Genomic DNA, 144,179 nt, shown 5'->3' with positions numbered 1-144,179 from the left:
AGGTGCTTTCTCATGGATACAATAGAAACTGCATGATGGGGTGCAGCTCGGTGGTCAAACATTTGCCTAGCATGGGAGAGGTACTAGGTCTGATTCTCAGTACTGAGAAACAAAAACTAAGCAAAACCCAAAATAAAACGAACAAGCAAAAACCAAGAGTGAACACGATGACTTACGTGGCATTATGGTTTGGATCAGATGGGTCTAGATTTGAGCCATAGCTCAGCTAATAATGTGGTGTTAGCCAATTTCTTAACCTCTCTGGGCCTTTTTTTAAATCTGTGAATGGGAGTCACACCATCAACCATAAGGTTTTAATCAAATCCTATGTATAGAATACGCAACTTAGGTTTTAGCATGTAGTAAGTACTCAGCAATGTTTGGATCTTCCAATTTTAAAATTCTCAGCTTTTTTTCCTCAATAGACCCATGGACACAATACTGTTAGTTAATTCAAAATGTTTTAAATATCTACCTAAAGCCAGGTATGGTGGCATGTGACTATAATCCCAGTGGCTCCAGAGTCTGAGGCAGGAGAACCACAAGTTCAAAGTCAGCCTCAGCAACTTAGTGAGGTCCTAAGCAACTTAGGAAGACCCTGCCTCAAAATAAAAAAATAAAATAACTGTAAAGGGGCTGGGGATGTGACTCAGTGGCTAATCACCCCTGGGCTCGATCCCTGATATAAAAAAATAAAATAAAATAATGTACCTAAAGTTTGGCATTAGGAGATTTAAATATGGCTTCTGCCCATGGTAATTTACACTTTAGGGCAGAAAAAAGACAAATTAGTTCTAAAACAAATTAGTTATAAAGTGGGCAGCAACTGAGGCTAGTCAAAAATTAATGCCAAAAGTGCAGAGTTAATAAGTATGATATGAGTAGGAAATTATTTTGGTAGAACCATCTGAGAAAATGTTACAGGAAGGTTGGGACTCAATCAGGGTCTTAAAGAATGACTAGGATTCAGATAGATTGAGGGGATAGAGTTAAGAAGACAGCATCTCCTTCCAGGTGGAAGTAGCAGGATTGGCATGCTGTTGGGAGAAAACTGTGGAGAGGAGAGAAGAGAGGAGGGGAAGGAAGGGGAGGGGAGGAGAGGGTAAGGAGGCTGTTGAAGGAAGGGAAAAGCTTCAGGTACATTGTAAAAAGCTCAGGCCCTATTATTAGGCATATCCTGGTTTCAATTCAGAAATCATCATTTAAATTCTTGCAACTCAGTTTCCTTAGCTATAAAATGGGCATAATAGTGAGGATTAAATGATCTCGAAAGCAGATAAAATGCTTACGGTAAGTGTGACTACAGAAACCACGTTATAACTAACACATACACTGCCTTCATAAAAGGACAGCCAGGCAGATTTTTTTTTCCACTGTGAGAAATGAATAGATAAAAAATTACAGCTATGAATTATGGCCAATGGAATTAATTCTTGCCTTTAGGACTTCTCTGACAATGACCTTTGGTGTTCTCCCTTCCACACAGCTGCTTATACTCACTTCTCCCTCTGTGGACTGTGATTTAGCACATAAAATTTTCCCTCTTATCTCCCCATTTGCATGCTTCTATTAGACATGGATTTGGTTAGACCTGCATCTGTTGAGACAGCTAGCCAATAACAGAAGTCCCACAGGGACTGATGTGGTCTGGTTTCAGGAGTGGGTCTAACAAGTGAGGTCTAGGTCAGGAAGTTATTAGCTACAGAGTCAGGGAATATATTCAGCTGTCATCACTTTTTAATTAAAAATAGCTTGGTGGCATGTACATCCCAGCACTCTGTTGTAATAGTGGAGCATCATCCTTTCCTATGAACTTTTTCCTCCTCCAAGAAGAGGGTATCTTCTCCGTAGATCTTTGGGGCCAGTCCAGAAACCACGAGCAACTTGATCTTTAGCAGGAACAGGCACACTGGTATCCTGGAACCAGCTTTGAACAGCTCATGAGCTAACTAACTCTCTACATGATCTCTTCCCACATCTACCTTCAGTAGTGGAGATTGGTGAGAAACTAGATGCCATGGAAATCTGCAAATGCTACAGATCAGGGCTTTATTTCCCTGGACATCGGCATGTTTAGTATTGAACATCACATTCCTGGAAGAAAAGCAGGGTAAATTCCCACTTGGTAATTTGTGCAGATAACTATTCTGAGATAGGATTTTCCATACTCCAGATTTTGTTTCATTTCCATTAAATTAAATTCATTCATTTCATTGCTTGTTTAGAATGGAAACTTGAGAGGCAACATGGGATAATTTTAAAAGCCTATTCAGATTGATCTAAGTTAAAATCCCTCTTTTTTAAATTACTTGCCCATGGCTTTGACCATGTTCACCTAATTGTTCTAAACCTCGGTTTTCTCATCTGTAAAATGGGAACAATAATACCACCGAAGACTTAAGGTCACTGTGAATATTCAATGATATCTTTCATGTAAAGCACCTAGCACTTAGTACCTAGCATGAAAACAATTAGGCAGTAAACATGGGGAACTTTATTAGTCGGTGTTTGTAATTCTGGTTGGAGAACATTAATACAAATTGATTGGGTGCCAACTAAATATATTCCATCAGGCTTGTAGTGAATGTAGATGTTTAATAAGGGCTTTATTGGACACACAGTTATCTGAGTCATGAGCGAGCTAAACAGTGAAATGTACTAATAGTGTGCCACAGCACTTAATTAAAATGCTTAATTTATCACTCTGGTGTTTTTTCATTTAAAAATGTGCAAAACAAAACAGAGCACAGTACCCACTCTCTTAAATTGACATAACACACAAATTATACATTCCACATCTATGGCAATATGCAAATAAGGCATCAGCATATCTGCAGATTCATCATCAGAAAGTATTTATTCGGTGCTTATTTTTCACAGGCCCACCAAAAGAAAATGATTTTTGACAATTACAGTTCCTTCGCTTTTAGAATTTATGGTATAAAAGGGATAAGACTGAAATCTCTCTCCAAGTTAGGCAGATAGAGGAAAGTGAAGGAGAGGGGGAGAGATGATATTTTAAAGGCAGACTAGCATTTTTGTACCAAAAGTTAATTCATAGAAATATTAAGTTACTTACCTGTGTGAGAATTACCTAAATTCACTTAGATGACACAGCCTCTTTGGAATCTTAAACATGGATGAAGAGACTCCAATTAAATTTAGTTGTCTGTGATGACTAATTTTAATTTTTAAAGTGCAATTTTTCTTTTCTAGAGTTAACAGGATGGACATGAGGGGCCAGGGGCAAAGTTCACCAAACATTTGGCACTTTATTTATCCCTAGGGCTCCCCTGGTTCCACTGCTTGCAGTGAGCTCTGAAATCCATGGTTCTCTGCTGGGCTCCTCTGAATTGTGAATCTTTACACTCTGCAGGCGAGCATCTGTAATCAAGCTGTATTAGAATCACCTGGAACACTTGCTAAGGTGCCCATTCCCAGGCCAAAGGCCAGCCTGCACGTTGTGCCTAAGGACCTGGACGTCTGCATTTTATCATGGGCCTTAGGTCATCATTCTCTGTCCCCAGTTATTTTGTTGATCGCACCTGCTGAGCAAGCTTCCTGTCCTCTGCCTCCTTGTTACTTGTACTGCTGCTTCTTCAGTTCAGTCTCTAGCCTGGCTACTCACATGGCCTCCTAGTTGTTCTCCTAGTTATCCTCTTTACTGTATTCAAAACCATCTGGAGCAAATTCAAATCTTACAATGTTGAATCCATCAAGCACAGAGTCCAGCAGTAGCTCCTGGGATAACTTGATCTCTTTACTAAGACAGATAAGGCCATTGCCAGCCTTCCTCTCCTGCTCCATCCACTCACCTGTCCTTGGGCTGCAGCAGCCACAGTGAAGACTTTTGCTGTTCTCTGAACACCTTGCTGGGCCAAAGCCCCAGGCCTTTGCTCCTATGGGAGCCTCTGGCTAGAAGGACCATCTCTCATCCCCTTCCTGGTTTTCTGACAAACACCCACTCCTCTTTAACACAGCAGCTCAAGAATGACCTCTTCTATGCTGACTTTCCTAGTCTAGTTCCTTCCTTTGTTCTCTTCCAATCTGTATTTTCTTCCATGTGCCACAATATTTGCGAACAGGTTCATTTCTCCCTTGAAGTCCCAGCTCATGTCTTATTTCTCTTGGCATCTCAAAGAACATATTCACGTTTTCCCAAATCAGTGGATGAACTCATGAACTGAGTAACAGAGATCCAAGTAAATTTTCAGCTCAGGAGTTGGGTGCATCACCGTTCTTTTGGTGTTGTAGATCTCATCAGAATTTTGTCTGAAGGTCACAGACAAAATAAAACAGCTTGGAGCTTTCCATATGCAAACTGACTCAACCCAGCTTTACTGATACATGCTAGAACTAGATGAAGTCCATAAAATATTCTTTCATAATATGGAGATAACAGAAGGAGCATGAAATAAACGAAACCAGTGTCTTTGTTATATAAACCTCTGAGTGAATTAGGGTAAATGAGCAATCTACATGGCAAATCTCACTGATCTTTCTTGAGAGTTATTTTACTTAATTGGTTGATTTAATTTCCTAGCAAATGAAAACTGAGTACTCCTTATTTGCTACAAATCCCTTCTCTTATCTAAACTTCATTTATTTCAATTAATTTCCCATCATTCCTTTGCTTTAACAGTATACAGTTTGATTTGGGTATTTCACAGTTTTCTTATAAGGTTACAGTTCAGAGACTAAACATAAGAAGCCAGACTTCCAATTGTACCACCTGAAGCAATTTTAAGAATCAATGCTTGCCCTTACATGTTACTAATGGGAATGTAAAATGGAACAGTTACTTTGGAAAAACAGTTTGGCTGCATCTTAAAAAGTTAAATGGAAACATAAAGTAAGAGTTGTTAATGCCACTCCTAGGAATCTACTCAAGAGAATTGAAAAACATGCCTACTAAAAGACTCGTACATGAATGTTCATAGCAGCATTATTCATAATAGCCAAAGGGGGAAAACAACCTAAATACCTATCAACTGATGAATGAACAAGCACAATGGAGTTGCAATTGTGCTTGCAATGAAATACTATTCAACAATAGTATTTCAAAAGGAAGCAAAATACTGATACATGCTGGAACATAGATGAACCTCAAAATTATGTTCAAGGGAAAAATGTCACTTAAAAAGAACGGCTTCTTTTCAAAACGAGTGCATACTGTTGTGTTCAGTGTGTATGGAATATCCGGAAAAGACAAGTTTATAGACACAGAAAGCAAATCAGTTGTTGGCCTGGGGTGGAAAGGGGTCATAGGGTGGGACAGAAGGAATTGATTGCAAACAGACCAGGAAATTCTGAGGGTGCTAGAAATATTCTGAAACTGGGTCATGGTGATATTTACCAAGTTCTACAAATTTACAAATAATCGTTGAATTGATAGACCACAGTGTTTATTCACTTATGATGCCTAAACACTGTGGTATAGAAATTATGCCTCAATGAAATTGTAAGAAATGGTTGAGGTGGACACTTGGTTACCATCATATTTTTATTTCAGTGATATTATAGTTTCAAAAACCTTTCCCAGGAAATGTAAAAAAAAAAAAAAAAAAAAAAAAAAAAAAGTCTTTAATCACAGAATCTAGATTTTAAGTTGGTTTCTTTCCTTCTCCTCAAACCCCTGAGGCCCTTCACCTTTATACCAGTGGAGACATATTCAGAATGTTAAAAACTTCCTTCCCCTTCAAGCTAATTAAGTAAGCTCTGATGACATCAGCTATATTTGCAGCACCTGATTAAGGCCATGATACTAATTAAATTCTTGAATGATTAGAAATGCAAATTGTCAGGCCTTCTTTAGCAACAGGCATTGCTGCCTGGCTCCAGAATAATAAGTCAAGGAAATGACCAGGCTCATCTTGAGTTTACCCTGAGTTTAGTGAGAAAATAATAATAACTATGAATGGCTAAAACTTACCTATTTACATGGGCCAAAATTTCCCTAGTAGAAGTAGCTCCTTTCTAAGAGTGAGTTCATTGAGAATTGCTGTGACGGGGTAGGACGATCCCTGAGCTTTAGGGCTCCACAGAACAGAGTTCAAATTCTGCCTCTGTCACTTACCAGTCAAATGATTGTTGGCTAATTTAACTTTATTTCTCCTAGTCTGCATATCTATAATATGGGATTTGATTCTCTATCTCAAAGGGTTTAGGGGCAGATTAAATGAGATCCCTTATGTGTCATTGGATCTTGCATTCAGGAGGTGTTTAATAAATGGAGTCCACTCAACACGTATTATCTGTCTACTGTGAGAAATAGAAAGTCCAATGATCCTTTTGCAGAATACAGTGTTTAGCCTTAAAGGTAAAACCAAGATGTACGAAAAGCAGTTGGAGGGGAGAATAGGATGGAAAACTAAAAGCAGATAACACCAGAGTGTGACAAATTCATGACCCCTTGATAAACAGGAGGTGAGGGGGAAGGACTGACCTGACCAGCAGAGAAAAACTACAAGATACACTCAACCCAAGAAGGACTTCTGGCCACAAGAGAGCAAAGAGAGATGGGCACACATAAAGGTGTATTACTTTAAATAACCCAAAAGGAGACAGTAAAACCTAGGTTTAGGTTATGTTTGGGAAGGCTCCACACCCCATGGCACCCAGACACTGAGGAATCAGGGTTGGGGGGAAGGACCTTGTACACTAGGGAATAAAATGCTGATTTTGACTGCCCTGGGTGTGTCTACTCTTTCAGACACCGAGCTTGCAAGACCATCTTAAAAACCTCACTTTCTTTGTACATTTTGATGCTCAGTTCATTCTTTGGGGTTGGACAAGTGAGCATGTTTCTCACACTTATCCATTTATTCCTCAAATTCAGCAAACATTTTGTGAATACCTGCTATATTCCTGCTATTCTTAATGTTCTGGATGCACCCATGAATTTTAAAAGACAAAAATTCATATCACAGCAAAACCTATGTGGACAAAAACTATAAACACAATCAATAACTGTTTTTGTGTTAGATATAATAATATGTCCTATGGAAAAAGAGCAAAATGAGTAAGAGAGATCTAGAACCATGAAGGTAGAGGAAATAAATGATGAGTTGCAATTTTGGTTAGTCAGGGAAGTAGGTAAAACGCTCGTTGAGTAGGTGAAATGTAAGGGAAACCCCAAAGGAGTGAGGGAGTTAGCCATCATCCAGAGACATCTGGGGAAGAGTTGAACAAACATCTAGCACAAAGATGCTTAAGTGGAATGTGCTAGAAACCTTTATGAAGCACGGGGGCTGGGGAGGGTGACCACCCTGGAGATAGAAGAGTAAGCTGAACCGTGTTCAAACTCTGCCTCCATCACCTCCCTGTTGTGTTATCTTTGGCTTGTTATTTAATTTCTCCAAGTGTATAGTCCTTCATCTATAACACGAGATTTCAATATCTATCTCCCCAAAGATTACCTGTTGCCAAAGATTAAAGCACTCTCTTACCCCAGTGACCTCTGAAGCTGGAGTCTGTAGGTTGTGTTTCAGCAGAATAAGCAGAACAGAGACTACTGTTTATTTCTGTCTGGTTCTGACCCATTCCACATCAATGGCATCCCCTTCTGCTGAACTTATTCCAGTACTGGATCAAGGTTGGTGGGCAGTTAGGAGAGGGGCCAGCTGAGGCTGAAGAACAATTGTAAGATACAAAAAGAGATGGAACCGTGAGAGATAAGCATTAGTTTATTCAATCAACAAGCAGTCATTATGGAAAGAATAAACTGACCTAGCTACCTACTGTGGTTTGTATGCACTTATTGTACTGAATTAAGAAAATGCAGAGAGTGGTTTCCAGTTTTAAATACTGGGATGATAAATTTTATACACATGTAAGTGCATGTGTGTGTGTGTGTGTGTGTTTGTGTGTGGTTTTCTCAGAATCAACTGTACATCAAAGGTGACTCATACGCTTTCGTTTAATACTTCTGGTGAATTGTGTGCTAGAGTTTGACAGAACAGGGTTATGGTATCTTCTTTAATGTTACGCCTCTCAAACTTTCCTTTGGTTCTTTGCTGGATGTAAATGGTATAGTGGAAAGAACTCTGAATTCAGTCAGAAGATCTTAATTCAACAACTACCTCTTCAAGATTTAACTGTAAGACTTGCTATTATCTCCTCTGAACTTTATTTTCCTCACTTCTATAATAACAATGAAACCTCTACATCGCCTGCTTCCCAAGTGTCAAAGGTCAAATGAGGAAATGCATTTGAAATCATTTTGTAAGCTATAATTTTTAACCTGAAGGGTGGTGAGGAGTCACGGTTAAAGAAAGAGGGTGATGGAGACGGGGCGAGGGTCAGTTACTTATAAAAAGAATGGTTTGGCATTTCTCCACTGAGTAGACATTTGGTGCTAATTTATGCACATTAGTTAATTTTGTTTTGCTGGGGACTCAGATGGGACTCCCTGATGGATGTGCCATCCATGACAGAGTCAAGGAAAGCACATGGCTCAATGCTGCCATCCTTTCAGGTTTGGAACTAAAGGAAAGGGGCTCTTAAGAAGCACTGGTTTGGCTGGCAATTTCCAAGTCATCTGCTCATGGAAACCCTGCTGAGGCCCGGGAAGTGGGATGAGTAAAGAAAACTTTTTCCTTCAACACCATTGTGTTCATTTTCAACACAGGATTCAGCCGCCTGGGTTTACACGCCAGGCATATAGGAAGGTACTGTATTCACAAAATGGTGCCTGACGGTGCAGTGCCTTCTTTCCAAGCTCTGAAACCATCTGGGCTAGCTGTGAGTGAGAGGAAGAAAGTGGCATACTCTTCCATGCAGAAAAACACTAGGAGTGAAATTTAAGGCATATTCTTGGGAAAAAGAGAATTATTCAGGAAAACGGCAGCAAGATGCTCTGTATTATGCATGGTTAGAGCATTAATTGGGTAGGGCAGAGAAGAATCACTGAATTAAGGATTATTCAACCTGATAGCAGGTAAACCTTTGCCTCTCTGCTTGTGTGTTAATCTCACTCTATGAGCTGCAAGCAGCTATGAATAGGACCAAGGGTTTTGCATTTTTTTCTCTCTCCAGGGCTCACTCCTATAATTGGCATTCTGTCATTGCTCAGCAGGTGTGACTGAATGGGATGGTGGCTCTAGTTCTGTCCACATAGTCAGACTGGCTAGGAAAGAAAGGTTGTCCCTGAGTTTTCCATGAGCAATTCACCTCAATATCCTACCATCCTCAATATTTGGGGAAGATTTTTATTTGGTAAAATATTTCTCTTCCTGGGTACCCATTCATTTTAAATGTGCTTGCAGTATCAGCGTAGGCTAGCTATGGGCCAGGGTGCAAGCTTGCCGTGGTCTGTTTCCATAAGGTCGACATTCCCAGACATGCTGGGTGATCCTGAGGTGCCTGTAATGGCTTACAGATATTAGTAATTGAGATACTGATAACCGGAAGTGTCTTATGGTGGTAAAAGATGTAAAATCAATTTGATGACTATTTAGAAATTTTCCATTTTATTTGAATATTTAATGTATGGCTTTATGTATAAACTTCCTAATTTCTATAATGACTGAGTGTATGCAATTCTTTGAATATTTCCACCACAGGAAGTATTCCAGGACAACTAAACAACATTTCATTTCCTGGATCTTCCTGTTAAAGCATCTCAGTATTTGTTTGCTTATCTTTTTGGTCATATTTGTCTATCAACACCAAAGTTCTTTGCTTTGCCTATAGTGTAAAATATTAGATATTTTCTGAATGTTTTCGTATTTTTCTAATGATACATGCAATTTTTATCCCTACCTCTAAAAGACAGGTATTGGGTGTTCCTAAATAGAAAATTATTAACTGGGAAATTTTAAACAAATTCCATATCTAATATCTTTCAACATATTTTATTTTTAAAAAAATATTTTGTATTAATTAATTTTATTACTAAGCCTCTTGTAGTTCCCCAAATTCTTTCCAACCTACTCTACTCATGAAATTATGATTTTCTGTGTGTCATAAAGTGAAAAAGTTAGGACAATACTGCTATCAATTATCCTTATTGCAATTTTTTACCTTGGGAGATTAGATGTAAGTGGCAGCAATGTTAATCTTGGCAGAAGGGATTTGTTAGAGGAATCCAAGATGTTTCTATTTTCATTTTTAAGGCACCATTTGCTAAGATGGTAAGATAAAGAGGGACACTTTATTTTGTGAACAGTATTTCATAATGATGGACACTTCCTGATGGGATTGAATGTGTCTCTGCAGATGCCTCCTTTCCCAGTTGGATCACCCTGCTTCCTTCAAGAAAAAAGGGTTGGAAAGAGCCAACAGGGCCTGAAAAGGTAAATGTCACTACTTCCAGCATGCCAATCTTTGAAATTAAACATGGATTTAACAGAGTGCAAAGTGTCATAGTCATAGCAGTCATACAACTTATTAAACTAAATTTAAATGAAAAGTGATAACTCTCCTATTTAAAAATTAATTGAACAACTGCTATTATATTGAATGGAAGCACTTAAATTTCATTTCTATTGATTAAATATACCCAGTATAGGAGGAAAAAGACCCATACAGTGAATCTGAAACTGACCTTAGATTACTCTCCAGACTGGCGGAAGTGTGTGGGAGGGGCACTCCCTTTCTCCTGCTCGGTTGACAGTAGGTGAACCTGCAGTTTTAGTGGCTACCCCAGGGCAGGGAGGGGCACAAGACACCAACTCATGGGTCTTAGGAGTATGATTGTCATTCTTAAATGAATGAATATACAATACATGCAATACTTGGAGCACACACAGAATTTATTTGTTGTTTATCAAAATTTAACTGGATATTCTGTTTTTATGTAGTGATTCCACTTAGGAGAAAACTGAAGGGAGAGGAATCTGGGAAACTGTTAAGAATGAAAAAAAGGTGGTGATGGTGGGAATCTGCCGGGTAGTGAGTTGATGTTATAAGGGGACGTGGAGATCAGCACACTTCCTGTGTCATATATTTGGGAGGAGACTTCACAGAATTCCTAAGGGGCAAGGTGCTGATCAAATAGGGTTCTAGTCAGTATTTTGAAGAAGACCAGAAATAAACACTAAAAGAAGAGACTGGGAGTTGAAGGGCATGGCAGGCAGAACAAACAGCACGTTCAGAGGGGTAGAATAACCCCAGTCTCCACTCCATGACGCCATTCTGATCTCCCCGGAGGCAATCCATCCTTCCTTTTTCCATTCCATCATTGTCCTTTGCTGGAGCCCTTCTAGTTTCTGCTATAGGGACATGTGTGATGGGGGCCCATCACAGTGGCAGGTGGTAGGTAGGATATAGGATAGACCCCGGATACATCTACTACTTGAGCCAAGAACTCAGATGCTTTTTATAGAAGATTGAAAGGAACACATCACATGTTTCAATAATTTTTTCATGCAAGGCAACATTTTGTTACATATGTATATGCACCTAAGTAAACACTGAAGAATGATTCATATAACATCAGACCTGAGGTATCTATTTTCTGTGAGAGAAGTAACAACATGGAAGTAGACCAAATGGAAAAAGAAGGAAAATTCCTTGCATTCCCTAAGGTTTATCCTGGGGCCACCCCATACTGTTAAAGTATATGAGGCAAAGTTCTTTGTTGCACATCTCAGCAGTCTGCTGCTTTTGAATGTTATCTTTTGGGGGAGAGAGGTTGTCTCTTCCCCAGTCCTTGAAGTTCTCTTATGAACTTTATGATATTAAGTGAATAAATAAGTAAGACCATGCTTTCTTCTCCTTGGGGCACACAAAAGGAGGACCCTTAGGTATTGCAGGAGGGCAATTTTTTTGCTGCCCTCTTCCATTAATGGTATGATTTAAAGGCAAGGCTATGCAGAGAAAGGAAAATGCTGAAGAAGTCTTCAAGTAGCTTTAAGATTTAGATACATGGCCATTTATTTTGTTTGTTTGTTTGCTTAAAAAATGTTGGTTGCCAGAACTCTATCAATTATGATAGGTGGGGGGGTTTCCTTGCTACCATTTTGGTTTTGTTTTGTTGCTGGAGGTGGGGAGGTGATTTGGGGAATTATACTTTGCTCATCAACTATATGAAGGTTCAAAGTAGTTTAAGCCTTTAAACTTCAGCACCTTTTATCTTTCCCCTGAAATTAATGTTATGTGAGGTTTCTCTGATTTTTCTGGAGCCTTTCCTAAAAAGTCCTGGTCATCCAAGGATTTTATCCAGATCTTTGAGGACCAACCTTGATTTTTGTTTTGTATTTTTCCCTGAGAAAGAGCCATATCTGGTTCTCTCCGCCATCTGGAAGATTTGTCTTTTTTCCAGACTGTGAGGAAAGTGTGGTTTCCTTTGCTTCCCTTGTCCACAGTGGCCCTGTTTGGGAGGAAGTTAACACCACACAGGGTCCACTGAGGGTTGGTTTTTGCTCTCTGGCGCCACCTGCTGTAACAAGCTGCACTCACAGTCTTCCCAGTCTCCAGCCCCAGGCTCCCAGCAGGAGTCAGAGCCAGAACCTCAGCCCAAGCAGATGTTGTACAGGCTGCCAGATTTCTGTCCAGGCCTTATCTGTGCTGCCTCCACTGACTCCCTAGCTCAGAATCCCAAGTGTCCCCAGATGACTTGCCTCAAGTCACGCAGATCCTGAGCGCCTGGGCCAGAGGGAAGGAGCCTGCCAGTTTGGGGGTTGCTGACCAGTGGCTCTTGCCAGCAAAAGTGTGGCCAGTGGAGGCCACCTCTCCTTACCAGTGAAAATGCACATGGATTTCTTTCAGTATGTCAACAAGCACTTATCCTTTAATGGACTTCCCATTGTGTCCCCAATGTGTCCCCTGACTGAGCCCCTCAAGTATTTCCCAAGTTGCTCAGGAATTGAAATTTTTTTTTTTTTCCCCTTCACTCTGGACTTTTCTACATTCTCACATAAGTTAGTGATTCTAACCAAGGGATCACGAAGAAAGGGAAGTGCTGATTTTTATGAGATAAGTTACCCATTACTCCCTGCTCCAGGTTGAAGGTCTCTTAATGGCAGGTACTTACACATTTGTTCCTCCTCCCTCACAGGTAACCTGGCACATAGTAGGTGCTTCACAAAACTTAGTGGAATGAGTAGTTTCTAACCAGTCAAAATCCTTCTTAAAGTTCTTTTCTACTTGCCTATGAGAAGGGAAAACTGTCAGATTTGATACTCTGAGAATTCATTGTTAAGCCCCCACCCTGAATAAAGTTGTCTTCATAGAAATAAAGGACAGGGAATAGCAGCAATTTCTATCATCACTGATAAGACTGAGGACAATGACTAACTGGTGTCTCCCGGAGTTAGAAAACAAAATAGGAATATATGCTTGCAGGATAAAATTGGTTTGCTAGAAGATAGAACTTCCGGAGAGCAAAGGTTACAGGATACTCTTGTGAAATACAAAGGGGAGTTTATGCCAACAACTAGAGTGAAATAACACATCCACTTTGTGCAATAAGCACTTAAGCTTCTGCATTGTGCCAGTACTACGTGAGATGATGAAGTTAAAAAGATGAATCCTATACAGTGCTTGTCCCTTGAGAAGACTGGGGCCAACAAATGGACAATTTCCATATTCTAATGGCTAAGAGAGAGGCATGCCCAGGGTGCTGCAGGAACCCTTGGATGAAGGGGAGCCCTAGTTGTGTAGTCAGGGAAGGCTTCCTGGAGGAAGTAAGGCTTGTATGAGTCTTACTACTGGGCGGAAGATGTCCAGATGAATGCATGCAATAGGCGGATTCCAGGAAAAGTGAACAGTTAGATATATCGAGGTATAAACATCTTCAGATCATAGGTAATCCTTCCAGTCCTTCTCAGCTGAGTCATCTATAAAATGCTACTTTGCCACAGAAAATGGTTTACAATCTTGGTGGCAAAAGGTGGCTCAGTTTTTTGTTCCATGGTGTGTTTGTCTTCTTGTTTCAATAACTGTTTATAGATTTTGAGGGGAAGAGCAATGATCTTTTCAACACCAGCATCTTATACAGTGCTGGCACATGCAGAAACTTAAGAAGTACTTATTGAACTGACTGGATCTCTCTTTAAAGTAGTTGTTGGCATAAACTTACCTCTGTGTTTTATAAAAGCATCCCATAACCTTCACACTTGGAAAGTACTCAGGGATCCTCATTTTCTCTGCATCCGAGGGTCATGGTCCCTGAAGCAGCCTTTCTGCCCTCATATTCAGGGCACCCCATGTCCCTGATGCTTCAGATCCCATGTGGCTGGGGATTTGCCCACAGAGCCATGCTGCCTGGAGTCCTGGACCAGGGTTTCTCCATGTGACCCAGAGTACCACATAGAGGAAGGCCAAAATGTACCAATGGCTACCTAGAAATTCTCTCACGGCAACTACTCTTTGAATTCCAACAGATCATTCAGTCCCATTGTACAGATGGGAAAACTGAGAATGATGGGCATGGAACTACTTTCTAGGTCCTGGAGAATAACCAGTGCCTACTATATATTAATTTAGCTTCTTGTTTCTCACTTCACTACTACAGTTAGTACCTTAGCAGGGTGAGAACCTCTGAGAGGCATTTTTCCCAGAAAGAAGCACTCTGGGAGTGGCAGGCCAGTTAGTAATGGCCCGTTTCCACTGGATACCCTGCCTATTGGGCTGGCATTATGGAGGGGGGATGTTCCCAGGCTCCTCTGGGGAGGTCATTCAATCCCAGCCATGGCAGCTGGTGTCCTTGATGCCCTGGACCTCCACCAGAGAGGAATCTGGGGAAAACAAAGAGTGCAGCCGTGGCTGCAGACCTGAGCCCTCCACGCCCACTTGCCCAGGGTGGGGCCCGGCGGGGTTGGTGCCAGGCGCTATGTGGCTTCTCCACCCCCTTCCAGGGCCCCTCAGCTCATCTGCTGGCTTTCAGAACCCCAGCCTTCCTGAATGGGTCTTTGTGTGCACCCCAGGAGCTGGCTCGGAAGAGCCCTGATGGAAATGCTGGACAGAGATGTCTCCTGTGGATCCAGGCACAGCCCGGCATGGTGCCCATCTTGCGGGAGGAAGGCCTTTATTGTGCCGCTTCAATGCTCTCGATCTGGGAGGGAGTGGGACCTGGATGAATGGGAGAAATGTTCTGCGCCCCTGCACAGTGGGGTCACGGGCAGGGCCACGGGGACGGCGGCTCCTCAGTCCCTTCCCCACAGCTCTCTTTGCCACTCTGCCTCAGCCACTTTGTCCCCGAGATCACGGTGGTAATATTCATAACCGGAGGCGCCGTCACGTGCTCACTCCCCAGGTGCCAGGCTTTGTGTTCGGGCTTCCATCCTATTTAATGAGGCGTAAGCGGTCGTCCCACGATCTCCATTCTACCTGGGAGCAAGCGGAGGCGTAGAGATGGCGAGCAACCTGCCAGGTGACTGAACAGGAAGGTGAACGCAGATCAGGCAGATCTCCACCCTTGCCTGCTCCTTCCAGGTTTCACGGTGTCTCTTGACAGACTTTGAGGTCCTAAAGTCCATGCACACTCAGCTACCTGAGAAACTCCCTCGCTTGAGGGACCTGGCAGACTGGAAACCTGGTGGTCTTCTGAGAGACACGCTTTGGGGCTTTTTTTTTTTTTTTAATCAAGGCAAGGGTAACACTTATTTTATGCGATAGAAGAAACTAGAACTGTAGGAGAAAGTTGGAGTCTGACTATGTATTGAAAATTTTTGTTTAATAGCCTCCCCTCCGTCTGTGGAAACAAAAACATTTTGTTGAGACAAGCACCATGTGGAAGCAGGAGCTCAGGGACCTCCTGGAGCTGACGGTCCCTACTCAGCCACTAACTGCGCTGCACGGGGCCCCTTGTCCTGTCAAGGAGGGGGCAGGGTTAATTCCAGGTGCTCAGCTCTGAGGTGCTCTTAGTCAGGCTGAAGAACAGACGGGGATCTTGCTTTTACTTTTCTTAGTACATAAAAGTGGTGGCGATGATGTCATCGATAGTCCCCTACCTGTCTTCTCTTAGGTGTGACAGGCCGTCACTGCAGAGGTGTGATGGATCGCTCTCTTATGAAGTGAAGCTCAGTGACCCTTCAACAAAAATGTTAATCGTGGCTTTTAGAACAACTTCAGTTGAGCCAAATGGCCAGCTGTGAATGACTGTATTTCTCTATGTGCAGAGGTTATGCAAAATCTATGAGAAACTAAGACAGCAGCAGAAACGGAGGTTAGACCTGAAGGGGAAGCTCCTTACTGTGCAGGGTGGTGAGCTATCAGGCAAAATTATAAATTGTCCTCCAGAGTCTCATCTTACGTACTCCTTTATTTCCTTATCAAGAAAAGATATCTTCTCACCTCTCCGGGCTATCACCCTTATAGTCCATGCTCTTCTGGAAAGAGAGGAATGGCTGTTGATTATCATGGGCCTTATCTAGAGGGGGGTTCTGCTTTTTATTTTTTTAATTGATGCTAGGGATGAAACTCAGGGCCTTGCATGTGCTAGACAAGCACTCCACCACTGAGCTACACTCCTGCCCTGGGAGTTCCTTCCACGTTCATCTTTCACACAGAATGAATGGAACTGTCTAGAATTGCAGTCCCTGCTTGTGTGTGGTTTGGTGAGTCCTGCCCTTTGATGCGATGAGTTTCTGTTCATTCCTACCCATCTTGCCTTCAACTCCAGAAATGGCTGTGTGTTGTGATCATGGATAAAGAAATCGAGTCCTTGTTCTGTGCCTTATTCTCCAGGTTGCTTCCTCAAGTCTCCATGCCTTGCTCTATATCCAAGGATCTTTGGCTGAGTCTAGTTCTCCATTAAACTATTGCTGTCATCATGGATTATTATTGCAATCTAATTGTGCTGTGTGATAAATACATATGTTTTGAGTAACCGAAGCCTAAGTGCAGCCGACAAATATCCATCATGATTAGGATAAGAGTCTCTGGATGATTAAGGCCCTAAAGATGTAGGATGTTGAGCAAACAAGGTCATAAACATCCATTTAGATTACCTTTTAATTTCAGCTCTTCTTAACTCCATGTGCTGTCATTTTCTGTTTTTTTTTTTTTTTTTTTTCCCCCTTGGTAGTTACTCGTTTTGTTTTCACTTCACTAGTTGCATTTCTAGAGTGGAGCTTCCTGTTAAAACAGAAAATAGTTAAGAATGGCAGAATTCCAGACTTTTTCTTTGTGGTGTGGTGCTAGGGATTGAACCCCAGGCCTCACATGGGCTAGGCCAGCCCTTTACCACCACAGCCCAGAATTCAAGAACTTAACGGATAACTCAGGGAGACACTGGGAAGGACCTTTTGACTATAATAGGAAGAATACACAGGAAAGAGACTCATTTGGACAGGTCAAGTGACATTTACCTCTGGCGCATAGGCTGGAGGACACTTGACTAATTTTCTGGATCTAAGTCCTTTATTCATAAGGCAACATGTGAGTCATTGAACAATTTAACCTTTGTGAATAGAACTGTCCATTTATTCATTGGACTTTGGTCAGCAGGCAGTGCAGAATCGCTTGTTTGGACTGTGACCTACAGGCAGCAGAGTATCCTCAAGAGTTTTCACATGGAAGAGTGACATGATCAGAGGCAAGTATCAGGAGGACAAATGGAAGTCTCATGTGGGTGGATCCCAGTCTTGGGAAATCAAGCTAGAAGATAGAGTGATAGTCCAGTGGAGAAAAATGAGAATTTCACCAATGGCAACTGCGGAAATAAAAGACTTAAGAATTACAATGGAGAAAGACTGGATAGAGCCTTGAAACTAAGTGGCTATGAAAGAGGGACATGGGTGAGGGAGAAAATAACTGTGACACAGTGACTATCAGATTTCCCCAGAGAGCAACTGGGCATTGTCCAATGGCCAAATGTGAACTTTCTGCACACTTACCTCCCAAACCTACCAATCCGAGCGGAATGTAACCAACACAGGGTAAGATCAGAAATAGGGTGGTAGGTACAGTCTGCCTTTCCCTGAGGGATGCTGCCACTTTTCAAGTTCCATTGGCACTGCTCTGTCCTCTTTTTTTTTTTTTTTTTTTTTTTGGTGGTGCTAGGGATCAACCCAGGGCCTTGTGCTTGCAAGACAAGCACTCTACCGACTGAGCTATCTCCCCAGCCCTGTCCTAACTCTTAATGGTGGTGCTATCAATATAGATTTGCTTTTAGTTAGCAAGGCTGTCTGCACACAGGGAGGAGGAGAATTCTTCAAATAACCAGGAGGGGAAAATCTAACAGAAAGTACCCTAGCAACACCTGGCTCCCCCAGCAGTATTGGGTGAACTTCAGGGTTTTAAATTAGTTCTTATACTCCCTCTTCTTGTCACCATTTCCCTGCTCATAAATCCCAGGTTTTGGTACCAGAATTCCTCAGCTTTAACAGAGAAAGAGGCTATGACTTCTGACCGATTTCTGTGTTTTATTTCTGTCATGCCACGCAAAGACAGTAGGTGTTTGGAAGTCTAGGAAGGATGGCATCTTATCCTCTTTCAAGATGAAGGATTTCGGTATGAGACCACAGAGCCTGTCCACTTTGCATCTTCCTGTGGGCCTCCCAGATTACTTGATAGCACATTCTTTTATGTTGACTCCAAAACAAGAAAAATATATTATTTTGATAAATAAAACCCAGCCAACCAAAGCTCTTTCTCTAGAGAACTACCTGAACACAGGGGGTTTGCTCCTTTTATGACCCAGTTGGTCCTTGACCAAGGGCCTTTGAAATACCCTAAAGATGAGCAGCTCTTGAAGGTCCATCTATATCTTTAATTAAAATAAAATTAGACTCTTCTCATAACCCATTTAGTTTTCCACACTGAAGACTGTCAAAGTTTAAGCTGCCCCTACCCTTCTTGGTATGAAAACACAAATGTTTACTATTCCATGGAGGACCAGAGGAATTAAGCATCCTTGTAGATATAAGTTTGTAAATTTTCCCCCAAAGCAAGGATATGTGGTTACTTCTGATTGTCAAGTCCTCAGTGGGTACTAGAAAGGTGGAGTGGCACTGGATATTCAAGGCAGAGCCCACTACCAGGAGAATTTACCATCATATACCTCTTCCCCCTAATGCCAAGAGTCCTAGAATTTATTTACCCATCTTTAAATGAGGGTTGGCCTGATTTCTTTGTCTTCTAAGCTTAAGGTGCCAGTTTTTGCCTGGTAACCCTTTAGTTTCTTATTCTCTTTGAGTAAGTTCAGTTCAGTTCTGATTGATGGCTCTCAGTATCTATGGACACATGTAGGTCATCTTGCCTGTGAGACTAAGCGCAGATTTTTCTTTCTAAGAGACTCAGTCTTCCCAGTTTGAAGAGCGCCTTCAGACTTGGAGCTTGGACCTACAATTCCCTTGCTTAGTAAACCACGAATAAAGGCCAAGAATCAAAGACACGCTTCCATGATAATTTCTGGTTTTGGAGGGCTCTGGTAGGTCCCTCTCAGAGTGGTCACTTCTCAGTGATCTCCATATGCATTACATGCTTTGTCAATTATCCATGGATAATTTTTAATTCCAAACTGGCTATGCCACTTCCTGGCATGCTCTCATTAAGATATTCCTCAATGTCTTCCCTAAGCTAGGGATAACTCAGGAATGTTACACAATCTAATGTTAGCATAATAGAAAATAAATGAAGAGGTAAATTTATTGTACTTTTGTACTGTAACAATTCATAAATCAGAAAAAAAGAAAAAAAAAAAAAAAAACAACAACTCTGGAGTAATCCCTTCTGGAATTGCTTTATTTCTGCCCAAACATCTCTCTATGATTATTTCAAAAATCAAAAACCATTTATAAACTGACTCCTTCTTCCTTCCAAAGCCAGAATTTACAAGAAGATAATTGCGATATTGAACCCTGGCCCTAGTGGAAGTTCCGGAATGAGAGAGGCTATTGACACATATAAATTCTTCAGCCAACTTGAAATTCATGGGGCTTAAACTAAAAGCCTCTCTAGCCCTTTCTCAAGACAGTCTTCAGGGGAGCCGCCTCCGAGCCATCTTGTCTACCCTCCTAAACAGGGTGAAACCCAACTGAGACGTGTAACATCAAAGTGAAAAACTGGTTGCATCTCATCTCCTCTTTAGGAAAGTTATCCTGTGCCTCCTCTGTCTTAGGAGGGAACCGTGCATTTTTCTGTGTGCAGATTCTGCATGAACTGGGCCCCCTGCTCTTTTCAGGGAGGAAATGTAAGCAGAACTCTGAAGAAACTACTTAGTTCAGCAATTTTAGTGCTTGTTGTAATTGGCCAGCCTAAAAGTATCTAGCAAGCTGTACCTGGGAAGCCTTTGCCAAGGAAAATGCAAACGCTTCCCTGAAACAGGCATCTGGGGTGCATGAGAAGAGCTGGTCTCGTGTGCAAACCTGAGTGGAAAAGCAAGGTGTACAGAAAGGCCGGAAGCAGAGAGGCTCCAACAGGCCATTTTCTCACTTGTCTAGAGAAGAGGCCACATCACAGGACTGCATCAAGCAGGGTGAGCGGGGTCCACAGGAGCAGGATCTCAGGTAGGAGGTTTCCTCCTCCCATTAGGAGCCTCCAGTTCTGCCCCATCCGACTCCCCACCAGCTGCCCAATGGTCCTTTTCTTAGCTCAGCTTCTTCTGGACACTGGAGACTGGGGATCCTCTCTGAGATTCTCAGGCCAAGAAGAAACTTCCTATGGCCTGACTGCTCCTGATCCCCTACAGTGTCTCACAGTCTTTTCTGGTTCTAGGCATGGCTGTCTGTCCTTCTGCCCCCTCTTCCTCTGTGACCTCTCTAAGGACAGGCCCAGTCGTGCACATTAGATTCCTAAGGCGTGCTGCCATGTTCCTCCGCCCATCGTACTTATGAGAAAATGATTGTTCATGGGTAGTAATTCAGATTAATATGGGACATATTCTGGCAGGGTATTTTCCCAATGTTTTGGTTCTATTTCTATCATGCATCTGAGCAGTTAACACCTGTTGGGTTTGGACTTTTCTGATGAATTAACAATCTTTGGGAGCTAGGAAAGTGACTCTCCCCTGAGAAGGGAGCTAGTCATGGAAATGGAGAAACCCATTCATAGGGTGGGTACAGTTTCCACTCATCTCTCCACTCAGATCTTCCTTCCCTCCTACTCGCCCTTCAATGTTAACCCCCATCCCTGCTTCTCATCACCTCCTAAGGCCCTGAGGTGGTCTTGGAAAGGTGCCAGCTACCTACAACACTTCAGGTTACCCTACCTCCAAATTTCCCTTTCTCCTCTTAAATTCCCCCCTTTTCCACATCCCCAAACTCTGTCTTCTTGCCCCTCACCTAAGCCCCTTGTTCCCTCTGCTCTATCAGAGGTCAGTTCTTGAATGTTCTTTTTCTCTCACCTGCTGTCCTCACCAGCTTCACCCTCTGCCCTGTAACTCTCTTCCCATTTATGACCTGCTAGAGACTCCAGCTGCAAACCACATTCCCACCCCACCACAGCACCTCAGTGTTCCTTTCTTTCCTGTTAGCAATATTTACCCTTTTTATTTCTTCTCTATTTTCCCAGCCCACTCTGTAAGGTTCCCACAGGTACAAAGGACGGCAGGACAGGCAACATTTCACCTAGGCTTCTTACCATGAATTCTGTCAGTGGTGTGGTCCCTCCACCTGGAGGTGGTATTATTTTAATGTACTATAACTCTAACTTTTAAAAATCCTGCCAGATGTGGTGGCACACGCCTGTGATCCCAGTGACTCAGGAGGCTGAGGCAGGAGGATCGCAAGTTCAAATTTAGCCTCAGCAACTTAGTGAAACCCTAAGCAACTCATTGAGACTGTCTCTAATAAAATATAAAAAAGGATGGGGATATGGCTCAGTGGTTAAGCACCCCTGAGTTCAATCCCTGCTAGGAAAAAAGAAAATCCTGATTAATTTTAGCCTCTGTCTTTATTCTTGGTGACTACTCTGAAGGTATTACTTTTCTCTTCCATTGTTTCCATGTCTTGCTAATGCATTGTGTGTGCATGGGCTTCTTCTTGAGCCCCATTAGAATGGCTTGAAGTCAAATGAACTTTGGAGGCTGAGTCAAACCGGCAACCACTCAGTTGGAAGGAATTCAGGCATGGGTGGTGCTGGGTGCTTGATGAAATTGTTCCTCAACATCTCTTTTGATCATCCGGAATGTCAGACTTTGGCCTTTTCCTTTGTGTTTTACATGATACTCAAGGGCAATGTCCCCACCCAACACACCTGGAATTAAATGAAACAATAAAATAAATGATTTTGTTCCAGGGAAAGACAGAAGGAGAAAGCAAGCACACTTTGTATTTAACTGATTGCTGAATTATACCACAAATCCCTCAAAAGGAGAAAAGGCTCTGGATGGGAGTTTACTGTTTTCTATCCTCTGGTTTCTTCTTGTGAACCCCAGGACCCCATTTCATTCCAGTCTGTTCTTGGGCCTCTCTTTGACCAAAGGACTTCTGGTAATACTCCCTCCTAGCCTTCTCCAGACAGGAAGTGACCTTTCCAATTTTGGACTAACTAGCAGAATATTTTTTCTTATAATGAATCAGAGTTTTCTCTTTGGAATTTCTCCCCCTTGACTCCATCTGTTCCCTAAAGCTGGACAGAGCAAATCTTTTCTCTTTTCTACCTGAATGCCCTTTGTGTATTGGAAGACGGCAATTATATTGTTGTATCTTCATCTGCTTAACTCTTTCTCTGTTTTCCAAATTTCTCATGCCACACTTTCAAATCTCTTGTATTCATTGGTTGCTCTGGTCTCAGTTGATTCCATTTTGCCTTGGTGGTGTCCAGAGCAGGACTGGATGCTCTAACCAATCTAAAAGGGAACAAGACTGTCCTTCCCTCCCCATCCATTTTCCTGATCCCAAACCCTGACCCAGCATCCTTTACATGATCCAGACACCTGACGTCCTCTTCTTGAGATGTATTTCTGGATTTCGATGCCATCCTTCACAGTGGGCCTATGGCTACAGATCCTCAATTTTAGATCCTTTTGTGTGAAAGGGAATACTTTTGTTTGTTTAAATTCTTTAAATCCTGGTGATTTTTTTTTTATTTGAGTTTACAGCAAAGTTTAAACAACATGATCAGGACAGTATACCTCTTTCATATTTAGCTCAAGTCCCAGCATAGGTCTGAGAAACATTTACTGAATTCACGGTCAGTGACCAGACCATTAATTGACTTTTCTTCCTCCTGCTCCTCCTCCTTTTTCTCTTTCTTCTTCATCATCATCATCATCATTTAGAGTCACACAGCTTCTTTTGCTTAGGTCATCCTTGCTCTTCTATCTTTATTCCTATACTATCTATGCTGCCTTTGGAGAAAGAGCTCATTCTTTTATAATTTTATGCCAAGTTTAGTCTTTCCATAGGATTCATTACATTAGGGAGGTAGAGGGAGCAGGGGTGAGATTTGGTTTGCTGAACTTAACATGAAATGTTTTATATTCATCCCTGGACAGAACTTCTTTGCCAGGACTGCTAGAAGAGCCATGTGGCAAGGTGACGTGCTGAGATGAACTCAAGGTTTAAGCTGCTTTCGATTTGATCATCATCTTTGCCACATATTATTGCCCATTAACCACTCTGACCTCAATTTCTTCATCCCTAAAATGGAGCTAACCTAATCCTGCAATCAGGGTCTCAGAATTAGTACAGTGGTGAAATGAGATAATATGTCACAAGGCTTGTGGTGACCAGCAGTCAGTGCCAATCACTGCTGTCATTCTGCAGTTTCCCTATTCCTCTTCCACGTACTGGTAAATAAAGAGCTTCCCACTGGTCCTACTGGTTCTCTTCCACATCTGACATAATGATGAATTCTCTCCTGCAGGCTCAGTCTGAGTCTCTGTCTGTGTCACATCCAGCAGGCTGTCCTCATAGTAGGGGGAGCCGATCGATACTCCTTAATGGTGTGGCTCATTGCCCTGCACTGAGGGTTGTCTGAGCATCACTTCCCCTTTTCTCCGGAGACAGCATAGTCTGGACTGATGGGCTGGACAGAGTCAGAAAACCCAGTTTTGATTTCCATTCTTCTGATGGTTTTTCTAGTACATTGGAAATATCACTCTACTACAGAATCAGAGTCTCTGATTCTGTTTGCAGAAAATAATATATTTGATTTCTTACCTGCCTACCAGGGTGGGTTAGAATGAATGAGATTGTATCTCTCTGGGGAAAGATGTTATTTAGACATCCAGTCTTGTTTCATCAAGGTGAGCAGCAGAAAGTGGCCAGGGTTCCCATGGTACCAAAAAGCCCAGAGAGCCCAGGAGACTGGACCATCATGCTTTACTCAGATGATGAGGACCACACCTGTCTTCCCAGAGCAGCCCTGTGTAGGTGTCCACTGGATGACACATTTTCCAGTCAGGAAGTTGGACACACAGCAGAAGTAAACGGTTGCCAATCACCACTTCCCACACAAAACCTAAGCGGTACAAGCTCCTCACTCATGAGTGTGCTCACCTGCATTAGAGACCCCCAGGCACCAAGAACTCTGGCTCCCCAAAGTATTTCCATGACCGATTATGGAGGACCTCAGCATTGTAGTTCACACAGAGGGTGTTCTTTGTGACTGGAGTTGAACCCTGTGCCCTTTGGGGCACACCCCGCTGAGTATGTGCACTGTATTCTCATGCCCTCCCACCCAGCCACTGTCCCGACTGGGTACTGCCTTGCCATGCCCAGTATCTCCCACAAGGGGGAGCCCCTGGAGGGCAGCTGGGGCTGTGGAATTTTGGAAGCGCTGAAGTTTCTCCTCTTGTCCTGTAACTGGTTTTCACTCACCCAACGGTGAGATTTCTTTGTTGCAATGTTGAGGTCTGAGATAACACTCCTGGAGGCTGCGGGCAAGAACCATAACTGACTCCATCTTTTATTGTTTGTTGTTATTTACTAGCATTTTAAACTAAAGAGGCAAAGTAACAAAGAGCTTGAAGACATGCACAGTTCCCAGGCCCTGGATAGAGGCTGGCAGCATCAGACCGACAGAACCAAGACGTCGGAGGGCAACCAGGAGGTGCTTGTGTCTGCGAAGCACAGGTAGGAGCCTGGGAAAGGGTGACCAGGGATGCTCATGGGGGAGAGAGGCACAGAGCCTCTGTCGGTGTGAAAGATGGATGGAGCAAACGCAGAGGGTGGTCAGCAAAGATTAAAAGGGAAAAGCAGTGCAAAGAGGCACTGGGAGATAAAGGGAGAGAGGAGGGCAAAGAAAAAAGAAATGGTTTTGCCTAAAGGAGGGCAAAAGAAAAAAATAAATGGTTGCAGGGTTGATGAAAAGGGCTGACCCCAGAGCAGGAGAGGGAGGGTTTGAAAACTGAATCAGAGACTTAAGTTGGTTTGAAGTTGGTTCCAACTCTGGTGCCCCAGAAACTTCACGAGAAATCAGAGGATAAGAGATAGGCAGCGAATGTTCAGTTGCACAAGAAAATTCAAAGTGAGTAGGTCTGCCTCATAGTGAAGCTAATCATTCTGGTGGTGTGTCACATAGCCACACCTACTCTGGACTTTGACCTAAACTAGAAGGAATTCTGGTCTGCTGGCCTTTCCAGGTTCTCTCCAGCCGGAACTGTTTCACACTTTCCCTTTCTTCCTTCACATCTTCCACATTTGCTCTAGGTAATGGACTAGGAGTCAGAAATTCTGTATTCAAGTCCAGGATTTGCCACTTATTGGTGAGATTAGCTTAAGCAGGGAAACATTGGAGTTTCCGTTTCCTTTGTCTATAAAAGGGAGATAATAATACATTACTGATGAGCCTTACAGGATTTTTCTGAGAATTGAATAAGGAAGATAATGTGAATAAATGCTCTTAATAGATTATAATTGCTAGCTAAATAAAAGTTGGCATTAATAATAATTAATCAGTTAATATACCCTTACTACTCTCAGCAGGGGATTTGCCTACTGAGTTTTGGAGGACTGAATACACACACACACACACACACATATATTCACATGCATATATGCATATATATGTATATATACGTATATCTTATTCTACTATTTGTGGGAATATTGCAGACTCAGAGAACAGGTTTAATAGGGTAAAGGAACAAACACATTACTCTATCAGCATTTCAGCTATTTTAGAGTCCACAAGTGACCACATACTCAATTCAAGTGGTTAAAAAAAATCGTGGATCAATTTCTGCCCTGTTCCTAGTAATGAATATCAATATCTGCTTCTTCTAGACAGACTGTCAGCAGCTTCAGATATTTTTAAATGAGTTTTTTAAAATACATTTGCAAAGTCAATTATTGTGAATCTCATCTGAGGCAATTAAAAAACATCCTGACATTTAAGGTGATATTTTTTCCCAAGTAAAATAATTATAAATAATACTAATTATGAACAAATCATTCAGTTACTCTCTGTCTGGTTCAACCTTTAGGTTAATAAACCAATCCATTAAAATTCATCTTGCTCAAAGGACCAATTTGTTAAAAAAATATAGCGACCTTTCACCATGAGTATGACTGATATTTTCTTTAACAATAATCAGACGTGTCTCTCCCAGAAGAGTGTGGTCAAGAGGTAGGTATAGAAAACTGGGACTCTTTTATGACTCTCTCCATAATGTTTCCCAGATAGGTACAGACAACGTTGATGATACTGATGATGATGAAGATGTGATGATAATGTTCCAAAGTGAAACTGTCTTAAAGGAGATATCTGAAAGTCTCACAAAACCCAACAATATCATTGTTTATGTCAGAAAAAGTGTTTAGATATTTCCCTCTGCCTCTGGTGTTTTACACTTAGCAAACATGTAGGGCAGGGATTTGCAAATATGACCCAAGGGCCAAATCTGGTCTACCACCTGTTTTATAAATAAAGTTTTATTGGAATAAAGCCCCATCTGTTTTAATATTGACTGTGACTGCATTTCTATTACAAAGGCAGAGTCTAGTAGTTATAACACAGACCAAATTGACCTATAGAGCCTGAAATACTGATAGGACCTGGTAAAAATTGTGAATTGTTTATAGTGTAGGGTAATAAAAAAAAATAGTCATCTTTGAATTAGTGATAGCAACTAATATCTGAGTAGCATGTTGGAATTTATTAAGTCTGACCATGTAAGTCATAGCAGGTATTCTGCCTACTTAACTGATGGAGAAATTGCAAACAGTGGTCATTTAGTCACTGGAACTTGGCCTCTGGAGACTCCCCAGTGGCAGCCTTTGGAGAAACAGTAAGGAGAGGGCTCTCAAACAGTCACACTGCCACCCAGCTCTCTCTTCTATCCAGATGTAAACATTACCAAAAGGCAGTAGAGGAATCAAAACTCTTGATACTCTGCTTCTTCTTTATCTGACCTTGGCCCGGGTGATTTTAACATTGTTTCCTTTGTCCCCATTCTCATAACCAGCATTATAGTAATAAACAATAAGAAAAGCAAAGTGCTTTGCAGTCAAACAAAGCCAAGTTTTATTGCATTAACTCTCATTTATTCATCTGCCTTGAAATTAGCCCTGTGGCATGGATATTCCAAAACAGAAAATGACAGAAAAGTCTTTGCTTTTGGAATACACTACCTTTTAAAAAGTTTGCCTTTTGAAACAGCAGATCCCCTTTTAATTTTCTTTCTTAAAGTCAATATTAAAATTATACCTCTCTCCCTAAGCTTATGACATCCACTAGCAAAATAGGCCACAAGGAACTAAGTATCAGGAGGGAGAAAACCTGAAATAAAACCTTCCCTTTGAGATCCATAGGTATACAACAACAGGGTGTTTGTGGAGACCCAAGATCTTCTTAATCTTATATTTTCATGGAAAGGGGTGATAGATAAAATGAGAGAAATAAAAATAACAAACTTCTACATTGAGCATTTCCTGATGATTCCAAGTAAAAGATAAGGACCTAAACAATTGAATGAATTCCACTTTCCATTCAACTTTTGAGTCCCCACTCTTCCAGGTACTTCTAGTGCAAAAGGAATATAACATTGACTAAGATCCAGATTTCTCTGGGAATTGACTTCTTAGAGAACCAAACATGCGCACATGTGGTTATAAGACACATTAGAATGAGCAATGGGATGGGAGTCAGATAAAATCTGCATGCTGAAAAGAGAAGTTAACTTCCTTACTGGACAATCACAGAAGATGTAGAGGAAGTGGCATTGGAAATACAGCCAAGTCATAGATCAAAGGCTAAGGCTTGTATGCATTCAGAAAATCATCCATTGCACGTGGAGCATATGGTTACATGGGGATGAGGGAAGATCTGGTGGGTAAAGCAGGTTGGAAGCAGATTTTGGATGACTTTGGATTATAGGTTAAGAAGTTCAGTCTTTATTCTGTAGATGGTGAAAGCAATTGAATATTTATGGGCAGGAGAATTCCATGATGGAACCTCTGATTTGGAAAAGAGTGTCACAGATATTTGATAAAAACTTGGAGAAAGGTCCCCAGTTAGAGGCCAGTTGAGAAAGTAATATCTTCACATTTTGCTCTCATGGCAAGACCACTGGCCTACCCGACCCCTAGTATTGCAGGTTAGAGCCCTGGCTGAGGGCTTTCTGAGGGCATTTATTTAATGGCATGCCAGTGGCATTTACTCATAAAACCAAAAAGCCATTGGGGCCAGAAATAGGGGTTTTGGTTACTTCCCCAGACAGGATGCAGTTTGGGTGATTATACACATGATTCATCGAGGTCGGGAAACAAATCCTCCATAAACACACAGCCCTCCCCTCCAAGGCCAGTGACTCATGGCTTTTTCAGTTTGATCCATAGAAGCCTCTGGAGTCCATGCAGAATTTAAAGTGTGATGTTAAATCATAAATCTTTAGCATTCATAGTTATAAGAGAAACATTTCTATTCTTTTAATTGTTCAAACAATAAACATTTACTGAATTCATACTCTTTTAGGCAAAAATAATATGGTGCTATATAAAACACGGTTTCTGCTATAAAATATCCCCCAGTTTAGTTGGTAAGACAGATATAGCTTGAACAATAAGAAGAATATCCCATAAGTATTATAATAGAGGAATGCAAAGAGTACTGAAGGATCAGAGGAAAACCTATAACTGCTTTGGAAAGGGAGGGTTGACCCTGGAGTTGGGTCATAAATAATAGCCCAGAAGGGAGATTCATCAAATAGAGCATGAAGATCAGGGGTCAGGAGGAAGCAGGGAAAGGAAAGGTACTGAGGAAGAAGATGGGTCAAATTATATTATGTTCACATACAAATATGACATAATGAATCCCACCCTTATGTATAACTATAATGCCCCAATAAAAAACTTTATAGGACAGTAAACAGAGAATAGCTATTTATCACTCTTCATTTATTAATTCAACAAATAATTACTAAGCACCTACTATGTCCCAGACACTCTCCTGGATGTGAGATTTCATGCTCTTGTGGAACTTATGTTCTCTTAATAGGACCCAAAAATTGAACATAGATGGGAATTAATCAAATATCTCCCCTCAGGGGATTTACATTCTTATAGAGGAAATTTTCAGAGAACAGCAACTAGCACCTATGCAAAAAAAAAAAAAAAAAAGAAAAAGAAAAAAGAAATGTAGAGCGGCATGAATCTAGCTACCTGGGAAAGAATGGAGAAAGAAAAACCTCAGGTTTGGGAGCACCCAGGATGACAAGAGGATTATGAATAGACCTGGATTAGGGCAGACAAATTGCCCTGCACTCTTTGGCTGGAGTGGACAGACATAAGGTGGATACCAGTCTTACACAGAGAGTCACAGCACTGAGTCCCCAGACATTGTGACTGCAGCCTCTGTCAGGCATGTGGTGTAGATGATTCAGGGTTTTGAGTACAGTGGTTTGGACTCATTGATAATTTTTCTGTACCTTTAATCTGACTGCTCTGCCATGGCTCAGGGCCATGAAGATAAAAATCTTACAACACTGGCCACCTCCTTGCTTAAATTATATTCAGGTCAAATTCTGTAACAGCCAACTCGGGCTTGGAGTCATACTTGATTGTCGTTTTATCGGGTTGTCTAAAATAACCAGGTCATGAGGTGGTTATTGTTATGGTACTCATTGGATAGAATTTGACCTATATAAGCAAAAGAACTAGGACAGAAATAGCTCTTCAGCCTATCCCAGTCTTGGAGAAATTCAGTATAAGCAATTGCAGAATCACAGAGCTGGAAGAGGCTCGAGGTGACTTAAGGTGACGCTGGTACCTGCCTCTGGGCAGATATATGCCTGCCTGCAAAGTTAATATAAATTCTAGAACTCATTATTTTAACAAATGCTTAAAAACACATCTATTCTGAATAGTATAGTTCCCTTCAGGGCAGTAATGCCGCCTAGCCTTGGGCAAAACTATTTTACAGTAGACCTCAGGACCTATAGCATATTCTTTTAATATACCAAGTGGGAGCAAATGATTGTCTTTGGAGGATGTTTTGTGTTTTCAAAAATCACCAAGTGCCATATCCAATTGGTCCAGCTGGATGAGACCATTTTTTTAATTATTAAAACTGAATTTAAATACAGCAGTAAAATTGTGAGCTGATGTTTTTGTTTGCTTCATAACTGGTTCAAAAGGGACTTACCCGAAATTGCAAAAGTAATAAGTATGTATTCTCCCAGCAGGCCAATTTGCGGTATATGGGCACTAGTAAGTTGTACTATTTCTCACTCTACTTGGTGGGCTACTTAAGGTCAAGGAGCATGCCTGGTTTGTCTCCAAATACTGGCCTACCAGAGAAGCAGGTGCTTGTCTGGGTGTATTTGTTGAATGAATGAAAGAATAATAAGGTCTTGCTTTATAGTCATGTCATGAATTCTTTGTCCATTTTTATTTTTATTTTTATTTTTTTACCAAATGTGAATCCCATGATCACCTCTAAACCTTGAGGCTAATTTCTTAGCAAATAGCAAGAAACACAGTCTTTGGAGAAGGGAACAGCTGTTCTGGGAAGAAAGATTTGATTCTATTAAGCTGTCATGAGTAGGATGGGAAGCTTTGGGATAGGGACTAAAGCCTACATCTCCACTTTTAAATACAAGGCTTGAACCAGATGTTGGGAAGAGGTGCGCTTGAGGAATATAACCCGGAGCAGCTGCCTTGTGCCTATGTGAACCTGCGTGTGGTAGGAGATGTTTCTAAGGTCTTAATGTTAGTCAGGACGCATGTGCTTCTAAGTGACAGGAAGCTTGATTTAGCTTGGGCTAAAAAAAAAAAAAAAAAAAAAAAAACAAACTCTAGGAAGGGTTGGGGTACATCAGGGTCCTGAAATTTCCAGAATCAGGACTCTTACTCTTCCTTCCTCTTTGTTCTTGGCTTCTCTCTCTCTGGGTCAGCTTTATTCTCTTAGATCTACTTCCTCCAGGAGGCAGGAGAAGTTTACAGCACCTCTAGGAAGTTCTCTGAGCCAGCAAAATAAGATAATGTGACAGGCAGCTTCTATTAGAGTCACAAGGCTGGGCGGAGAGAGGGTCAGCTCCCCCAAAGAAAGGTTGCTATACTGTACAGCCAAAATAGAATGGAGCCCTGCTAGAACTCGCCTTCACCTTTGCTGTCCACTCCCACCCTGTTCCTCTCTGCTCTTTGCAATCATTTGGTATATTTCTGCTTTCCTTTCAAGACCCTGTCCAGTTTTGCTTTCTGTGAGTTCTGAATGCCCAGGCAGAACAATCCCTTCCTATCTTTGCTCTGCACCCCAAACCCGCCTGCGCCAGCAGAGTGCAATTTGTCACGGTGTTTATCATGGTTTCTTTATAGACTTTCTCTCCACCCTCCCCCATGAGACCGGGAATTCTTTAAGAGTGCTGACTACCTTAATTGATTTGGTGTTACTTTATTTATTTAATTATATATTTATTAATTGCTGACAGTCTACAGGTGCTAGGTTTTGAGGATTGCAAGAGAAGATAAGATTTCTGTTCTTGAGGCGATCAAGGTCAAATGGGAAACATGACAAGCAGATATTTGCAGTGTGATAGCATGATGAGGGCTGGGTGCTATGGGAAGGCCCAGAAGAACTCCTTCCAGAAGGAAGGATGTTGAAACCGGGAGATTCCAGAGGAGGAAAGGGCCCACCCCTGGCCTGTGCTGGGTCCTGTTGAATGCAATTGAGCCAGATTGCATGGGGACTGGAAAGGGGCATTTTTTGCAGTGAGAACAGCACATAGGCAGGTCAGGAAATGCTTGAACATGCAATGCAAGGCTTGTGATTGAGTAGAATAGACAAGAAGCACATGAAATGACGGGAAGACAAGAGAGTTTCCAATAGTACTTATTTGATAGCATGATGTATGGAATACATATACATCATGGAATACTGAAAAAGATCAGGATCACCATGAGCTTATTCTGGAAATCTCTCAGAAAATGTGGGTTTTAATTCACTTCATGAGTCAACAGTGCTAAGTCTGAAATCAGACAGCCTGGGTTTCAATCTCACTTTGTCAGGTACGAGTTTAGTGATAGTTTCTCAATGTCTAATTTCTGCATTATAAAATGAAGACATCAACATCCATCTCTCAGAGTTATACAGAGGATAAAATAAGGCATGTAAAATGAAAGTACTTAGGAAACTCTAAAGTATTGTAAAAATAAGTTATTCTTCAAATCTGCTCAACTGTAAAGTAGATGATTCTTCACTGACAGGGGTATTTGGAAAATAGAAAGAGCTGTGTAAATAGATACATGGAAAGATGCAATATTTACATTAAGAAATATGTTAAATTTACATACTGGCTAAAAATCTCAATGATATTGCAAAATGTGCAACATGCTAACAAAGTGACTACAGGTTTTATACATATCAACTCTGAGGACAGGGTAGAAAAACACCACTTTAGGGTAGGCAGTAAGACTCAGCTGAAATACATGATGTGCTAGGAATTAAGCAACTTGGGTGTTCTGAGTGTGAAGTGTTCTCCCTACTAAACAGAGTGTGTTCTTGTAGACAGAGATTTCACCTGTGGATTTCATCTTGGGATAAAATTCTAAACAGGTATAACATGCCCTGCAGTGTTTCTGTTTCCTCCTCTGTACATGGTGATAAACAAGGGGGGCATTTTGAAGTCACACTCCAACAAGTGGTTGTAGAGAAAAGTGATTCCTTTATATTCTGTGTGCGTTGGTCTCATGCTCTGGTTAAGTGTGGGAGAGGGCAGGAAAGTATATCCAAAAGAATGATCTGCTAAAGGAATCTGAACTCTTTTGAGTGGATGTCAAAGGTTGTGCGTGAAGCACTAAAATGTAATTGACATGGTGCGCTCAGGCACACAGTGCAGATGATCTTTTGCTCCATGTGTTCCTTCAGTTGTCTGGTGAGCAGAAATTCCTGCTGTCTCCTTCATTCCCCACTGACTCCAGCACTGAGCTGAACATTGCAGGGATGATTGACTGCAGTGCTCTTCCATGAGGCTGGCAGTGAAGAGCCTGCAATGAGACATTAGAGCCTGTCACTCACTCTCACTCACTGATGAATCAATACAGAGAACCTAGACATGGAAACCCATAACTCCTACGTATGGGTCAACATCATGACCAGTTGGTACTCCTCTCTCTGCAACCATTATTCCATCCACCTGGATCTAACATGTGTTAAGGAAGGAGAACATGGCTCCTTTCTTGGAACAGCAGGTCCATGAGATACAGATAGAAGTTCCACAAAATAAGGAGGCGTTCAGACAAGCTTTAGAACTACTGAGTATGTCTCCATTATAGAAACAAAATGCACTCAAGCAGATCTGAGACTCATTTGAACTTGGCTTTCCCAAGTTTGACTTAACAACTTTTTTAGTTTGTAATACTCTTTAGCATCTTGAACACCTCTTGTTTGCAAATAGTAGGAAAATGCTGTTCTTAGAAAAGTCTCAGTAAATAAAAAGTTGTATTGAAGGTTGAAGTTCGTGCCTTAGGTGAAAAAGAGTAGGACATGGCTTAAACTTTGTAAATAGGGAATACATACTTTCTATCCCAAGGTTCTTTTTAAAGCCTCTTCTTTATTAAATTGGAGGTCTGTGGGGAAGGAGAGCTGAAATATGCAATCAGCATTTGAGTTCATTCATCCAAAAAAGTTCTACTTCCAAAATTAAATTAAAAAAGTATTCTTTTCCATTAGACTCAATAGATCTCATGGAAAATCCCTTGAAAATGTTGAAATTGAGTCTTCCTCTTCCTTCCCTTTGCCCTTTTGCCTTTTCTTATGAAGAATGAGTATGGATTTGATTTATAACTTTCATAGTTTGTGTTTTATGGGACCCTCTGGAAACCTACCAGCCAAGGGAAAAAGTGATTACTAGTAGTTTTAACTGTAATCACAGAAAAATTCTTTCCTTTCTTTCAACCTTTCATTGCTCTGTGATCATGAGCCATATCTTAAATAGAACTTTCCCAATAAGTGCCAAGATTGTATTTTCTTTCCATGGGCTCTCCGAAGTATTTTTTTCTTCCCACCTAAAAAATAGCCAGGAAGACAGCAAGCAATGGGATAGACTCCACTCATAACATTTTACATTCACACATAACATTTTAAAATATTTTTTTAAATTTGTTCTAATTAGTTGTACATGACAGTAGAATGAATTTATGTATTTTGATAAATCATACATAAATGGAGTATAATTTCTTATTTTTCTGATTGTACATATTGTAGGCTCACATCTATCATGCAGTCATACATGTACATGATATACCAACATTTTATACCTCCTCTAAGAAACTTCTCTAGATCAGCTTTCCTCTTCTCTGATCACTAGAAGCAGCATCTCTTCAGAATTTATTCAACTCATAGGGTGTTATTTAACAGATAGTGACACAATTCAGTGCCACTGATCTCAGTTCACTCCTCTGTTTTCTCTGCCAACTAGAAATTAAGTTCATTTGAGGCAAGTACAATACATTTGATTCTTTGGAGTCTCACATGCAGTGTTCTGTAGAGTAGGCATATGTTTATTTGAATTGGCTTAAGAATAATTTATGTGGAGTGAATGAGAGGACAACCACTTATTTCCTGGGTTTTCTATTGGTATGATCAGAACATGAATATTGAGGCCTGCCTGAACTGAGTTCATATCCTGGACCAAAAATATCAGTAATCTCTATGCTCTTGATCAAGTTACTTATCTTCTCCTGTCTTCCATTTTCTCGTGTACATAATAGTGATATTTATCAACCTTTTCTTGTTTTTTAAATGTTTTTATTTGTGCATTATGATTATAAATAATAGGGGGGTTCATTTTGACATATCATACATGCATGTAATATAATTTCTTCATTTTAATCACTAGCACTTTCCCTCCCTTCCTGTTCCTTCCCTTTCTCTCCCCTCATGTTCCCCTTCCACTCCTCTACTGATATTCCATTTATTTTTATTTATTTTTACATTGGTGCTTTATAGACATACACAAAAGTGGAATTCACTGTGATATGTCCATATATGTACATAGCATAATTTGGTCAATTTCTTTCCATGTTTCCTCCCCTTTTCCATCCCTTCTTCCTCCCACTCAATTTCCTTTCTCTATTCCACTATTCTTCCTTATATTTTATGGATCACTTTGTTCCCTATTTCTCTCTAACTTCCACATATTAGAAAAAACACTGGACCCTTGACTTTCTGAGTCTGGCTTATTTTACTTAGCATGATGTTCTCCAATTTCATTCATTAACCAGCAACTGACATAATTTTACTCTTATTTATGGCTAAGTAGGACTTCATTGTGTATATATGCCACATTTTCTTTGTGTGTTGAGGGGCACCTAGGCTGGTCCCGTAGCTTTGTTATTGTGAATGGCCCTGCTATAAATATTGATGTGCCTGTATCACTATAGTATGCTGATTTTATTTCTTTTGGATAAACACCAAGGAATGGGATACCTGGGTCCTTTCCTAGTCTTTTGAGGAATTCGTGTCTACCTTTACGTAAGTTCTAAGTGAGCAATAAATACTTAGGTTCAGTTTTCAAACAGTTATGGGCTTGAATCTCCTCTCTTGCTTCTTACTTGTAACACCATCTTGAGCAAATGAGTTAACCTGTCTGAGCCTCATTTTCGTCAGCAGTGAGTTGGGGTCCACAGTAGGATTTCTCTCATGTAGCGACTTGGATTAAATGAAATAATGTGAGGAAAACTCTGACACCTGACGAGCACTCAATGTTAACTATTACTATAAAAGGGCACCTCGCCTATCTGATGCCTATGGGCTCAAATAAATTTTCATTCATTCTCCTGCTAATTCCCACCTTTAAAACTGTTACCATGGCAGATGCATTTGGTAGATCTGTTAGCTAAAGATATTTAATGTAGAACTTTCACTGCACGAATGGCATTTGGACTGTTTTGCCTATTCCCACATGGCACCAGATTCTTTGGGAGGAAAGAGAAGATAACAAATCATCTGGATTTTTAAAAGCTTATGTTCTCAAAGTGTGGGCTGGAGATGTTTTTTATTGAACACAGCCATTTTGTGTCATGTCGATTTCCTCAGGATATGAATCAGAGAGAAAGAACCGAAGTCTTGTCCCAGGAAGAAAGGGGAGGACTGGCAGAGGAGTTTTCACTGGTAAGGCAATCTACACACTTGTCCTTTTCATAGTGAGTCATGGTCTATGATACATTTCATAGCAATGTCGATGAGTTTCCAAATCTGGAATTAGACATGCCAGCCAAATAGGGGAGAGAGAAGAAAACAGCTTCATCACCATCTAGTTACCATTCACAGAGCTCTGGAAGTGGAACTTCAAGAAAGTGACTCTTCTAGCACCCCACTTTTAGTCATAGCTTGAAACCCATTAAGAAAGAGAATTAGCTAATCACTTTTGAACTATCTTCAGGACAGGAATTCAACAGCATTTTTCAATAACCAGTTTTAGTGCTCCAGAAAAAATAACAAATTTTGTCTTCCTAATCTCTTCCCTTTATTTTTTCTTTCTGTTGCTTCGAGTGGAGGTTCTCTTTTCTTTTGTCACTGTCATATGCGCTGACCGGAACTTGTCTTAAAATGATGCTGTAAACCTTTGAGTTATTAAAGCTTACTTTTAATTTTTCTAAAAAGACAATCCCAACTTATTGAAAAAGTTCCCTTATGTCCAATGTGTCTAGACTTCAGGTCATTTGTGGCTCCTGTTCTGAGGATGTTCCCCCAGGTATTCTAATAATAGGAACAAAACCACCAACATTTTGTGATGTTCACTTGGGTATCCCCAGTACTTAGTGTCACTAAGAGAACATTACGGGTACTTGAAATGTTGACTGAACGGATAAATACGGCCATATTTATATAACTTTTTATACTTTATGGAAAACTTTAACGTCCTCAAAACATCCTGTCTGAGGTTCTTTTTAATTTACCTGTCTCCATTATCAAAATGTTGCCTTTGGTTAGAAAGGCAGCATATCTCAGAGTGGTGCCCTGAACTTGGTCTCCAGTTTTCAATCACGTAAGGTTATTGACTTAACCTGAACATTTTCTAAGTAGACCTGCTAGTGTTCTGACAGTGTAGACCTTCATGCCCAACCTCTCTCTCAGTGATGTGGACAAGGGAGAGGGTGCTCTAACAAGTCTTTGTTCTATCTAAACCTCAAGTTATTTTTTAATTGTCAAATGTAATTTGGTCATAGTTGGCTTTTATTCTTTTTTGACATTGGGTTCTAATTCCCATCGCCTGTCTACAAATTTATCATTTTTCACATGATATCCCTATATTTCATTCTGAATATTAAATATTAGTAGCACATGATGTCCTACATCTTGGTGCCTGGATTAAATGATGGGTGGTCACTGTGATGCAATTCATGCTGCTCTAAGATGTCTTCAATGCAGAAACCAATACTCTTGAGAGGATGTGGAGAAAAAGGAATGCTTTTATACTGTTGGTGGGATTGTAAATTAGTACAACCACTATGGAAATCAGTATGGAGGTTCCTTAAAAGACTAGGCATGGAACCACCACATGACCCAGCTATACCACTCCTTGGTATTTATCCTAAACAATTAAAATCATCATACTACAGTGACCCATGCATATCAATGTTTATAGCAGCACAATTCACAATAGCCAAATTATGGAACCAGCCTTGGTCTCCATCAACAGATGACTGGATAAAAAAATCTAGTATATGTACACAATGAAGTTTTATTTAGCCATAAAAATGGAATTATGTCACTTACAGAAACATGGATGAAACTCAAGACCATTATGTTATGTGCAAGAAGTCAAACTCAGAAAGTCAAAGGTCTTATATTTTCTGTCATATGTGAAAGCTAAAGAGGAAAAAGGAAATGAAAGGTGTTGTGTCGTGAGGGGGTAGGGATTTCATGAAAAGCAAAGGGAGATTAGTAGAGGAAAGAGACGCGGGGGAGAGAAGGGAAGGGAGATGGGAAGTGCTAGGGAGTGATATTAGCCAAATTTTGTTGTTATATTGTGAACGTGCATGAATGAATAACAACAAATCCCATCATTATGTACAATTATGATGCATCAATAAAAATTTGTAAAGAAAAAAATAGAAGAAATCAATGATATTTTCTATTCCTTTCATGGCATCATTGGAGTTCAAAGTTAGACAAAGGCATGCAGTAATAGATCAGGGTAACAGTGTCTCTCACATTGAGCGCCTTAAAGGCAGGAGTAGCGTCAGAAATTTGTAAACTCACATCCCTAAGGGTTGGCACTGAACAGGGGGTTTAATACATGTTTATCACATCAAATTGCCATCTGTAAGAAAATTTGAAGAATTTGAGACTCGGTTGTGACTTTGTCCATAATAATGTGGCTTTAGGTCACTATGCTTCTACCATGTCATCTGTAAAATGAGATCCCTGCCTACTTTTAAAGGACTAGTGGGAATGTGAGAGTCCTAGGAGATTATGCCTTAAGAAAAATCTGTTTTAGACAAGATGATGCTGTAACCTTTAAGTAAATAATTTTACAAACTGATAGGTTTTGTGTGAATATTCAAAGGAAAGGGGCTCTTGGTGAGCTACTTCTGGATTAAAATTTTTAATTAGTAAGTTATTTTTTGACAAATTCCTACAATTCCCAGTATATATTTTCCCCTGAGTTCACATTCCATTGTGGTCATCTTCACTGTTGAAATGGCATTGCAACTTGAAGATAAGTTGAGAAATGGTTTGTTAAAATCTGGATTCATAAATCTTGGTAGGAAGAGCCTAGAGCCAAGCAGCTCAGAGCATTGTGAAATCGGTGAAATTTAGTCTTCTGGAATATGGGAGTATTCTGCCACTTTCTCATTAATCTGAGGAAGAATGCCCAGAAAGAGTATTTCACAAAGGTTAGTGCAAGAAGGAAGTCCGTTGAGTCATTGTTGGGTGCTGGATGGCCTAGCAAATTAATGGCATTTGTCAATGAAAGAAGTCTGTACTTTAGCATTACCCTGTTACCAAAGTTGTTGTAAACTTGCATATGAACAATTTTGCTTCAACAGTTCACAAACCTGAGTAGGCATCAAATCACCTGGAGGACTTGAAGAATCAAAGATGGCAAAGTACTGTCCTCAAAGTTTCTTATACAAATCTGGGGGTCAGGTGGAACCCAACGATTTTTGATTATAGCAAGTTCCCAGGTGATAGTAATGCTGCAGGTACAAGTGTCTACATTGAGAATGTTGTGCTACTCAATTTTCCTTAAGAGTTCCAAGGCTGGCAGAAATAAACTTTCTGTGAACTGCTACTCTTTTCTTAGGGCACTTTAATGAAATGGGACTTAGATATCAGAGGTACAAACCACAGGCAGACATCTATGGGTCAAAGAGTTTGTGTGGAACTACAATGAACATTAGAAAAAGTCAGAATTATTTTGTTTTCCTTTTTAAACGAATCCTTCAACTTCTTCATGACTTTGTATGACACATTAGTATGATCTATTCCAAACTCATTCTTGAGTCATCTGAAAATATGTTGACTGAATATTAAAATAAAAATGAGGGAATATATGTCTCCATTTTCTTTCCTACTGTCATTCCACTTTGTCTCCTTGCCAATAAAATGGGAATGTATTCAGGTGACCTGTCTTCTTACTTTATAATCTAATTAAATACTGGACAGTTATCCTCCATGAAGCTATTTTAAGTTGTTTTTGTTTTTTTTTTTCATACAAGCACAGTGCTATCAATTTAGATTCTCTCCTTGGAAGCCCATTTCATTTCATTCATTTCATCTCAGCACTCAGTAACTTCACATGAAAGCACTATTATAGGTGCTTAGGAAAAGATGTGACTCAGGCAGAACCTACAATCTAGCAAAAGAAGACACACAATAAGCATACTACATAAATAAATATATTAATATTCCTGGTAGAAGATGCTACGGGGAAAAGGAAATCAAAGCAGATGAGTAAGGCTCAAAACTACAGGGACTGGCTAGCAGGGAGGGTTGTGTGCACAGTTGCCATTTTAAATAGGGGTTCCATTTGAACAAAGACCTGAAGGAGGTGAGATCTCAAGTGTACACCTGGAGGAAAGAGTCACAGATGGAGAACCCAGGCTGTGTAAAGGTCAAAGGGTAATAATATATCAGCCCATTAAGGAAGAGTGGAGGTCAGTGTGGCTGAAGTAAAGAATGCAAAGGGATAGTATGAGGTCATGGACAAAATAAAGCGGCAAGGGGAAGACCATATAAGACTTTGTAGTATGCTGAAAAAAGACTTTGGGTTTGATATAAATAGAATTGGAGTCACTGCGAGATGTTGAGGAAGAGCTGACTTTTAAAATACAATCTGTTGGGAAATTATGTTGAGAATACATTGAAAGATCAAGGGTAGAAACTAAGAGCCTAATTAGGATACTATGCCAGTAACCAAAGCAGTAGATGATGTAGCTCAGCCTATGGGTTGGTCAGTGGTGGTGGTGAAAAGTCATCTGATTTCAGCTATATTTTGAAATTATGACTCAACAGAATTTCATGATAGATGGAATGTAGAGTATGAGTGAAAAAAGGAAGCCAAGTTTTGGCTTTGGCATCTGGAAAGATTAAATTTCTATTGATTGAGATGGCTATAGGGAGAGCAGCTTTGCAGGAAATATTGGGATTTTGATTTTGAACACACTGAATTTGAAATGACTGTTAGACACCTGATTGCAGAGGCCATGTTTGTTGTGAATCATGCACAGGTGGGAATTGCAGGAGAATTTTGCGTGTGTTTGGGCTAAAATAAATGGAGATTTAGGAGTCAGCAGTATGTTGGTTTTACAAACTGTGAGGCTAGATAAGATTATCAAGTGAGAGGATGTAAATAATAAAGAGCAGAAGACAGGGACTCAGCCCTGGGTTTCCCCTCACATTAAAAAGGCAAGAAAAAAGAAAGAAATCATCAGGGAGACGCCAAAGAGATATCATGGGGGTAGGAGGAATACTAGGAGGGCTCAGTGCCCTAAAACCCAAAAAGAAAGAAGTGTATCAAGTAGAAGGGATTGGAAAATAGTGCTGAAGGCTGCCAATGGACTCAGTAAGAGCAAAACCGAAAATGGCTCATTAAATTTCACAACTGGGCATCATTGGTGACCTGAGCAAGAACAAAATGGACTAGAACAGTGATGGTTAACGTCTGGTTTCAGTAGCTTAAGAGAGAACAGTCGCAAGGCAATGAAAAAAGATCACCTCTTGAGGTTCCTGCAAAAGGAAGTAAAGGAATGGGATGGAAACAGGCGGGGAAAGTAGGGTCAAGCTGGGGGATTTGTTGTGTGTTTCTGGGTAGGAAAAATTACTATATGATTGTATGCTGATGGGAATGTTCTAGAAGAAAGGAACAGATTAATGTTTTAGGAAAGAGAGAAAAAGCTTCCTTAAGCAATTTTGTTGGGTTGTCAAATAGTGATAGGGTCTAGTATCCAAGTGGAAGGTTTGGCTTTGGAGAAGAGAGAGGATATTTTCATCGATAGTAACTGGCATGTCTAGGGTATCAATACTGCTGGTAGGGAATTTAGATGTAATGGTGAGACTCTGCATGAAGTCCCTTTTGATCCCTTTTAGTTTCCCTAGAAGTAGGAAACATTATCTCCTAAAATCTCAAAAATTGATCAAAAGAAAATAAGGTCTAAGTATATGCTTGTTCAAATATTTATTAAAAAAATAAAATGAAGCCAAGCATAATACAAAAAGTATGCCCTAATGTTCCATTTTAGGAATTTTTCTAAAGGAACCACTTGGCTGAGGTTCTGAAAAAGGGATGTCATGTCTTTTCAACTGAAGACTTTTCCTGGTCAATGTTTCTCTATCACATATAGACATTCTTCATTGTTCCCCTAACCTTCAAGTTTATTCACTATTAGGAGTATTTGTATGGAAAGTTTTTGTTTTCCAATTCCATGTGAGCCAACATGTGTACCATTCTGTAGTTGTTAATGTGTCTACTTGCCATGAGAACATTCTTCTACCTGTTCTTGCTCTTCCTTTCAACAAGGTGGCCAATCACTGCCATCTTCTCAGGGTTGTCAATTTGGCACTGTGTAGAAACTTGCTGCAGTTCTTAAAGAGTTATGAATAGGGGCTGGGGAGATAGCTCAGTTGTTAAAGTGCTTGCCTTGCAAGCACAGGGCCCTGGGTTCAATCCCCAGCACCACAAAAAAAAAAAAAAAAAAAAAAAAAAAAAAGAGTTATGAATAGGAGTTTGGGCTATTCTTATTTATAAGTCCATAAACATAAATTAGAGATAGGAAGTTCCTATGTGATTTAAGAGAGATAGTGGACACCTTCATCTAAATTCCTTCTTCTCTGGAGCAAAACCAATAAACAACAACAACAACAAAAATCACATTTTGGAGGAGTGAAACTATCCTAGTGCTTTGCTTGAACAAAATTTATAAAACACAACTCAGGAAGCCACTACATGAATGCTTTGCAATGATGATAATTGTCTTAAGTTTGAACTACTATAACAAAATGTTGTGAACTGGGTGGTTGATAAGCAATAGAAATTTATTTCTCATGGTTCTGGAGTCTGGAAGTCCAAGATCAGGGTTTCACCTGGATCACATTGGGTTAGGGCCCTCTTCTAGGTCACACGCTGTCCAGTCTCATTGTATACTACCTGGTAGAAAGAGGACAAGAGAACTCTCTCAGGTTCCTTTCACAACTACACTAATCCCATTCATGAGGACTCCACCCTCATGACCTAACTTTCCCTCAAAGCTTCCACCTCCTAATGCCATCACTTTGAGGTTTAACATTTCAATATATGGATTTCAGATAGACACATTCAGTCCATTACAATAATAAAACATAAAAGAGAGCTATTTTATAATACTTGGGGAATTCCTTCACAGGAGTGATCAAGTTAGTTTAAAGCAAGAGAGCAATCACTATAATATTGAACTCGTAGGGTAGTAGGGGAAATGAAATGAGATTGTCCATGTAAAATATTTATTACAGTTCATGGCTCATGGTAAGTGTTCCATAAATTGTTACAATAGGTATAAGGTAACAGGGTTCCTTTGAAAAGATTCAGGAAGGTTGTCAAAATTAGTGAACTGTTTCTGTTTAGCTGTGTTTTGGTTTTGGGGGTGTGCAGGACAGAAGGTGACTACGGTCAACATGACTTTATTGAGAACCAAGATTTAACAGCAGAGCCACATAAGAGCAAGGTGGACAAGAAACAATCATTCAATTTTGATGTGCCAAGCACTACAGTAAGCATCTTATTATATACATGTTTTATTTAGTTCTTATGATAGCCCTGTACAATAAGTTGTATTAACCCAATTGTATGGATGAAGAAATTGAGTTGAGGAGAAACAATTAAGTGTTACAAAGGGAAAGCTCTCTGCAAATTGTTAAGTAAATTAAAGACTGACCCTGTCTACTAAGCTGCCCATAAAAGAGCAAACTCCTTACCAAGGTTGCTGTGGGATTTGGTTCCTAAGCCCCTAGTCTTCCTTTCACTATACAGTTATTGAATTGCTCATCTAAATCCAAACCAAACTCAAATGCAAGTAACTGGCTTGGTCAGAATCAAGGAGTCAGCTTACTTTGCTGTTGGTCATGGGACTCAGTTCATGCTTATGAACACGCATGTGTGGATAGATGGCTGGTTCTTTGCTACTAACAGGTAGAGGACAAAAGGATTTCAGATAGACACATTCAGTCCATTACATTGTTTGTCCCATGAGAGGGAAGGCTCTTCCCACTCCATAAAACTAAAGTTTAGTTTCCTTGGAACCCGAATGTTTCAAATTCAAATTAGTACTGTTCTGGTTGATTAAAAACAGAACATTTCTTCCCTTGTCCTGCAGAAACTCCAAAATGGAAGGGCCGAGAGAGTCAGAGAGAGAGAAAGAGAGAGAAGGTTCAAACCAATTTAATTATTTTCTACTCAGAAGGAAAGAATATCAATTACAAGAATAACTTTATTTTTTTAAAGGGGAAAGCCACATTATAGAAGCTTGCTTGGTTTTGATAGCTGTCTGCAAATTTTCATACCCTTTTATTTCTTGCAATTCGTTCTTGAGCACCAAACAGCTTCATTTATGAACGAAAAATAGGTTGGCTGGCAACACAACTTACAAAAACGTTGTTTTACACCTGAATTTATTCTAGAATGAGAAATAAATCAACACAAGCATTTTGAAAACTTAATAGAGAAATGGCAAATCTCCAATTCTTAACCCTCTTTTGGTTGTTGTTTTATTTTGCCTTGATTTTGCCTTCAGATGTGAAGGCTTATTCTTGCCTCCTAAAATAGAAAAAAATGACACTATGGCACCACATTTTTTTTCCCCCTTTCCTTTCTATAACCTGGGGCAGGAGTAGGGTGGAATGGGGAGTTCTCAGGAAGGAAAGAGAAAAGAAACACCTAGATTTCCATTATGAGTTTTATGATAAAAACATTTATGTACAAATATATGAAAGGTCAACTCCCCCCTGCCCTGACTCACACATACTTTTCAACAGTGAAAAAAGTTGTTCATCCATGTCCTCAAAGGCTAGTTTAGAAGAAGAGAGGTTTAGGGATTTTTCAGCACAGAACTTAAGGTCTGACAGCATAGCTAAAGATAGAAATTAGCTACTAAGAAGAACTGAGATTTTCTTTCTCCCCAAAGAATTTTAAAAATCTGCTTAGCATCCATCTTGGATAACCTAACTGCTCCTCCATCCAGAGACAGGCATTTGCACGAATGATTCTCTGGCGCCCAGAGATGTGGCCAAAGTCTTCCCTCCTCCCCATCTCGGGGTTGTTTATACAATGTATGCATGTTATACTTTATGCTACAAGTGAATATAAAGTTTGGCTTGTTCCACAATTTCTCATTGCCCATTGGCCAGCTCGCTTGTTCCCTTGGCTTATTGTAAAAGGGCAGAAATCCCTCGAGAGAGGGAGAGAAACTGGGAGGAGGGCAGAGACCCAACTAGCTTCCTCCGGCTTCGGGTAACTCCATCCGAGGAATTTGTGACTTATCCCTGAGTTCCCTCACCCCCAAGCAACTTCTGTCACACCACAGCCCCCCAAATGCATTGTTGAACATTTTTAGTGGTGCAATCTTGTTCTGAGATTACAGGGAATGCTGAGTTTAATTCTTTCAACAAACTCTTAATTGTCACTGCCCCTTGGCAAGTGCTGAGTCACTCCCAAAGCCTCACAGCCATCCACGGACACCTCATCCTTCTTTGCTTTTTTTCCCCCTTCCTTCCTTTTTTTAAACAGCCTCCTTATTTTTTTCCCCATCAGACTTGTCTTTGGAAAAAATTGAGAAGAGCCGGCAAACTGGGTTCCCTCACTCCTGCTTCTTAGGTGAGTATCATTTATATCTCTAACTTTTATGCAAGGGTCATTAAAGAGCATTTCCCCAAGTTTCTCTTGAAGAACTACCTTGTTTGATCTTTGCAATGCTGGCACTTTTTTTTTAGAATTAACCACTGAAAAATTTGATGACACTTCCATGCTTCTTGTAAAATTCATCTTTGGGGCAATTTTACGGTGTGTGTTTTCCCCTTGAATGTTTGAAAGAACTGGATTTCCGTCTCCTTGCAGAGCATTCTAGCAGCTGTGTCTCATTTGCTTTGCAAGGGCATTTGAAGAAATTGCTATTTTGAAAACTGCTTAACATATGGGATAATTGTTTTAAAGCACTTTACAGTTTGCATTGTGCTTTCCCTTTATTTTACCCAGACATTTTTCATAGACACCTAGGAAATATCCTGTTCATCTTTCAGGAAGGGAAATAGAGGTACTGAAGAAATAATAGAGCAGATTGGCAGGGCAATATAGCTCACTTCTGAATTAATCAACAGATTACAATCTCTTTCTTCAGATCCTTTAATACCTACCACCAGAAAGCCTGTGCCTTTTGACCTAAATAGGTAGACAGACACACGTGCTGTGCTCACCGGGCACGTGTGTTCTGGTCAGTCTTAGGTCTACTTTAACAAAGAGCTTTCTCAGTGTTTGGGCTTGGGTTCTATTTGTACAGGGACACCAGCTAGCTACTTTTTAATTTATTATTGTGGCAGGTGGCTATAAGCACTGGTTTTAGAGCCAAACTGCTTGGGCTTAAATCCAAACTCCAACCTTACCAAGTATGTAATGGGAAATTACCTAACCTTCCTCAGTCTCATTTTTCTTTCCTGTGAAATGGGAGCAATAGTTTCTTCATGGAATTATCATGGTGAAGTTTAATTGACCAAATCCTGCACTGAGATAGATATACAGTAAACCCTGGGTAAATGTTAGCTTTACCATATTGTGATTTAAAATGTGAAGGATTTACTTCTCCACCCTGAACGCTTTTCAATAGTTAAAAAAGTTGTTCATCCATGTCCTCAAAGGCCAGTTGAGAACTGGAGAGGTTTAGGGAAGTTTCAGCACAGAGCCGAATGGCTAGAAGCATAGCTAAAGATAGAAAATCGCTACTAAGAAGAATTGCAATTTTCTTTCTCCCCAAAGAAATTGGAAAGCTAGACAGAAGCTATACCTGTTTCCTCTGCTTTTGAGAACTATGACAATTATAACTTCTCAGTCACTCTACTCCCTTAAAACACAGAGTGGCAATGTTGTTCTTCCTGAATAACATGTGATGTGGACAAAGACCCCATTCATGGCTGCCCATGGTATTTCAAGCTAGCACTTTGGAATGGTAGTACACCAATAGGCAAACAACAACCAGGGTTTTCTTCAAGTTCAAGGTGAAAGTAAGGTATAGAAGTAGCAGGGATCTGTCTAGTTGTAAACAGGGTCTTCCTGGACCCCAGAGGACTCAGTCCCATATCTCTAATTTGTATTTGGGGAAACTACAGTACACAGAAGCAAAGTGTTGTGCCCAGTTTATCCAACAAAGTACTTCCTGGCTCTGCTAGGTGCTGAAATGTGTGATCCTGATAATTGGGGAATTATAATACCTGTAGCATGACCGGGCTATTCCCTATGTGCCTGGAGCATTCCCATGGCCAGTGTTGTATCCTGGGAAAGTCCGAGGGGTTGGTCACCCCAAATACCTGCTATTGTTATCTTGCTGTTCGCCACACAGCCAGTGGACCTAAGGTGTTTTGATATCTCATGAATTGAAGAGTATGATCAATTCTGAACACCTAAGGTCCCAACATAGTTCTTTAAATTATTGGAAGAAAACTTCTTAGATATATGGAATGTGACTAGAAAATCCTATGAGTAACTATTCTATGTATCATAATGTATGTAATTAAAAGTTGCACATGTAATGAAAAGTTCACACAAGTATATTTATACAGAAAGTCTAGGACAAGTACTTTCAGGTTATAATGAAGATAAATTGCATTGGAAAGAGAGACCTCATTTGAATCATTTTTGCTTTCAGAAAAGTTCAGTTTTTACCCAAGGTGTATTGTGGAAGTGATTATCACTTATAGCACATTGGTAAGTGCTTTGTCTTAGAAAACTTCAAAGGAAAATAAAGCAGTCTTGGAAGATGACATTACTGACCATCTATCAACCTGGCATAAGAATAAGTGCACACAAAAGAATAACAGCAGGTCACTGGGAATTAGCTTGAAGTAGCATTTGGTATTCCACGGATGTGCAAAACTATTAACCAATGAGCACACTTAGGAACTAGGACAGTTTCCAAAAAACAATTCCTTTAGTTTGCTTTCATGTCATAGAGTGATTGCACTGGAGTGGAACTTCAAAATGTACAAGCATGCATTTGTTTGAAAATTCAAAAGTTTCTTGATTGACTTATTTGTGCTTTACCTAGAGGCATCTAAACAGAATCCAAGCCAATAATACGCCCTATAAATGCCAAAGGAAAGCGTCTCGTAGACATGCATAGCAAAGATAAATAAAACATGTGCAGAATGTATTAGTAAGAGCATAAAAACAAGCCAATTTTTGATCAAACTCAGTGACTTCTGTTAGTAGAGAGAAGTAATGTTTATTTTTAAAAATTAGACCTTATAATAGCTCATTTTGTGCTTGGTTTTTAAAAACAGAACATGTAAACCTCTGAGAAAATGTTAAGGGGCTTGAAGACCCTCTGAACTTGTCATACACTCTCTCTTTATCTACCTCACAGAACTTACTGAAGCCCTAGACCCATGGTGGACACTTAGTGAAATTTTGTATTGAATGTTCTTTGTATTACTAATGATCCAGTGTGACGTCATGAAACTAAAGTGAACAGGGCATGGCCCGCCATTCCACATTCAACTTTTCCCCAAGGAATGAACTACTTTACCTCTCAGACAGAAGCAAAGAACTCATTCAAAAGCAGAACTGAAGGCTGTTGCAGTTATTGTTGTTTATATTTCCCTGGACAGAGGAGTAATTATGTTGGCTTCAAAGGCCTTTTCTTCCACCTTCCATCTTGGCATGCTGGTGCAGGAAGAAGCTTCCTTCTATTACTATATCTTAACAAATGGAAACCCAGAGGAGGGAACTGTTTGCCCAAGGTCATGGAGTCAAACTTTTTTAGATATTTGTTAAGCCTGATATCATTTCCCCAAAATGCACCAAACAGAGCTGTAGGTAATTTTCTCGGTCCTTTTTTTGGGTGAGGAGAAACCCTCCTCCCTATGCCTCTCTGCCATCCATGGTTATACCAGTCCTATCACTCCTTAGACAATGCTACCTCCTTCTGTAGCTTTCTGCGAACACACCTGTACTCCACTCTGAAGTCTCAAGCAATGGGAATCTTCTAGATGATCCAAAGTGTTGTACAAACATAGGGATGTAAGGGCCATTCCTGCATTTCCCCTTAGGCTAGTCACTGCCTTTAGTAGGATGAGGCCCAGCTCCAGGCTTGGACTGATTCCTCTTGGGCTTCAGTAATGTCAGTGAAGGCTTTGCTTTATGGTTAATTTAACTGGTGATGAGAGCAAACTGAAATTTGTGAGTAGAGACATAAACTGGAGAGAACTGAGGTCATAGCTTGAACAGAACCTCCCAGAAGATAGATTGCCTGTGGCTCTTTGAGCCTCATTCCCCTGGCAATAACGATGCAGACAGAAAGTAGAAAAAGGACAGTCTCCTTCGAGGGGCATGTGAGGGCACAAAGATTTTTCAGAACTCAGCCCCACAGAGAGGAAATCTGCTTGATATTTATTCAGGCCCCTTCCTTTTAAATCTTGATTACCCTTGGCTCTGCTAGGTGCTGAAATTTATGCACCGCGGCAGGTGATTCTTATGTAAGAATGGAATGTTGGGTGTGATAAATTTGGTCTTGAGAAATCTCAGCTCAGTTGCTGCAGATGGTAGTGTCATGATGACAGAGTTAGAGAGCAGTGACCTGCTGGGCTGTGGGCTGTCTGCGAAATGGCTACTCAGTTTGGGACTCCCTGAGCCAATTCCTTGAACCTCAAGGTCATGACCAAGGAGCATAACCCAGTGATAGGGTGACATGATTCTAGCATCCTTCCTTCCTCCTAACTTAGATACTACTGTTGGCTCTCTAAAGGATGCTGCAAGAATCAGGTTGGAATTTGTATTCTTTGATAATATCCTTACAATTTGGGGTCTCTATTAACAGTCCTATTAAGGATCAATCCTATGATTGTAAATAATTGCTTATATTAGAGACTTTGCATCACCTGGTTTAGTCTGGTCAAGGAGACATGCCTATGAACACCACCCCAGTCAAGTCCTGTCTGTGATCTGGAGTCCTTGAGTAACAACTTTCAGGTCACAGATTCATAGCCTTAGTTTTGAGAAGTTTGAAAACCTCCAAAACATTCACATTCACAATTGTGAACCTATATGTGTTTTTCCAAGGAGAAAGTCTGTAACTTTCATAAAGTTGTGATAGGAGTCTAAGATTCAACAAAAAGTAAGAATCACTATTTTTGTGATCACTTTGTTTTCTTTCAGCTATGTTTCCTACCTTGAATTTTAGGCTGAACTCAATCAGAGGTTAGCAACATAGGGTAAGCGTTGGGAGTCAGACTGTTGATCCTTGCTTGCATCCTGACTCTGGACTTCCACACTGTCATCCCTCTTTGTCATGCATCCTTCCTTAGAAAGTGGATAAAATGGGGGAAAAGATGACCTGATTCACTATGCAAGTATGGAAATTATATAAGAATATTATATATAAATCTTCTGTCCCTGGCATTTGGGAAGCATTCAATAAACAGTAGTTAGTAGTGGTCAGAGTCACATGGAACTCATGTCGCGGGAGTATGGAGGTTGATGCTCAGTGCCACGTTCTTCCTCCTTTCTGCATCTTTGCATTTTCTCCTGCCTTTGTGTATATTCTAGTTACTAGCTACTATTGTATATTCCTCATAAGCATCAACATAGTTTAACAACCACTCTTAAGAAATGCCATAATCCCATCCCTTAACCTGCCTCTTTTGGGCAAAAAAGGTATAATAACTGGCACTAGACTCCTGGCATCCCATTCTATAAGCATTAAAAAATCATGTTTTAACTTTTTGAATTCATAAAAAATATAGTTTACACATACACATATTTAGCTAGGGACATTTTCATTCTTACTTTATTTTTAATAATCTTCTTTTACTTGAAGGTAGTAAGTACTCATAGATATTTGCTGAATGAATGAAAAAGAAACTCAAACTTAATCAGGGATGTGTGCATGAGAACATCATTATCTTGCTCTTATTGTCCATTCATCCTTCTCTCCCTCTCTCTCTCTCCCTCTTCAGCCCTGGGGATTGAACCCAGGATCTCGCGCATGCTACGCAAGTGCTGCACCACTGAGATACATTCCCAGCCCCCAAACCCCATTCGTTTCTCCAAAGACCACTGCAAACATGACTTGTCTTAGAAACTATGAGAAAGGATGACTTTATTTGAGGACATTCATCATCCTGCTATTAATGGTCTTCCTTTCTACTTGGGTTTCAGGCAAAGAGTATCCAATATCAGACTCTCTTTTTGAATCAATATTTCCATAACAAGTGTAAAATCATCTTAAATAGGGAATTCCATTTTCTTTAGAGAGGACACTTTGGTGAGCTTGGCTTAAAAATAATTTTTTTGAAGAGCGAATGCATTAAGAATGAAAAATTTAAGTTTATGAAACATCATGAAAGCAAAATGTAATGTGCTGAGAAAACATAACAGCAGGTTTCACTGTAAAATCTGTATCTCAACTATATCAGTAAATATTATTCAAGGGAATATAAAAATTCTTTTCATGTGTGCATTTCTGTTGGTCTAGCTCATTGTCTAATCCACTGAATTTAGCAAATAAATATTTATTGGGTAGATGGACTCATGATATATTGATGTTATAGTAAAAGTAACATATTATTTGTATTTTATTTATATCATACCAATACAGAAAATGCAAGTTCCCCATTTAATGGGTTTATGAACATATTTCTGAGGCTCCGTTGACTGACAAACCATTAAAAGAAAGTGCCTTCTATATCTGTTTTCTATGACAAGTAGAAATTTTAAAGAATATGGGTGTAAGGCTTTTGAATGAGCCTTTGTGAGTGTGTGTGAATTGTTGTTTAGTTTGTTAGCAGTTGAGTTTGCAATTACCTCCATTCAGACGGAACAATTCTCTGGAAGCCCACAGCAGCCTTGTGAATGTACACCTTTTCTCTTTCTCCCAGTCTTGCCTTTCATAATTAAAATAGCAAGCAAAATCAGAACAGCATAGGCTTACCTGACTTAGGAATATGAGATCAAGTCAGGGCAGCAGTGTGTGTTCCAGAAATCCCCTGCCTCTTGTCCCAGTGGCAGGGCACACCTGAAAAATCAGAGTGGGGAAGGATGGCCATGAACTAGGATAACCGCCTACAGCTGCCACCTTCCTCTTGAGCCATCTCTGAACTGGGGCACTGGCATTCAAGGGCTAGTGGTCATATGTAGGGATCACAGGGAGGTCACAAGAACAAACAAAAGTGAAGCAAAGCCATGGTCCCCAAAGAACCTGCCATTCTTCTTTCCTCTGTTGCTACTCACAAGTGTTTTCTCCACACTCTATTTCTGATATGTGTCCCATGTTGCTCTCTATGCTACTCTATAATCCTCCTTGTTTTGCAAATACATTGAAACAAACATGACATTGGTATTTCTTACCTTGTATTTCTATTATGAAATGAAACACTATAATCCACATTTATTGGGAATTTTATGGGTGACAGGTAACTTTACTTGCTTTCCAACTTAATGGGGTTCAGATGGGAAAGAGTATGAGAAAGTTAAGCAGCTTGTCCAGAACTGCCACCTGGGTGGTAGACTGGTTTCAAAACCCTTGGTTGTCTGCCACTATGTTTCTACACGGTGACCCTCAGTGGAGAGAAAAGTCTGAGAGATGGGATGTAAAGGGATGACTCTGAGAAGGATCATTCTGTTTAAAGATTTGCTTTCTTGTTTTCACACTCCCACAAAGAGACACTCTTGTGCACATCCCCGTATGTCAGCTCAGGGCCTCTCCCATCTCTCTTATTAGCACAACCATGAGGGTTTTGTTTTACACATGGGGAGTCCGGAATCTACCATAGCATTTCTGCTAGGGGCAGGCCAGGATGTTTTCGGGGGTGAAAAAATAGGACAGGGCTGGATTTAGTGTCCGAGCACAGAGCTATGTGTGGCCAAACACTGGAGCACCTTGATTTTTCTCTTACCCATTTTGACATTCAAAGTAATTGTACTAGAGTTTGAGTTTGTTATAGTTGAATATTATGTCTTATTTTTTGATTCCATTTTCAATAGTTTTACTTAGTGTTTCTTTTTTGACAATTTCTCCAAAGCCTTTCCTCCTCTTCCTCCATATCTTCCACCTTTCCCTACCAACCGTGAATCCCTGCTATAGACTATTTCATCAAATGCCAGCTGAAAGGTGACAACTAAGCAAACCAAAGCTCCCCACTTTTTCGTCCATGTTAAAGACACATCAGAATACCTCATGTGTTGATGCCAAGGTCAGAGAGGTCAGACTAAATCTGAACATGGGTATTTGAGTCTGTCAAATGAGTCAGTCAAATGGGAATGATGGGGGATTTAGGCTGATGCTTGTCAATATCACTATGCACAAAAGATGTCTGTTTGCTACACCAAAATTTTCCAACACATAACTATTACTTTAAAGAGTGACTAATATCCTGAATACGTTTGTCTTTGTAAGCAGTTTCTTGTTGGACGATCAGATGACTTTTGTTGAACATTCTTTAGTCTCCTCTTTCCTTCTCTTTCCCTATCCATCCACTGTCTACTCTGTGCCTCCTCAGCATCTCTGTAAGAGGTGGTTTTCTCTCCTTGCCCACTGGTACTGCCAGCCTGTGGGCAATCACTTTGGCACCATCCACCTTCCCCACTAGAGTGGGAATTCCAGGCAGACCTCTTTTCTCACTCACATGTAATTCATCTTCAAGTCACTGTTACAGAGTACAATGGCTGGCACAAATTAGGCATTCAATAAATACTTGTTGAATGAATTCAGAGTAGGATGAATAGAAAAGCACATTTGTTTATTTTACTGCATGTTTGACTTCATTGAAACATTTGGATTTTTATTTTGAGTATCATTCATTCATAGTGCTTCTCTCCCTTCCTCAGTCAAAATTTAGTGAGTGTCCTTCATGCCTCAGGTATTGTTCTAGGTACCAGGAGGTGTGAGATGTGGTCCCTTTTCCCCTGAGAGGTCCAGAGTGGACTGCACCCATCAAACTGGTTCTGAGTCAGTCCACCATGCTTGGTGAATCACCACCCCTAGGAGTGGAGTCTTGGAGTGGCTCTTAGTGGGAGGTTGCAGAGGAGGAAGACATTTTCCTCATTCTTGAGGGCTCTCACAGCCAATAAGGAAGCAAACAAATAAATACATGAAATACATAATAATAAATGTATGCCTAGTAAAAAGAAAATAGTGAGATACAGTAGAAATGGCTGGGGATTTTTGCAGAGGTAAAACAATGAGTTTTTCTGTTGTGTGGAATCCCCCGTGTTTTCTCAACTAATATACAATTTATTTAACAAATATTTTTTCTGTACTTCCATATGTTTAGCACTATGCAGAGGCTGGACATATAAGAGTGAACAAGAAATGTGTGAGACCTGCTTACATGGAAGGCACAAGGCAAGGCCCAAGTGTTTGCCTCATAGGTGAGAGTGGAAGTGAGTAGGAGTGAGCGGAAGTGAGACAGACAGGAAGTAGAGTCAGGTGCAGTAAGAAAAAGAGAGAGCTCAAAGCTAAGAGCTATTGGTCAGTTCCCTGCTTCTGGGTCCAAGGATTCCAAAGATAGTGACTGTAACTTTTGGAATTTTAACTTTCTCCCTCAGAAATTTTTACAAGAAAATCTCTATATTTTTGAGGTGACTGAATGTGGGTGTCTTGTTTGGTTTGCAAGCTATAACAGCACCACAGACTGGGCAGCTTACCAAAAAATAAGAGTTTACTCCTCCAAGTTTAAGAGACTGGGAAGTCCAAGATCAAGGAACCAGCAGGTTTGATTGTCTGGCAAGGGCAGCCTCCTCCAGAGGAGAAAACCAGCATCCCCACAAGGCAGAAAGCAGAGGAGCAAGAGACCTCATGATATATGAAGTCTCTTCTAAAAGGGCACGAATTCCATTCAGGAGGGAGGAATCTCATGGCCCGATCCTCTCACAAAGGCCCCACCTCTCAATACTACCATTCTGGCATTGCCTGGATTCTGGAGGGGACACTTAAAAACCACAGCAATGTGTTTGGTAGGAGGTTGATAAATGTCTAACTGCAGCAATCTAGAAGACTGGGAGAAGGTAGCTTATTTCTAAGTAACTTGCTTAACTCTGATTTCCAATTTATTTGGGGGTTTAGTCCCTCTGTATCTACTATTCATTTCCTATAACTCTTAAAAAATGTTTTGATTTTTACATCGGTAGGAAACATCAGATCTTATGTTCATTTCATGCATATTTATTTGATACTTACCATGTGCTGGGTAGTGTCCTAGATCTAAGGAATTCATCAGTCCCAAACTATTGACTCTGTATAAACATCAATGATCTCAGTCTAACTTTATGAGTCTACTTTAAGGTGTGTCTGAAAGAATCTTTAGACTCTTGTTTTTTGATAAAGTGACTCAGATTGCATGTTTGTGATTTGGTTTTAATTACTAAAGGGAATATAGAGCCAAAAATGAATATCATAAAAAGACTAGAATTAAAACAATTGGGGAATTCCAGAAACACTGCCTCTGGGACAGTCCTAAATCACACTCTACTTTATCAGGCTTACAAGGAAGACAAACAAGGCTCAAAGGACTATCACCCTATACCATCGCAAAAAGAAACCTCTTCTTTTAAATATTGACTGAATACTTAATGAGGCTAGTGACAAGGCTAGTCACTCTCACATGCATTATTTCATTCAGTGGTTTCAATAACCTTGTGAAATATATCTCGTTAGTATTTCAAGTTTACAGATAAGGATACTGGGGCTCTGAGTCATAAAGGAAGTTACCTAAAACTGTGCACTTAGTAAGTGGGGTGGAGAAAACAAATCTATGCTTTGTGTTCATTTCATGCATATTTATTTGGTACCTAACTATGTGCCAGGCAGTGTCCTAGACCCAAGGGATTCATCAGTCCCAAACCATTGGCGCTGCATGAGCTTTGGTAATCTTGCCTTTACTTTATGAGTCTATTTCAAGGTGTTTTTGAAAGAATCTTTTGACTCTGGTTTTTGTTTTGGGTGACCCCTCTGTATCTTCCTGTGGTAGAAATCTCTTTCAGAACATCCTTATTAATACATGGAGCTGTTTCTTCTTGACTTTGAGAAACTATCTGAAGACCAAAGGAGGGGTGAATTTATCTTGGGTTTTGCCATCTAAGAACCTCTGGGTTTTTTATTGGAGGGTTCTAGCAATTGCCATTTTTAAGCCTGCTACACTGAAAATATACTAGTGTCCCCCTTTTCTACTTGGTCAGCTGCTTTCCTGACTTTCAATTCCCACAAAGATGACTGGATATATGCTTATTCCAGCCATACCCAAGGCCAGAGAGGAACATTTTATTGGCATTCTTCAGTAATCTTCCCCTAACACTGTTTTCTGTATCTGTTCCAAAGTCTTTAAGCTATCTTTCCGTGTGTGTGTGTGTGTGTGTGTGTGTAAGAAAGAGAGAATTTATTTTTTATTACAACACAAATATATTAAAAATTAAAATCAGGTTTTAATCATTTAGAACCAATGCTCAGTGTCCTTGCTCATTGGTTTTTGTAATTAAAGAATGAAGAACCAAGGATCAATAACAAGCAGCTTTGAGAGGAGAGGCAGAGATGGAGAGGAAGGAAGAAAGAAGGGAAAGAAGAAAGTCAGGAAGGAGGGGAGGGAGAAAAGGCAGAAAGGAAAAAGGGAAGGAAGACAATGGTAACTTTGTTAGTTCAGAGATATGTCAATGGGTTTGACTGTGGTGATCATTTCACAGTGTGCACATGTATAAAGACATTGAGTTATACACTTAAATATGTACAATTCCTATTCCTTCATTATATCTCAATAAAGCTGAAAAAAAAAAAGAGAGAGAAATTATACACAACATAGCTTTTTGTGTCACAGTTCCAGAGAGTCTGATTCAGATCAGGGGCGGGACCCAGGAATCTTAGTGACTTATAAGCCACCTGGGAGACATGACTGCTGGTGGTCCTGGGACTACTTTAGGAAACACTCATCTGGAATCTAGGCCTCATGACTCTCCGTCCTGTTTCTTCCCAAAGGACAATGCTGCCTCCCTACATTCAACACATTCCAAACAATACATAAGACTCTGTGATTCACTTTAGTGTTCTTATTTCCTGACTCGACAATTGATTCCTGATTAGGTCATTTCATTGAGTAATTTTCTTTTACTATGGTGTGCCAGGAGCTAGAGCTACCAAATTTAAAACACATCCTCACCCTCAAGGAACACTAGCATGGTGACAGTGGTAACTACCATCTCTGGGCATTTCATGTGTATACGCTACATACAGTTTATCTCATTCACTTATCTTATTCCCTGCCTTTCATTAAGTCTGCACATAACAAGAACATAGTTTGGGAGTTTTCTCATATGGAGAGAAACATACATATCCTCTACAACTCATTCTTCACACTTAATATGTCTTAGAAGTATTTCTCTGCCAGCTTTTTCTTTCTTGATGGCAAGTCTTTATAATGACTACAGAGTATCCCCCAGTATTGAAGTACCTTTGTGTATTTGTCCATTGTAATATTAATGAAGAGAAAGTTATTCCTATTTCCTTCTATTACAAAAAAAAAAATAGTGCCCAATGAGTTCCAAAGCAGATATTATCAGACTCGTTTTATAGACGAGGAGATAGAGAAAAATTAATTGCCTTGTCCAAGGTCTTCCAATGGCAGAACTAGGACTCTAGTGGAGTCCCATCTGTCTCAAAGACAAAAAAGTTCCTTTCTTCTCACTATGCTATCCTAATAATTGCAACAGGGGCAGTGCTTGAAGAAGTGGGGATGACTGGATCACCCCAAAACCTGACTCCTGAGAGGACCTCAGGATCACCTGAGGAAGTGACAGTTGAGAGGAGGGGAAGGTAGTACAGGAGAAGAGCTATTGGCTTATTGTAAACCAGTCAATCACTTACTGGTCACATACTAGAGGAATCTTATAGTACATTCTAGGGAGATTCATGGAAAGAAGACACGGTATTTGCCCAAGGACTTTGCAGCACGTATGTGTGTGTGTGCATATGTATATCTGAAAAATACTAGAGTAATAAGCTAGTGAACACATTATAAATAAATACCTACCTCATTTGGCAGCTTATGAGAACATGGAAAGGAGTGGACGATGGGGTCCTGTCTGTGTGGCAAGCAAAAAAAATTTGCCCTCTTAATAGCTCAGTTTCTTCCTCTTAAACGAAGAAAGTAATATCTAGTCCCTGCCCACTTGACAGGATGTTACAAGGCTTGGTTAATTTCTGTAAATGTTTTGAGCTCCTCCGAGGTGTGTGTTCTGTAAATAGGAGGTATTAATAGCAGCCGTCAGAACAGAAACAAAACTGAATTGAGCTGCAGTCATTTTCTGGGAAAGAAATACAAACATCCATAAAGCATGAAGCCCAAACTGGAGCCATCACATTGGCCCCTCTATAAAAAGCAGCCTGGGTCTCATACAGGACATGGTGACAGCTCAGTTCCTAATCTCGAGTGGGAAAATTCAGGAGACTAGCTGGATTTTCTAACATTTAATTTCCCAGTTGATTACTATGATTAAGAGCCCATCTGGTGCAGCCCATTTGTGAGTATGCATGTGCAGGGAAGTGGGAACCTAGTGAAGGCAGAGATCTATTAGGAAGAAAAAGAAAATGCACAACAGAGACAGTGCCATTTTGGAGCCCTCTGCTAAGATATTTAAATAGGAATGTTGTCGTATTAGCATTAGTAAGGCCAGTTGGCCATATGCTGCAAGAAAGGCAGTTAGCAAGTGTTTCTCTTTCTTGGGGCTTTCGTGTTAGCTTAATGAGGATCTGGTGAAGCCTTTGCCATGGCTGTGAACTACTGAGAAGAAAATCCAGCTCTGGGTTGCAGCAGCAGTATAGCAACATCTTTACCTGCAAACTCTGTCAATAATAAGCAATTGCTGGAGAGACACACAATTGTACTCCTCCTCATGGATGGCGGTGGTCATTCAGGTGTGGGGGGGTACCCTGAAACTCATGATCTACTTGCTCTTATCCCCTGCAAAGGAAGCTCTTAGCTGGGGGTGGAGGTGGCCAGATGTTAGCTCTCGTATCTTCATGGTTCTCAGTGTAACGACAGCTCCCAAATCCATCCACAGGCGATCCAATCTCATAATCACTAATAGGACTTACAGATGTGCAGAAGCTAAGGTTCTGATGCTCAACTGAACTCCCGGATGGAGTGTCTCATAATTTTCTGTTTCTCAGGGGATCTTACGTAAACCTGTTCCAGACAGAGTTTTTATTGTACTTTATTTCTAATCTCTAACCAGGCTTCCCTTGGAGGTCAAACCTCTAAGTCTCCTTACAAATTCCTCCCGTGGAGGTAAAGGCTTCTATCTCCTGTGGTCACTACTTCTGCTAAGGGCTCCAGGTCCACAAGGAAAACTCATCAGTGACTTGATCTTAATCCCTGACTGCATGCACACAGGTCACTGAAAAACATCTGGCAGCTCTGACCCTTCGTGTCCATTTACCAAATGCATTGAAAGTGGGGCGGAGCTGGAGAATGCATTTGTAGTCCTCCCTGGTGACAGAAGGGTGGACTAGGTGATAGTCTAACTTCATCAAAACCAATGAGTCCTAATCTGTTTTTCTCAGTTAGAGCAGGACTGATGAGCTCTGTTCCCTGACTGGACAGTGTCCACCTTTATAACACCACAATGCCTGTTTCTTAGGGCCCAGCCTCGCAAAGCATCCTCTGTCTCATCTTGGAAACATGGAAATAAGGTTGGATACAGGTTGGAATCAGTACCTAATTATCCCTTGGAGAGCCCCACCCTGTCTCTTTGGAAGGGGGATTTCCCAGTCTGCCATATGAGATCAGCAGAGATATCTAGATCAATAGGAGTGAAAGAGTCTCTTATGGTCCTCTTAGCCCTCTGTGCCTGAAAAGGAACTTTTCCTTGGATTACTTGCACCACAGCCAGAAGTTTGACCTCCCCTAGGGCAGCAGTTCATTAGTGAACCCATGAATTTACAGTGAGACCTCATTTACTGAGGTTTCTCAAGGCCTAAGGTTTTCTGGCCCCTCTGTGTCAGAGTGTCCTAAATAAAGGCAAGTCTGCTGATTTTATGTGCTGTCCAGCCATAGCAGTCTAGTCTCCTAGCAGGAGGGAGACTGGCAGTGTCAATGATGTAAGGTGGGAAGTATCCATAGCTCGTTAGTGTCCTCTCCTTTCTCCTGCCCACCCCCACCCATCACCAGAAACCTTCCAAGCTTCCCAGGAGAAATGGCTATGTGGATCTGGTCCAGTTGCATTGCTCTGGGAGAGTTCTTTGTTGTAAAATATATTGTATTACATAGATTTTAAAGAGAACCAGAGCTAGGATTAATGGATTTGGAGGTTCCAGCTGCACAGAAATTTCTCTTCTTGATATTTTTGCTTTCAAAAGACACTTAGCTCTCGGTAGGCACACTTCTCCCAGAGATAGGGAACAGGGATTGTGAATTGTTTTGCTATTCTTTGCTCCAACAATGTATCATGCATTCAAAATTTCATGTGAATAACATTGTAAGACTTTCTTCATGAAAGATAAAAATCAACCTGAACTTCTTTATTAGGTAGAATTTCTAGAGATGATGTGTTAATAAAAATGACTTTGAGGAATCCAAAAACGTATCACATTAGAGGTTACTGAGTAGCTTATCCCCATTGTGATTAGAAAGACAAAGACGGGGATAAAAGAAAAGTTTAGGATCCAGAATTAGTCATCATACTACAGAGATATATGCAGGCACATGTTTACAGCAGCACAATTCACAATAGTCAAACTATGAAACCAGCTTAGGTGTCCATCAATGGATGAATGAATAAAGAAAATGTGATACACACACACACACACACACACACACACACACACACACACATACATACATATACATACTATGGAGTTTTATTCAGCCATACAGAAAAATGAATTATGTCATTTTCAGGAAAATGGATGGAACTTGAAACCATTACGTTAAGCAAAATAAGTCAAACTCAGAATGTCAAGGGCTGTATTTTTTTCTCTCACATGTGGAAGCTAGAGAAGAAAAAGAAAAGGAAGGTGTCAAGGATCTCATGACAATCAGAAGGAGACCAGTAGAGGAAAAGGACCAGGGGATGAGAGGAGGGGAAGAAGGGGGAGTGATATTGACCAAATCGTATTGTTATATTGTGTGCATGTGTGAATTTGTAACAGTAAACCCCATCATTGTGTACAACTTTAAGTTTAGGATCAGTCAGGAATGGCAAATACTTGGTAATACATGTCAATGTCAATCTTCTTCCCCCATGGCAGGGATAACTTACTAAATCCTCATAAAACTCCTTCTATTGAGATCAGATACCATTTCAGAATCCTTCTGGGTTGGTATTCCAGGCACTCTGTATCAATCTGTCAGAGTTGGAATAAGTGACTTAATTTGAAAAAATAAAAATAAAAAAGGTGGCATCAGAGTTCTTCATGCATGGCATAATTAAGATGTTTCATGAAGAAGTTTTGTACTCTCTCTCCTCTTCTGCCAGTCATTTTTGTTTACAAATCATTTAGATGGGATTCAAGACTTGACTTTCCATATACCCCACCCATTCTTTTCTCCCACACTAAAAACATCACACCATAATAAATGGGAAATATGATCCTGCCTTTATGAGCCATCCATGAGGTGATGTCTGGTCCATATTAAATGTCAGAAATAAATAATTTATATGAAATGAAAGTACAAATGTGATATTAGGGATTCTACTCAAGAAGAGGAATATTCATACCAGTTCATTGCCTTGGATGTCCCATTCTGAGATGTAGATTACTGGCCTCCAAGAAAGGATGGTTCAGTTGACAAATGAAATCCTTTTATGAGAAGGAAACAGATTCATTTCTCATACTCTTAAACAGTTTTAGGGATAGTAGCAATTATGTAATTTCTTTTATGGTTCAAATTTTACAAAATATACTCGAACATGCCCATTGTTGATATTTGGATGGATGGGGATGGGAACAAACGGCAAACTTTCCCTGAAGATGAATCCACTCCAATGCCCCTGAAGAACTCTAGTAATTTTTAAATTACATGTTAATAACCACTTGACTTATGGATATATAGCCAACAAGTAAAAATATTACATAGGATACTTTGAACTCGATACTCTTTCTACAGATCTTGAATTTTCTCTCTCCTCAGTTCTTTAGAAGCTCAGACAGCACTAACAATTGATAGATGGGTTCCAGTCTGAGTCTAGATAAGCTAAACCAGTTTGCAGAGTTGTGAAACTATGATCTGTGATCTGTCACTCATTATCAGAATTATACTAATGAACAATTAGATTGACTTGACTTCTCAACTTTAACTGATCTGAGACTCCATTCCTTAGTATATCCATTTAGTCATTTAGTTAGTGGAATGACACAATGACAGCTGCAAGAGTATAGGTGGATGGTGTATCCTAGTTTACAAGTGATACAACACTAGGGTTGAATGACAAGTGAAGCAGAATGGAAGAAGGGGCACCTCCAAATTCTCTTAGCCAGATCTAAGACCCTTTCACCAACTTAGGGAGGTTAGAGGAATCTGAACTTTGATGCTGCCATTACAATAGTAGCTGAGATTTGAAAAGACACTTAACTTTCTTCTATGCCAACTCTGCACAACATGGAGTGATAATATTCACTGGATTTAGGATACAATTGCTGAATGATATGTAAAGTATTTTGTAATCTGAAGTATTAGCTCATAAAAGATAGAGAAGTAGAACATTTTTACTGTGTATGCAGAGCATAAAACTGACTCTCAGGTGGAAAAAAAAAAAAAGGTCAGTTTATAGAATGTGCAAAGGGTGTGCTCTTTGACCTGAAAGCTAGAGGTGAGAGATTTATATGACAAGCACTCAGGCCTGTTTACCAATCTGCACATGCATACAAATATGTACTTCTACCATGTTCAAAATAAAAGGTATGGTACTTTATTTTTTGAGTCTGTTCAGGCAGCATTTTAGTTTGCCAGTCACCGTTAATATGACTAATTTTCTTTCCACATCTTAAAGAACAGGCTTCCTTAAAGATTTTTCAATATAATGTGAAAACTATATTTTAAAATCTGAAATGCCTCTGAATTCACTCTTTTTGCCTCTGATGCCTTCTCCCTAACAGGCTAGCCTTGCCATGGTGATTGCTTGTTTACTAATCTCTTTCCTGTGTTCCCACAAAGGATTTTCAGGATCTGAGGGAAGGCATGTAGTAATACAATGAAAGGTATCTCATATGATTTCTGTCCTTTAGGGAATTTGAAGAAGCAGTAACCAACCTGTAAGGAAAAGTATTTTGGGGGCAATCTAGAAGGAAAGGAGAACTCCATCTTAGACTAGTGGTTACACTGATCCTGTAAATTAATTCTTCCTCTCATGATAGTATAGGATCATGCAGTGTCCTAACAAATATGTCTTCACATTAGGGAGAGACAATCCTTCTACCCCAGCAGACAGGACACACAGGGCAACTGAAGACTAGGCAGGGCTCAGGCTACTGCAGCTTTTGGGACAAATGAAAAAATTGCAAGTGTCCCTCCCTGTTCCCCAGGCATCAGGCCCTGTCACCTGCTGGGTAGATCCACCCTGCTCATCTTAGGCCAGTTTCCCTTTTCATTTTGCTGGAGTCCTGATGGCTCTGAGGATATGCTCTGAGGGAATAGGTCGTAAAGAACTCCGAGGATCCCCCCTTTCCTAAAGTCAAGGTCCCAGTTTCATGGAGTCCCATGTGTAAAGGGCGCACAAGCAGGGCTAGTTGCAGGACTCTGAACGGCAGGAAGAAAACCTCCATTTTGCTAGTTGAAGAGCTGTCTGGCGGCCTTATTTCAACTGAGGCAGCACAGCTTGCTTTAGCCTTGAAGTGTGAAAACCAAATAAAGGTTGGCAGAGCGAAGAGATGGAAGCAGCATAGCCTTCTTGGAGCATGAAGAAACACACCCAACCCCTTACGCTGAATGCAAAAACTTCTCCTATTCCTTTATCAGTGCCCTGTGGCATGGCTGCCCCTCCAAGAACCGCAGCCACACCAGTGGGTTTGGTGGGTTGCTCCTCTTTTGAGCTTTTCTGTTCTGACTGGTGGACAAATGCTCTGTACTTCCCTAGTTTTGGCAGGGGTGGAGCAGATGCCCACCCCTCAACTACTTTGGTTTGTGTTTGGCTAATCTTACCATCATGGTGAGGCAGGACCACATGCACATGCAAATTCACATACATGCAAACATAGGAAAATGCACCCAGTGCACACAAACATGCATGAGTGTAAACGCATGGGCATGCATACACACTTGTAAAAATACATTAAAGACACACATGTACACAGTGAGACATGTACAAAACCACATTCAAACTATATGCACACACGAACACACATGAAAACACAGAAATATCCACAAACACATACACAGATGAAATGTTGGTACGTGTGGTTTATTCCAGCACCCTGAACCATCATTTGGGCTTTCTGTTGTCTTCTTTCTCTCTGTTCTGGGGAAAATTGTAGAAATTCTAATACAGGAGACTGAGAAAGGAAAATATTGGCTTCTACAGTACAAACATCTCTGTGCTGAAAGAAAATGTTAATTTCCCCCTAAGTCAAATGTTGACATGCATCAGCTGCTACTGAAGATGTATCTCTGTGGGAGAAGTTCTCCACTCTGCAGAATGGAGAGCAGGCTGGACTCTGTCCTCCCAAATGCTATCTGGCTTAGAATTCAAATAGGTTTGGGTTCCAGGTTTGGGTATTGCCCCAGTTTGTTTTCAAAGAGCTGATCTCAGGGACACCCTCCTGAGCAGGGCAACAGGGGAAAAATTCCACTTTGTGGCATGTACTGCTTTCTGTAGAAACCTGGGCGCCTCCACTATCATCTGTAGCTATTTGGGCTCTGCTTATATCTGTCAGGGGACACAATTTTAACAGGCTATGTGGGGCCCAGGTTGTCAAGGGGCACAGAGAAAGGACAAGGGAGCAAGAGGAAATTTCCAGAGTTAGATGCTTTACCTCTCCCTTTGCCCATTAGTCCCAAAATACACAGTGTCAATATTCTTCTTTGTTCAACACCTATATTTTAAAAATTCCAAATTAAGATTTTTCTTACTGTCTCCCCACAACTAGTCATACACACACACACACACACACACACACACACACACACACCCTTTTAACTTGTTAAGTTTGAAAGATGATGATATCTACAACCAGCGAGCTTTGCCAGTCTGCACGGTTAAGGCCAAGATTAATGCAGAAGGTTGGAGCAGAGTTGCCGCAGAGCTGCGTGCTCAGAATACAAGATGGAGTACAGGGGGAAAGGCCAGGAAATATGTCTGTGCTTGGAGTTTACACAAGTCTCCTTAGCAACTTGTCTGAATTTATTTTTCCCTTAATGTGTGTGGGTTTCTTCCAAATCCTGAGTGAAATGGGAGTCGAGTCTCTCACAGCCTATCTCCCTTCGACTGGGGCGAAATTGTCGCCTTTGGTAAGGGAAGCTTTCTCTTCCTTCCCAACCGCCCCCCACCACTGAGGTGGCTCTGATCCTGTGCATTGTGACTTTGTGGACTCTTGGTAGCTTTCCAGAAACCCACATCTCCGTGGGGGAATGCTAGAGCCTGTTTTGTGATGGCCACAGCTGTGCAGATTTCTGCGGCAGCCTCGCTGCTCCTAGAGAGTGCTCCTGCGGGTGGCATGTGCGCGGGTGTGTCTGTGTGTACGCCTGTGTGTTATCAAAGAGGGAGAGACAACGGTGCGCCCTCCTCTCTCTCTGTCTTGCTTTAGTCCCTTTCTCTCATCATCTTTTTCTCCTCTCCACACAAAAGGCCCTGTAATTCTAATTAGAAGATGAATATAAAGCTATTAGTCAAAAACAGACTTCTAACGATTTGTGTCACTGGACTTGCTGCAGGGAAACAACCCTAAGTATGTACTGCAGTGGTTTTCCCTAAAATTGCTTTACCTTCAAACAGCCCTAGGGGCGCGACTATGCTGCCTCATTGGAGCCAAGACAGAATATAAATCTTAATATTTCTCTTTTTTGCCCCCCCCCCTATTTTAGAGTCAGGGGAAAAAAGAAACCTAGCCAAAAAATGTTAAGGTTTGATTTTGGCTCTTTTACAAACAGATGTTGCTTGTCATTCTGCTGTTGTTAAGCAGGCACCAGATTGGACCAAACAGCAGTGGTGTGTGTGTATGTGTGTGTGTGTGTGAGAGAGAGAGACAGAGAGAGAGAGAGAATGTGTTTATTAGGGATGGATGAAGGGGGCTAGCAAGGAAAAAAATAAAAAGATCAAAAACAAAAACATCCACTTTAGGAAAAGTTGAGAACAGGAGTAGGTGATGTGGATTAGTATGCTTTCTTACCAAACTTTGATTTGGCAGAGACTGTTTAAAATCATTATTCTATTTGGTTGTTTCTTGTTGTTCCAAAAGAAGAGGGGAATGTGGAAATGAGAAGGCTCGGGAAGCCCTAGGTGAGCAAAGCTAGCTTCCTGGGGAAAACGCAGGGATGGGCAGTTGTCGGCTGTCTTGCTCAGGGAATCTGTGCCTGGGAGACAGGCAAGGGGCTTTCTGCTTCAGCAGAACCTAGTTTCTTGGGTTGGACGATGGCTTCCTTTTTGTGAATATCATTGCAGGGCTACCAGGCTCTTCTATACCTTTCTCAGAACAAGAATCTCATTGTTCTACAGTTAAAGGTCTAAGGAAATACGCACTTTGTACATTGCAAGCCTCTTCCCTTGTGGGATCTAAGTAATCTAATCCTTTATTCCTGTACCCCCACTTTCCAATCGAATTGAAGTATGCTTTCTCAAGGGCAAAACAGCTTTGGATGGAGAGTGTTAGAGTTGGCTGGTGTTAGGAGGCATTCCTGCAGCATGTAGTTCACTTATATTAAAGAAATGGCAGACATCTGATTTTAAAAAAATATGTGTCTCCTGTTTCTATGTCAGAATTAAGGTCTAATCTTTTTTTTTTCCATTTTGCTCCCCTTCCCTGCTTTACTAACAATATAATCAAAAAGGAAGTTGTAGATTGGCATCATTGCATTTTTTAAAGGAAGAAAAATTGTCATCATGAGCAAACTTATTCCTTTCCAAAGCGAAAGTATTCTCCCTGAGCCAGCTGTACACGAAGCAACTTGTCCCTGGCAAAGTCTCTTTTTCTTTTGTTTCATGGAGTTTGTCCAAAGAGAATTTACCTCCTATTTCTCACTCTTAAATGGTTGATCTCTGTTACACATCTGTTGTAAGTGAACACTAACTAGGTTTAGATTTTTTCAATTAATTACAAAAAACAAAATACTCCAGTAATCCGAGGGTATCTTTTGTTTGGGTCCAGCCTCTCATTCTATTATGCCATTGTCCATGGCTCTTTTCTTTAGTGGATCTACATATGCTTTCATTTGTCATTTTCCATAAAATAAATGTATACATATATTTTAATGTGGGAGCATGTGGTGGGAAAATTATAAATACCAATTTCTAATGTTTCCTTTACTTGAAAGGAACATGAAAATGAAACCATGACTTGGCTTCACCTTCCTGCCCCTCCTCCCTTCTGGTCAGTTTTTTTTTTTTTTTTTTTCTTTTCTTTTCTGAATAAGGAGAATTAATTCAACCTAAATTAGCTGGATTTAGTACTGCTTTGCCTCCTTGAGAGATGCCCCCACACGGTGGCCTGGGACCCCTGTGGCAATGTCGCGAGGAGAAAGCGTGGTATGGCGAGATGTGTGTCCCTAGTGGATTACCCTTGGAGTAGCAATTGCTGGACAAGCCTCTCTTGTTGAGGTGATTGGATCTTTTGGCAAAAGACAGGGGCTGCAGAGGGTGAGAGAAAAGACATCTGAAGTACTGCAAAGCCACGGGGGACCAAAAACTTGGTGTCTCCCGCTTCATGATGTTGGGTATCAGGATGAATGCCCAAGAGTAGATTTGAACACATTGACTCTCTCCTTCCTTCCTCCTTCCTTCCTTCATCTCTTTCTTTCTTATTCCTTTTTTCTACCCTCCCTCCCTCCCTCCCTCCTTCCTTCATCCAAAATTGTCCAAATTGTCCCATCTCTCCAAGACAAAAGAACTTCACTGAGATTTTCCACAAGACATACATCTTTAAAAAAAGAAGGAGGGGTGAAGGGCAAAAAATCTTTCTGTTGGTGTAGTTCTGCTGACATCACCATGGATTTGGTGTTCAAGTCCATTGCCAGGCAAAACTCAAATAGATTTTCCCCTTTGCAAGCAGCTGCATAGTGAGTTCGCCTTTCATTAGTAGAGGGACAATGGGGGAAAAGCGAACTCTGCGTCTAAAACATGGCCCATGAAAGAACGTTGGAATAGAAGCCAAGAATCCTGCTGCGGTGGAAAGGGGATAGACTCATGAATCCACCACATTCAGATATCTGCTCCTTTCTAACAGCCCTATCAACAGAGAGAAATAATGACTCCTGAATCATTTCTGAGTCAAAAAGTTAGATTGGTGTCGCAAAGATGCTACATCCCATCAGGTAATCATTACCCCATTTGCTGATTATACCTTCACCCTTCTTCATGATTGACACCCTATTTCTTAATCAGGTTTAGCAAGTGAGCAGTTTGGTTTGAAATACTGGAATTCGGGTTCTGAGATTTCACATTCCTATTTGATTATATTTCTGGTAAAATTGTTCTCAGGGTCTGCGGTAGCCAGGGAAATTCCAGGAAAATGTGAAAGTTACTTATTTGTAGAACCTTTTTTATTATGCATAGTTTTGGGAATTGAGTAAACAAAATGCTTCCCAATGTTTCTCTAGAAATCCTTTTGTTTCGGTTTTTGATGTTACTTTTACTCTTGTTCTGGCATTACTTCCAATTTAACTTTGCAAAAAGAATTGGGTGACAAGAAAAAAAGGAAGAAAGAAGAAAAGAAAAAGGAACTAGAAAACAAGAATCTTCATGACTCCCCCCCAAAAAATATTTCAAATGTCTTATTTTCCAGATGCGGGTGAATGATTCGAAGATACTGACTTAGCAAGATGGAAGCAGGTTTAAAAATAAAATTCGTAAGAAGTTATCTTTTCCAGGTAAGGGTGTTTTCCTGGAATTCCCCCAGATCTTCCATTCCCTAAATTATTGCATATTTTGGGACATGCTTAAATGATTTAATTATAAAGAACAACTATATTTTAAACATAGCAACCAGTTTTATAATTTTCATAACCAATGGTGGAGCGGTCGCAGCATATGATTCTATGACGTTTGGAACAGTTTTTAAAATTTATTACATAATACTGCTTCTTTTGACAATGATTTAAGCAGAACTCATTTGAAATCGGCAGGTACTGTCCTTAAACTCTGTGGCTATCTTGGGTATTTGAATTCAAAAGTGAAACGATTAGAAGATTGGCTGTAAAAAGCCTACCAGGTGTTCCGGGTTCTGGAAGAACAGGCTTATGTAAATTGCAGAGTGACAATGTTGGTGTTGTAACTTTAGTCTAAGTTAGTCCTAAGTTGGTTATACTACATGGCGTGTATGGAGCTATTCCAGTACGTACCCAGTGAACAGGATTTGAGCTTAACTATCATGATGCAGGAAGTTTCCTTTTAGTGTCCATGGAAGGACATGGGCTACTTAAAAATGTTTGATAATATAAATGAGATTTTTTAAAATTTTTACCTTGCCCTGCATCTGCCAATGTCTAAAGGCATCAGTTTATATTTTCCAATTACTTAATAGTATTATTGAGAGCTCCGTAGAACCTTGCTTAATGAAGCAAGCCAAAATTTCCTCAGAAAAGAATCCTTATTTTCTATCTTAACACAAAGGAGATCTTTGAAGAAGGTATTCAATTAATATTTCAAGAAAAAATTCTACTCCCCATCGCACCCTTACTCTACTAGGTCAGTATATGGTTTGATTTGAGTTTTTCTTTCTTTCTTTCTTTCTTTCTTTCTTTCTTTCTTTCTTTCTTTCTTTCTTTCTTTCTTTCTTTCTTTCTTTCTCTTTTTCTTTCTTTCTTTCTGCCTGCGTGGTTTCTGATGCTCTTTTATTTTCTGAATTTTAAACTGAATTGTTCAGAAGCTAACATTAGCAATTATTTTGAATAAATAACTTCTTTCCATCTTATAGTTGCCAAAGAGACCGATATAAGATGTCCCCAACTGAAACACAGCATTGGAATCCTTTCTCAAGCACATTTATGAAGGTGGTGCCATTGAAATGACTAATTGTACCATTTTGACAGATCTTAGTTCACTGCTAACAAATATTGCATTATAGTTTTAATAAACATGATATAGGTTGAGTATCCCTTATCTGAAATGATTGGGACCAGAAGTATTTCAGATATTTTATTTTTTGGAGCTTGGAATATTTGCAGATGCTTTGAGATAACTTGCTCATGGGACCCAAGTTTAAACACAAAATTCACTTATGTTTCTTATATACTTTATATATGCAGCTGAATCTAATTTTATCCAACCTGTTTGGTGTACCTGCTTTTGGATTGAGACCTGTCCCATGAGGTCAGATATGGAGTTTTACATTGATGGCATCATGTCTGCTCAGAAACTTTCAGGCTTTGCTACATCTAAGATTTTGAATTTTTGCATTAGGGATATTCAGCCTTTAATAATAATTTGTTCTTTTATTTGGGGAGTTTGTACCTATTCCCTTCAGTTTAAAGAAGAACTCTTGTGTTCCATATATTTTAACAATCCTGGATGCAGTTCAAAGTGTCCATTTTTAAATGCCCATGGCCCCATTCCTTTTTTTGGTACCAGGGATCGAAACCAGGAATGCTTAGCTATTGAACCACATCCCCAGTAGCACCACCACCACCCCCCCTTTTTATTTTTTATTTTGAGACAGAGTTTTGCTAAGTTGCTCAGGGTCTTGCTAACTTGCTAAGTCTGACTTTCAACTCCCGCTCCTCCAGCCTCAGCCTCCCCAGTCTCTGGGATTACAGATTACATGCATGTGCCACTGTGCCCAGCTCTGGCCCAATCCTTTGTCAGAGAGATCAAAGGAAAATAAGAGGCTTCAGGCTTATTTTTAAAATATTTTGTTTTATAAAGGAAATGAGCATTTTTAAATAAAATAAGCTAAGTAAAGACATTCTGGGGTTTCTCATGTGGATACTTCTTATTTCCACTTGGCGACTGTCACTTCTCTTGATCTGAAAGACAAGCCTCACAGAACCACAGGCTACAGTTTTGGCAAGTTCTGCAGCATCCGCAGGCTCTAAGTAGTCACACCCAGAGCTCACTAGAGATGAAACAGGCAGACGGCGAGGTGTCTCCGGATGGATGCATCACAATTCCAGTCTTTCTACCATTGTTCTTCTATTCTCTTGATTTCACCTTTTAGATGTGTACACAGGGTCTGAGCTTTTCTCTGAATATCACCCTGACTTTGTTTTGTCCTTTCTTGCTTTTGTTAGTAGAACCTTAGCTTATCTGTTATTTTCTTGAAAAAGGACTAAAGTCCGTTTGTTAAAGTGAAGGAGATTATTTTGAGAACCGGGATCCATAATCATAGCCAACAAAATCTGAAAAGGTCTCTTTTTAGGTCATTTGCAAGGATAGAAGCACGAACTCTTCCCAGAACACAGGGAGGGTAATTATTTAGCTTTCCAATCTGTGTCCCTACAGTGCTTAGGCTTAAGACCAGGTCTTCCAGAAAAACTTATAAGAGGAATCATTCGTACAAGTTCATTGCCTTGGGTGTCCCATTCTGAGATGTAGATTACTGGCCTCCAAGAGAGGGTGGTTCAGTTGACAAATGAAATCCTTTTACGAGAAGGAAACAGATTAATTTCTCATACTCTTAGGGGTAGTAGCAATTATGTAATTTCTTTTGTGATTCAAATTTTACAAAATATACTCAAACATGCCCATTGTTGATATTTGGACCAATAATAGGGGTGAGGATGGATGGGGATGGGAACAAAGAACAAACTTTCCCTGAAGATGAATCTTCCAATTTAATATAATTATTTATATAACTCTATCCCCTCGAGGATGGTGTTCAGAAAATGCTCTTTCAAATCTGTTGGTAGTGCTTACTACTTTATTCCAGCTGTGCTCCAAAACGTAAATAGAAAAGGGAAGTTTCACCGTCCTTTCTCATACAATTTATAAGTATTTTAAAAATGATCTTGCACTTGGGCATTCAGGTGTTTTCTATTTACAATTTAAAGACTTTTTATTATGTTGATTTGCCGTATTGACATTACTTTGCCAACATCTTGCATTAAGGACTGAATAAATGAGGATTCCATTTATTATACAGTAAAATGACGAGCTTTGCCTAAAATTCACTGTATTGTGGAGAAAGCGCAAACCTGGGCAGGTATGTGGCAGAGAATAGGAGATCTCGCTTAACTGGTGCCCTTTTGAGGGCGGGATGAAATTCTTTCCATTTGTCTGGCATAAAAAGTTGAATGGCCGAACCGTGTTGGACTAATGGTTTTAACATTTTATTTTCAGACATATCAAACCCCCAAACGAGAGAAGATGCCGAGGCCTGTTGCCACAAACCCGTAGATCCGAACTTGTGGTGATAGTCCACACAAGCTTGTGTCTATAGGTCTGTGTCTGGTAGGCAATTGCACAAGTCGCGGGCTTTGCCCGTATGCCACCACTGTCCCTTCAGTCTTATCCTCCACCCTCCCCTTAGTCTTCTTCAAGAGAGGTAGAGATGGAAAGTGGGCCTCTGGAGGAGAAAGGAGACCTTTTGTTCTGAAATGGACAAGGTCAATTAATAGGCTTGCCCTCAACCCCCAGACAGCTCTCACCTGGTCTCAGCTGTCAAATTAGGAGGCTGGTTTGCAGGTGAGGCCGAATGAAAGAATTTGAGTGATTCAGACAACTGACTGTTGAGTGATGAGTAAATAGATAAGCAGACAAGGGTTTGGTTTGTTTTCTGGAAGCCTGACTAATTGTTTGCAAAGCTATTATGATCTTTTTGGAAAGTGACGGAGACTGGTTGACAGGACCAATCTTACTCTGGTTTGTGTTGTTACGTTGTTGCAATTCTCCTCCTCCCCCTACCACAACTTTTTTGCCAAGTGCAGTCCAATCAGTCCTTATCTTAACAAATGAGATGACCCAGGGGAATGAATATGTTCATCTGCTTCACTATTTATACTTCTGTAAATACCCAGCAGGATAAGAAGAAGAACTTTTTTTTTTTTAAATAAAAAGATATGGCCTGCTTAGATCCAAACTCATCTTTGGTCCCCAACATTCCTGGTCAGAGTGTTTTATAATTCTTTATCGTGTTTGAAAGGCTGGAATGAAAATAATTTTATCCCTTTGCCTCTTAAATGTCACCATTGTGCCAGGATTGGAAAGCCAAGCTGACCACAGATCAAAGCAAAACTGGCTATATTTGTATCATTCCAGCAATGCGATCTGAGGAGCCTGTAAACAGAACCCAGGGTGAAAAGTTGATCGGATTTTGGATGACTCTTAAACATTTGTATTCCCTTTTGGTCAAGCACAGAAGCACAGTACCAGGAATTCCCATAAATTATTTATTTATTTATGTATTTATTTATGAGTGTGGTACAGCCTCTCCTAACAAAGCAGAGTCAACCTGAAATAACGGGTGGGTTGACATCAGAAAAGAGTTTGAAATTCAAGTGGATATATTATATCTCCTCTTAAAAGTTGCATTGTTCAAGGACACCTAGAACTTTCTTCTGTCAAGTATATGGAAATGGGATTTTTGTATTTCTGAATTAGGAAGGCCTATTACAGATCACATATGTATAAAGGACAGAATGGGAAGCTCTATAAATGCTAGACCAAAAGGGTCTGTTTCTATGCCTTTCCTTTGCATTTGCTAGGCATGGCATAAAGGAGGGCTTTCTGTAGGTCTCAACTCTGAACTTGCCACAAGTCATTGCTTTCATATCGAATGATGGAAGATTACACTCAGAGAGAGACTGTCCTCATTGGTGTGTGTCATGTGTAATTGTTTGCCCAAGGTCTTCATCCACCCAGTAAGCAAACAGTCTACTTGGTTGGGTTTACATGCCTCTTTGAAGTGGTTGACTTGGAATGAGTAAAGCGCCAGCAAATTAAGCCAGCACCTCCACTGGGTAAACACGTGTTTGATACGGGCAACATCTCATCTCTGCTCATCGTCTCTCTGACCTACTGTTGTTAAGTGTGTTGCCAATGGGATTAATGGTGGAGTTTATGGTTCCAGGGGACCCTGAGCTCCCAACATTCCCTGCACAGGAACAATACAAGGACCACAGGATGACTAGTAGGTATCTGCAGGATTGTTTCCTTTAAGCAGATTTTGTAAATCCATGATCCCAAGGACAAAGATTATGCAGGACACTTACCTTTTCAAAGTTTCTGAAAGACCTCAGACATTTGATTCATCTGGTTAAAAAATATTCTAGCAGAAAGTCCAAAGCCCCTGGATCCTGGCCACGAGAAACAGGATATTAAATATTTTACATGATGATGAAATTCAGTGTTTTTCCCTTCTTCCATGTTCATGAATGAATGGTTCTCTAGATTTTAATTATTCCTTTGGGGCTCTCTCAGAGTGTACTGAATATCCTACTTCAGGAAGCAGGCAGAAAGTAAAATAATTTCAGGATTTCCCCCAAAAGGCTCAGAAAATATATTTCAGTAGCCAATTTAGCATAGAGGTATGAAGAGAAGGGATATAAAGTGAATTAATTTTATTAAAATTCTCAAATCATTGCTATTAAAATATATTTATTAAGGTAAACCAATAGGCAATAGTTTAGACTTATTTTTAAAAAAACAGAAAAAAAAATCTTGTTATAAGAATTGCAATTGATAAAACAAGTCACCCTGCATTACCAGAGATTGAGGAGGGGAAAGTGGATATTCATCTTTGAAAGGGTTTCTTGTTTATATTTCAAAATTAATAAATGAATTTATTTACATAGGAAGAAAATGATATGGATATGGTAGAATTCACTTTGAATTTTAAATTGCTATGATTTCTTATTTTTTCAATATGCTTACCCATCATTCTTATTTGTTTGGTCCTATGAATTCTCATCTTCTGACTATGGTATTTAATTTAATCAAGATATCACCTAGCCTCTCCAATTAAGATTTTAAAAGTTTCTTATGCTTGTAATAGCATTGAAATTTGACAGAGAAGAAAATATGAGTGATTTTTGAAGATTTTTCAAAGCTTTATTGGCACCTAACATGGTGGTTAATAAAGTGTGAGTTAGAAAAAGATTACCTTTCCTTTTTAATGTAGGCATAAAGCTAGGAAAGTTAGGATGCATTCACTCACATGTTCATTCAACCAACTTTTGTGAATGTTTATATGGTGTTCATCACTTGGCTAATGGACAGAGAAATGACTCTGGCTTCAAAACACAGATTATCTGATGGTCAGGGACCCCTTTACCAAATTGTGTGTCAATCGTACAGCATGTGTTTTAATGAATCAGATGTTATATGTCCAACTTCCAAATATCTAATCAAATATTAAATATGTTTCCTAGTGGCGAGTCCTCACATTTTCCTAACCCCACACACTCAGCTTTGTTTGAGGTATATGTATCATTTGGGGACACGCTGCTGGTAGCCCTTAAAACCCCAATATTTGATAGACTGAGAGTCTGTTTACACATGTTCAGAGTATCTGTAGAAATTTTTTTTAAGTTAAAGAATACAAAAGATTCTCTAAACCTAAAGATATTTAACTGCTATTATCCTATAAATACCACTTCTTATTTTATTTTTAACTTTCACTTTTTAATAAGAATTTTATGACATCATTCCATATCATAATTGCATGTTGTTATTACATGCCTACAAATATTTACACTAATTATGTAATGAGCCATAATTGCACTAATACATGATAATGGGCTAAACTCAGTATAAATAAACAAGGAAATTCACACAACCAAAAGAGCAAGGTATTGAAAACTCTTACTCTTCTAGGAGCAACATCTTTGTATGGTTGATCCCAGAATAAGAAGCTACATGGAGAAAAATCAATTTTTCCATTTCCAGGTATTTAAAAGCTGTCTAAGCTGTATGTTTAGGTTGATAGGCCTGCAACCTAGCACATCAAAACTGGTCCTCTCTTTGTGGTGTCTTCTTTCACTAACTGTTGCCTGACTTTCCCTGCCTTGTTTCCCATTCATAATTATATCCTGAATGTTTATAGAATCAGGCAAATTGTCAATGCAGAGTAAATGAAAGAAGTTCAAAGGAAAATGGAAAACAATTATATTTTCTTTTAGTGTCCTAGTAAATATTAAATCTTCTATATAAGTTAGCATCTAGAGAAGACGAAAATACATGTATTTCAATGTGCAGTCCAGGATTTAAAGTAAACTGCCAGGTTGAAATCATCCATTCTGATATTTTTCCTCCTCTGGAATCTTGGTAGCAAATTCAACTTACCAGGAATGATGTTCCAATGTAAGTGGAAGAACAAAGGACCTGTCATAAAAATTACCTGGCCTTTAACTTTAGTTTTATACTAGAGTTTATTCATTCATGCATACATTCTTTTCATTTGACAAAGTATTTTTTTAAATCTTCTACTAGCCATGCACATGGTACTATATTTGCAAAGGTGAGTGACATGGCCCCATCTTCACATAGCTCAAGGTCTAGTAAATGAGACACCCTGATAAATGATAATGCATTAGAGGGTGGGTTAAATTAGAAATATGTACATAAAATTATGAGATAATCAGAGGAAGAATTCTCTGAGCTGAGGAATGAAAGATGAATGGCAATTGCTTGATAAAATTAGCCTCCCAATCTTTGACCTCCAACAAAAATCAGATAGCTTTGATCCAACAGAGGCAACCCACCAAAAACAAACAAACAAACAAAAAAAACCCAACCATGAAAGCTGCATCAGAGAATTGGTTTAGAAAAAGTGGGGGAAAAAGTCACTCTTCTCCATACTGGTGAAATTGTGTAAGGAAACACCAACTCTATGGCATTTGGCCAGTCCTTTGAACATCACTGTGATAGAGCCAAGAGTCCCACTACATTCAGTACTCTTCTTTCTCCATTTGCCTGTGACCAGTCCTTTCATGTCACAGACTTCACCAGGCAATACCAGAGTCCAGCTAAGCAATGAGAAGAGGTGAGAATTATGTAATGAGATGATATAATAAATATGATGAATACTGTTGGGCGATTGTTCAACATGACTTTTATATGATTCATTTATCTCTACTTTGCTCAGAATCCTGTTTTATCATTTCACGATGGTTTAGTTTAAGCCATTTTCCCTTGTTTATTGATCCTTTAGAGTTTCCAGTTTTTTATTTTTATAAGAGAGACATTCATTTTCCTGATTTTTTTTCAATTATCCAAGTTTAAATATGGATCTACTTTTCTATTCCTTCAATGGATACCAGAGAGCATTAGGCTGGTCAGAACTGCCATTATATAACATTACTATAATTTTAATGCATTATAAGAAATTTAAGAAGACCAGTCCCAAATATTTGCTCCCTTTGTATTTACATAGTAGCCTACAACCAAGGTTCTTGCGTTATTTTCTCTATTGTCAGACCCTTTGATGTGTTGTCTCTTATGAACGGCCCGATTGGTGACAGCACGAAGAATCATTATAAGACTAACTTGTAATTTCATCGCTTAAGAAATAGTAGCTTTCCAGCCATTGTGAATGCATGTTCCCAGGTTGAGGTAGTAGGTTGTATAGTTTAGAATTACATCAAGGGAGATAACTGTACAGCCTCCTAGCTTTCCTTGGGTCTTGCACAAAGCAACATGACGAGAACGATCATGATTTCTCCGGGCATTATTGTCCTAGGAAAGCCTATGAAAGGTAAGATTGGGAACAGTTATTTTACTGGTATTTTAGAATTCAGGTTTTGTTTAATTCTTATACCCATGTTGTGTTTTCATGTTCAGTTTCTTTAGTTGGAGTTTGTTTATCATAAATATGAGACTTTGAGGGACATGCTATACCACCTACCTGTTGTCACAATAATGCTGCATAATAAATAACACAAAACTTCAGTGGCATACAACAGTCAACACATATTTAGCTCTTGGATCTATGGATTAGTGATTTAGACTGCACCGTTTTTCTGTTCTTTGCTGGGCTCATTCATTCTGTCTACTGTCAGAGGGGATGCTAGGAAGACCAGGGCAACTCAGTTTTGTTCCACCTACCACATTCTCCAACAAATTACTCCTAGAACATCATGGCAAAGGATTAGAAGCAAGAACAAAGAAAAGCCAAATGGTTTGAGGATCTTGAAGGCATCTGCTTGCTTTGTGTTTGCTAATATCTCATTGATTATTGGAAGCTACTTGACCAATCCTGGAGCTGAAGTGCAGTTTCATGCAAAGGACATGAAGTCAAGAAGGCACAACAAATTTGGGTCACTTTTGCAATCACTTTGCATTTTCTTGGATATCATCAAATTGAAAATAATTTTGTACCCTCCATTGGAGGAAGCTTCCAAGTTCAAGAGCCATGTATTTTAAATTCACGTTTTGGAGTTTAGGTTAAGCTGGTCTTTGAATTGTATTTTATATCCTTATTGATGAGATATCCTCCAATCCTGTATGGGGAAAAAAATGCCAAGAGACTACAGTTGTAATGATATGGCTTTTGATTATATCAGAATATATATACATGGTCATTTCACAGGTGATAACCAATGTCATGAATGATAGACATGTTTCCTGTCTTAGAATGAACTCTAAATCTGCAATGAACTTATGAGCAGCAAAACCAGTACTAGAATCCAACTCTTGGCAGTTAGGATGGAATTGATCTAAGTTCAGGAACTTTTCATTAGAAAATAAATACAGATAGTGAGAAGGTGTACAATGAGGTAATGTAATCCATTTTATTATTTTCTGATAGTTTAATATAATGCACAGTATATATAAAAAAGAATGGTTTTGCAGCCCACAAGTACAGTTTTCTCCCTGACCCTCTCTCTAAGCTACCTTAAAGTAAAGATGAGATCCCCATGTCACCATTTTGATTACATGCCAAGTTATTTCCATGAGGAGTCATTTGTAATTGTTGCATTACTAAAAGGTCAGGGATAACTAGTCTTAGCTTGATGATGAAGTGCAGTTAAAGGTTTGCTGATATTTTTAGGCCACCCTGAAACTCCCCAGCAGAACTATGAGCAAGACTCAAAGGCTCCTATACCATTTTAATTTCTTAACTCCTTCTTTTATCTTTTAGAAGAGTCTTTGGCCTGGCTCTAGAAGAAAACTACCATTATTTTGTCACATTTATTATGAATTTGACATGAAACATATTTATTAACCTGTATCTGTGTTGGATAAGAGTTTATGTATTAAACGTCCGTAGCCACTTGACATATAAGGACCTACTTAGGGTTGTTTATATATTCATAAGTCCTTTATAATATCATTATCTTCCTGTACAAGACAATAAGTTCCTCTCATTTTCAATGGCATAAAATGGAGTGGATTCATATATTCCTGATTCCCGAGAGCAAAGTAATGTTTGGGATGCCCTGCTTCTGAAGACAAAGTAATCTGACTGTAGTCTACCGACTCTGGTAATAAGACTGTATCTACCAGAATTTAAATAATGCCTTAATTGCCTTCAGAATGGTTTAGGAGCTCATACTGATGTGCTTTTTAGCCAATAACTTATGGTAGAACAAAGAGTTTGGGAACTGCAAAGAAAATAAATTGTGTCGGAGACCACTTTAGTCACATCTGAGTGTCAATTTCAGCAGTAATGGATGGGTAAAGTATTTTCCAAAATGATTCATTCCTTGTCTTCATTTTGTGAGAATATAGTCTGTTTTCTTCAAGGAAACTCTTCACTGCATTTTATGTAATGGACCATCATTCGTAATCCCAGAAATTCCAAATACATCATTAATACAATGGCCACAATCTCTTCTGAAAATTCATCTTAGGATTTAAAAAGGAAAAAGAAAGTTGAAGCAGGCTTCACTTTCAAATACCATCAAGAAATTATAATATGCCTACTGGTAGTAGAAATGTTATTTTGATTTTTCAGAATCTGTTCTTTTAATCCATCTATTTTCTAGGGCACTGACAAACTTCAAAACATAAAAGTATTGCTGGCAACTTGACCTTCATCAAGTAAGGAATGTTTTGCTAATGCAATTTAAGGAAATTGGCCAGTTCGAATAATGAGTTTATGAACTTTGTTGAAGACAGATCATCTGTGCTTTTTAATTTTCAGGCATTGGATTCTTTTTTACTTAGTTTATTAGAAGAGATTTTAAAATCTCTTCTAGCACAGGATAATGCCATCAACCCCCTTTTGCATGTGTGCACTTCCCAAGACATTCTTGTAAGGACAAGCTTTAGACTTCTCAGAGTGGGCCTTGGCTCACTGCCTTCTCTAAGCTCTCTGGAGACTCAGACAGAAACAAGGAAATCAAGTTTTTCTTACTTCAACCACTATATATTTTCTAAATGTCTAGTATAAACTGTGAGTGGAAAAACACCCCATCTTATGACTGTTCTTTTTAAGTGACTCGTAAGTGAGGATGATGTCATCAATGCACAGGGTATAGTCTTGGGTAGCAGTAAGCAAATACTTAATTTCCAATATCTGGGTACTTACTCTGGGGTTAAGAAATCTTCAGAAATGTACTTCAAGTTTTCCCTTTAATTGTAGTCACAGGGCCTACCTTTTAAATAGTTCTTGTCCCCCCTTCCATTAATACAAAACTGTAAGGTATGACACTATGAAGTTGCATTTTAAAAACAGAAATGCCATGACATTTAGCATGGTCCTAAACATCTTCAAATTACAATAAGCATTCGTTCAACAGAAGCAACCTTCAATAGCACATGTAAAGAGAATCCACCTAGGAGTATAAGTGCTCGTACTCAACCTGGTTCTGCCATTTAAACTACCTGAACTTCTGTATGCACAGATGCAAGTTCATGGAATGGAACTGAATTATTCCTGAGATACCTATAATATTGAGTATTTTGCAATTTTGGGACCATCACTTAGGAATCTTATTGTAGTGAGTAATCTTAACCACTTAACCTTCACATTCTCCTGGCTTATAACATGGTGTGCTAGTTTCCAAATTCTATCCCATACTGTCAAAGATACATGGGCAGATGATAAGGAAGAATTTGCAGTGATACCCACTTGAAGTTACTAACACTAGAGGCAATGTTAAGGCAATAGAAAGGGTAGCCTAAGAAATAGTAAATATGAGTCCCCTTGTTCCTTCCAGGGTTTGCAGATCACTAGGGTAATAAAGAAAAGTAAATTAGTTTCTGCCAAGTTAATGTCTATGATCAGGCACCGAATATCACTTTACAGTGTAGATTATCTCAGTGGTGAGCAGGAGGGGGAATATGTCAAATTCACCACCTCCTTCCCTGGTCCCATTTGTGTTCTTTCTGAGCAAAAATTATGTGCTTCGTGCTCCACTGCCAACTACAGTATGGAGCACATGAGAGCTTCTGTGGCCCTTCTCAACCCTTTTACATCAGTCACAGAACTCCCACTGTTCAGTGCTAATGCAAAATGCAATAACGTTTAGCATCAGGACATCTCTGAGTCAAGAGGTTAAGGGAAAACACATCTCCCATTGTGTTCCTGCAGCTCTGATACTGTTAATGGCGAAAACACCATGGAGACAAATAGATCTCTCTTTATTCAGGAAGCTTTGAGTGAAGAGAAAATATATATGACATCTTTACAGCATGAGAGCCCTCTCTATATGGTGCATTAGGGAGGGTGGAGGAGGGGAGAAGTTCACAGAACCTCATGGGTGATAAGCTTGAGCCTTGTCTAGGAGAGGATTCTGTCTTCTCCATTTTCTTCCCATGGCTTTAATAAGTACTTCCAGTTCTAGTAGGGGAAATGAGATAAAACCTTTCAAGGCACAAAGAGGAAAACAAGACTCTTTGAATAACCATTATAGTAAGCATTATGGGGTATTTTCTACAGTGCGACTGAAAGCGGTATATGGTGACACAGCTGTGGTTTTCTTCCTTATCCTACTTCTGTGTGTCTTGTCTCTCTCCATTGTGCTCTTCAGGTGTAAGGAAGGTGAATCAATTTATTTTAGAAGGGAATCAAGGCTTCTGCAAAAATCAATACATCGTGATTATACTGAGATTTTTCACTTGGAAATTCCCTGAAAGTAGACTGTGTACTCTGTGCGGCCATATAAAGGTTATATTTGTGATCTTATCATCCATTCACTTGTGAGAGTCCGCCAGGGAAATCTTAGTTGGGGTTACTTCTTATTCCCATAGGATGCTAAAAAGGTTTTTTTTTTTTTTTTTCAATTGTTTACGAATTGTGATCACAAACTAAAATAAGATGTTCCATTTCCTCAAAACCTGTAGAATTATTCCCTCTGTGTTCCTACCCCCCAAAAAAAATTCTGGATCAAGAATCCATTTTGTGAATTATCTGCCCAGTTTAGCTCTATCAAATAATCATCAAATTTTATTTGTTATTTATAGTCTTTGAAACATTTGGTGGCCAGACATTGTTGATTACTGCCCAGTCCTGCTGTCAGATGACTACAGTAGTTTTGAGTAGCGGGTCAGGGAAGAGGAGTGAGGATTCAGCTTTTACATAGACCTGGAACCTTCCAGACATGCTTCCCAGCCAATCTGATACAGTGCTCAGTGTTGATTCTGTTGCCTCTAGGGCAGCCAGATTTCATGTATAAAAGTTCATCAAGTCCAGGAAAGAGGGACGGGAATTCTAGAATGACTCATTGTTTAACGAATAAGGCCCTGAGTGTTCTGTGGTTGCCATTTTAAAATTTGAATAAAATGTATAGAATTCAAATCATAACTTGAATTCCAGATTGGGACAGATCATGCTCAGTGGTGAGACTGCAGTGTTACAGTAATCTGCTGCTTCTGGTCCTGCTAACAAGCAACTTCAGCACATAAGTGGCACACTCAGGATGTCCATTCTAAGCCCTCTAAGGGTCAGGAGTCTTAATCTATTTGTAGGTTTTTATTATTGAGTAATGAAGTGCTGCCAATACTCTGGAACCAATATGCAAAACACATATTAAATCAAGCATAATTAAAGGAGAACATCTCCCCAAAGACTGAACAGAAAGGTACAAAACATATTTATGGGGAGTAAACTTTTATTACCTGCCATGACCAAGGAGCAGTTTTCTGGCTAATCATTTTAATAGATTTGCCATATATGAGATGCATTAATGACCAGTAATTAAAATACATTCTACTTAAACCGAAGACTCTTCTAAGCACAATTTAGCATTTCTTCAGATTTTTAAGTGATTCAGACTCCTGTATGCTTTCAAGGTCAGCATTACAAAGCTAAATTTATCTCATAGAGTTGTTTGACGTGTAAAAGTGCCAATTATAGACCTTAGCTTGGCAGAATATTGGCTAAAGTGAATTTTTACCATTTATGTTCTATGACTTGAGTTGGAAGCTCATGTTAGCATTGACTTTCTGATTTCTTCTGGTGGGAAAATGCCAAAATGTTCTGCTGCAAATTAAACATTACTCTTAACTAATCTATCAAAATGTTTAGTTCTGAACACAGCATACCCATTACCCCATGACCTCCAGTGCTTCTAAGTGAAGCCGCCTCTGCCAGCTCTCCAGGGCCTTGCCAACTCCTCTCCACCTTGTTCTGTCCTGCTGGTGCTCTTTGCTCTCAGAAGCTAACCTTCAGGTATGGCCTCAACCTTCCCCTCCCCCAGCCCTCACCCCACCAGCTTCTGAATGAGTTAAGCCAAAGAAAGTCATCAACAAGAGGTTGCAAGGGAAGTGGAGAGAGTTTAGGGCACTAGGTCCCCTGACTGTCTCCCTGCTGACCGTGGGTGGGCCCGGCTTCATTCTTTACTGAAGGTGGCCATCTCAGACCTTTCCAGCTCTGACTCAAGCTTCTGATACCCACTTCCTCTCCTTGCTCTCTCAGGCCTGGACTGCAAGGGTTTCCTGTGTCGTTAGTTTGGGGACACCTCACCACCCTTGTTGGTCTTCCCAACTTTGCCCAAATTTTTGGACGTAATCCTCACATTAAACGTCCCTCAGTTTCCCCATTTGAACATGCAGTTCTGTCCTGATTCTGATTCAACATCTAAAGTCAACATTAGACCAGATAGGAGAAGTTATAGTCACTCCCTTTCCATCTTGTGTGAGAAATGAGCAATGAGGGAATTGATATTTACCTTTCCCATGATACCATAAGCTCTGGATGGGCAGGGACCATATCTAATACCTCCTTTATAATTCTTCACAAAACCTGGCAAAGAGCTTAGCTCACAGTGCATGCTCAGTGCACATGGAGAGTCTTCAGAAGTTGCTCCAAAATCCTCAAATTAGTAACAGGCTTAAACGGAATGTAACCTCTTGACTTAGGATATAGACTTCTAGAAGTCAAGGGTCACATTATTATTTTTTCAGTAGCATTTTTAATGTAATGTAATCGCACTTGATACAAATATCATACTGATGGTAGAAATTCTAACTCAATAAAATTAGAAGATTTTCTTCATGGGTCAGCTTGATTTGTGTTTAGCAGATGAGAAATGATTTTATTTAAAAAGTTCAGATTGATATTTCTTTTACATTACCTACTCTAGCCCTGCTCCTTGCTTTTTCTATTTGCCTGCGCATGTGTTTTGCATGCACGTGGGTGCGCTGGTGACTTCCCCTTCTGCAGTAGTATTGGAAATTTTCTGAATATAACCTGGGTATGGGGAACATGTAGAATGTAATTAAAGTATGACGTAAGAACAACAGCACAAAGGGAGTAGTTGCCAGAGTAGGTAACTTTACGATTTCTTTAGGGTTCCCCTTGTTGCTTCACTTTGACCTTTACCATAATGCCAAACTGCTCTATGTTGAATCTTCAAAAATATTTCGTATTCAGTGTAATGTAGAAAATAGTTTGAACTGGAAAGCACTAAGTTGTACTTACATTGTCTTTGCATTCATTTTTTACTTTGTACAAATCCAGGTTATAATGTCTAATTTCTTGGAAACTAGTGAAAATAGATTAGGAAAAAGCAGTTCAGGAAGAACTAGCCTTTGGATTTTCTTTACTGAAAGGAGATTGCTTGGGACGTTCAAAGAGCAGATTCTTTACTATTCATATTTTGCAAACAAGATCATTTCTTTGACGAATGGAGGCAAGTGGAACATTGTCCACTCAGATAAGTGTGTCTCCCTGATAAGTGAAACTGTTTAAAGATAATTTTACTAGTCCACTTGGGAAGTGATCGAAGCACTATTAGATAAGTTTAAACCAAAAAAGCATGGAAAATATTTTTGCCAACTGTTTCTTCTCGGCTTCTTGGCAAAGATTAAGAGTTACGTTCCCTATCTAGGGACTATCTCTTGTGGGCCAGACCGGATGATCTAATAGGTCTTTATAATCTCTCAATGCTGTGACTTTTATCCCCAAGTGAACTACATGGTTTATTTACATAGAAACACACTCCAGGCTTAAGGAAATGCAGTATGACTGATGCTAAGGAAAGTGAGCCAGGATGACTCAAGAGTTCACTTTTTTTCTAAGTAGAATAAGTAAATTAAAATCATAGACCTTCTCTCTAGTTCCCCTCCAGCATCTCAGTAAGTAGAATTTAAATGTCGGAATTTCCCAGTAGTGAATTGGTTTTCTGCCACCAGCAAATCGTAAATGTGTTGTCCTATTAAATCAGAAAACTTTTGCTGTACTTATCAAGAAAGCTCTTTGATGGGGATTTGGTTTAATTGTTGTTTTAATTTCAAATTCTATCCCAGGCACATGGGAAATTAAAAATGTTTGAAATAATAGAAAAATAAAAATATCTAGAAAAATACAAGCATGATAAATAAAACATAATCGCTGTGCATTTCAACTTTATTAAGAATTTGTTTTTGTGCCGCAGGCTACATTTATCTGACAAATGAAGCATTGGAAAGAATCTCCATTTTTTAATAAAAACTTGTTTTTCCAGCACTATGTTGGCAAAGACAACATTTTAAAAGGACTCTTTCTTTTTTCTTCTATGTTATACAAACATTTTATGGTTTCCCCATTAGGTAGTACTTGAATGTTCTGGGTCTCAAAATCAAAGCTATTTTTATTGCCATTTTGATGTTTTCTTTTTAAATTAACTCTCCTCTATACCTAGCATCAAGCAGTTTACAATTAAATTCAGGAACCATCAAAAGATCTTGCTCCTGAGGGTTTAGGGCGTCTCAGGTGATTATTTACCCAATTCACTCTGGCATATGGTTAGAAGAATATGGTCAAGATATACCTATTAAGAAAGTGATGAAAAAACTCTAGCATTACCTAAGGATTGAGTTTCTGAGGCAACTGGATACACTTCAGGACATTTATTTTTAGAGAAGGTGTCTGAATTGTTTATCCCCTCTGTTGGAAATGGTGGTAGTAAGGTATTCTGTCTGGGGGTTTCATGATTAGTCCTCACCACTCTGTTCTCTGCTTTCAGGGTCCTAATCGATCGTTTGAAAAACATTTCTTTTCAGCACTGAGGAAAAAGACCATATAAATATAATGCACAGCTTACTGACCTCCTAGAGACTATTGTACAATTGATTATGTTGCTTATATTTAAGCCAAAGCATTTCTTTATAAAGGATAATAGCTTTTCTACAGGCTCTATATAAGTCACTGCCAACCTCTTCTGTATTAGGTGGAAACATTTTCCAGAGTCACTTCTAATAATAAATTTAACACGGAATGAGTATGTATTCTCATCTTACAGTTGTATCATTTATTAAGTGAGATTTGGCCCTCATAAACATAACTCATTTTACTAACATCTCAGATCAGTGTCTTAGCAATATTCTATCTACAATTTGTCTTTAATCTCAGTCACTTCCAGAGCTCATGCTTTGAAATTATCCTAAAACTTAGACTATTGCAAAGTCTGTGCTCACGGTTGAGGGTATGTTTGTTTTGACTATCTGTGTTCTCCAAAGCCTAGTTTAAAGGCCTCTCTGCTTCTCTACCCACTAAAAATTAGGCTGCTCTTTCTTTTGTGCTCACATAATGCTTTGCTCAAACACTAGCATATCATATTTTGTATTTCACAATGTTCAGTGTTATCCATGTGTATTTTAATCAAGATTTTTGTGAATTCTTTGATGGGATGGACTCCATCCTAATTATCCTCTTAATCCCTAGCTAACATATAGTAGGTGCTCAATAAGGTTTTGTTCACATGAACCAATTTTTTTGTTCAGTAAACAAATTTTGACAGGACTGTGATTTAGGCAATATTAAACTGAGTTAACATTTGAACCCCACAGGTAAGTTCTATATAGTTTTTTGGTTGCATCTACAGAATACTTGCCTTTTGTTCTGCTTCTGTTTCAGTATATCAGATCACATCTGAAATAGGTTCAAAAGCCAAGTGAAAAGTGGATGCAATTGAGTATCAGCTCTTGAAACGTTTCCCTAGGATGCTTGGAGTCACCTGAAGTTAAAGCGTTCATTAAACCATGAATATGTAGATGAAGCCCCAAAGAGAAATATTTTAATGTTCATCAGTACAGAACTGACTTATTTTCATTACTTTTGTTTTGCTTTAGAGTAATCACATGCAATTTCCTTGCAACAAGACCAAATTTACTTGGGAAGAAATATTCCTTGTTAAATGGTCAGGGCTTGGTGCACCCTTTTCTGCATTGTTCATTGAGTGTAAATAAAGCCATCATGGTCATGAAGATGATGAATGACTTGGCTTTGATGTTACTAAGCTTTCACAGTTGCTGTAGTTTCCTACTGAGCTACATTTCTCAGGATAGTTTTTGATGTTCCGTTTTTTAACTAAGGAATACATTTTATGATAATGGTGATAGGGATGGCAATGATGGTGATTTATTTCATTAGTGTTCACTGTGCAAATGGAATGGAGAATAAATATTGAGGTACATTTGTTTCACTTCATCAAAATTGAAAAGTCCTTCAAATGAGGGGATGCACCATTATACTACCAACTGTGTCCAGCAATGTCCGTTCAGTTTATAACTTCATGAAATATATTTATCCTTATATTTGCTTTTATTTTGAAATCTCAGGAATGAAGTACATAAATCATCACACCTAAGAGAATTTCAGTACAACCCTGCCCAAAGAGTTAAAATGTAATAGTTAACCACTCATTCTCAGCTATTCTTAACAGAATTTATTTTATCTTATCAAATAAGTATTATTTTACTGCTCTTAATTATTAATTACTAATAATTGATTTACCTATTAATTACTAATAGTTATTAATTCACTACTTTTTTCCTATTTCCAACTTTACCAATAAATATGGTCCATTAACAATGTGTTTGTACCATATTCAGTCTTGTCTGTTTTTCATAGATTACATGTATACACACATTATATATTACATATGTATATACACGTACATATATACATTATATACTATATATGTACATACACCTATTAGGGACATTAGACACATTATTAAATTATTAAATATCACTTTACTGAGCATTTATATTTGATACTGTATAAAACTTGTAATAGGAACTGAATAAAATTATTACAAAACAATTATTTCATCAGTACAACTGTATCGCTCCAAGTCCAAAGTGCTATGGTGAGTCTGAGAAAAAAGATCTTTCCAGTTGGGGAATCAGAGCTGTCTTCCTGGAAGAGGTGTGTTTTGATCTGGGGCTTGTGAAATGGCTAAGATTTTGAGGGTCGGAGATTAGAGGGCAAACAACTCTTGATGAAGGGAAAAGTGTCAACAAAGGACTTGATTAGAGACCAAGAGGATGAATCTGAGAATGCAAATAGTTCATTGGGCTGAGACATCGTTAGCAGATATGTTTAGTAGATGAAAAGTCTTTAAAGTAATCTGAAGTCAATTCATGGACTCCAACACTGTGTAAAGGTGTTTGGAATTTTGCCAGGTAGCTATGGGGATCCTATAGGTTGATTAACCGTCTACTTTGGATGATTAATTAGCTTATAAAGTGGACAGGACAGGATGTGCAGAGACCAGTGAAGAACTTATTATCATGGACTCAGGTTATCTATGTGCCAGGCTAGAGTGTGGACTGTGAGTAGTGAGGAGGGAATACTCACAGATCTGTGCGGTTGGATCACAGCAGTAGATGCATAAGAACAAGAGCAGTGAAGGATTGTTGAGGCTGATTAGATAATTTAGTTCATCTTGGATTTAAATGGTGTGGTTCTGTGAATTTCTGCAGAAATAGTTGGTAGACCAGCAATGGATGCAGAAGAAATAAATGGTGATTACTGGAGTTCATGGTTTGAAAAATAAAAAGATGGTAGAAGGTCAAAAGATAATAGATGATGTCAGAAGCAGCAGCATCCGTATGACCTCACAGCTGTCCCTGGCTAAGTAGAGACACCATTGAAGACAGCCAATGAGAGTGATTGGCTAGGGAGATGGGTAGGAATTTTGGAGTGTCTATATCACAAGTACAAAATGAATAGATTCAACAGAAGTGGAGAGTGGAATGTATGACCATTAAGTTGGGATTTCCTGAATCGAAGCCGTTCTAAATACTGAGGGAGCTCAGGTTGTGGTCATGCATATTGATGACTAAAAGGGAAAGAAGTTAAATATCATCAGAATCAGTGAAGCCAGGGCACTAGGAAATTCCTCAGTGTGGTCAGAATAGGGGGAATGTTCAAAACCTGAGTGAGAACTAAGTTGCAGAATTAAAATGCTTCCAAACTGAAAAAATGTTCAGAACCAAATTTTCCTGATGTGTCTTAATCTTAGTGAAGAAGCCTCAGTCTTTCTGCTGGGTTCTGATACTTGAAGAATTCTTGGTTACTTACTAATTTTTCAGTTTATCATTGGAATGCAGATATGGTACTAGTATTTTCTTATTGGCCAAAGACAAATGGCCTATAAATTCACAATTGCTAGATGTATTTAAAAGTATAGTCAATCTTCGTTACCCATTGACTACACACTTGTGATTTTGTCCAATCACTAAAATTTTTTTGTTACCCCCAAATTCATATTTGTTGACCTTTTGTGGTCATTTGTGAACATATGCAGAGAAATGAAAAAGTTTGTGTCACCTGATGCCATGTCTTTCACAGGCTTGTGCTTTTCGCACATAGTTTGGCTCTCTAAAATGGCTTCCAAGTATAATGCTAATGTGCTATCTGGTGTTCCTTCGTACTAAAGGGCTGTGCTGTGCCTACTGGGAAAAATACGCATGTTAGTTAAGCTGTATTCAGACTTGAGTCACATGATTGACAGTGAGCTCATTGTTAATGAATCAACAATATATGTTAAATAAGAAGTCTTTAAATAGAAACACATGTAAAACAAGGTTAGGTACTGATCAGTTGGAAAAAACTGACCACAGGCTTCTTTCAGTAACCTTGCACTTCCTCTAGGAGCAGTTCTTCCATATTCACTAATTCGGCATTCACAGAAACTGGAGAATACAACTATTGCAAATTATGAGAATAGAGTACAACTTGTTTGTTTCAGTGAATGATAGCTGTAGATCTTTCATCGTACCTCATGTATGTGCTTGTCAATTGATATGGTAACAAGAATTGAAAATATTCTTGGGCTGTCAAACCAGTGAACCCTATGTAACTAAGTCCCTCCCTTGTCCTAGATAACAAAATTCTATTAATACAGACTAAGTATGTTTGGGCTGTTTAGGAAGAAAAATGGTTGACTTTCTTTGCATTTCCCTTATAAATAATTCATCCCCCCTCACCCTCATCCTGACCTCCTACCCTGGAAATTTTCTAGAATAATAATTGCACAGGGTCTCCCCCATCCAATTCAGTTGGAGTTTTGAACCTAGCATTCAAAACTTATTTATTTCTGTCACATTTTGTGCTCTTCATTTTGACCTCTTATGGGAGTTCTCTGTAAACTTTGATCTTGTCATCTGGCATAGCTTTTATTTTCTCCCCATTTTCAATATCTGCAGATTTGATAAGGATATAATCTATTTTCATTCAAGGCTTTAATAAAATAAACAAGACAGGGGGTCAAGAACAGAACTCTTGAGCAAATCATGTACGTCTAGCCATTTCACGGTATAAAGTAGTTCCTGTCTATATTTTCATGCAGCTTCCAGGTCATGCCTGAAGGAAACATGGCAGGAGAGTGGGTGTGGGTGGCGGTGGGCAGGAAGAACTTATCATGTTCACTGACAATGATAATCCTGACCTAACTAAAACCCAGGGAGGCATGTTGGCCAGCAGCTCTGAATTAAGCTACACTTCAAGAAAAATAGGTTGCATTATGTCTTATATAGGGATAGACATTACTGAGAATGACAATTCTATAATGTTTTATTGCTTGTGAAGTTTTCTCACATTCATGGTCTCATAAATATGAAATGGAATGAGATAAGTTGTCAAAGAAGATTTTGGTTTGGGGGATGATAAATTAAAAGCAGAATTTAAAGCAGATTATTCTATTGATGGAATTCTACATGGACTGTGGGATAAAGTGACTAGAGAGAGAGGCAAAGAAGCTACTGGAGTTATCCAATAGGTAAGGATGCAAACAACTCAGATGACGATGGTGGTGAAAAGCGAAGAGGAAGGGATGGATGAAAGACATTTGCTGTGTAGAGGAGCAATGGGACTCTGTAACTAAAAATGGATTTGGGGAGGGAGAAGGAGACTCAAGGCAAAGATAACTCCCACATTTTATATCTGGAAGAATGATAGTGCGGAGTGTGGAAAAAGGGGAAGTGGTAAGTAGATTTTATGTCGGGTAAGGTTAGTTTCATCATTTCGTGCTTGGCTTAATGGTGATGAAGAGTCAAGAGTCATTTGTAGATGAGAAACTAAGACTGAAGAGTCACCATTTTTAACACAGAGAAGGGTTTTCTATAGAATGAGATTTTCATGGAGAAGCTTAAATGGTCCCCTTTTGCAAGGCAGAACTATAGGATCACAGCAACTATCAGCATCCCTTTGTTTTCTAGCACATAGGTGGATTATTGCGAAAGTGATATATTCTTCCCGTTGATCCAAGGATCACTTAACTTTGCAGATCCATTTCAGATGTTGTGAATGGCAAATGTGGTTAGAAAAATCTTGGAAAAGGAAGTTGGCTAAGATAAAATATGTCCAAATCATAGAATGAGTCATAGGAATAAAATCTTGGATATCTTATTTAACCATCAGCAAATTGTCTGACAAAATTACCCACCTACTTTTAAATAGAACAGACTTTCTATGTTTTATTTCCAATGGATACACAATTTATAGTTCTTTTACCCATCCCCACCCCACACAAATGAGTGTAAAGAGAGAACAGAAAGATGTTAACTTGAAGTCCCATTAATCAGTCTTTGAAGAAAACCCTATTATTAAGTACTTGATCATCAACATTACCAGACATTCATTAAACATCTGATTGTGTTTCTGCAAAAAATACACACATGAGACCAAAGTCACATGGGCCTGCCCTCTCTGGGTAGTTAGACCCCAAAGCAAGAGAGAAAATAGGGCAAAATGGCCAAATAGAAGTGCTTGAATGAGTCTCTTTTCAAGTATGTTAGCAAGGCCACAACTATCCTATTTTATCGAGGAGCACAATTCCCATATAAGTAAACTATTATAGAAACAAAAGCTTATCTATTCAGGTATCACAAAACCTGCCTTTGAACAGTCTCTTTGAACTCTCTTTTGGGGGGGGCGGTTACTGGAGATTGAACCCAGTGACATTTAACCACTAAGACACATCCTCAGTCATTTTTATTTATTTTTTTATTTAGAGACAGGGTCTCACTGAGTTGCTTCTGGCCTTGCTAAGTTGCTAAGGCAGGCCTTGAACTTGCAATCTTCCCGTTTCAACCTCTTGAGTTGCTTGCTGCATTACTGGCCTACACCATCATGGCTGACTTCTTTAAACAATTTTCAACACCTCAGCACTCAATGACTAGGGGTTCATCTGCATGGTGATTTCTGCGTGCCTGGGTGTCTTTCTCTGTTTTTTTGCTGTTTAGTTGTCTTTTGTGTTCTGCTATGGTAATTGTGTTTCCAGGTTTTCTTGGGCCTGTCTCTCTGTTGATCTCCCCCTTTGGAGTTTATTGCTCCAAAGCATCTTCAGACCTGGGGAAAAAGCTAACCAGAATTGTCATAAGTGTAAATGAAATGGATCAATAGACAGTTCTGAGGACTGTAGAGGGAAGGACTGTAGAGGGAAGGCATCACTGTATTGTGGAGACAGTGAGATTGCCACTTAAAGTGTTCAAAAATGTTTGATTTACTCATGTTTGCATTCCAGGCTGGGATCCAGGAAGTTGAGGTTGAAGAAATACTAACCTCTGGATAATAGAGGGCCTGTTGCTACACTCACACCATTGATTATTAGGTCCCAAGTTAACATCTAATTTGGGGATAAATGCAAAGTCTCATGTCTGGAAAGTGAAGAAATGACAAATGTCACTGTAACTAGCCTGAGAAAATAAAAATTTAGCTTAATATGACATTATAAAAAGGAGGTTACCCTATTCTAGTCCTGAATGTCTGCTCCAAAATATACATAGATACAGATACCATTTTGTTAATTTCATTGGAGGTCACTTTCTTACACCTGAGCAAAGGGGTTTCATTTCACTAACTGAAGACAGTCATTTTCAGAGCTTCTGCAAAGCACTGTCCACAGTGAGTCACAGAACAGTGCTCAAGAGAGTCAAGCACTGAAGAGTCGGCTATACACAAAACCTTTGGTAAAGAAAAGGGAAAGGGTCACTCTGCAGTCTATGACCTTTTCTTATTACTGAATATTAAGAAGTGCCAAGATTGGCTCCAAGTTTCAGGTCTTCTGTAAGTATTTTGTGTCTTTTTTTTTGTACAGGGATGAAACCAAGAGGCGCTTTCCTACAGAGCCACATCCCCCAGCCCTTTTTATTTTTTCCTTTTGAGACACGGGTCTGGTTAAGTTGCTTAGGGTGTCACTAAATTGCTGAGGCTGGCTTTGAATTAAGCTGCTGGGATTACAGACATGTTCCACCAGCTTATGTTATCATTTCTTGATGAATAATCATGAGTTCCTATCAGTGTCTAGGTAGGCTTTTTATATGTCAGGTGATGTTAGCTTTCCTTTCTTTCTTTATTATTTTTAGGTTCTACTGGGTACACAAGCTAGGTAATCCTCTTCCTTCTCCTTGCCATACGCTATTTTAATAGAAACATGTTTTAAGACTTGAAATTAATGATAACCTCTAGGTTGGCTATTTTTAAATGATATAGAAATGGTTCAGTTAAAAACACCATTTAGATTGTTTTATGTTAATGTTAGTTATAGGACAATCTGCCTACAAATTGGAATAGTGTTTGTATTTCATTCATCTGTAGTATGTCTGTGCAGAGAACCGGTGAACATAACATTTCCATTTTTAAACACAGTTAAACTACAACCTGGGGAGGACCCTGGGCTCAATGTCATCCTGAGATCTAAATGGCAGCAGTTCAGAGCTGTCTTGGAAGAAACGAGACTGGAAGTTCAATTAAGGGAGAAGGGCTTAGTGACAGCTTATTCAGGTTCAGGTACAGAGCAATAATTTACAAGATAGGGGCAAGTCTAAACAAACATAGGATTCTAAAATTTATAGGCAGGTGATAAATGGGAATATATTCACAGGCAAGCTGAAAATCAGACTTAGTAAAGAAAGATTTCCTCTCCACTTAGAGCAACCTCAGGATTGTCATAGCCACCCAGGAGTTCAAAGATGAATCTTGCTCCTCAATTAAGTAGGAATAGAGAGGATTCAATCCAAGGATTGCCTCATTGCTGGTACTGAACTGAACCAATATTTCTAAGTTAATTGCTCAATTTCTTCTGGAAAATTATGGAATGGGTTGTGGGTTTTTTGTTTGTTTGTTTGTTTGTTTTTGCAGTACTAGAGATTGAACCCATGGCCTTGGGCATGCTAGGCAAGTGCACTACCACTGATCTACATCCCCAGCCCTCTGGGTTGTTGGCATTTGAGATGCCTTTCCCTTATAGTGAAATGATTTCAAGATGGGAGAATTTTTGAATTCAAGTCTACAAAGGTTCCTGATGACATCATGAGAAGAAAGAATTTTCTAGAACATTTTCTTCCTTAGAGAAACATTTTTTTAAATATCTTTTAGTTGTACATGGACACAATGCCTTTATTTTTATGTGGTGCTGAGGATCAAACTCAGTGCCTCACACAGCTAGGTAAGCACTCTACCACCAAGCTCCAACTCCAGCCCCCTAAAGAAACATTTTTTAAAACTAACATTGCCAATGACTACACACTCAATATCAGGAATACTGAGTGAGTTATTAGGGAAATGCCTCAGACATTTTACAAGACATAGAAGAGAAATACGCTTCTCCTGGAAGAGACAAAAATCATGTATCTAGGTAAAAATTAAATTAAAGCCAATCTAGAACTTTATCACTCTCTTTCCCCAAATACACACCTAAGAGAGGTTTTCTAGAATGTAGTGGTGGTCGATATCACCTGGGGATGGCTGAAATAAAATTCACCTTAACTAAGACGATTATAACTTTAGTGGTGATGGGGAAGGAGAGTTGAAATATTTCTCATGGCTGCATTGTTCTTTGGACTTGTTCACATACCACATTTCCCCGTAATAGAGGAAATATTATTTCCATTTTACAGATGAGGAAGCCGTGGGTGTGAGAAGTTAAGCAGCTGCCCTGCGTGGCACATTCACTCCTACTGGTAGAGTCGAGATCCAGCGTTAAACCTGTCCTTTTCTTCCAGAACCAGGGGCAGTTCTTTGCTCTACACATCACCCATTCCCCGCCTGTACCTGAGAAGCTCTCATTATGTTTGAAGAAAGTCTGGCATTGAGAGTAGTTTCATGATGAACAAGACACCAAACTGAGGTACAGACTGTGCCTTGTGAACAGAAAGGACGTTGATTCCACTTAGTTTAGACCCAAGAAAGGGGAATTTGGCAAGGTGTTTTTGGCATAACTGAGAAGGTACTCCCTTGCTCTTTTTAATAAGCTTCACTGAAATTAGTCTTCCTAAAGTTTTTGGCTCTAGTAGGCTTGATTAATACAAGGTGGTTTGAGGACTCAAAAGCTGACTGTATTTGACTCATGGTCCATTCACTTTTGTTGTTCTTGTTGATTCATATTGTTAGACATGGATATTTTTCTCTTGAGTCCAATTTGCCATTCTTACTCATTCCTGTAAGCAGACTTCCTCTTTTTCTTACATGACTTCCATGCAAATAGGACACATTCATATCTATCTGTCTTTTGTCTACCACCAAACTACATCTCTATGAACCAGAGAGTAAATATTTTAGGCTTTGCAGACCATGTGATCTCTATTACAATCACTCAAACTGGCTGTTGTGTAAAAAAAAAAAAAAAAAATCTAAAGAATAAGATATTGGTATAACTGTGTTCCAATAAAACAGAAGGCGGGCTAGATTCAGGTCACTGAAATAGATTGCTGATGTCCAATCTAAAAGAAAGAGGTTTGTTTACTCACAAAAATTAAAAGTCAACCCAGATCTCCCTGTAAGTTCTTTGCCAGTGAATGGTGGTCATGGAGAAATGGCAAAGTTCCCCTGAGGTCTGAGACATGATCTACATGTGAAAAGTCACTTCCATCTTAAGTATGTAACTCATGAGTTTTGACAGGATTTACATCCATAAAACCACCACCATCGAAATATAAGATACCTTCATCAGTTTCCAAACTTTCCTTGAGCGCCACAGTTCATCTCTCCCTCTGGCTGTGGTGTAGGTGAGCACTGATCTACTTTTCTCTCTAGAAATTAGTGCACATTTCTACAGTTATATACAAACGGACTCATACAATATGTAACCTTTGGTGTCTGGTTTCTTTCCTTCACTATTACAATTTTGAGTCTCAACTGTGCTGTTGCATGTGTAAGTAATTTGTTTCTTTTTCTTGATGAATACTATTTCATTATAGTACAGATATATTGTAATTTGTTTAATCATTCACCATTTGGTGGACATTGGGTTGTTACCAGTTTTTTGGTGCAGAGAATATAGCTGTGATAGCATTTGCATAAAGTCTTTGTCTGAACATGTTTTTATTGCTCTTTGGAAAATTCTAGGAATGGTATTGCTGGATTAATATATATATATCAGATGTATATTTAACTTTTTAAGAAACTGCCTCTTGTCCACAGTTGCTTACTGTTTTACATTCCCACTCAGAGCATATATGTGAGTTCCAGCTTCTCTATCATTTTATTATACTGACAATTTATTATTGTCAGTTTTTTAATTTTTGCCATTCTAATGGGTATATATCATCATATCTTATTATTATTTTACTTTTCCTAATATTAATAATTTTGAGCATCTTTTCACATGCTTAATGGCTATTTGTATATCTTCTTTTATGAAATATTTCTTTAAATAGTTTTCTTTATTCTTAGGTTGTTTGTCTTATTATTATTGAATTATGAGAGATTTTTACATAAGACAAATATTAGTCTGTCATTTCACATGTATTGAAAACATTTTTTCTCAATTTATGGTGTATATTTTCATTTTCTTTTTTTAAAAAATGTTCTAATGCGTGCATTATAGTTATACATAATAGTGGGATTAGTTTGGACATATTCATGGATGCATATAAAATAATTTGCTTTATTTCAATCCTTGGCCCTTCCCCTTTCCCTCCCTTCCTCCTTGCCCTACTCTTCCTTCTATATATTTATTGTTTTTTAATTGGTGCATTATAGAGGTACAGGAAAATGGAATGCATCATGATGTAGTCACACAAACACACACACACACACACACACACAGCATAATTTGGTCAATTTCATTTCTGCAATTCCTCCCCTTTCCCATCTCCGCTTCCTTCTCCCCTCTCCTGTATTTTAATTTTCTTAATGGTAACCTCCCAAAGCAAAAGTTTTAAATTTCAAGCAAACCCAATGTATCAATATTTTTCTCTTATGATTCTTTGTTTTGGGGTCTTATTTTTATTATCTTTGCCTTCCCCCAAAACTCCAAAGATTTTTTCCAGTGATTTCTTCTAAAACATTTAGAATTTTAGCTTTTACATTAATATTCATTATTTATTTTGAGTTAATTTTTGTATCAGTGTAAGGGCCAACATTCTTTCTTTTCTCTACGGCCACCTCGCTGTTCTAGCACCATTTGCTGGAACAACTCCTCTCCCCACTGAGTTCTGTTGGCATTTTTGTCAAAAATCAATTAATAGTACAGTATAGGTCTATTTCTGGACTGTATGCTGTTCCATTGATCTGTTTGTCTCTTCTTTCCTCTAATATCCCTCTATTGTTACTATTCTACACATAGAATAACTCTTGAAATAAAACAGCATAGAACCTCCATTATTTTTAAATTGCTTTGAAAATTCTAGAATTTGTGTTTTCCATATAAATTTTAGACTGAACTGTGCAATTGACTTGTGTGTATTAACTTTGTATCTTGTGATTTTTACCAAATACAGTTTTCAATTCTAGTCATTGTTCTGTGGATTCTTTTAAGATTTTCTGCTTACACAAGCATTCATACTTCTACAAATATAGACATAATTCACTTCTACTTATGCCTTTTATTTTCTTGCTTTTTTTTGCAGTGACTAAGAAACTCTAGTGCAATGATAAATAGACATAGAGTAGGTAGGCATCCTTACTTTTTTTCCACTCTTAGGGGAAAATCATTTTATAGATCACCATCAAATATGATGTTAACAATAAATATTTTGAAAACTGTTCTTTATCAGATTCAAAATCTTTCCTTCTCTTCCTATCACTGAGAGGTACATTTTTTTATAAAAAGTGAATAAATGTAATCCCCACTACTTGGGAGTCTGAAGCAGGAGGATTTTAAGTTTGAGGTCAACCTGAGCAAGACCCAGTCTCAAAATACAAAATAATTTTGAAAACAGGCTGGAGATGTAGCTCAGGGTTAGGCGCCCCTGGTTTCAGGCGCCAGAACTAAAAAAAAATAAAAATAAAAAAGAATAGTATCAAATATTTTTATGCATATATTAAAATGATAATATGCTTTTCCCACTTAGTCTATTGATATGGTAGATTACATTCATTGATTTTTAAATATGGAGCCAATCTTACATTCCTGGAATTAACCCTAATTAGTCATGATGTATTTTTTAGACATTATTAAAATTATGTTTAGTTTTTTTTCCATCTATGAATATGCAGGATATTGGTTTGTAATTGCCATGGAATTTATTTGTCTGATTTTGGTTAAAAAATGAGTTGGGGAGTATCCCTTCTGCTTCTGTTTTTCTAAAAGCATTTGATAAGATCAGTGTGTCATTTCTTATTTGAATATTTGATACAAAGTACCGGCGATACCATGTGAACATGAAGTTTTCTCTGTGGGAAGGTTTGGATAACAAATTGAATTGCTCTAATAAATATAAAGCTATTTAGAGCTTCTGTTTCATCTGTGTCAGCTTTAGTAAGTTGTCTTCTTCATAGAATTTGTCCCTTTTATCTGACACTAACCTACTTATTTTTATATATTGAGTTTGAATTATATCTCCTCTGGAAAACCTTTCCTAACATTTCCAACAGAAGTGATTTTTCACACTTCATGTCACTCCTTTATCCAGTATCATTTATATCTCCACCTGCTGTTGAAGTTCAACCATGTCTCTTCCTATATTAAATTAAAAACCTAGAAGTTCATTGATTGCATCCTGTATATCTTTGAATCTCTATCACTTTGTATGGTGCCTGGCACATAATAATATGCACCCTTCAAAAAATGTTCAACTAAATTATTTCACTTAACATTGTCTAATTTATGATCACACTGAGGTGTTTCTAACTTCCTCAGTGAACTATCAGCTTCTTTTGCAAAATTGGAATGTGTCATTCATTGTTCATATTCCATCCACAGAAAACCAGTATTTTGTTAATTCACAGAAGGGTAGTAAAATGGAAATCTAGAAAGCATGCACAATAAAGAGTGGGAAATAGGAACCAATTTTTTTAGGTGCTGTTTTAGTCAGCTTGTCATCACTGTGATCAAAATACCTGACAAGAATAACTTAGAAGAGGAAAATTTTATTTTGACTCAGGGTATCAGAGGTTAAGTCCATGGTGGTCCAACTCCGTTGCATTGGGCTCAAGGTGAGGCAGGACTTTCATAGCAGAGGGCAGGACAGAGGAAAACTGCTCACCACATACAGCCAAGAAACAGAGGAAGGAAGAGGGGAACAATCCTCTTGTCTCAACTATGCCTTTCTCTTAACAAGTTTAATGTGTAGACCACAATGAAGTCACATCTACTACCTAAAAGCAGAAAGATTCCCATGTTGATTTCTGAAGACTAAAAGGCAGGTAAGAACAACCCTTCCAGGGCACATCCCCAGTGACCCATCTCCTCCATCTGTCCACAGCTACCACCCAGTCAGTCCATTAAGCAGGATGGACTGGACTAGGTTACAGCTCTCACAATCCAATCACTTCCCCTCCTTCCAATGTCTCTACATTGACATAGGAGTTTTTGGAGGGACAACTCATATTCAAATCATAGTAAGAGTTTATTATGTGCCATGCAATGTGATAATTTGTAGTATTTAATCTTTTAACCCCCCAAATAATTAGGCATAGAAGATATTAATATTGCCATTTTACAGAGTCATTAAGTGACAGGCCTGGATTTCAAATCCATTATCTAAACAGTCCTGTTATCCACATTCTTGGTTTCCTGGAAGATACTTGATGGATATTCCAAAGTTAGTTTTAAACTGTGTTAGACAAGAACATTCCATGGTCCCTCTGATTGAGTGTTAGAATCTGTAAATTTAGAAAAGTTCCAAAGTTTTCCCTGGATAAGTGTTTTGCCTCTAGCATGAAAATAACAGAAGTAGCATAAAAGATCAAAACAGACTTGATCTCAAAGTATACTGCATAACTCCCTGATGTCTCCTACTATTCTATAACGCTGGCATTCTTTGGCTGATATCAAATGCCACCATTATGGTTGTGGTTAGTTGGGAGCATCATTGTTTCCTGAGTTCCTATTCAAATGGCATAAGGGAAACTAAGAAGCCAAGGCCAGGATAACTCAAGCAGTCTCCACTGCTTGGTGTGAAAGGGGAGGATGTTTCCTTACAGGTTCTGTTGAGGTAGGTCTGTGGGCTTGTTTGTGCAAACCATGTTCTTTCTCATCATGCCTCCGTACAGGCTCTGTAAAACACCAGATCTGATCCCACAGTTCCTTCTTGGCTAGGAAGCTTGTACCTTCGGCCTCTTTTCTTTCTCAACACAATGGTACTCTATAATCCTCTAGATCTAAGTTGTTTTATGATTACCAGGCTCTTCCCCATTAACAATGTAAATAGTGTGCCATCTTTCCAATGTATACTCAGTCCAAGAACAAGGAGGAAAAGGCAAGTTTAAAATTTTTCTGACTCCAGACTACCTATTGAGACAGCATGCTTTCTGAAGTCTTCCCAAAGTGAAAAACAAAAAGTAATAGCATTGTATTTATATATTTGTATGTAATGCTATGGTCAGGAGCTAGATACTTCTCCAGGAATTGTTTGCAGCACATTATTGAGGCACTGGTCATCTTTCCCTGAGGTCTGTTATGGCAAGTGTGATTCTTTATGTGTTATAAGCACTAAAAAAGAGAACAGGATCAAGTCTTTCTTGACATTCTAGTCTTAGTTGCAATGACTCCTTAGGCATCTGCAGCTCTAGGTTCTTTCTGAGAAGTGAAGCAAGTACTCTTAGTTTCATCACATCATGGGGGAAAATGTAAAAAGCATCCCTACTTTCTAGGTTTCAAAAGTCAAGGTGAGGATCTTTCAGCTTATAAGTAGTATATTTGACTTCATTATGATCCACGCATTAAACTTGTTAAGGGAAAGATATCATTGAGGCTTAGAATCACAATTAGAAACACTTATGCAGGTCAACCTGGATCAGGTGATATAGTTCATGGAGACAAGAGAAAAAGATAGAATAATTCAGGACCATTAGAAGTGATTTTCAGTTGAGGATTTTTCTGAGTAATCACTTGAAAACAAGGGAAATTCCAGGAATAGTAGGATTTGGGAAGAAAAGAAGTGCAGGATGTGACAGTTTTTTTTTTTTTTTTTCTTTCCACCTAACACTGTGCTTAGGCAAAGCACAGTCCGTATGAGAGCAGCCATATAAAATCTTGATGGATGAATAGAATAGATGAATGGATGTTAAATTGTGGAGTTTCTTACATGATAGCTTCAAATTATGGTGAATTTGTTGTGTTCCACTGGTATATAGTAGAGGACCAGGAAAGACCTTTCCAGTAGTCCTAGAAGCTGGGCATGTGCTCTGCACTGCCTGGATAGGAAGGGCATTTGGCAGCTCCATTTATTCAGAGGCAAATGGATGCTCACAGCCAGTGTTCTCATGGATTTCAACAAATGACTTACATTGCCTGAGGACACAGGGTTTCCTCTGCCAAGGTATAATCCTGGCTTCTCTGCACATAAAGGAGATGTGTCCTGGAAACATGCACCAGAGACCTTCCTGTTTAACCAGGATAAAACTGCATGTTCCTTAAGAAAGGAACAGTCGTGATAGACATAGCAAGACATTAAACCAGACCCCAACCCCTGTTTGCCCCACTGCACTGCACAGAAGGGAATGTGATCTCTACAGGACAACTCAATTCTTGGCATGCTTTCCTACACACTTTAACCCATAATTTTTCCATACTGCTGTATTTTTGGCCCAAGTCGTGCAAAGAAATAATACAATAAAATTAAGATAAACTGTCTAGTTCAGAATAAAATGGTTTGGAAATCCATAGGATGGACAAAGAAAACTGTGATTAAACCTCAGAACAGCATAGCCCATTGCTATTCTTTTGCAGTTGAGTATATCTCCATCGTCCATTGGAAGTAGATAGCTGTCATATTGTTAAAATTACTCAACTGCATTGTATTCTCGGCGTGGGCATCAGAGTAACCTTGTGTAGTCATAAGGTTATTTTCTTTTTGTACTTTTGGTGAGCTTGTTTCTGTGTGGTAGTTCGTATAAGGTTTCAATTTTGAATAACATAAACCCTTTATTTCACTAGGTATCTTTATTTGAAAAATCAGATTGTGATTATGTTGTAAATAAGTCAGTCCTTTCCTTCTCTTTATAAAAAAGCAAAACAGAATAAATAAATAAGCCTACGGATGCTAAAAAGGGAACTTCTAGAAATAGAAAATCTACTAGCCTTTTATGAACTCAGATATTAGAATAAGTAGAACTAAATTTGTGGAGAAAAAAAGCAAAGCAAATGGAAAAGACATTTTTAAAGCTTTTACTTTAAGCCTCTCCAGTGTCCCCTTTTCCTCTCTGCTTCTTTCCACGGCCCTGACCCTACCGGTCCACAGTTGCAACTGAGCCCACAGGGCAGCTCAGAAACTGGAAGAAGAGTAGGATGAAACTTTTGGTTATTCTGCCCCTGTAATCTTAAACAGAACCACACAGTCTGACGTCCTCCTTTCTCCATTTCTAAAATTGCATCAAGGAAACTTCTAAATTATACCAATGATTCCTGAAGTCTTTGTAAGTAAAGAATTTCCTTCATTAAAAAAGTAAATAAAAAAAAAAAATAAGGACAACCACCACTTAGTCTTGCCTGGAATCTTAAGGTTGGGGGAAAAAATAATGAGAAACAAACCTTCCCTATATTCCTGTGTTTTGGGTATGCTCCTGGAAGTGCGGAAGGGAACGTTGGTTAAAAAAAAGTCTTGGTGGTTTTCAAAGATGGCAGGCCAAGTCATAAGAGAATGAGGAGAAGAATAGATTTACATAGTACTTAGTAAAGCATTGTGTATAAAGCACAGGTTTCAGTGTAAAAATCCTGGGAAACATGTCATCCTCTCTTTACCACATACACACCTCACATAGGTACCCTGTTTTTATTTTTCTTTAAGAAAATAAGAAAATCAACATGATCCTAAAGAAACAAAGGTTTTCATTTTTACTTTTATTTTCATTTCCTTTTGCTCTTACATTTAAGAGTTAAGACAACATTTCAGCGGAGAAATGTGGAGAAAGGTAAAGGGAAATCAATAAAGTTATTCTGTGACTTTTCCCAGGAGGAAGCTGTGTTAATCGAGGATGGCTAGCTTGGTTCTATATCAAGTCTGAAGAGAAAGCAGCAGTTGATTTCAGAACAGATTTCCCATCTAGACTGGCAGATATATGTTATACATATATACTTCTATATATACATGTATTCATATACGCATGAATACATACATATATACACACATTTATGTAATTTTTGTAAGACTAGTATACGTGTGTACATATATACACCTTTTTATATATAAATATAGTTAAATATATACATAAATGTGTATATATATGTAAGTATATACATACACAAATAAATGAACATTTAAAATTTAGGTAACAGTAATTGCTTTAGATAATTAGTAATACTAAATAATACACTTCCAATAAAATTTCATATATATCGACCTGGGATTATTTTACATTTTATAAGTTTCTTTCATAAATTTTTTGACTCCTAAACAAGGAAATTTATGTGAAAATAAATGAAGTGACAGACAGAATAGAATGGAAACTTGGAATGGAAACTAAGTTTCCTGACCCAAGGTCCCTGGAAGTGTCTGACCATTGGAAATCTAAGGAGCTCTGGGTCATTCTTATAGTCACTTTCTCTAAAGTTGACATTTTAAAAAAAATTATTTTCATATATTTCAGTTTTAATGGACCTTCATTTTATTCATTTATTTATATGTGGTGCTGAGAATCGAACCCAGCGCCTCACACATGCCAGGCAAGTGCTCCACCACTAAGCCGTAACCCCAGCCCCTAAAGATTGACATTTATAGAAATTTTCAGCAGGTCTGATTTCAGCAGAGATCAGTAGAGTGAAGATGGCCCAGGACTGCACAATTGCACTGGGCCAGGACGTCACGTTCATTAGAAGTTGTGGTGATTCCCTTATTGGCAAATTCAGACAACATGCTTGGGTAGGGGTCAGGATACCAGTGTGTTCCTGAGTGAGTTAGCTATTCTCTCTGTACTTCAGTTCTCCTCTAAATGAAATGCCATGAAAAATTTTTGTCTCTACTCAACAATACACCTTCTTATCACCCAAATATATTATCAATTTTTTTTTGTTCCACTAAAGTATCAGGAGATTTTGTAGACAGTTAAATATTGATCTCCTTTTGCATAATCCAATCTGCTATGAATAATTCCACCATGCTAAAACTCTTAATGTTTTTATTTTTTGTCTTGTATATTCAGAATCTATGCTGTTTTTAACACCAGTTAAGAGGCTGTATTTATTTTCTAAACCTAAATTCCATCTATTATGTTAACAAAACATTCTTGTAAGAAAATGGAATCCAGGAAAATGAGGAACTGTGCAATTCTAAAATTTCCCTGGAGGGAATTGTAAGAGTTCATCTAGTCCAATCCTCACTTTATAGTTGAGGGAGCAAATGATCTGAGAGGTGAAATATCTTGTCCAAAGTCACCATGACAAAGCTAAGTGGAGAACCCACATCTTTTAAATTTCAGTTCTGCGTTTCTTCCATTGGGTCATGTGTCTTGGGACCACTATAAACAGAAATAGAACCTGAAGTTCAAGTAAGCAGACCAGACAAGGATATGTCAGCCCTTGGTTTTCCCTAGGGCCAGATTCCAACTCTGTGTGCATAACTTAGCAGGCAAGACTTCAGCATCACCATGGAAGATGGAAGATTCATAGTTTCTGAAGCTTTTTCTTTGCCCTTTTCCATTCCACTTGACCGAGTCCAAAATCTGGATCTAATTGAACCCCCACTTTTCTTTGTTAATTTTGGACATGGCTGTATTTTATCTAATAGCGCTTAATTTGTCTTTGAGTTGACTTAACTCATTTTATATTCAACATTTACTGGGAGTTAATGTGATGTATCTCACAATGTCATAATTACAATCACAGTGCCACATGTCCTGTGTAGGATAGGCTTAAGGTGCAGAGGGGGCACTGAGGAAGGAGACACCAGACCACAAAAAGGACTCAAAGAAGACCAAGCAGGTCAGGTGATAATAATTCTGCTTTTACTCCCTAAAAGGACAAAGAAGTTAATTGTATGCATTGGTGTTTTGCAGAATAATATCTCCCTGTTTTCAACAGAAAAGAAATAATATATAATATTCCTTCCTTCATCTTCACACTCCCTGCCCTGGTCTGTAGACACCTTGCCAGTTCTCCATGAATTTTCTGAACAAAGCTGGTTTCCTGACACTTCAATTAATTCTTCCTGCACTGCAGAAAACAAGTCATCAGAGTTCAGAGATATATACATATGTAGATTAGTCAGGGTGAAGAAGGTATTGCTCACCAATTACTTCCTCCCCTAGTTTGGTTTTCAAATCTAATGTTTTCCTGTTTGTTTTTAAAAAGATATTAACAGGTAGAACTCTACATTTTTCCTCAAAGCACCCCAAATGCTGTTCACATTTTAAGCAGAATCAGAACAAGAGCCAGATTTTTATTTGTTTTATCTTCAGAGTGCCTTTCTTCTTCCTTACCTTAGAGCTTTTCTTACTTTTCCCTAAATTTTAAGATGTAGATTTTGGGTAATTGAGCTCATGACAGGAAAGGAAAATCATGCATTAAAGATTGATTGCCTGCATTTAATCAACTCGTTGGTCTGTGCTCCATAACACTGTGACCCAGTACAGTATTAAAGTCCCAGAAGAGTACAGAATAAATAAGCACGTGTAAAGCTCCTATTATGTGGCAAGTACAGTGCTAAGTACCAATAGGAGCAAAATCAACACAGGATATCCTCATTCAGAACATGTGAGTATGTCAAGTAAGACATGTACATCCACAGTCCCACAAACCCAAAAGTCCAGAATTGGGGTGGGCAATCAGAATATCACAGCAAATATTTAAGACTTAAGAATATCAAAAAGACAAAAGTACTTAACTCCCCCCACAATTTGGAGGGCTGTTTGGATGCCCTGCACTGCCCTGGATTGGGGTTGCAGCCCAACATCCAGGAAGGCCAACGCAGCAGACCCCAGAAGGTAAGCCTGGCTCCCTTTGACACAGTTCTCTTTGGTATTCATGTCCTTGCTATTTGTAGCAGGGAGAGACTCCTTGAGAAGTATCAAGTGTGCCAGATTTAAAATCTCCAAGGTAGCAGTTTCCACCTTTAAAATATTCCTCACCTTCTCCCCAGAGTGTTCCCTATTCATCTCTCTCCAGATTAATCTCAGCAGGAATTCTGATACTGCTGTGGCAACTTGGACCCAAAAATATGTCTCAAACTATGTTTCTATATTCTTTTAATTTTATTAGTGTGTTACACCACTCAGCACTTTTGAAACTCATCTATTTTACAAATGCTCAAGTAAATTTAATTGTATCTTGTTGAACCTCTTTCTTACTATGCTGTCATTTGTTAATAATGGGGGAAACCAAGATGCACAGGGTATGATTATTAATAACGATGCCTCTGATTTACATGAACCCACTGTTTGAATGAATTCAAGGCAGTTAGTACAAACCAGCACTTTCTTCCTCCCAAGAGCTGGGTTGGGACCTCAATTCTATGCTTGGTGCTATTACAACCTACCTGGGAAAAGCACCTCATCATTAATTGCCTCAGTTCCCTGTCATGAAACAGAAATAATGATATAAGGATATTTGCTGCCCAGCATGGTGGTATATGTCTGTTATCCCAGCCGTTATCCCAGCGACTCAGGAGGATGAGGCAGGAGAATGGCAAGTCCCAGGCCAGTCTTGGCAACTTAACAAGACCCTGTCTCAAAATGAAAAAAAAAAAAAGAAAAAAAAAAAGAAAAAAAAGAACTGGCTCCATGGTAAAGCACCCCTGGGTTCAATTCCCAGTAACAAAAAAATAAATAAATAATATTTGCTTCTCCTTCTCCTTATTCAAAACCTGTATCTAAATAGTTATATATATGTGGTATATGTGTGTGGTATGTATGTGTGTGTGTGTGTGTGTGTGTGTGTGTGTGTGTGATATTTTTGACTGAAAAATAGGAAGTATCTTAACTTTTTTAATGTGAATGAAAGGGTGAAAGACAATTTTAGGAGTGCGACTAGAAATCCTGAAATCTGAGTCATATTCCTATCTCTCCTTGATGATCACTGCCTGTCTGCCTTCCTGCCTATAAGTGCTTAGAGATCCAGGGAAAATAAGTGCTATTTAAAAAGGGAGGGGTTTTCTAAAGAGCAGGGATGTGGTCAGCAGAGGTGTCTCTAGGAACCAGAGCAGTCATAGGATTGTCTTTGAGATGAGAACTCTCTGGCTTCCAAAGTTTTGCCTTCCCTCACCTCATTCTCTCCCTTCCCCACACCCTCCAGGCTATGTGCAGCAGTTTCAAAATATAGAGGAACAACTCCACGTTGGCCTGTATCCTCTGTTGAATATCATCTCTAGACTCTTGGCCTAGCAGTCTCAATCTTCAAAAGTCCCAGGGGCAGAAATATACCTTTTGGATTGCCAGCCTGAACCTAATGACTGAATGGCAGGGAACCTCGACAGAAATAGATCTTGGCTCTCAAATGACACCCTTTAGCCAAGAATACTGATTTTCTTAATGTCAGACTCAATCCTCTTAGTACACAGGTAATAAGCATCTCACCTTTTGGAGGAATGTCCTCTCTCTGTGTCGTTAATATAGAGATACAGAAGCTTTTCTCTCTCACCTTGCTAGCCCCCTAAGTCTGTTGAAACTTACTGTCTACAAATTGGTTGAATCAGACCCTGATGCAGTTAGTGGACCATAGGCAACCCTCAAAGACCACGCTGGACAAGTGCCAGCCCTTCTATAGAGTTAGGCTGGAACCTGGATAAAGTTCTCCAACCCATCCAATGAAGCAGGAGAAGACAACAGAATGATTTTGTATATTCATATCAAGAAGTATTATTAAATATGTATCAAAGAATTATTGATTTCTCCTAACACCCAGAAAGCTAATGAAAGCAAAAATTTTCTTACTAAACAAAAATCCACATGTTCAGCCTGATACTATGTAGCCTGATACTTGGAGCCAGTGTGGATTTCGGATATAAAATGCCCGATGATTTGAGACCACTTGAGCAACAGATTGTGTGTACATACACTGCTTCCTGCTCGTTCAAAGTCTCAGTGCTTTAGGAAAACGGCTTTTCTGACCACATAGTACAAAACTAGCCTTCTTCCTCCTCATCTTTCTGCCAAGAGCAATCAATTAGCAAGGGACTGGCTTGGGAAATTTGGACAGTCTACATCTTGAGTGCCTATAGAGTTGAATGACTATGGTATCTCCTCCAGCTCTGCTTTGGGAACTGTCACCAACCCCAAAGGATACATCTTTACAAACTGTTCTAGATTGATACAATAAAAATGATCACAGTCTAGTGAAGTTAGTAACATAGTTGTAAACAAAATCAGTGGTGTCAAAATGCCAAATGTGATAGAGAAGGACAGAATGAATGTCATCATATTTAGATTTCCCTTGCCCACCTCTGTTCTGAGACACAGGCTGCTCAGATGAACAAGAAAGATCCGCACCCCACAACTGTACCTTGAAAACATGTTCTCCCGCCTACTTCTCCCTTTCTTCTCTTTTTTGACATCAGGGTTTGTGGGTGCCTGACTCTATTCTCCATCTTGTCTTCTCACAAGACCCTTAGGATCAAGTGATCCCTGACCAACAAGCAAAAGCAAACCCAACTTCCTTCCCAATGGATTTGGCTGAAAACTGGTAATAAAATCAGGTATAACTCTAAGAGGTGACATTGGAGAAGAACCAAACTGGGTCTATAAAGAATTATACCTGAGACAACTGGTATGAGGTGATGATCCTCTTACCACAGTAAGCTGAAAATACCACCATTGTCTGGAGAGTTGGGCATATTTTATTGGGAATGTGACTTTGTTTCTATGGTCTGAGCTAGTAGACTGGTTCAGTCAGAAATATGTGAAACCTTTTGTTTGTAAAAAAAAAATAAATAAAGACTAGAAGTTAACTTGCCAAGGACAGCAATTATACACACTTAAAATATTCTTTCCTTAGGCAAAATAAGGAATTATCTAATCTTTCTTCAGAATACACATTATGAAACCCTGTAGTCATTTAGGTCAGATGGTCATGAACCATTTCTAGCTTCTCGACCTCTTTTTCTGAAAAGAGGGCATCTGAGTTGGGCTGCTGATCACAGCTCTGGACTCAGTCACACCCTCTAAGTGTCAGCATTCTCCTCCCTGGACCAAGCCCAGAATAGTCCTGCATGGCCACGTCACCCTGGACACTTGATCACTTGATATGATCTGGTAGCCCACAGATCAGTGAGGCTTCAGACAGTTTGGCTGACTTCAAAGAGAAATAGCATGACTTCAGAACTTAGAGAAGAAACTAAGCAGACCAATTTTCTATCTTTCAGAAACACAAAAAAATGTGGCTCTAAGTGGGACCTCAGCCAGAGTATAGTCTTAGAAAATAAGGCTGCAATTCACCATTTATTAAATTCTATCTTGTATGGTGTTTCACTAAGCATTTTCCTAACGGAGATTTAGATATGAACACTGCTGTCTCATAAAGCCACAATCAAAACCATATTAGCATTAAAATGTATTCAAAAAAACATTTGGTGAGCTCCTGCTCTGTGCCAGGTGCTCTGTCCTGTCCTAAGGATGGAGGGGACCCTGCCACAGTCTCTTTCTTCATGACCTTAAAGTTCAGAGATAGAGATAGCATGGTAGGTAGATGATACATCGTTTTCTATTCTGTAGCTAAGGAAATTGCACTTTCCAGCACAGTGCCTGACATATAATTAAGTACTCAATAACGGTATTTGATAAAATCAGTAAAATGAAAAGAATGAATAAATGCTAAGATAGAGCCAACATAGGGTGCTATGGAAAATGCATAAGAAAAACTAAGCCGTTTTGAGGGAGCCAGTCGCAGAAAGTAGTCTTTACACTGGGAGAGAGCAAAGAGTATAAGAATGCTTATACTTGAGACTTGGGTTCAAATCCTGGAGTGGCACATGCGAGGTGGGTAGTTCTATCTATTCTGAACTTTTTTCTCTGCATCCATAAAATATTGATGATGCCTTTAAAGGCGGTTTTGAGTACTAACTGGTATATTAGTTATCTGCATCTGAAGCATAGAAGACCCTCAATGATAGTTATTACAGGAATCAGAGAACAGAATTCCACCTTTAAAGCAATAGATACTTAAGTAGTTAGATTAAGGGTACAAAGAATTCAAGGGTCAGATAGCAATCATAAGTTTCAAATCATCTTAGAAATACAGGACAGTTGCTACAGGAGTTCTTAGTCCTTGGGCCCACACAAGAGTGGAGGGAGGCCAATGACTTACCTGAGTTTGTCTTCCTCTTCCAGTCCATCCCAGAGGCTTTGATAGTCAGCTTTCTGCTGCAGAATAATGTGGCCCTGATGTGCCCCTGAATGACCCATTCATAGTAGGTTAAATACTTTCTTCCAACAACCTTAGGGCATTGTGATTTCACTGCTCATTGTGGGTGCTTGATAAAGACTATATGTGGGTGCGTATGTGTGTGTGTACAATATTTTCTCTGCGAGTTCTTGCTGTAATTCACTCTGATTGCTTTTACCCCAAATATCCCACATATATCAGATTCCTTTTTCTGTTCTTCCTTGCACTTGGGTATATGAGGGCCTTTCCTATTACATTCATATAGTTAGGTCAATTCACACACACACACACACACATACACACTCACTTACACACACCTGTTCTCTGCTCGCTTCAGCTTCTTTTTAGGTGGACTTTTAGGAAATGTCTAAGATGAATTGGATTGTCGGGTATGCTAATGTAATGGGGGGAGGGGAAAGGGAAAATTCTAGCAACCGACTTTTGGGGTTGTCTATAATATGAGACAGAAAGTGACAAAAATCATCAAACAAGAGAGTAAGAGAGGGCAGAGAAAGGAGATGGTGGTGACCAGACATGAAAGAAATGGCAAGACATAAAAACAATTTTACTTTGAAAAGGATAGAATTTGGGGAAGGGAGAACTAGAGGCATTGAAGATTATGATGGGGGAGGGAAAGCAATTGATTGGGACTTTGAAACCATGCCAGGAACCAAGAGCCAGGGGTAGTGGCAGAGGGGACGTCCAGGTAGGACAATTAAAACGGAAATCTGGCTCCTTACAGCACAGCATGGAGCGGGGCTACAGAATTTGCTGCAGTAGGAGGTGGGGCCAGTCTGGCACAGTCTGTGGGTTTGAAAGGAGCTGGGCGGGTTGGAGAATGCCAGTTAGCCTTTGTAGTTCTCAGCTCAGAGTGGGGGTGACAAATACTGGGCTTCAGGTCAGAAGCCTGGCTTGGGTGGCTTTTGGAGAAATTTCCTCTCAGCTCCCAAACTCTTAAAATGTGCTCATCACACGGCTGGCCTCCAATCACAGCACAAACACGTGTCCTGGAGGCTGTTCGCCAGCAGATTTCGGCTGGTACCTGTTGGCTGCCTGGTGGGGTCCTCTCCCTTTCCTGTTCCCTAGAAGCTGACAACTGGGCTGAACACAATATCTTTGCGTGTCTCCCTGCACCCTCCCCACGTGCTTGCATCTCCCAGACCCCTAGGGTTAATCCCCAGGACAACCTTGCTTTGAAAGAAAAAATGTGGGGAGCCTACTTGAAGATTTGGATCCCAGAGGCCTCTGTCCGTCCTGCCTCTGCTGGGCCCAGACAACCAAGGAGATGGACATTCACAGAGAAAGCAGTAAGTTTTTATTGTTGTTTTTGTTGTTTGTTACTTGCAAAGCTTGGTTGCCGTCCATAATTAGGCTCCTTGAAAGCATGGGGTCTTCTTTTCTGTTTTTTCCCCTCTCCTTTCTTTTTTCTTCTTTTTTTTTCTCCTCCCTTTCGTTCTCAGCAAAAATAAATCATACCCCTTTCTCCTCCAGGGAGTGATTCATAAAAGCAATTAAATTAGAAAGTGCTTTTCTTCATCGTCGCTCCTATTCCAGGTTAAAGATATCTGAGGTTGATCTGTGTATTCTCCACACTGTAATATGTGAAACTGTATCTGCATTTGCTAAAATAATTTGTGCTGATGGTTCTTCTTCAGAATAAATACTATGTAACTGGCTGATGGACCGTCATTATGCTGAATTTGTCCCAAGACTTGCAAAGACATCTTCTTTGGGGGATTTTTGTGCATATTTGCTCCTCCTCAAAGGAAAGGATAGACAGACTTTGGAAGGAGGGTGTGGTCCAGCTGATTCAGTTTCCTTCCCGGCCCATCACTGACTCCTTCCTCCTGCTCCTCCCTTTCCCCTCCTCCTACCCCAGCTCCTCAGCTTCAACCTGAGCCAGCTGTCAATGCAATGTCATCTACCTTTCTGTTCCAGCCATGTTAGCCTCAGTCAGGTAGGAGACCACTCCCCAAAACCGCACTCATTGCATTTGTGATCTCAGCAAATTTTCAGACCAAGATGTGGATCAGACAATAGCATCTCCTCTCTCAGCTTCTCCCATCCAGGGATTATTAGCCAAAGTAATAATAACAATAATAATACTGCACTTAGAAGCTGTCTAGTACATCTCATCTTCTGAGAGTCTTATAGATGCTAACTAATTAATCTTCCCAACACTCCATATGGGAGGTAAATATTCTTAACCATGATAGAAGACATACATACCTGTGTGTATGCTAAGGACAGCAAAACAGTTCACTTATTTATCATGGTTCACTTGATATAGTAACTGGTATTTTTAAAACACCCATCATAGATACAATAATTAGAGATATGCTTTTGTTAACAAAGCCACTACCCACTTCTAGCGTACCCTTGGGTACTAAATAATTACCCACTTTGTGTGGTTATCTAGCTCACTAATTACCCACAGAAATTGGGGTCAGGTGTTAACTGCTTGAAATAAGTATCCTCCAAAGACATCCCTGAGTTGTATAGAGAAAATGATGTGTTCATAGCAAAACTTTCATAAGTCATATATTTGTGTATCTTTACAAGCAGAGTGAATATAGATAAGGGCAAATTAGCTTAGGATGTAAAAATCATGCTGACCTATTGTTGAAAATATAGAGAGGTGTAGGAGAATCTCAGGAAATCTCATTCTCCATTTACCTTTCCTTTTGAAAATGGGTGCAGTGGCATATACACTGATCTTCATATACAAGTACACTGAGACAATTGATGACCTTAGTTAGGAATGATTCATTTTTGCATTACAGGGAGGCACCCAGTGAGTCAAAGATTTTTTTTTTTGACAGCTCCACCCTTTATGATTATTCTAGCATGTTTCAGTTTTCTCCGTCTAGTGCAAACACCCTGTTAGCCAAATCTGAAAAAGATTCTGACCCAGTCACCAATCCTTCCCAATAATGACAAAAAGGAAAAAAAAAAAATTTTAAAGAAAATCCAACAGTCTGTAAGTTGTTCTCTTTTTGCCTGCATTTATTCTGCTTTCCTCCCATCTCCTCTCCTTCCTCTCTGTTTTTTCTTCTCATTTGTGCCTTTTCTTCTGCTTTTCCTTGGCATCCAGCCGTGCTTCTGCAGGTCTCACTGTCAGAGACAAAGCACAGTGTACGTCTGACTGGAGCACAAAGAAGCTACCTTTTTAAAACATGGACTTGGAGGAAACCTGCATCCTCAGATACCTCCCCCCCTTTTCTTGCTATTTACAGAACCCAGCATTCTATTTAGCACAGCCCTGCCTGTTGTCTGCATGATTCTAGTTCAGAAAACTGTGTTCAGATGATAATGTATACCCACTCTGTGTATAGATAGGTAGAGACCCTAATTTTGGGGAGGTGCCTTCTGTAAAGGATCATTGTGTAGCAAAGCTTTTGAAATGGGTGCTAATGGAAATGATGTGCAGTGCTCCCTTGGTTGACTCAGGGTGGCTTTCTAATTTTTTTGCCTCTTTTCTTTTTTTTGTCATCCAAAATATTATTTATCATTATTGAGGAACTTTAGGCTGATCAATGAAGTGTATCTGATGGACATTTGAAAAGAAAAAAAATTGCTTCAGGAATCAGGAAAATGCCTGCAGTGGAAGCAAAGGGTTAGGCTGAGCTGCAGTGAGTGATGAGTTCATTTCAAAATCCAGGGGAACATAAGTGGTAAATTAGTACATATTGCAACTATAGTCAAGGAGCAACACCCAGCCATTGAAAGGGAAGAGATTTTTAGCATAGTAGTCATTACATGCCTGAAGAGTGTCTATGTATCTTAAATATAGATTTGAGTCATTACCCTTTTATCCTTCTCAGTGCTGATTTCAAAGAAATATTTGAGCATTGTTGACTTTCTATCCTTAAAAAAACCCTGCAAAGATTCACAAAATGCATCACCTGCACTCACACATGCATGTGTGTTTTAAATTCCCACAGGATGCAAAACAATTAGGCAGAGAACTGCACTGAGGTCTCTCTTCTTCACTCCCCCCTGCTAGACTTTATTTTTTATTTTATTTATCTATTATTTATTTATTTATATTTTTCATTTTGGAAAACGTGATACCTGATCTCTGAGTCAAGCAGGCGGAAGATTTTTTTTTTTTTTTTTTTAATATGTATAATACAGTGTCTGGCCTTCCCCCTGACCTGCTGGTGTATTTTTGGTCTCATTAGTAGTCAGGGAGATGCCTTAGTGCATCCGGTGCTGCGAGTCAGGGATGAGAGACATTACAACAGAGAGAGCAAGCGCGAGAGAATATTAGAAGAGAGGCTTGTCTCCAAGATATGGAAGGAAGTGAGAAATGACAGGGCTGCAAGCTTTGTATGTAGGAGCCTGGTAGGGCGGGGGAGCACCGAGGAGAGCCAAGTGGATTCTCAGAAAAGGGGGGAAGCCATAGAAGAGCTAAAGGTGATTAGAGGGGGATATTGATTCCTTATTCTGCCAGAGATTTAAGCATGCAAGGAATCTGCAGCATGGTTGGCAAAAGGAGACCGGTTGCCTTCTGTAACCAGATACTCGGGCTTTCCAGGAGCCTAGGGAGAGAGCCGAGAAGAAAGGGGGCAGTGTGGTCTAGGAAAATTCAACTTGTCGCTGATTTGTGCCTGATGCTTGCTGTCCGTCAGCAGCCTCCCTTACAATCTTTTTTCTCTCTCCTTTTTTTTCCCCCTTGCCTTCTCCTTCTCCACTGAAGCCTAGGGGAGCCAGTAAAGATTAAATGTGCTTTCTCAAAGGCAGCCACTTCATGCTGCTATGTCGAAAGGGCCATTATTATTATTTTTTTAATAGTAAAAGAAAAAGGGAGAGAGGTTGAGAGAGTGAGAGAGAGAGGAGGGAGAGAGAAGCTAGGTATGGTGATGACGGACTAGCTTTTCTGAGAGGAAAAGGAAAAGGGAAGGGAGAGAAAAAGGAGAGACCCTGAGCTGAACGGAGGATTGTGCATGAGAAGAACCTACAGAGGTGAGAAAAAAAAAAGTTGTCTGGGGGGGGGGGTGCTAAACAGACCTTGTACAGAGGGAAAAGAGACATAATTTAGCTGTCTTGCTGGCATGATTCTATTTTTCAAAAGTGGGGGAGGGGAGAACCTGGAGCTCTAACTGTTCCTAGTTCCATATGGAAATATATTTAAAAATATTTAGCATTTTTACTAAGTGCTGCGGCCCCTCCAGTGTCTTCCTCGCTATGCTTGCTTTGTCATCGTCTTTGACTAGCCAGCCATCTACTTTGTTCAGGCCTGGAATAAAAGAAGATTTGAAAAAAAAAAAAAAAAAAAAAAGAGGAAAATTTTTCAAAAGCGTCATCTTCCCATCCGCTTTCCCTCCGTCGGGTTTCATATTTGGAAGCACTGGCACAGGGGCATGGCTTCCTCCCATGAGATGGGGTGGGGGGGAACGACTGTCAGGTACAGAACCAGTAGCTGTCTGCGAAGATGGAAGGGAATTATGCTTCGAATTCCTCTGAAATTTTGGCCAAAGGCTTCAAAGGATCCGCAGCGGGAGGTGGGGGGCTGTGTCTCCCAGCTCGCATCCACCCCTTCCCACTTCCCGGCTACCAAATGACAGCCTGGTGCTCGCTCTTGGTGATTTGGCCTTGGTTTCAGTCAAGCAGCTGATGCAGAGGAGGGCCCGGTTTGTAGGGCTGGTAAAGTGCACACTAAAGAAAGAAGAAATTAAAAAAAAAAAAAAAAAAAAAAAAAAAAGCCCCCGTTCTAGGGAGGTTTCTCTCTCTCTCTTTTTCTTTTTCAAAAAAATTTTAACTGAATATTTTCCAAATTTGATCAGCCCAGCCCCTCCCTCCATTCCCAGCCAACTGCCTTTTTTTTTCTCTCGTGAAAACATAAACTACAGAGTTACAGTCTCTAGATTTGGTGTATCGCTTCCTGCCCCCGCCTCCCCCTCCCCGCCCCGCTCTCTGTCCTCTATTGAAACACCTCGCCCAGCCTAGCGCACTGCGAGCTCACATTCTCCCCCTTGCCCGGGATGGTGCTGCTGGAGGCTGTGCAGCCCGGCTCCGCTTCGAACGGGTGAGTTCAAAACGCTCTGCGTTTGAATACTTTCATAGCCTCCGAATCCTCCTCCTCTGTCTTCCCCTTCCCAAAATCCCATTTCTATGATTTTGCATGCGGCATGCTTGCCTTGGGGGTAGGAGAGGCTTCCTATTTTCTTCTCAGTCATTTGTGCTAGCTGCAACTTAAATCTTTGAAGAGATAGTTAATGCTGATTGTAGATCACGGTTTTTAAAACACGGGCATTTCTGGGTCTGTTCATATTATTTTCCATTTTAGTAAACTGTTTTGCCCAAAGCTCGAAAGAGTTTTCTCTGATACACTCGCAATTTTATGCTCAGGTATGTATATGTGCCCCAGATATTGCGTATGCGTGAATACGTATAGATTGCAACTAAATGGAATCTTGATTTTGTGAACGGAGGAAGCTTAGAGAGTTGATGACATACCGTGCCACCTGTTTGTTGCATTTTAGTCATGACCCTCGAACAAAATTGCCTGCCATTCTTGTTTTGCTTTGTTTTGTCTCAAGAAAGAAAAATTTGCTGCGCTCCTCTCAGTCCCTGAGACCCTAACTTGTGATGTTTACCGTTTAAATCCACGGGTTAGGCTCTTGGGAGCTGCGAGTCGTGCCTGCGCATCCTGGAAATTTGGTGGAACTTTTTTTCTTTTAAGCAAAAACAAAAGAAAGTTTGTCTGAAGTGACTGAGTACACCTCTGAGGTTTTCATTGTTAGCTGGGATCAGGTGACCAGAGAGTGGCAGCTCTTGAATTTCTGTTATAAAGTAGGTATATACTCTGTTACAATCGCGTGTTGGCTGCTATGACTGTATATTATTGATGCCTGAGGCTTGTGGAACTCATCTGCACGGTCTATTCCTTGAGAGCAACACGCAGTACTATCCGAGCGTAACAAGATCAGCTCAGTACCTGGTGCTTGACCTCAGAACATCTCAGCTGAAGTCCCAGCATGCCCCATGCCTCCAACTTTTAAACTCAACAGTTAATCTCAAAATTGTGCCCATTTGAAATGGGCATGTGAATATATTATATACGCGATGTCCACACATGTGTTTCATATGTGGTAGAGAGTGACCACACTGACACAGATAGGAGTGAACCAGTAGTTTGGGCTAAAATATTAATAGGTTAAAATTATACTCCTGCTATTCTACACAAAGAATGGAATTTATGGTATTACTAAAGATTAAATTTGTATTACTTGGCAAGTTTTTTTAGAAATAAAAGGAGGGATATTGCCTCCTCGCGTGGTACCTTTAAAAAAAAATGTTATACTTGATTAATTTAATGGTGATAGGGATTGGAAATATATTTTCTAAATATGTGAAATAAAAGAAACAACAGCAGCACATATCACAATTATTGCATTCTTTGGAATTAATCAATGACTATTACTCTTTATTTAAAAATTGGAAAAAAATTTATAAGATCCTAATTCAATCCAACAAAGTTATTATAACATCAAACTGTACATTTAAAATTATTCTCTCATGAGGCAATTGTTAGCATTACCTTGCCTACAGTTTTCTGAAGCTGTAACTTTTTATATCAGAATAATTTCAGCAATTTAGTTCTGTCTCATGGTTGGGAAAGGGAAACATTAACTTACCTTTCCTTTGTTGTGAAAAATTCCAGTATACAATCTGCTTTAAGCAATTTTAATATTCTCGAGCCAACCTTTCTCTTCCATTTTTGGAAAATACCTAAATCAACCCCAACTTCAAATGCCTTCTTCTTCTAAAGACTTTATACAGGTTGTAACCTCATTTTATAGTAGTTGAAGGTTAAGGAAAATGTTCTTTTCTCGATTTTTTTTAAAAAAGAGTTTCTTACAATTTTAGTCACTGAGTCCAAATCGCAGTCAAGAAACCATTTTGTATCAGAAAACTGAACTGAGAACTGTGCAACAATTGCACCATGCCTTTTGTTGAAACCTCTTATGCAGCTGTAACATTTAAATATTACTTTCCAGCCTTTGGTAGTCAGAATGTGCTTCAAAGAAAAGAGTTATTTGATTTTTGAGTCATCTTTCATTTTTATAAAAGGGATCAGTGCTTTCCCCCCATCTTAGCTGATGTGCATGCATAGGTATTTGGAAATATGACAAGGCATCTATTTAACTTACAGATACATATTACCACATGATTCATTTGTAATGTTTGCAAAACATTTGGTGCTTTTTGAAGTCAAATTACATCTGTAGTTTATATTCTATGAAAATGTGTGCATAGATCAATAAAAATATGCTAGATGTAATGCTGTGATTTCAAATGATAACAGGATAGTAATTTAATACAAGTGTTTCGGCTGGTATTCTAAGGCACTCCTTCGGGCTTTTACATGTTTTCAAGTGGATTGCTGTGTTCCAAGGCTGCTATCGTACAACTGATCACCCAGGCATTTAGGAGTGCATACAACACACAAGATTTTATATTTCAGCAGGCAACTGCAAGGGCAGGTTTCTCAACACCCCTTCTTCCTCACCGAGCCCATCAGTGAAGTTCAGTGAAATGAATAACATAATTGGTGGTTGGTTCAATCACTACCAGTCTAGACTAGCCCAGACGCATCAATTAGAGGGGGCTGTCTTTTAAAGGGAGAGTGCAACCGAAACAAGCAGGGTATTATTGATACTGATCTTTAAAAGTGCAAATCCAGCTTGGCAGATAAAAAAAAAAAAAAATAAGGCGGGGAATTGGGGTGGGGGTGCTTTGGGGGAAGAAAAGAGAACGAAGTGAACTGCAGCCTTCGGACACAGAAGGACAGGAAGCTTGAGAGAAAAGGAGGGCTAATGAGTGGAATGCATTGCAGCCCCTCCTGGAACACAGTTACAGTTCAGTTCACAGGGCATACTGGCCCTCCATATTTTTAACTAGACACCCCCGCCCCCCAGCACACACACACCACCACCACCTCTTTAAAAAAAAAAAAAAATTCTCTTTTTACCTCTGTTTCCAAAGAAATGCCAGCTCGAAACCAATGCAGTTGGAAATTTAACAGCTTTGGGAAGCTCAGTGAGAATAAAGCCAAGAAATATGAACTAGCCAAAACCCCTTTTGCAACATTTTTCCCCAAAAGAAAAACACAGAAGGTGTTTATTTTCAATTTTTAATCCTTCTACCTTTTAAAAAACTAAAGTGTACTAGTGAATAGTACTCATTTTAAATCTAGCACCTGGGGATGAATTTTATAGGCAAGACACCTTTCTGTAGAAAGCTTATGGTTTTCCACTGAATGCAATAAATTTATGAAGAATATAACAAAAGGCTTTGGTGGTTTGATAGAAAAAAAAAAAAGACAGATGATTTAGAAAGTGTTAGGAATGCATCAAGCCCCAGGGAAAGAAAATGTTTGATTGGTATTAATTAAAACACTGCTAATATATTCTAATAAAATCAAATTTAACATTCTAAACTAATCCGCCTGGTATGTTAAAGAAAAAGAAAAGTATTATCTTATTTGCATCTGTGCAATCCAAATGCATTTGCTCATTCAGCAGAATTAATTTTTATCACCAGCCTGTTTAATCTCCTCACAGATTTAGCCAAACTTATTCTTTCAAACTAAAAAGGATCAGGGTGGGGAAGCCATGGAAGGTATTGGGAAGGCTAGCGACTCGTATTTAGAAATGGCTTTATGTTTTACGATGTTCTTTTCTCTTCCTTCGCTATAATGGGGTGTGGAGGAAAACCGTGAGACTGCCTGGAGAATGATGAATGGTTCATTTTTCCTCTTTCTCTCCTTCTACCTGCCGGTTATTTAAGAATTTCAGTTGCCAGATTATACGAGTGGCATTTATGTACGTGACTGGTGTTGGTCTGTTGATTAACATCTAATTTTTTTCTAATTTCACAATCTATTTTATTGCGAATTCTAAATGAAAAAAAAAGATGGGGGCTCTTAGGCCAGAAAACCAATTGCCTTTTTTCAGTTATTTTCAACTGTAGTTCTTCTAGGAGAAAGCGGGGAAGTGAATGTAAAATTGTATTCACTAAGAACTGAGTTCTTTGTTTCATTTTTAAGTGAAAAGTTCTCCAGGAAAATTTCGTATTTTTATGCAACAGTGAGTTGTGGTCTCTATATTCTTAAGCACCCACAACAGATAAAATTATCCCCAAATGCTATCTTAACCAAAATGCTTCTCTTCTTGTTACTCTACCGTAATTATGATATTATGTGTAAATGTGTGCCTAAAACAAAACAATAAATGGGCAAATATATATGAGGACCACATTTGTATGTTTCCAAAATGAGGAATTCTGCACACTACCCAGGAGATGTAAGCTACCCACTAAACTAGCGATGTTACTGCCTTTTTGCTCCATTGCCTTTTTAAGTCTTCAACGTAAAAGAGCAATCGCAGTTCGGTTTCACATGTATTGTTCTATAATCCAGGCAATAAATGCTAATTAGTAATGCTCAAGGATCCGACCATTCAGAGTAATTATCATAATTTACTTCTTCCTTGTTAAAGACATTCCTTGCTGATTTAAAAAAAAAAATTAAATTGTCCTTTTACATTCCACTGCAGTGGATATGCACTGGAGAGATGTCAAGGTATAGTTATATCCTTGTGACTTCATTCGAAGTCACCGACATGTGCCTCTTAACTTATTCCAAATGGAATTGCAGCTTCATTTCTGAAGCGAAATTCATGTAAATGCATAAAGTTTTGCATGAGCACTAGGAATGTATGATTTTATTTTACAAACCCCAAGGCTCCTCCTTCTCCGCCCACCCCCTTTCTAAAACCACTTACAGAGCAGAACAAAGGAAACTGCTAACTATAGAGGCATCATTAAGTGTGAACAGCAACAGTATGATAAAGTATGTGATATGACAACATATTTCATTGCACAAAAGTGCAGATAATTAAATAATTCAATAGCAACCCTGACTAATTAGCAGAAAGATCTTTAAGGAGGAATCAAGAAAATGGATCCAATCAACTTGAATAATATGCTTCCTTCTCCAAGATCACAAATATATTTTGGTTATTTGATGATTGATTCACACAGAAAGATGAGGACAAAAGCCTGATCCTCAAAGTAGAGCTTTGATCTGGTGTCCTCTTTAGGACAAATTAATTGTATGTTTTAAAAGAGCTCAATTGAACGTGGAGCTTTCTGTTTTCAATCAAAGGTATAACATGCCATTCTATTTCACATTTCTCTTTTATCCATCAATCTAAAAAAAAATCATCAATCCTTTATCTTTTCATATCATGCCTCAGAATCTATATGGAGCCTCTTCTACATTTTCCAATGAGGCTCATGTTTAAGTTCTTTATTACTTGGGGCAAGTATCATATGCACAGAAGGAACAGAATAAATATTATATAGGATGGAACCCTCCCCCTCTCCTTTATCAAGGTGATATTCCCAGTGTTCATTGTTCATTGGTCCTTTAAGAGAGAGGCTGCAGTTTTTACTTGAGGATCGTAAGCACATTAGAGGAATAATTCCCTTTGGATACTATACAGAAGGAGCCACCTGCAAAATGTTGATGCTGTTATTGAAGTCTCAAGTGGAATCAGCTTTCAAAAAATTAGATATTAGATACATCCGATATAATTTGCAATGTGTAATTATACTAATGTGCATATAGTTGTGTGTTGCTTTACATGTTGCCTACTTGAGTTTCTGCCCACCCCCCACCCTTGGGTATTTCTCATCATCTGAAATGGTTCCTGAGTAGAATGTTTTTAAAGTCAGCTTATTCTTTTTTAAATTCCTTGTTAATTGATATAAGAATAAATGGACTGTACAGTCTGTGTTCTTGTGCAAGAATGAGTGTGTGCAACCTTGATGCTGGAAATTAATGTTCTCTAAAAGGGTTATCACTGTGGACACCTGCATTATTTGTGAAATATTTGCTGCTCTTTAATGATTTGGTCTTCATCCTGAGTTTGGAAAACTTGAAGTAATGGAGGATATTAGAATAGTAAATCTTATTCATAAGAAATCCATTTCCTTTGTTCGAATAATGAGATAAAAATGCCAGGAAAATGGCCTGAGGCAGAGACAATAATTTTAATTTAATCAAAGTAATCAAAATAATAACAATAATAAACAATTCTTTTTCTTTTCTTTTTCCTCCATTTTGCATGGCACATGATGAGTAACTGGAACTCTGCCTTAGGTCATTTATGCACTAACATCAACTTCCCTTTTTCGGGTCTCAACATAACACCAGAGAGCTACTGATGGCTCCACTGGAGAGGCCCCCTCCAAGGAACTGACCCCTGAAGATTTACCTATTAAGGAAAAGCCCAGGCAGAGCCATGTCGAGTTGGTTGGTCAGCCTGGTGCTCGACATTTAACATATGCTCAGTAGGTGAAGAGCTTCTTAATGCAAATTCAGAGAATCATTACCATCAGATTGCAGGAGGACCCTGAGCAAGATGATGTAAGAGTCCCAACTGATGTCATGCATTCAGGAGACAAAAGAATTCCAAGGGAGCCTCTTGTTGAGGTGATACAGGTTATTACTCACTCCAATTAAGTAGGCATACAGCCTGAAGAAAGATGATTTGTAAGATATCTAACTCATCATAGATAGCTAGAATATGATCTTTCATATATTTATGCTATTTATTCCTCAAAATTAATTTTGATAATGGAGTCTATATTATATGAGACATTTTACATGACCTGTCTCTATATAACACCAAAGCAATGCTTTGGTTTACTTTTTACCTGCTCATATATTCAAGATCTTTCCATTATTGACTATTCAAATGAGTCACAAAATTATTGTATGCAATTTCTTCCTTCATAAATAGCATTTTAATTTGTTTACAAATGTATGTCAAAATCTGAGCACCCCACCCTCTCTGACAATGTTCACAAAATAGTAAATTTTAAAATCTGCTAAGATGTGTAGCTACTTACTCATCCAGGATCAGTTATTCATGGTTGATTAGAACAGAAGAATACCTATTAACAATATTTAACCCTAAGTTATTTACAGGTTTTGGAATAAAACAATATTGTTCCTGCCATCTGGAGAGCCAATATCTGCAGTATGTTCAAAGGATTTAGAGCAGAGAGCAGTGATAGGCCATGGTATATTTTGGTGTGCCTAACTCGTTCTGCATAATGAAGAGGCTGGCGATAAAGACTTTGGTTAAATTAAAATCCATTTGCAAAATATATTTCATTCACAAAAACCTTTGCAGAATAAAAGAAACATTAATACAACTCTTCTCAACTATCCTTATCTGTAAAATGACAGATGGATTAGTTGGCCTCTACATTCTTTTACAGTTCTAAGAATTTTTGAGGTTATTCTCAAGTATGTGGCAGAGGAACAAGCCCAAGACTCATGAATCCAGAGTCTATTGTACCAACAGTTGCCCTTCTCAGTTATATTTGATTCCACCTCCGGGTTCTGGATCTACTAACGTATTTTGCCTTTACACTAAAGCAGTAAAGACAAGTTCATTTTCAGGAAGGGGCAGTGACAGAAAAGAGCAACAGCTGAGGAATGAAAAAAACTGCCCAGTGGGAGAAGCAAATTCTTGATCTGAGTTCTAAGCTCATTTCCTTCAATATGAATGTAGAAGAAACCCAGACAAGCACCTGCTTTCTGTAGCAAAGCCCTATTCTTCAGTGCTTCTTTTCTCATGTAATTTCTTGTAGTGTGGTTTGTTTTTTTCTGTTGGATTAATGCCTTTGAGTTACACATTTCCATTTTCCCTTGATTCATTGGAATCATGGGAATATCCCCCTCAAAAGCCTGCAATAGTTACATCAACACCCCACTTCCCAAATTAAACCTTGACATGTTCAAAACTACCTGGAAATCGCTCAAACCTATTTTCCAAAACCACTCAGATTGTAGAATCTCTTCTTAAATAATATGAACCTGCTTCCCCCAGCTTCAATGACTTCAGTACCCTTACACCCTGCTTTTCTTTTCTGCACACGCTGTCCCTCTGCTTCAGAATTTCAGGAACTTTCCTTCCTCTGTCCCTCCTTTCTCTCTTTTCTTTTCTTTTAGTGCCATGTGTCACATTCTGTGCCAGGCACTGGAAATAGCCAAACAAATACAAGGAATTGACAATTAACACCTGACAGTCTAGTGACTTCATTCACTCCTGCATTACTAAACAGTTATCCACCCACAACTATTTTATCTTGACTTTAGTCCTTGGATTTATTTGAATGTGTCCTCAGTGTCCTGTGGCCTTTTGTTCTTTCCCTGTGTGTCCTACTTCAGCAACTTCCCTATTGAATAAACCTGAAGCTTTTCTTACAGCACATCCCCCAGAGTGGCTGGAGTGGAACTCTCACACACATACAGGCGATGCCACTGCTTGACCGATTCTTGAGCCAGGTGAACAATGAATGAGAGCTCTGTTTCTCTAGTGATGCAAGCAAGCATCTCAGCTGTAGTTAGAAATAGCATGCTCCCCAAAGTATCGTGCATTTATTCATTTTTATTAAGGAGTCAATGTGATAACTTTGTGTGACATGTTCTATTATTTTTTTAGTTGTGTCGATGTTCCTTTCAGCTGGTCCTATAGCCCCCCTCCTCAGGAATGTCTCCCCAGTGAAAGGACAAAGGCTACAGAGACTGCTATATTGATGGACCCTCACGCCAACTGTGAAGTTGAAACAAAGAAAGTGACCACCTGAAGACACCTCTCCTGTCCAGCAACACACCCAAATGTACAGTTTCAGCCAATAAAACCCTCAGAATAAGAGCAATCTTTTCAAGAAACAGAAAAACCCAGTACTGACATCTAGATCTCTGATGAGCCAAGAACTTTCCCTTCCTTGTGTGTATTCCTCTGTTTGTATTTAAATTCATGTGACATTCATTTTCTTTCCTAGTATGGATATGATTGTTAATGCACTAGCTTTAGAATCTAAATGGGCACAAATGTGCTAATGTGTTAAGGAACAAAATCAATGCCATAAGGAGAATGATTTTTAGCCACACATAGAATTTCTTCTTCAGAGCAACCTAGAAAATTAAAAGTACCCTAGAAATAAGAAGGCAGTCACAGACAAGTCAAAGGATCAAGTAATGGGAGAGATTCATAGTGCGGCATAGAAATATCACACAATTTCACCTGACACCAACCCATCAACCATTATTTTTATAAAGAAAGCTCTGTTCAGTGCTATCTGGTCAGCTCGTAAGAAGCTTCAATCTAGTTAGATGAAGTTACATAAACTTTTGAAAAGATGAATAACTGATTGGGTCAGAGGATGATAAGAGCCAAAATGGAACAAAAGATGTAGATAATGAGCTCAAAAAAGGTTGCCATGACGTGGGCGGAACTGACTTTTTGGGGAAGAAAACTCCCCAAAGAGGAAGATGTGAGATGAATCTTGAAGGACTCAAAAATTTAGATAAATGAAAAGGTAGGAGAAACAGACCACCATTGGACATGATGGAAGGAGGAAATACTGATACATGGTACATTTAGGAGATGATGACTTCACCCGAGACATTCAGCACCAGTCCCTGTGTATCTGATAAACACTGCACACACACCTCCCCTCACCTAGATACCTGCTGCTAAAGCAAATGAGGGTTAATTGGTGATAATATGGAGAATTCATGATTTTTCTGTTCATAATAATTGATATTTATTAAGTTCTCACTGTATGTTTTTTACATATAAACTCAAGCCTCACAACAACTAAGCAAATTAGGTAATATTATCCCCATCTTACAGGCAGCAAAACAGGTTTAATGAGGTTTGCCAAGGTGCCAGGTATAGAGACTCACAATCAGGATTGTGATTGCAAAATGCATGATCTAAAGCATGAAGTCACAATATTGCGATCAATGTCCAGAGGATCACCATTTTTTAATATTTCTTGATAGTTGTGGGGTTTTTATTGAGTTATCACCTCAATCTTTTCAGCTTTATAGTTTTCAGTTATACAGCACATTCTATCACTGTAATTGCAGTAGAGTGATAGAATCATGCAAAACTGGGGGAGTAGAGCTTGTCAACATTTTAGACATTTCTCTTTTTTTTTATTTTTCCTTCTTTCTTATTTTGTTTCCTTTGCCAGATTTTGATGAGATTTTCTACTTTGTTCTACAAGAAATGACAAATCCTTGAAAACAAAAAGGGGAGGAACTTAAATCACTTATCACAATATCCCTTTTTTACAGATAAGACAAATCATTATATAAGTTTAGAGTGACTTATAGAAGGTCACATATTTAACTGTGGCAGATCAAGGAGCAGAAACCAGGCCCGAAATGGCTCTTGAATTACTACTCCATCCTGCCTAAATGATGCATAACCTTGACTTTGATTAGAGGAAACACTCTAGGTAATCAGGGGGCTTTGTACTGAGTAGGTGGCTTCAATCTGCACCTCTTTGGCATCCCACCTCAGTGTGAAATGTAGCTAGCTATACATGTCTTTACATCCATAAATGGCCAACATCCATTCCCAAAGAACACATAGTAGCCAAAGTTAGTACAGTATCTTCAATGATATCCTTAAGTTATTTGGGAATTCTCAGTTCACTTCCACAGATCAAATCTTCTGATAACCACTTTCTTTACCACTTTAAGACACAGTATACGTTTGTAAATGCTTCTGCATGAATGTTTATACATGACTTTCCATAGTATTTGTTTTTTAAAAATAGCTAGTCACTTGCTATTATAACCTGCACTCATTCATGTAACTCAAGAAAACCTTGACCATAAAAAGCTGGAACTGAGGAATCTGTCTTCTTTACCAGCTCCTTTGCATTAAATTGGCATCTAGTAATGATTATTGAAATTATCTTCTAGATAGCACAGAGGTGCAAACTGCAGTTGTGCCTTGAAGGAGTCCATTAAACTGGGTCTACTTAGGGGCAGAACTCTGAATGTTTGGAAGTGCCTCAATCTTTGGCTGTTGTAAATTTTCACTTAGGTATCTGTCACTGTCACATTGCATCCTCCTTGTCTTTCTGGTCATTCTGTTTTCAAAATGATGACTGTTGGCCATATCTTACACTGGTAGTTCTTAAATAAAACAGGATTTTTTTTTTAAAGGGTAGCCAAGCACAAGGCATGAGTTTGTTGACATTTTATGAGTTGCTGTCCTATGTCCCTAATTCCCAATAAAATAAATGTTGCATCAACTTTGAACTTGTGTTGATTTCTTGGAAAAGTATGTTCTCATAAATTGTTTTCACTAGTATGTATCAAAGCTGGTTTCAGGATCCATGAGGAGCAAATATTTAATGTGATAAGAAAATTGAAATGTAGAGGTAATCTGTAAATAATCCTATGTTGCCTTTCAATAAGTGGTGCTATCTTCCACCCAAGTCAGACACTAAGGTATGTGGCCCTTGTCTTTCCCCCTTCTACCTGCCCTGGCCGATCATTCAGGTAATCCATTGTCCTTTCCTTCTTTCTGCCATTCAAATATGTCTACTTGTCTCCATCAACTACTAGAGTAATGACACCCTCATTTCTTGTCTGGATTATTGTATCATGACTGCAGTGTTCCCCTCCACACTGCCAAATGGCAGCCAGGGAAATCTCTAAACCACAAATAGAATCATATCACCCCATAGTTTTGAACTCTTTACTGCTTCCCATTGCCCTTGATATATCATAATACCAAAAGCCCTTTATATCCTGGATCCTGGCTCCAACAGTCCTCTCTGGACTCAAGTTCCTCTCTCCCCCTCCTTTTGTAGGCATGAGCCATCCATCTTTGCCTTTCCTTAACTTTCCTTTTATCTTCTCAGCTTTCTCACCTATATCACCCTCTGTCTTATGTGCTCTCCACCACTCCGATCAAACTCCATCACTTGACCTTCAGGGCTCATTCCAGCAGTCATCTGCTCTTGAAAGGCTTCACTCAAACCCTTGACACTAGGACTGGCCGTTCCCAGCTGCTTTCATAGCATTCTGTGCTTAGCACTTATCAAGAAGTATTGTGATGACCTTGTTCCAGTCTCCTCTATTGGAATAGGAGAATCTAAAGCTACACTGTTGGACATGGTAACCACTCATCCCTGTGGCTCTTTCCATTTAAATCAATTAATATTAAGTAAAATTAGAAATTCAGTTCCTTAATTACACTGACCACATCTCAAGGGCTCAATAACCACCCACACCTGGTGGCCACCCTAACAAGCAGCATAGCTATGAAACGGTTCCATCAACCATCCAAGTTATGTTGAACAGTGCTGTTCTAGAAGATAACCAATGTGTTTTGTTGGTTGTTTCATCCTCTATATTTGCAACCTTTGAAACTAGGACTTCCGCAAGCACAAGAACATGATTTGAATGACTAATTTCTCTCTTTTCCCAAGGATGATATACACTATATCATCTCCCAGGGCATTAGGGCTCACTTGTAGCATAAAGCTCTGGTTGAGAAAGTGTACAGCAACCAATCACAATGTTTGACACAATATAAATGCCTCATTTATGTCTATTGAATAAATGACATATCTGAATACTAAGAGATATTTAGTTTCGTTTATTTTTACCTGGGTATGGAGAGTCTTGTAAGAAATGTCCCTTCAGATTCTAAAAAGCACCTTTTCTAAAGAATGTTATGGTAGATGATTTACTTACTTTCATCCCAAGGATAGGTGAATGGTATCACTGCATAGGATTACCTATTATTTTGATTTCCTTCTATGTTTGCACAGGCAAGCAAAAGAGTATTGCACTCTTATTCAGTGAATGAAGTAAAAATGGAAATGATCCAAAGAGGTATCAGTTTTGATAAACCAAATTTCTTTTAAGGAATTAGTCTAAGTTTACTAAAAAATATTGTTTACTGAGCCCCTACTATGTTCCAGACACTTTGTTAGGCCTTAGGAATGTAGGAGGGAACAGGATAGACATGATTCTTGTATTTGACAGTAATATAATAATTTTAGTTCCTCCTTGCATTATACCCAAAGCAAGAATGCTTATCCTTGGCTGCACATTCTAACTACTTAGGGAGTTTAGAAAACACTGATACCTGGGTATTGTCTAAAAAGAATCTAACTTAATTGGTGTGAGTGTAGCTGGAAATTGGGATTTTTTTTTTTAAACTCCCCTGGAGATTGAACTGTTCAGCCAAAATTGATAACTATCATACTATCAGGATACAACTATAAAATGTGCTCAGAAAACTAAGAACTTCTAGTATTGATGGTTGAAAGCATATTGAGTTCAAAAGGAAAATCTTTAAAATCATTCATTGAGTATGTCTTCCTTTTGTTTTTAATTCCTCAGAATATAAATCAATACAATGTCACCAAGTTAGTTGTCCCGGTCACACAGCCAGTTCATGACTGAGATAAGATCTAACCCCAGGTTTCTGATTTTTAACACAGCACTCCTACTACACTAAACCATCTCAGGGAAATGGAAAATATAATTATCTTCAATCAAGAGACAACCAGCATTTACTGTGCTTATAAGTTTTAAAACAAGAATTGAATTTGGGACAATTTGAATCTATGCACTCAAGTATCTCTGCAAATCAGTGAGCACTATTGATTGATTTTGTTAAAATACAACTTCTTTTTAAAAAGAAAGTGTGTGTGTGTGTGTGTGTGTGTGTGTGTGTACATATAAACTATAAAGAGGGAGCTCAGGATGTTGCAACATTCTTATGAATTCAGAAGTCAATGTACACATGGCAAACTCCACACATCTAGGAAGGACATTTTGTCTTTTAATTTGAATTCCTCAACACTGGAAATGGTAAGGAAAATAAAAAATAAAAGTGCATCATGCTCCCACATTCTCTGTCCCCACCTACCTGAGTCCATGACATTCCATTTAGTTTAACATTTCACAGTTGCAGGTAAAAATTGCCAGTCTACCCCACGAGAAAAGTTGACATTAAAAAATAACTACTATAAAAATAGCTCCCTTTTTTAGTTATCACCATGCCCTCTTTCTAGATTCTACTCATGGATCAAGAGAATCCGGGAACTATAATTCATCTAGTCCACTGTTCTTCACCCATATAAGACCACAGAGAGAAAATGTGCCTTTCCATTTTTCGAAGGCATCAAAATAAAATGAATGTCCACATACTGCCTTCAAAATGCATTTCACTGAGAGTCTACACAGTTGGGAAATTCTCATTTCTATTCCAAATCCCTCACGCTGTAGGTTAATCCCATTTTCTCTTGTTCCCTGTGGAGAGAAAGAACAGCTGGCTTCCATTCTTTCTAAACTCAATCCCTTCATGTCCTTAAAGACACCTACCTCTCAGCCTTCTCTTCTCTGGAATGAATAATAGCAGTTTTCATCAGGAAAATGTCTCTCTTGGAATGTGTACATTCACTGCCATATCCCATATATCCATGCTCTTCACATGATGTTCATAATGAAAACAAGCCAAGGCCAAGCACAAAAACAAGCAAATACATCATTGTTTTCATGAATGAAGTTACAGATCCAATAATAGACACTGAAAAAATAGCTTGGAATCATATTCTTCCAATAAGTATATGCCAAAATTACCATAATTTCTTCTAGAAAGTATTGACAATCTGTTGCTTTTGGAGAGGTGAATTAAAAATTAAATGATTAGGTTTCAATTTCCTTTATGCAAGCTCTCCCTGTGCCCTGCAATGGAATAGTCCATTCAGCATTCCACAGCAGGAGCCACCATTGCTTTGACAAAAATAGATACAGTATTGGAACATTCAGTCAATGGAGTAATCCAATTGTCTAACATTCTTTTCTGCTTTGTCATTTACATTTTAATAAATCCCAGAATATGTCAAGCTGTATCGAGTTGTACCCAGTGTAGCTAACCACATGCAGTTACCAGATGCAATGAGAAAATCATAACATGCAACTCCTATAACGCACAAGCATTTGGTTTGTGTGTATTTTTAGGTCCCTACATGTTAAATAAGGATACTCTTCAAAAAAAATGAATACTTTGCAAAATCTTTGCTATAATCAACATTCTGTCAGTATATTCAGCTTTTGTTAGGGAAGCTTTGGGGAAGCAGTGCTCTGTTTACATGATCTGAGAATGCTGGCATCTCTTAACCCTGAAGATAGTATGACATAGAGCCAGTAAGAATGTGGCATGTATGCCTGTTTCAGGAGGCTCAGGTAATCACATTTTAAAGTCATTTGACATTTCATGATGCCACCACTTCAGGTATATCAGAGGTAACAGATTATGCAAGTGTGCATACACACATATATGCATACACACATTAAAGTAGGTTCATGCATGTATTTTTTATCAACCTATGTGCATAACATAGTCCATTCATATATTGGTGACCTCCTGTTTCAAGACTTTGAGAGACTTGGTATTTGGACTTACAAGGGTCCACTGAATTTTCACAGGGTGGCAGAGTGAGCCCCTACATGTTGGAGATCTCTAAGTGGCAGGTATGTGCCACTTACCTGCTTATCAGAGAATTCTCAGATGGCTTTTTTAAGTTAGCTCATCAGAGAACTCTCACTGTTGGCTTTTCCTCTCAACTTTTTGATTATTACCCTGTGGGGATAATAACTGCCAAAGACTAGGGTTATTTCCTAACATCCAGTAAATCTGATTAACAAACTTTTGATAAAATTCAAGGATTAAAAGGAAACTTGAGAGAGTTCAATTCTTTTTTGCTGATGCTTACAGCAATTTATGTGCTAGCCACAGGGATGGTGAGCAGCCCACCACTATTACTATGAAACAAACTTCTACCGTTGCCATCTGCTATGAGGTGATACAGCCAAGGGGAGACCCTCACAAGAGCCTATAATATGTTGTCTGGACTTTCAACCTCCAAAACCATGTGCTAAATAAACCTCTTTTTTTTTTATAAAGTCAGCCTGCCTCTGATATTTTGTCATAGTAACAAAAAACAGACTAATACATCCATCTATAATTATTTTCTTTAAGATTTCTGGAGTCGAGTTAGAGCTACTGTAAAATGAGAAACAGTAGTTGACTTTACAAAGATTTTAAAAGTCATATAGTCATGTTTTGAGAAAGTCTTTAAATTACATACCACTGGCCATTAAGTACCCAGGTTAAGAGAGATGAGCAGGGATGCAGATGTTATAAAAGTGAATATGGTTTTCCAGAATGTGGTTTAGTTATTTGCTTCAAGCAAATTTCTAGGTGGATAGATTTCAATGATGAAGAATCTACAAAGTCCACATAGTCCAACTGTCATCTTTTGCTTGAATTTCCTGTATAAGGGACCAAGTCCCCAATTCTATATTTAGACAACTCAGATGGTTTGAATACTTTTTGGTAATATTGATCCATAAGGGCCTCTTCCCTTGTTCCTTATTTTTAAAACATACAAAATAAGCCTGATTTCCTTTCTGTTTGTTAGTCCTACAGATATTTAAAGGAAGAAGTGTTCTTTCCAGAGCCTTCTTTCTTTAGGTTCCACACACTTAGCATCCCCAGCATCAGTTCAAACACGTTCATCATCCCTGTGGTTTTGCTCTCCAGTTGGTCTAACTGCCTTGCAAAATGTGCTTCTCCAAAATGAACACAGTCTTCTAGACATGAGTAAGTACAATGATCACTTAAGTTATGTTTTTTCCTGTCTACTGGATCTCTGTGAATAAGTCCTCATATTAATATTCTTAGCTATCATTAAGCAGTGGTAACCCCTAACTGCTATCTACTAAAACACATGTCTTTCTTATTCACACACTTATCAAACACCTTTTCCCTCATCCTTGGATTCAGTCCATTATTCTTATCCCAATAATTTTTTTTTTTAAATCCCAAGTAAGGTATCTGATGTGTTAGAAAATTCTCTGAGTCATCTAAGTCACACATTTGACACAAACTTTTCCAAAGGAGTGCAGAAGAAACCTAGTCAGGTGAATGGTTGAATTTAGAATTCCAGACTCCATTCCCCAAAATGAACAGTCTATTAACTGTCAAAGAAAGAAGAGGATTTACTCTAACATGGTTCATTTTGTTTGTTTGCTTGACTTGGGCCTCATATTCACATGTTAAAATATTACTACTGATGCCGGAAGCAGTCATCTTGATAAACGATGAACGGCAAGGGGAAGTTGGTCTGGAACCAACATTTTGCTCCAGATAATCAAGAGGGAATATATCCTAAGTGAATAACTGAAATCACTGCCGCATACATTGATGTATTAAGTAACTGGACTTTCCTCCTCCATGCTATCTTTTGGGATTGATAAATAACTCTCTTAGAAAGAGCAGATTTAGAATAAGTAGAATTGGAAATCATTTTGTCTTTATCCCACAAAATAAGTAAAAGTAAGTGTGATGTAAAAATACCTCTCTTGGTTTTCTCACTGTAGTTACAATTCTCTGCGAGAGGAGAGGGAGTTATGTAAGGTGGGTAAGGTCTGGCACCTATCCAAGGGGTTTAATTACCAAAGTGCCTAACGAAACTCATAATAAGGCATTTCAGCTCAATTCAAATTCTTAAAATGAATTGAAATTCATGAAAAAGCAGTTCTATAGTCTGGCCCCAGAGGACAGACTTCTTAGCAAGGCTCGGGTGTCTGATGGCAGCCCTTCTCTGGCCTCTCTCACTCCTGGGCTGGGGCTGGGCAGCTCTCTGCCCTCCATTGCCTATTGCTCCTTCCTTCTTTTTCACTTCCCTCCCTCTTCTCCTTTCTTTCCGCCTTTCTGCTTCCTTTCTGTCTTCCCTTTTTATTGGCTTTTTGCCTCTCTCTTTCCATGCATTTTCTGAAGAGTCACAGTTCTTTCCACTATTTGTGAGCTTTTCTGGAGCCTCACTGCTCTTAGAGTTTGGTGTAGACATGGCTTTATTCCTCATGCTGGAACGATTTCCCTAAAACTTGATCTTTGAATAAGCCCATGTTCAGGTTTCGTCTGAGGATACAATCGCATACAGGAAGTAGCACGGGTTTGCCTGTGTTTAGTTTGAAAGAAAAGGAGGGAAGAAAGGAAAGATGGAAGGATGGAAGGGAGGAAAGAAGGGAGGGAAGAAGGGAAACAGAGGAAGGGAGAGAGAGGGGGAGGGAGAAGAGTGGAGGAAGGAGAGGAGGGAAGGGAAAGAGGAGAAAGAAGAGAAAGGGAGGGCAGGGGGAAGTAAAGAAGAAAGGAAGCAAAGAAGGAGGAAGGGAAGTAGAGGGAGAAGGAAGGAAGGAAAAAGGAAGGAGGAAGAAATGGAGGAAGAGGGAGAGGGAGGGAGATAGAGAGGGAGGGAAAGAAGGAAGAATGGAAGGAAAGAAGGAGGAAGGAAGGGAAAGGAAGAAAGGAAGGGAGAGAGGGAGAAGGGAAGAGAAGGAAAGAAGGAAGTAAGGAAGGGAAGAAGGAAGGTAGAGAGGGAGAAAGGAAGGGAGGGAAAGAAGGAAGTAAGGAAGCAAAGGAGAAAGTAAGGAAGGAAGGAAGGAAGGAAGAGAGAGGAAGAAAGGAAGGGAAAGAGGGAGAAGGGAAGGGAAGGAAAGAAGGAAGTAAGGAAGGGAAGAAGGAAGGTAGAGAGGGAGAAAGGAAGGGAGGGAAAGAAGGAAGTAAGGAAGCAAAGGAGAAAGTAAGGAAGGAAGGAAGGAAGAGAAAGAGGTAGAAAGAAAGAGAAAGGCAGTGTGGGAGGAAAGAAGAGAGGCAGGCAGGGAGGGAGGAGGTCTTCCCCAGATGGTTCCAATTCTTTTTCTCTAAATTCCTGGCCCCTTTTTCTCTTTTGCTGTCTGTTCTCTAACAGGTGAGATTAAACCCAACACTCCTTTCCTCTTCCAGTGGTCCAAACCACGCTTCTATTACTTTTCTCTTCACTGCCACTCTGATTCCCTAAGAGGTCCCTAAACTGGCCAGTGTATCAGAATCACCCTGGTGAGCTACTAAACCATAGGTGGCTGGGTCCTGTTCCCAGAGTTTCAGATTGAGTGGGTCTGGGATAGAAACCCTGAATTTGCATTCTAGCAAGTTGCCAGGGGATGCTGCTCCTGCAGGTTCTGGGGCTCCATTTTGAGAACCAGGGCTCTAATTCTAACCCATTCATTATTTTGCCCTCCCTCAAGAATTTCTTCAGTGGGATGAAGAATCCCTATTCCTTCAACCATCTTTAATAACACCTATTTCCAGAACTCTTCAAAATCACTGTGGCTCTTCTCTGAAGGTTTACCAAATCCATCGGTAGCTGATGGCTAGCACCGGATATGGGACTGTGGCTAATTCTGACATAATAAAATTACTACCCCTTACATTTGTATGACATATTTCTATTGAAGGGTCAGGACTGCACTTTCTTATCTATCACCTTTTTTGTCTGCCTAAAACCCATGAGGTATTGTCTCATCTTGGTAAAGGAGACTTTCAAGGGAAGAGAAATAGAGCAAAAACCTCAGAGATGTGCAGGGTGAGATGAGCTCAGCTTTCCCAACTCTTGGTTCAGCTTTGTGGAAATTCTTGGAGCATCTGTTTAATTTTTAAATCCCAAGTCCAGTGCAGGTCAATGAATCAAGGTGAACTGCTTTGATCTATTAATATACTGTTAAAAAATTTAAATTTCTTAATTTTGAGTCCAAGTTGTTATTGATTGTGCAGATACAAATTCAGCTTAATTTAAATAATCCTACTCAAAACAATATGAAAATTTAAAATTCTATGACCTGAATTTTATTTCTATATTTGCAAGGAATGCATTTTAGTTATGATCCCACATTTGGCCTTTAGTTCACTGAGCGTATTAAGTTTCGCAGTCTGTCCCCAGACTTTACCTCCTTTAGGAAAATAGCTTTCTAACCTCCTTCCACAAATGGATTGTGATATTGTTTCATCTTTTTTCCAAATTTACAATTTGTGAGATAATTAGGATTTGCACATCAGAAATTAGGACTTTATGTAGATGTTCCCAATAATGACAACAAGAAAGAGAGATTAGAGGGAAAGCAATTTCTCAGCATACCAATTTTATTGTTTACATGATCTCAAAGTTCTGCAGCTCCTTAGGTCCCCTGCTCCTCTCTTTGCTCTTCTCATATCCCATCTTGTCTTCCCATCATGACAAAGAAAATGAAGAGTCTGGCAGCTTATGAAATCATAAAGCTGGATTAGATAGTGTTTTAAGGGTCCTATTATTGGCCCTAAACCATTGTTACAAAAGCAAAAGACCCCAACTGTTTGACTCAAACTCAAATTGCCATCAGCAAGGTATTAGAATGAATCTCATTTATTACCACCAAGGAAATAAATAATGTCAATGGACTGTCTTTCATCCAAATTAGACTAACCAAATCAATTCAAATCATTTGAATACATTATGTCCAATTACATATAAATCTGCCTTGTAAATAACCACTTACCTGCTTGCCCAGAGCAATGTAATGCTTTATGCTAAACCAACAGTTTCAAAAATTATAGAATCAACTGGCAAAATATTTTAATAGGTTGTTACATATTTTATATTTAATTCATTCAATGAACATTAATTGAGGACCTACTACATTCTGGGAACACAAAGACGAATAATACATGATCCTGACCCTCAAAGCTCTTACCTATTAAGGGGAAAAGACATATAGACATGCGGGTCTTAATGAGCATTTCATCTCAGGAAAATTAATGCTGTGGGTTTCTGCCCGATTGAGGCCGAGGCATGATGGTGATCAAGATATGGAACAAATTTCTAGAGGATGGCAAAAGATGAAGTTTGAGAGGGACTGCATGAAGAATCCTACCCAATGCCTTTCAACGATCTTATTTAGTAAAAGCAGGTTTTAGATTAAGCAAAACATTAATAATGAGTGTGGTGGGTTTGTGTAGGAATGGTGAACACTGTCCCAAAGTCAAATAGAAATGGCTCTCCGATTATGTGGAAAGGTGAGTTACCTGTGACCCTATTCCATCTGTTCTTGTGGATAACTATGTCAAGTACATTAAAAGCATATTTGCAGAGGAAGCTCTAGCAAAGGGGATAATATCACATCTTCTGAGTTACATTTCGGTCCCTAAGGCAGCCCTTCAGCTTAGGTAAGATGTTCATTGCTTTATGTAGCAAGAGGTTGGCCTAACACACATTTAGCTGAGCACGTATGTCAAAGATGCGCCTGGTTCCACTTATGATTTCCTTCAACAATGGCACGAACCTCTGGCTATCTGGGCTTAGTGTGGACTTTCTGAAATCACAGCACATAGAGAGGTTGGTGGAGTAGAAACTAATAGGTTTATATAGGCATTGAATTTTTGGTCTCAAGAACATCAAGTCCATATCAGCTGATAGTAGAGTCAGTGAAAGAATTCTCTTCCCAGTTTGAGTTTTTCAATTCTTTTCAAAAGCACAACCCCAACACACATACTAATTGAGTTAAGTGCTAATCTTGGGACCTTCTTCAGACCTTTGAGAGAAGAGGTCTGGAAAGAGCCAGTCTGTCACATGTATGGCCTGGTTAACCCTAGATGTCTTTGAAACAGGGCCAAGAAAAATTTGAGAAGTTGTTTTGAACATTTTTTTTAAAAGTCACACAAAACCCAAATTCTGTTCTGAGTCAGTCACATTTACCTTTTCTTGCATCACTCGTTTCCATTTTCAGCCCTACTCCCCATCTTGCATTTTCCAGAATGTTTTGCAATGATGAGTCTTACTCTTAGCTGATGTCTTTGAGTAAGTAAAATTCACTGTGTGAACTGAGTTTTTGTTGTTGTGGTTGTTTATAAAGTTGCATTAAGAACTTTCAAAGTTTTATCCAGTTCCAAGTAATAGCATTTGGGCATGTGACCAGTTTGGAAAAGAGGCATCTCTGAGTTCTGACGTGACAATTTGCAATGCCTGTGCACAGGCTGAGGCAATTGTGCTGGATTGAGAAGTTCTCTACATGCTCTTCATTTTGTATGTAGGTTTTAATCACTTATTCTTGCAACTGGACAAGTATCTGACCACATGAAGTTCCATGAATACTAAAGAACAAATACCTCAAATATGTATAATTGATGCAAGTGACTCCTCTGTGAATACAATATTTGCACATATAGCGACTTTATGTTAGGCCAGGTGCTATTTATGGAAGCCAACAGAGGCTCTTGCACAATCGAAGCCCTGATGGAGCCCTGCTTTCTGAAGCTGGTGGAATTTTCTCCAGCATTCTCCCACTCTGTGCCCAACCTCAACTCTCACATGTCTCCTCCCTTTAGGGCCGCAGGCTTATTCTGTCTCACCTTTTAGAGAATAACTGATAGATTAATCCTTCTTTAAGGTATTATTTAATAAGGTGGGTTCCTCCCATGGGCATTAGAGCTTTAATAAAGGAACCTTACAGACTGAAAAGACTTAACAGCTCAGAGAAGGATTCTCCCATGATAGATTTTTTTGACACCACTGCAGACTTGGAGGGGTGAAGGGAGAAACTCAGGCTAAATCACTTTTATTCATGTTACTCAACACCATTTATCTGGGAAAAACTGTTCAGCAGAGGAGGCTTACCTTTGTATTCACAACTTCTACTTTCTCCATTCTTTGTTCTCCATCATCTGGACTCTTAGTATCCTATTGTTTCTTCCACCTGCCTGCAAGTCCAAGTTCACTGAAATTTAAATGTGCATGTACCCAGAAACAGGAGTTCTCTGTCCCATAGGTGTCTCCATGATGGTCTTGCCAACAAAGCTAGATGAGTTCATTCAATCCACATGGGGAGGCTACTTATTTGAAACATACCTGAAGTCTCTCAGAGTCCAAGTACGCCATGTCACCAACAGTTCCCTATGGATATGGAATCATTCACACAGCATCTCACAGTTCTTCTGGGTCCACTGGACAAGTGCTGGAGATCTTCTCTACAACTCTATCTGCCTTCTCCTTCTCCCAGTGTAACCTTCAGTTATCCCAATTATTTTTTTACAAGTTCAACGACATTTTTAAATAGATTTCTAGCCAGAGTTAAAGACATGGTAACACTGACCCCAATGCCAGCCCTTCTTCTTTACTTCTTTCACCCCATGCTTGCAATAGGCAATGACATCACATTGGTCCAGGACTTGATATAGACATGCATTTTGTCATGTAAGGTCAGGTTAGAATATTCTTTTAATAACTTCTATATGCTGAAAGTTTAACTGCAAAGAAAAGATCTGTATAGGTTATAGGATTTATTTGCTATATTGAGGATGCAGATGAATGATATACTCATCATTCCCTCGATTTTTGATTTTACACTTATTTCTATGCATATTTCCAGTTTATTATTTATTAACTGAGCTATTGTTCCCCCTTATCTCTCTCCTCCTTTCTCATGTTCTCTTCTGGACCATTTTCTTGCTGTCTGACTACTTTGTTTTCAACATATACTCGGAATTATTAGCACGGATGTTAGACCACTTCTCACCCTCACACAGCCCTAGAAACTGATTGCAGGGTAAAATGCCTCTAATGGCCATTCTACTCCATCCCCTGCCATCAAGCCACTACTCTGCCCATGAGCAGCTGCTATCATCATTTCAAATCTGAATAGAAACATCGATTCTTCAAGAAAGCCTTCCGTGACCTCCCTCCAATTAGATCTTGTCCCTTTGTTTGTGTTCTCGTAACTTGTTGTAATGTCTCTCTTTACACAATTCATGGTTGGTAATTATATATTTGGGCAGTGATTTGATAAATGTGTGCCCCTTCCATGGCACTGTGAGCCCAGGGAGGACAGAGGCCTGTGTTTCACTTGCCAATGCCTCACTGCCTCTTGGTTCATTCCTGGTTCATAATAGGCATTGGTAAGGGCTCATTCACACCTGTCATTATTAATACTAACTTTCATGATCAGGTTTGTCTTTATTATAAAACCCAACCTGGCTATGGGTAAGCGATGAATAGATTTATCCTTTCCTCCCTTCATTCATTCATAGATTCCATACAGTTGTGGAACAACAAATATATATTTCATGACTATTGTGTTTAAGCCCCCTTTAAGCAAACAGTTAAAGCCCTGCCCATGGAAGGAACTTGTTCTTTAGGGGAGAGAAGGCAAAAGGTGTGTGATTCTAATTCAAAGCAGAAACAGTTATGTCTCCAAGAAGGCTGGAGGTCACTTACTGCCTGGAAGACTGGAAAGCTCCACAGAGGAAGCCTGTGGCCAAGACTTGAAGGTTATGCAGAACTTGAGCAGGTGAAATATCATTGGAAAAGAATTATTATTCTAAGAGAGAAAAAAGTGAGACCCTAGATGGCTATGTGCATGGAGGGGAAAGAGCCAATATCTTAGCAACCTTGAAAGGGAGATGGTACTGAAACTGGACTGCAAGTAGGTTCAGGAAGAACTAGGATGCAGGTTGCAGAAGTCTAGATTTTTTTCTCTTAGACGGCAGTCAGTGGAGGCCTGAGAGAATGTGAGCTCACTTGAATTACACATTTGAAGATTCACTTGGCATCCCTGTGTCTCAAGGTTGTCTTCTCTGTCAATCTTGGAGACATCTATCACAGACATTTGGGTCCATATTTCTTAGTGCCCAAGAGAACGGATCTCTGACCCCTGCTGCCTTGGTTTGGGGTCAGCTGTCCACTTTCCCTGATACTCATTACCTGCAGTTTGAAACTTGGCTTAACATTTTCCTGGTCACTATTAACACTTGATCTTGTTCTCTTTAAATCAAGGGACAGCTTCTAACACATCTTTTGAGCCAGGTCCTCTGACTTCTATTTTCAGATGAGGAGAACGAGGCTTGTAAGAGGCAATATTGATTTTCAAACCCAGCTGTTTTCTATCATAAATTCACCAACTCTTTCAACTTTAGAAAGAATGAGTAAGTACAGATCAAACCCCAACAGTTAAAACCTACTGAGTCCTCTTCATGTGCACACGCAATTCTAAGTGCTTTTATATGCATTGAATCACTTGGTGACCACAAACATTTTGTGAGGGAGTTACTGTTGTCACCACTCTTTCACAGGTGAGGAAACTGTGGTAAGAGAATTGAAGTAATGTGCTTCTTCATGCAGTCATTAAGCAGAAGAGTCCGTAGGATGGAAGCTATACTCTTACTGGTGCCTGAGTTTCACCACTGAGCTACTGCTTCCTAAGTTAAGGGAGATCCATATGTGAATCCACCTATTCATGGTACCACACACAGTAAGTGTTCAAGGAATGTTGTCCTACAAATACCAATTTTTAAAAAATAAAATAAATAAAAATACAAAAGTAAAAAAAAAATTAATGTCATTCAAATGTTAGTTCCATTTTTTAACTCAGCTAATGCTGTGTGCACTGATGTTGTTGTCTGTGATTTGTTCATGAGTTGCTCCAACACAGGTGGTCATTCCTGGATTAACAACTCTACTGCTGGGCACTTAATGTCTGATCCCTCACCCTGTACAACCCAGGGTTCTATATTCACTTCCCATGCTGGTCTTTCCAATCACATCCAGCCTTCTTGTTCTAGTTAATCACAAATGGCACTTGCTTTTCTGTACTTACAGCAGTATGGTCTTTGGAATAGGTTCACATAATGATTGTCTAGGGAATGAACCTATTATAAATTTGTGACTCCTCTATCAGCATCACATAGGTTTCCAAAGACTATCAGGAAAAATCTCTTGGAGTGGCAAGCAATTCACTAAAACTCATAGAAAGAAATTGAACTTAAAATGGGAAAACTAATCAGTGTTGTGTATCTTCTGTGTTAGGCCAGGTACTATGCATTACAAACATGCGTGTTCTTTAGGAGCCAGGACAATTAAGTGAAAAATTTTCCTTTCATTTTACAGAAGATAAATTAGACTCACTCAGAAAAGTGAAGTTGTTCATATTCACAAACAGAGAGTGATAAAACTAGAGGACAAATATACATGTGTCTGCCTTCAAAGCTCATCCATTTGGTTAACAAATATTTATGAATTGCCCACTATGAGTCAAGCATGTGGTTAGGTACTGAGGATTGCCATAGGTCTATCTATAAAGAGTGCACAAAGCAGCTAGAACACATAACTGTATAAATGATAACTCAAGTATGATAAAGTCTAAGATGGAGGAAATACAATCAACACGTTCCTTCTTTGTATTCCAAAAGTGACAAAAAATGCAAACTTCAATGGTTTGTTTTAGAAATGCATATATCACATTTAATGAAGCAATTATGTCCTTCCTTCCATCTTTTTTTACTAGAAGTTACTTAGGAGTTTATTTGAGCAACTGAGGGTTTTAGTGGTATGTAAAGTACCATGATATCTACTGTTCGAAACTTTGAAAATATGAACAGGTATGGTTTAGGCAAGTAGAAGCTTAGACAAAACTAGCAGTAGTAATTTGCAATATACATGTTAGAAAGTTCTAGAAAAGCTGGTGAGAGGGTCAGTTTCAGTATGCTAACCCTCCCTTTTCGTGAACGGTCAAGTAAGCCTGGCTAGCATGGGATGATGCTTTGGGGATGGCAGTGGCAGGCTGTGGGCGGGAGAGGACTTTGTGCCCTGGTCTTGTTTACAATTTGTCTGAGGCTTCTTGAGCTCAGCCCAGCCAGATGGACTCTTCCTCTCAAATATCAGACCTGATCTTTTCAAATAAAACAGTACAAAGCACATTAAAAGCTTTGATCCAACTGTTTACTTTGCATTTGTGTGTGTTGGGGGAAATGGGGACAAAAGAAGGATTTATTAGGCCTTGCTGTGGGTGGCCAATCAACCACTGGGCATGCTAGGGAAAAACTGGGAGCGTTCTGTGCTGACACAGACTGGACACTTGTCAGCACCAGGTACCCCAAGCTCTTGCTGACTTGGTGGACTTGCTCTGAGGGCCTCTTTCTACCTTTTCAATCTTCTGGTCCATCAAAAAGTTCCTGAGATGGGAACCCTTCACTGTATAGTCCTTTCCTCTGCCTCAGGGAAGGTGGGAATCAGATACCTTTCCTTAAGAATCTCCTGGAAAGGAGTTGCTCAACATCTTTGGGTGATGCTATATTCCCTTTCCATAAGCAAGTAATACTTCCAAAGCACTT

The 144,179-nt window shown here is 39.2% G+C and overlaps 1 protein-coding gene, 1 long non-coding RNA gene and 1 pseudogene across 3 annotated transcripts; all 3 read left to right on the top strand.

Annotated features, from left to right (window-relative positions):
- Positions 1-24,807: 24,807 nt before the first annotated feature.
- Positions 24,808-102,414, top strand: Blid (BH3-like motif containing, cell death inducer). The gene is given in 4 exon segments (XM_053743274.1): positions 24,808-24,908; positions 102,132-102,238; positions 102,241-102,353; positions 102,355-102,414. Coding segments are annotated over 4 exon segments (381 nt in total).
- Positions 102,415-106,842: 4,428 nt separating this feature from the next.
- On the top strand, positions 106,843-109,667 carry LOC124959667 (60S ribosomal protein L39-like; annotated as a pseudogene).
- A 6,061-nt stretch (positions 109,668-115,728) lies between these two features.
- Positions 115,729-128,366, top strand: LOC124958609 (uncharacterized). Of its 2 annotated transcripts, none has more exons than XR_007103920.1 (2): positions 115,729-116,271; positions 125,835-128,366. It is a non-coding gene; the product is annotated as an uncharacterized LOC124958609 (long non-coding RNA). The 2 variants fall into 2 exon arrangements; XR_007103921.1 differs by lacking the exon at positions 115,729-116,271 and adding an exon at positions 117,030-117,334.
- Positions 128,367-144,179: the final 15,813 nt, after the last annotated feature.

The sequence above is a fragment of the Sciurus carolinensis genome, chromosome 11, assembly GCF_902686445.1.
Source record: "Sciurus carolinensis chromosome 11, mSciCar1.2, whole genome shotgun sequence".
NCBI lineage: Eukaryota > Metazoa > Chordata > Mammalia > Rodentia > Sciuridae > Sciurus > Sciurus carolinensis.
This window is presented reverse-complemented; position numbering and strand designations above follow the sequence as displayed.